Genomic DNA, 104,781 nt, shown 5'->3' on the forward strand with positions numbered 1-104,781 from the left:
ATACAGCAACAGAAAGTAAATTAAAACAGCATCCAGGCTCACGTGGAATTCATCCCAGAGTCAGCATCCCCAGTGCTGGAATTATGGCCGTCTCGCTCCACTCCACTCATAGTGTTTAATGGGCTCATTTAGGTGTGGTTCACATCCCATAGGATTCGGTCAGTGGCTGTGACTACAGCAAAGTCTGGACCATTACCCACACTCAGGGCATGGCTAGAGAGGCCTTGAACGTCTGCCAGTGGGGGCTGCCACCTTCCTAGTGCTCCACAAAGGTGGGGTGGCAGGCAGCCTTGAGCTGTCGTTGGCATGGTAAGGCACCAGCTGGCCCAGCTTCTAGACACTGCATTCAGTGTAGTCACGTGATGTGTATCTTTAGTCTGTGGCGCCCACAGGCCTTGCCGCGGCTCTCTTAGATCAACCTGTCAGTTTATGTCCTCCTTCCTCCTCCAGAGGGAGGGGACGCTGCATGTGTATTTATAGCCGGAGTGAAGGCTGCTAGCAGGCCTGCGGAGGAAAGGACACGAGAATAGTTCTAGAGTGTCAGGCCCAGCCCAGAGAGCTGAACTGGGGCAGGTAGAAAAGGAGCTGAGAGTCCCCAGGGCTCCTCCAGTCCCTGGAAGGCTTAACGAGGCCTGGAGTGTAACTGTGCTGGGCCCTCTCTGCCTCCCAAGCCCCGTGGTTTCAACAGACTCGCTCTGAGCCTGATGCCCTGCTCTGTAGAAGAGGCTGTAATAGGGGGACTGTGAAGGTCTGACATCATCCCCACCACTCAGAGGTACACCCATGGACCTTTTGGAATGCAAGTTCCCTGGCCTGTCACCCATAGGGAAAGTCCAGCTCAGAGAGCACCAGACCTCAAGTGGAGAAGAAAGGAAAGGCCCTTGGAAGTGGCAAGGGTGAAGCAGGGCAGCACGGGTGAGGGGCTTCCTAGCTCTATGGAGAAGAAAGACCCTGGTAGGGGGGAAAGAACACAGTTCTCAAGCCAGAACCCCAGACACCTCTCAGGTCATATTCTCTAGGGCTCTTCTCACCTATGAGCCTGGCCTGCTGACTCCCCTCCTCCAGCCCCTTCTCTCACACCTCTGGAGAGATGAGTGTGATTCCTCCACACTTGTACATTGGTGGTTCCGTCTCTCGTGGGTATTTGAGGACTGCCTTCTTGGCATTTGTTAGGCCCAAACTACAGGTGCCTAGAGGATACCTCCCTGGCTTAATTCCATCTCCAGCCCCTGCCACTTCAGAATGTCTTTATCCCTCCCTAAAATGACACTATATGGCTCATTTATTCGTGTCCTTCCCCTTTGGAAGGGCAGCCATGGTGAATAGAATCTGACTGGAATCTGTCTCCACAACTTGGCATATGCTTCCTAAATGGCTAGGTGGAGATTCAGTTGGAACAAGGCTGTGTCTGGGTTAGGTTTCTTGGGAGGAGATCTCCTGAGGGCCCTGGGGGTCTTGACAGATGGTCCCTCAGGCACTGCAAACAGGGAAGAGTTTGAAACTTGCTGTAAAGTATTCTTGCGTCCACACTCTGTTGTCCCCAGCTCCTGGGTTGAGCAGCTTCCATGTAACCTGGTTCCTGCTTGGCAACTCCCAAGGCAGGAGACAGGATGGGTGAAGTTTCCTGATGGCAGAAGCAAGAGGTGAAAGGGCACAGCAGAAATGACTGAGCCAGAGAGCCAAGGCCTACAGAACTGAGGGCTTGTGTCCTGTCCTGTCCTGCCCATTAACACCCTGGCTGGGCTTATTCACTTACCTACCCACCGCTCGGGATCCTGCCTGTCCCACTGCCTTTTGAAAAAAAAATCCCCAAATGTCCAATAGTCCAGTCACATCACAGGGAGGGGCTATGCCTTCTTGGGTGTGGTCAGGCCAGATTGCTAAATACCGATCCACAATACTAAGCACCCAATCTGAACATCTTGGAGGCAGGTAAAGAGCCTCTCAGCCTTGAGACTGAGGCTTAGTGGGGTCACGCTTGCTCTTTCATTTCCCTGGTCCTGTTTGCCTGCTGGCCTGTATCCATTCATTTGCTAGGATAAACAGAGACTCTACTGTCCTTGGTTACCCAGATGAAACTCATGGGCTTTTGTTCTCGAGAGGTTTCAGTCTGGTGGGGACCATCGGGTAAGGCACATAAAAGTGTGGATAAAGGGTAGGGTGTGGGCGTGGTTCCCGGAGTGGAGTCTTGAGTGGAAGGGAGGAGCTAGTGGAGAGAAGCATAGCATCCCAGGCCCATAAACAGCTTGTGGAAGGGTGGGGAGATGGAGAAGACAGAAGTTAGCGGAGGCGTGGCTGCAGTGGAGGGACAGGGGAGAGGGAACATCAGGATGGATGTTGAAGATGAGCTCTGCGGCTTCAGTAGTTTGAGGAGAAACTGGAGACCTGGGGCTTAAACTGCTCTCGCCCCTTTCTCTCCCCGAGAAGCAGAGCAGCAGTACAGACAGGCTTGGCGGAAGCCCAGGGCAGCACAGGCAGCTCTGAGATGAGCCCCGGGAGCTTCAGTCCACACAGGATTCATCCTTGTTTTCTTTATTTTTGTGTGTGGTATATTAATATGGTCATGTGTGCACATGTATGTGAAGGCCTAAGGTCAACATGGGATATCTTCCACTATCCCATTCCACCTAGTTGTTGAGATAGGATTTCTCCCTGAAGATGAACCTCATTAGTTCAGTAAGACTAGCCGGCCAATGAGCTCAGAGAATCCTGACTCTGCTGCCACATCTGGGTTTTTACATGGGTGACAAATACTGACTGCACCCTTACCCTCTGCATCTTGCCGTTCAGGGCACCACCCAGGCAGGACTCTAAGCAATTACTCAGTGGCCAGTGTCCCAAGCCCATGCTGTACACGGAGAAACTGTGCTGAGTCAGTGTCTTGCAGGACCCACCCCAGCTGAGCAGTCTGGCCTGAGGCACAGGGTGCTCCTTAGAATTTTTGGGGCCTCTGAGGACACAGAGGGCAGCAGCAGCAGCAGTGAGACCTGCAGTAACCCTTCACACATGTGGTCTGGTAATCTCACCTGACCAGATAAGGCCGGCAGTTCTGGGACCCCATCTGGCTACTGCATGGTCACCTGGCTATCTACCATCCAGGCTGCCAGGAACCTATCCAGCAGAGCACCGGGACACCCCATACAGGAGGAAGCCTCTGCCTGGAGGGCGGAGGGTTCTAGGGCTCTGGGCTGGGGTACACCATCACAGGAATGTGATGCCTCTCATCTCTAGGCACCTAGACCAGTAGGAGGGCTACCCTCATTCCAGATACCACTTCACTTCTGGAAGCTTCCTTCTGCCTGAAAACAGAGCCGGCCTACACCCTTGTCCCCCCAAACAGCCTAGAGCTACCACTGGGACCTGTTGTGCCACCCTTCAGTGTCTGATTGAGGGAGCTATTAGTTCTAGCGAGTTTAGCTCTTTTCCCAGTAATTTTCCTTAATTATTTAAATGACCTGTTATTTTATGATCTCACATGTTTTCTTATATATATATATTACATAAAATTTACAACATATCATTAGTTCTTGTTTATATATTTGTTATGTATTAAATACATTATGCTAATATATTCTACTACATATTAATACTATACATTATAATACTGTATTAGTCTTTCTTATGATAAGATCTCTCGAACACAACCATTTGCTAGTACTGAAATTCTGAGCTTGACAGTTCTTTGGAGTAGTTGTGGTGGTTTGAAAGAAAATGGTCCCCATAGGGAGTAGCACTATTAGGAGTTGTGGCTTTGTTGAAGTGGGTGTGGCCTTTTCAGAAGAAGTGTGTCACTGTGGGGGTGGGCTTTGAGGCCTCCTTTGCTCAAGCTACTCTCAGTACGACACACAGTTCACTTCCTGCTGCCTGTGAATCAAGACATAGGGCTCTCAGCTCCTTCTCCAGCACCATGTCTGCCTGCACGCTGCCATGCCCTGCCACGATGACAAGGGACTAAACCTCGGAAACTGTAAGCCACCCACAATTGTTTCCTTTATTAGAGTTGTTGTGGTCATGGTGTCTCTTCACAGCAATAGAAACCCTAAGACATCTACTTGTTCACAAATGCCATCCATGTACCTCAGTTGCTCTAGCCACAACTACACAGGGAAACCTGTCTTAAAAAAAACAATGTGTGTGTGTGTGTGTGTGTGTGTGTGTGTGTGTGTGTGTGTGCGTGTGCGTTGAATAAATGCATAAGCTAAGGGCAGAGGGTAGAGCTTAGCACTAGAGCACTTCCCTCAGTCTTTTCAGACACTGGCTGCAGCTCTAGCACAGAAATAAATAAAGAGATAAAGAGGGAGGGAGGGAGGGAGGGAGGGAAGGAGGGAGGGAGGGAGGGAGGGAGGGAGGGAGGAAGGGAGGGAGGGAAGGAGGGAGAGGAGGGGAAATGGGGGAGAGGGGGGAGGGAGGGAGGGAGCCAGTGAGCTGAACCTGATGGAGGATGCCTGCAGTCTCAGCATTCAAGAGACTGAGACAGGAGGATCGAGAGCTTGAGGCCATCTGGGGATCCTGTCTCCAAAATAAACCAGTTCTTTAGCTAATAAAATATTTTCCTAAAATCCCTGCCACTTAAAAATGAAGTGACTGTCTTTGGGAAATGACAGCAGGACAGGAATGCTATAGACTTTGATTTCAAAATGAATTGGATCATATTCATCGTGAATAAGTATCTTCTTTGAAAGAAAGAAAGATCTAAAATAAAACAATAAAACACCCACTGTAATGACTTAATATATTAAGATAAAATGGCAGCCCCACTCATAGACTTAAAAGTCACCTGTCATAAGTCAGAACATAATAGCCACCAGGTCACCTCAGATGTATGTGTGCCAGCCTGAGCACTGACTATGCCAACATCAGGGGTGATCCTCCTCCATGCCCCAGGCATTGCTGGGAAGACAGGTCTGGTCTCTTACCCCATGCAAGATGAACAAGCTACAAAGCGATCCAGGGACAGCACCTCAGTGTCTACAGCTTTGTATCTCCATCCTTCTGATCCTCCTATTCACTTCATGGGGTTGCCTTGCCCATGTTGCATGCACTAAAACACAGTGAATAGAAGCCTCCATTCACACTGTCCCCCCGAAACTCCCAGCACCATTTAGTCTGTGGTCAGTCATTCCATTTTACACATTCTATGCGGACAATTTTGAAGCAAATCTCTTAAAGCATTTCACTTCAAATGTAAATGTTTGAACAGATTATCTGTAAAAATGCCTGTCTTTAAGATTTTTTTAATTGTATGTATATGAGTGTTTGCCTGCATATGTGTGTGCTCACCCCGCCCCCCCCCCCATGCATGCCTATTGCCCTCAGAGGTCAGAAGGGAGCACTAGATTCCCTGGAACTGGAGCTACCGTGTGGGTGCTGGGGACAAGGACCTCTACAAGAGCAGTGGGTATTCTTAACTGCTGCTGTGCCATCTCTCCAGCCCCCAAAGGAGCCTCCAGCTGACGCTTCTACTCTCTATGGACACCAACTGCGTCTGCGCCGTTGACGCATTTGCTCCTGCTGTTGGCCACGGGGACTGTGTGAATGCGTCCGGGGCTGCACATCTGACAAATGCAGCAGCTGCACTGGTGTGGGGCTTCCCTGGGTACACATCTGAACAGCGATGTGTGAAAACATGGATTTTTATTTTTATGACCCTGACTCTTCTTCAGTGCATTGCTGATAACAAAAGTCTTTGACTTGGTTAAAGAAGTGTGTGTGTGTGTATGTGTGTATGTGTGTGTGTGTGTGTGTGTGTTGTGTTGTGCTGGCTAGTTTTGTGTCAATGACAAACTAAAGTCATGTGAGAGACAGGAACTTCAATTAAGAAAATGCTTCCAGGGGCTGGAGAGATGGCTCAGTGATTAAGAGCACTGTCTGCTCTCCTAGAGGATCCAGATTCAAGTCCCAGCACCCACACGGCAGCTCACAGCTGTAACTCCAGTTACAGGGGATATGACACCTTCACATCAATGTACATAAAATAAAAGTTAAACAAGTTATTTTATTTTATTTATTTATTTATTTATTTTTTGGTTTTTCGAGACAGGGTTTCTCTGTGGCTTTGGCGCCTGTCCTGGAACTAGCTCTTGTAGACCAGGCTGGTCTCGAACTCACAGAGATCCGCTTGCCTCTGCCTCCCGAGTGCTGGGATTAAAGGCGTGAGCCACCACCGCCCGGCTTAAACAAGTTATTTTTAAAAAGAAAAAGTACTTTCATAAGATTGGGCTGCAGATAAGCCTGTAGGGCATTTTCTTAATTAGTGATTGATGGGGAGGGTCCAAGTCATTGTGGGTAGTGTCAAACCTGGGCTGGTGGTCCTGGGTTCTATAAGAAATCAGACTGAGCAAGCCATTATGAGCAAGTCAGTGAACAGCGTCCTCCATGGCCTCTGTATCAGCTCCTGCCTCCAAGTTCCTGCCCTGTTTATGTTCCTATCCTGACTACCTTTAATGGTGAACGGTAATATGGAAGCTTAAGCCAAATAAACCCTTTCCTATCCAACTTGCTTTTGGCCATGGTATTTTATCATAGCAATAGTAACCCTGAATAATATATATATGTGTGTGTGTGTGTGTGTGTGTGTGTGTGTGTATACATATATATACATGCATGTGTATACACACATATGTATATGCATACATGATCACAAATATATAATTAGTGTCCAAATCAGGCCTACATCTTGAGATTGTTTTGTTCCTCAAATCTCTTTAGCATAAATTTTAGAATATTTCAGAAGCTTCCCTTGTCCCACTAATACCCACCATATTACTTATCTATATTTAATCCCAACACTCAGGAGGAAGAGGCAAGAGAATCTCTGTGAGTTCAAGGCCAGTCTGATCTACATCTGGAATTAAAGACCAGCCAGGGTTACACAGAGAGACCCTGCCTCAAAAAAATAAGTAGAACTTCTCAGGGTCTGGGGGGATGCTCTGTGGGTAAAGCACTTGCTGAGCAAGTGTGGGGACAGGAGTTTGCATCTCCAGATGAACAGGGGGCGGAGACTGTGAGAGACCATGCTTCAAGACATAAAGGGAAGCACAATGGAGGAAGACACTTGACAGCAACCTCGGGCCTCCACATGCATGCACACACACAACTATGTGTACCTACACACACCGTTGGCTATACACGAGAATGTGCATGCACACACCACACACACAAGAATGTGTATCACACCACACACACACGCACACACGAGAACATGCATGCACACCACATACACACATGAGAACATGCATGCACACATCACACACACACCTGTACACACATACCAGAAACAAAAAAATAGACCCTTCCTTTGCCTGTGTGGTTGGCTCCTCACTTTTAAGGAACAGAATGGGGTGGAGATGATGGACTAGGTCCCAGGGCATCCTCGTGTTCTGTTGGGAGTTGCCCCAGGGAAGCCAGCCACTACGTAGTCAAGACACTGAAGCAGCCCTACGGCAGGCGTTCACAGCAAAGATCTGAGGCCCACGCATAGCCCAGTGAATGAGCCATTTTGGAAGATGTAAGTACATATGTCACCAGAAATGTTGGCACGTGTGGATAATCAAAACACTCTGGACATAGAGGCAGGAAGATTAGAAGTTCAAGGCAAGTTTTGGCCACATGAGAGCATGTCTCAAAAAAATTAAAAATTTGAAACTTTCAAAAAGCACATGAATGTGAAACTCCTGTGGCCAAGCCCAAAACAGCTGCTCCAGACTCGTGTGTGGAGTGTGTGGAAAGGTCTTGGCCAAAGCAGGTGGTCCACCCGCTCTGGCTACCTCTGGCTTCTCCATCCCCTCTCTGCTGGAAGCTTCAATCCAGAGAAGAGGATATTCTTTGCTGGGCTCAGCCGTAGATAAAAGCCCTGAGATGGGCCTGGGGAACAGCTCCTGCCAGAGCTCGAAGCCCGATACCATGGGGGTGTGAACAGGGCACGACTGGGCGTCATCCTCGCATTAGCCTTTCCAATGGAGATGCAAGCAAGGCCTACTTGCCTCAGGCATGGGACAGACTGATTCCCTCCAGGTCTAGCTTGTAAACTAATGCGTTTATTTAGCTTCCTGACAGAAGCATGGTGGAACTGCTTATAGGAGCGCAGGTGATCACGATCCCCAAACATTTATCACAGAAAAGTCTCAGGCCAGCCTGGAGTGCTTTCCTGTGGCCGCTCGGCTGGGATCCCCCTCAGCCAACCTTCTGTCTTCTAGACACTCAAATGCCTCTGGAGGATCAGGAATAGTTGGGGCGGAATAACATACGCCTGGAAGGGAGGAGCAGGACAGAATGGCTGGGACCTCAGATGAGGGTCTAATGATCCTTCCATCTATAAAAGGTCACAGGCCCCTTCTTGAAGGTCTCTTGTGGATAGTAACAACCTCCTCTGATAAAGATGGCAATGGCTGCCATGCTTTGAGGATGGCAGTCCACCACGCCCAGAGACCCTGGGGATTCATCGCCTCTGTGATTGTCTGAGGATGAACAGGTCTTTTCTTTTCTGTTCTTCCCTTTTCTCCTTCCTTCCTTTCTTTCCTCCTCTTTCCCTTTAGACAGAGTCTAGAATAGTCCAGAATACTCAATTCTCCTGGCCTCTGTCTCCTAAGTACAAAGATGACAGGTGTGGGCTAGGATGCCCTCCTGTTCCCATTAGCTAGGGTTCTGGCCTCTGGAGGACAAACGCAGGGCTTAGCATCCTTTGTGAGAAACATGAGAGAAGATAGCCTGGGGCTGCAGGGCAGTCAGCAGAGGCCCACCTAGCATGCACAAACCCCTGGGTTCCATCTATGCTGGACATCACAGAAACGAGGCCCTGTGGTACATGCCTGTCATCCCAGCACTTGAGCAAGGAGGGGGAAAGTAACTCATACATGTTTGAACATACATGTTCATACATGTTTGAACATATTAGTCCTAAATAGTCCTATTTAGAAAGGAAAAGCCAGGTGTAATGGCACACGTCTTTAATCCCAGCACTTGGGAGGCAGAAGGCAAGCTGATCTCTGTGAGTTCGAGGCCCGCCTGGTTTGCAGAGTGAGTTCCAGGACATCCAGGGCTACACAGAGAAACCCTGTCTTGAAAACAAAGAAAGAAAAAGAAAAGAAAAGAGTGTTACTATCAAAAACAAAAAGCAACATCAGGCTCATAAATCAAAGGGGACTGAGACATAAATAGGCTGGCAAGCCTTCTCTCTGGCTCTAAGGGTTTGAACCAGCCATAGATAAAGCAGCAAAGCCACTAGCCAGTGAGGTCCCTTTCCCTGAGAGAGAAGCTGTGTTCCTCAGAGCAAGGGGAAGCTCTCTGTGTTCCACAGAGACTCATTCTGGAGAATTCACCAGTGGTTCCCAGTCACCCATCAGGAAACTCCCCTGTGGCCAAGTAATATTCACTTTGTTTTTAAGCCTGAACCACTCCTGGGAATGCCTGGGAAACAGCTGACCGGCTCAGACTGGTAACCGCTGGCTCTATAGAGAGGCCCAGTTGCAGGGTGTCTCCTCTGAGGCTAGTTGAGGACTCTCTACTCCCAGGCCCAGCAAGCCCCTTCTTGTCCCAATGCCTCTGGCACACTGGAGAAGTGGGCACAGGGCCAGACTGGCCCATAGCAGGCCCAGCTGGGCCCCAGCAAGCCCTTAATTATCTTTCTTGTTAATGAAAATCTGAGAACCTCCAGCCAGCTGCACTGAGAAGACCCTGGGTCGGATGTTACCATGAAGGAGGAAGGAACAAGAAGAAAAGGGTGCGGGGGCAGAGCAAGACTTCCTGCCTGTTCGTAGGGGAGAGAAAGTTAGGGCATGGGACAAGCAGTTAGGTTCACGGGCCATGTGGGCTCAACCACAGGCGAGATGCCTGCTGCCTGTCACCTTCAGTAGCTCACAGCCCCTGACTGCTCTAAGTGTGGTTCCCAAATGATCAACACCTCCTAGGAGCTCATAGGAAAATCAGAATATTGGACGGGTGGTGATGGCCCACACTTTTAATCCCAGCATTTGGGAGGCAGATCTCTGTAAGCTCAAGGACAGCCTGATCTACGTAGTGGGTTACAGGACAGCCAGAGCTACGTAGTGAGACACTGTCTTGGGAACAAAAACAAACAAAGCACAATCTCAGGTTCAAACCAGCTACTGAAGAACCTGTACTAGGACACTCTCTACTGGGTGACCTAGAGGCACGCGCTTGTAGGAGCCTTAGTTTCCTCATCTCTGCAATGGGGCTACCTTTTTCTGAGGCAGGGTTTCATGTAGCCCAGGCTGGCCTCAAACTAACGTGCAGCTGAGGATGACTCCCACATGCTGGGATTACAGGTGTTTGCCACTGTGTTCTCTTTATGCAGTGCTGGGGATGGAACCCAGGCTTCCTGCATGCTAGGCAAGCACTCTGCTAGCTGAGCCCCATCTCCAGCCTGCCACCTTTAAACTCCCATGCCTACCACTGTTCCCATCAGGGAAGCACTCGGAGCAGTTCTGGGCTCCTGCCAGCCACTGCCTTTCTCGCCGTCTCCAGTACTGGGAAGCATGAGACCCACCATGAAGATGAGGAAGCCACTGCTCAGAGAGGTGCAGTCACTGGCCCAAGATCCAAATGGGGACGTCTGTGTCTTCTCTAAGCCTAAACTGCTACTACGATGACCAGTGAGCAGGTAGGAGGTCTCCCCCTGTTCCCAACTCTGAGAGGTCTACCTTGCTGGTGTCCCCATTTTTCAGATGAAGAAAAGTGAGGCACAGAGAGCTTAGGCTGCTTTTCCAAAGCCCTCCAGGAGGCAAGGCTAGATTTGAAGCAGGGAGGATGACATCATTTCTGTGTTACACTGCCCACCGCTCAACATGTCCTCAGTCACATCTCTGCCTCCCTGTTCATCTCCCTGCCAATCCTAGCTCTGGAGTTCTGAGCTGACCTCTTCCAGGCCTAGGCCACTAATGAGCTCTTGGCCACCTGAGGCCCAAACTGCAGGCACTGGACTGGCTTGGGAGAAGAACCCTTCCTTCCTTCCAGTCTGCACTCCCAGCAGGAGTGATGAGGACAGCCATGGGAAGATCTGTACACAGGAGCTGCTCAGAACCACCTGGCTCTGGTCTAGAGGCAGCTGGCCCAGAACCCTGCTTCCTTCTGCCTCTGAACCCAGCACACCTCCTCAGCCTGGTCTTCTTCAGGACCTCCCCCATCCCGACCCCCGAGATAGGGTTTCTCTGTGTAGCCTTGGCTGTGCTGGAACTTGCTCTGTAGACCATGCTGGCCTCTAACTCACAAAGATCCACCTGCCTCTGCCTTCCAGCTACTGGGATTAAAGGTGTGCGCCACCACCGCCTGTCTCAGTCAATGTATTTTATCAAGAGCCTACTGTAGCCAGGTAGTGGTGGTGCATGCCTCTAATCCCAGCGCTCAGGAAACAGAGGAAGTCAGGTTTCTGAGTTCAGGGCCAGCCTGGTCTACAAGTCCCAGGATGGCCAGAGTGACACAGTGAGACCCTGTCTCAGAAAAACAAAATGACAAAGAGCCTACTATACACCGACTGTAGACTTGTCACAGTGAATGGTCCAGTCTTAGTCCTGAAATAGAGACCAAAAGTTAGTGAGACCCTTGAAAATACAGTTTCACAATGGACGGGAGAGTGGCAAAATAAAAGTCTCCAGAACAAGGGCCCGGAAGCTGAGATCTGGAAGATGATGTGGAAGAATGTTCAAGATGAAAGAATAGCATGGGCCAAAGATGGTGACCTCAGCTTGTGTCTAGGACATTCTGTGTGAGTCTGAAAAGAAAGTTAGCAAAAGTTAGCAGCCCCTGGCCTCCCAGCTCTCAAGATCGGGTCCTTCCTATCTTCGGGAGTACCTTTGGCCTCAAAGGTCTTGAGCCTCTTGGGAGTTCCAGGTGGCCACCATGGAGCGTCCTGTCTCTTCCTGGACTCTCTTCTTGGGGGCAGACACCGCACCAGTTACCACCTCTGTGTTCCTAGCCAATTATGTCTAGCCTCACATCCTACCTCTGCGAGAGCACCTGGGTAGCATTTAAGACCTTTGCAACGAGCCTTGGGTTCCTAATGCCAAATGGGATGATACATTTTTTATTTGTGGTTATTTTGATTTGTTGAGCAGGCTGAACAGAGAATGGTACTTGGTGAAGTCTTAACTAAGAGATTAAGTTAAAATAACGCACCCCAGTCCGCAGCTCTGGGGTCAGGGACCTTGTTTGTCTGGCTTGTGGCTGACTTGTGGCTCAGCAAGATACGTGATCGGTGCAGATAGGTGGGTGGATGAATGTATGGTTAGATGATGATGAAATTAACCAAAAAAAGAACGGCCAGCCCCTTTCCAAAGCACAGTCATTCAACTCTGCCCGTGCCTGCAACTTTGGGGCTGTGTGCCACTCACACCTGTTGCGTGCCTCAGTTTCCTTTCTGTCATTGTGCTGAGACTACCCTCACAGAAAGAGGACGCCAGGAGCAAGCCCAGTAGTGCCGGCACCCAAAAGGCGCACACGGAAGCCCAGACGCCCACCGCCCGCCCCAGCTCCGGGACCCGCTAGCCGCCCACCGCCCGCCCCAGCTCCGGGACCCGCTAGCCGCCCAGCATCCTCCCTCAGCCCCCTTCGCGGCTAACGCTCTCCGCCCCGCTAACCCCAAACCCACGCACCGCGCCCCACCCCCAACGCGTGTGACTCCACCTCTCCCGTCCCGCCCCGCCCCGTCGTCCCAGCGCAATCTCCCGTTGGCCGTATCGGAGCATCCTGCCCCCGGCCTGGGCGGAGCCGAAGCACCCCGCCCGCCGCAGATCTGGCTCTGGCGTCTGGCTAGTGCGCGGCGGCCCGACCCGGCTAGTGTGCGGGCCGAGCTAGGAGGCGAGGCTGCTGCTGGCGAATCGTGCCGGACTGCGGGCCGCGACATGGTGAGCAGGACCGGGCAGGGCGGCCGGATAAGGGGGAAGGGATGCGCCGGATGAGCCGGGATGCGGCGCTGGCTGGTCGGCGCCGCGGACGCCGTGCGCGGGCGGGGGCTCTTTGTCCTCGGCGGTGCGACTGGGACAAAGGAGGCGGTGGGGGCGGAGGCTGCTCGGCGGGGCGTCTGTCCCTCTTGAGCGACCCGCGGTTCTGCGCCTTGCGCGGATCATCCGGGCTGCCCCGAACACTCACTCTCAGCACCGACAGGATTCCTGGCAGCGTCCCAGCGTGGTCAAGATGGGATCAAGGGGGATGGGAGCTCAAGGAACATCTGGCGTCCGTTTCATCGGTGGGGAAACTGAGGCCGAGCCGCAGCGTTTGTTCCCGATCCGACTGGCAGTGATTGCGCGGTGTGGGCTGGTCCGTCCTGGTCCTTCCCCCCTCCCCGCAAAAAGAAAATCCGGGTCAGGAGGACTTGATTTTTCTCTTCAGCTGTCGTTTCTTTCGCAGCTGTCGCCCCCTGAACGGGCCCCTGCTTCCCTCACGCTTCGCCTTGCTCCTTCTGTTGAATGGGGGAGACTCGGCGTCGCCTGGCACAGCGCCTGCACGCCGCCCGCGCTTTGCACGCGGGAGCTGCTGGGGTGCTTGCCATCAGTGTCTAGTCCTCGGCCCAGGTCACCTAAACTAGCTCCTAGGAAGGGGTCAGACATCGATTCAGTGCCCTTAGCCTCCAGAAGAGAGACAGGTCAGGTAGATGACGTTTTAGAATCAGATTTGAAATCGTTAATTTAGGATCCAGACTGCCAGGGTTGAATAACCGCAGATCCACTTTTAAGATCTGTGACCTTGGGCTGCTGACTTAACTTCTCTAAGCTATATTTATTTGTCAAGTGGGAAGAGTAATACCTCGACTCTAGGATTGTTTTGAGGCAGAAATTTTGGGGAGATCGACTGAGAGTTCGACACCAAGGAACTTTTTCAGTATCTGCTGTTATATCACTCCCAAAGTTGTATGGCCGAATGGGATCCTGAAGAGTGCGGGCAAGGGATTTTACACAGGAGGGCCAGGACTCAGGCCTGGACTATGAGACCGCAGCTGACCTTGGGGCAGTCCCCGAACTTCTCAGTCCTAGCTTCCTCTTCTGCCATGAGATCTGGCGGTGAGATGGCTCCTGGAGCAGGTTTTTCTTGGGGGGGGGGGGGAGGCCGTAGACACAACCATGCTGGATGTTAGCTCTCCTTCCGATGCTGTTATCCTTATCTAAGCTCTTGGACGGCAGAAGCCCTCGGTGATGGTGCCTGTTGGAGTATGGCAGAACAGAGAGAGCCTGAGGCCGGAAATACTTCTGGCCTGGGGTCCCCAAAGAGGATATTTGGCAGGTGGCTTTGTTGGAGGGTAGGACAGTGCTGGAAGCTCCTGGGCATTAAAAACATTAAAAAAAAATTTAGCTGGCCCTAAAACAGGGCAGTGTTTCTGGCTCCCTTGGAGTGCCCCAGGAGGTAGAGGCTTAAGGTGAGGTGACAGAGCTGAGTTCAGCAGCACTTGTGATATGTGCAGTTAAGTGAGGAGCAGGCAGTGGGGTGTCCCAGAGAAGAGGTCATTTGTGACATTGGGTCCAGGCCACACTCTGTACCTTGGGGTGCAAGGATCATAGGAGGAAAGGGGGGTCATTGGGAACAGTCTGTGGGGTAGAGAGGGTGTACCCTCTGGGCTGAGCATGAATGATGGGGTGAAGGGTGAGTTTGGGGATCCCATGAAGAGGAGGTAGGGGTAACAGAGGCCCTCACCAAGGAAGATATAGAGGAGAGTCTGAATTTTAGGAGATCCCTGCCCAGAGTACACTGTGTTATTTTGAGACCCGTATGCTCTGGTCTTGAGAAACCAGACTCAGCAATTCTCAAGCATTGCAAACTGGGGTGGCTGTGGAGTGCCCAGGCCCATCTGACCAGTGCTCACCTGGACGTTGTCACTGCTGTTGCTTCCAACAAGGGACATGGTAGGTGGTATGACCTGTGCTCTAGATGACCCTGGGTCTCAGTTTCCGCATCTGCAGAATAGGAGGATCAAGGCAAGTAAAGAGGAGATGAGGTGGGTTGTGGTGTGACGGCTCTGAGGTGGCCCGGGATTGTTCTCAACTGGGCTGTGTTATGCCCAGACCCACGGGCCTCGGTGGATGAAGTGGAGGTCAGTGGTGTGCAGGGGGGTGTACTAGCCAGTTGCAGGGTGTTCCAGCTTCCTCCGGACTCTGCTTCTCTGCTGCCGCCCTTCCCTGTCCCAAGCATGGACATTTTGTCTAGTGGTTCTTAACTTGTAGGTCGTGACTCTTGGGGTTCGAATGACCCTTCCACTGGGATCACCTAAGACCATAGGAAAACTCACATTCACATAACAATCCATAACTATGGCAAACTTAAGTTTTGAAGTAGCAACAAAAATAATTTTATGGTTGTTATCCCCACAGCATTGGGAAGGTTGAGAACCACTAAGTTAGTTGTTTCTGTTTGGGCTCAGACCTGTTAGGCACCACTGCCATGCCTTGCCCCTGCCTGAACTTGGCTTATATCCTCTTTTTTCAAAGACTGTTGGCAGCATGGGGACCAGTGCTTAGGAACCAGGGAGTAGTCTGGAGTTAGGGAGTTGGCTCGGACTAGTGTGTTCTGATTGGTCCCCAGGTCTCTTAGCTCATCACCAGGTGCCCAGGTCTGGAACCACCGCACGGCCAGCTTTTCCTGAGTACCCACTGTGTGTCACGTGTCATCCACAGTGGAGCATGACTGAACATGAGGGACAGTAACCTTTTCTTAGACTCTCTAGAGGCCAGAGGCCAGGAAGTAACACCCAGGGAAATAATCCCTAAACCAGGAAACTGCAAACAGCAGGGAGCTGAGACAAGACTGGGGAGTAGGGGGTGCAGGGAGTGCAAGCTGGGCCATGTGGGAAGAGGCAGCATCTGGAGTCCTGGAAGCAACCCCAAGAGTCACCTCTGGAAAAGTTCCCAGTCCAGTACTTAGAAAGGAGGCAGCTGCGGGACAATTTAGGAGGCATGGGTGGTAGCCACGCTTCCAGCAGAGGGTGAGGCAGCCTTAAGAGTTCCCTCTTCTGAGGCCACCATGACAGGTTTGGGATTACTTCTCAGGAAACATTTGGTAAATGAAAAAAGAAAGAGGCCCATCAGGGCTAGGTGGAGGCCACAGGCCAGACATGGCCAGCCGGGTCACGAGTCTATGCTCAGAGGTCAGAGTCATATACCTGACTGTCCACCTCCAGGCCTGGGGCAGGCATAGACAGGAGTCTGAGGTTGTCCTTGCTCTCCTGGGGTCTCTCTGGGCTGGAGCTGCTTGGCCTCAGTTTCCTGATCAGTCCCAGGACAGCTGTTTCCCTCAGATCACGGTACCATTGTTTGGTTTTCCACTTGCTATACCAGAACCACCCCAGACCCCAAACACACACTTCCCCTTCCTGTCCAAAAGACAACGGGAGGAAAGGCAGGTGGAGGCAGAACCGTAAGTGTCCTGTGTGTTCTGGCTGCGTGGGCGGGGGGAACTGATGTTGACAGGGTAGGTGCCAGGCTAAGGAGCAAGCAGAGCACTCTTGGGACATGCAGCTCTGGAGATGAGGGAAAGCCAGGAGCTAGGTCGCCATGCCAGGGGAGGGAGCTTCCCTGGCCTTCTAGTTGGAGAGGCTTTTTCCCCAGAGTTGGTGTAAGCTAAGTCAGAGTTTCTTCCTCCACCTCCATGTGGGTGCCATTTGGGGCCAGGCTGTTCTTCATTGAGGTTTTGGGAACTGTCCTCTACCTTAAAGAGTGCTGAGCAGAATCGCTGGACTCTGTCTACCAGGTGTGGTCAGGTTCACAATTGCCCCCAGTTGAGTCCTAATGATCAAAAGTCAGGGAATGGATTATCTTTGGTAGAAGGAACTGGGCTCTGGGAGATACTGGAGGGCACAAGGCTGGGGGGCTCTGAGCAGGAATGGGGACACTGTCAGTCACTATAAGTACTTGGGCACGTCCTGTGTGCTCTGATTGCAAGAGTGGACAAGGAGCCAGCTAAGTGGGACCCCAGCACTCAGACTCAGGAGACCACAAGGTTGAGAGTCCTGCCTGGAGCTTTGCTGTAGAGTCGGCACAGGTGATGAGGGTAGCACTCTGGGGCATTGATTTGGCTGCCTGTGACCTTCAGGCGGACCTGACCCCTGGCAGCTTCCCGTTGAGTGAGAGTCATTTCTAATCAAAGGGATTATTGCTCAAGGTTGCAGCAAGTTCCATCCTGTTTGGAGGGAGAATCTTCCTGTACTGTCTACCTGAGTACACGGATGGGAAGACTTTGGACATTCAGGTCTTACTCAGTGTAGGTTGTGCCTGGCCTGTGCAGACACTCCTGGCATCTTCATTCCTGGAACCACACTGATGTTCATTAGTTGACTGGCATTAATAAGAAAGTGAGGAACCCTGAGACACTGGAACAGTCTGCTGCGTTCAGTAGCTGGATGGCCATAATAGCAAAGCCCTGATCCTGGGAGGTGGTGGGCTTTGGGGTACTGCCTAGAGTAAGCCCTGGACGTTTGAGAGGGAGACCGGGGCAGATTCTACCGTGTATCCCACTGCCTCCTTCTCCTTTGCCACTTGAAACCTTGTCTACAAGTGAGGACTGGGCTCTGTGACATGGGAACCCAGGTGGATCTCCCTCCTGCCTTCTGACCCTAGCAGTACTGTCCCCCTACCATGAATGCCCTGTCCTGCCAGTGTGGCCTCCCTGAAGCTCACCCACACATCCAGATAGCATCACAACACCTGGTCCTCTGTGCATCTGATGTCACCATACTTGGACAGACATTTAGGGGTGTTGACCTCTTGGTGATTTGGCCCCTGTACTAGATGCCAAGTTATGTATACTCAGGAGCCAGCTACCCCACCCTTCCTGCCTCCCCTGAAGCTTTCCCCAGAACCCATGTCTTCCAGGACTTCCTTTACTTTTGCTTGCGTGCCCTACATCCGGCTTCCTGAGAACCAGGGTCTTCAAGATCAGCTGTGGTCCATAGGGCGAAAGCTGTTGGCTCAGACCCTGGAGACCTTGAAGGTTGAGACATTCTGTGTTACCTGACCACCCCTACCCCCTTCCTCTCTAGCTTCCTGGACACATACTGGTGCTATCTGCTAGAGTGCCCACCTCCAGCTAGGCGTGGTAGCACAGGTCTGTGATCCTAAGGCTCTGAAGGCTAGAGCCAGAGAATCGTGTGTTTGAGATAGCCTGGGCTACAGAGTGAGACTTTCTTAAAGACAAACAAAAACAACGTATGCCTTCAACAGAAGACCCAGATTAGTGGCCAGTGCTTTTGCAGCCTCTGACTCAACTGTCAAGGTGCCCATTTCCCCTCCCATCAGAGTGACTGACTGATAGTGGAAACACCTGGTTGTCAGAAGTTGTTGGGGGCAGTAGGGTGGGTGAGCATCTGGGCAGACACAGTCGAAAGGCAAACCCACGCTTATCACTGGGTTGAGTGTCAGAACTTAAAAACAGACCCCAGCAAGGGCCAGCTGGGTGGCCGAGTTCCCTACCGAGCTCCTGGTATAGTCTTTCCTGGCTTTGTCTTTCAGGATTGTACTGTGCAGCCCAAATTCCAGCCTCGTTGAGCCAGCCACACCAAGAACTTTCCACCAGAAGAGCCCTTCCAAGTACTGACCATGTCTATCATGGACCACAGCCCCACTACGGGTGTGGTCACGGTTATTGTCATCCTCATCGCCATTGCTGCCCTGGGGGCCTTGATCCTGGGCTGCTGGTGCTACCTGCGGCTGCAGCGCATCAGCCAGTCGGAGGACGAGGAGAGCATCGTGGGTGATGGCGAGACAAAGGAGCCCTTTCTCCTAGTGCAGTACTCTGCCAAGGGACCATGTGTGGAAAGAAAGACCAAGTTGATGACCGCCAATGGCCCAGAAGTGCATGGCTGAGCTGGGCTGCGAAGGCCCTGGTTCCGTTTGCAGCCAGCCCAGAAGCACTGAGAGGGCCGAAGCAGACATGATGGATGCTGTGAGAGAGGTTGACACTTGCTGGCATGGTCTCTTCGGGCTTCATCATCGCATGCACTGACTTGCAGGTCCTGGCTGTCCTGACACTCCCCCTCAGCCTCCTGGTGGGGCTGCCCATTGCAGGCAGTGGGCAGGCCTGACCTTGCTGGGGCTCATGGCCCCTTAGTGCTTTTGTTACTTGAATGTTTTAGCTGAGCCTGTTGTTGATGGAGCTACTACTGTAATGCGTGAACTAACCAACCTGTGAACTGTAAATAGGCCCAGAAGCACGTGCTTAAGCCTTTTTGCTGATTTTTAAAATTACCACATAGAGCCCATGGGACTGGCTTGATGACTGTACTCATGGTGAGCTGTGGCAGCATGACCATGGAGGGTCTTTGACTGGTCAGGCCCCAATTGCCCTTGGCAGGTCTCACTGAGGTCTGATCTGTGTATGGAAAGGAAGTGAAAGGCTAAGCAGCTGGGGTGCTGGGGTGATTTCTGCTTGGTTAGTAATGAGTAGAAGAAAAACCACACCCCTCCCTTTGGAGAGCTTCAGCTTTGTTACGTAGCAGTGTGTGCAGATGGCAGTCACTGCAAGGAAGCTGCTGTACTTGTTTTGAAGCCTATGACGGACAAGTCCCTATGAGTCCTGAGGGCTGCCAGGCAGCTTAGCGGAGCAGTGTCTTGCCCTTTGGTCTTGAGCATGCCCAGTACATCCCTTCAGCGCAGGCTTTGCAGAAACACCAGAGCCTGTGGCGGCTACTTGAAGTCTGAAACGTAGTCAGCCCAAGCAAGCAAGGTTTTGTTTTTATAGTTAATATTTTCTGCACTGGAGTGGGGGTGGGGTAGGGGATGAATTTTTTTTTTCCTCCCATCTTTTCACAAGTGAGCTTCCTTTCCTCTCCAATGACTGCCCACTGGCTGACTATTGGGTTTCACTTTAGTCCTCGGAGCTTTGTAGAGCCCCCTGCCCCAGCTCTAAAGGTGCCTGTGTGCTGTAGAAGATCATTTCTAGTGTGCACATATGTATTTACAACAGAGCCACCAGGAGTTCAAATTCAGGGCCTGGCTCTCACAGGAAAGGGAGCCAGCAGCATGTGTCTCGAGATATCCTTGAGTCCATGTCTATAAGCTTGTTTGGATGTTAATCCCACCACTATAAGTACATTCTAAAATTTATAAGTAAAATTCTGATTAGAACACGAGTGTGTGGGCACCCTTGATAATGACTAGGTGGCTGGCCCTGGCTTGGGCAGGAAGCAGAGAACTTCAGACCAGGCTGGAGACAGCTTTAAAAAGCATGTGAAACTAATCCATTCTCTAAATCCCAAGGAAAGAGCTGTAGGAAGCACTTCTTTTTAGCAGTGTATATCTACACATGGTGTGTGTGTGTGTGTGTGTGTGTGTGTGTGTGTGTGTGTGTGAGAGAGAGAGAGAGAGAGAGAGAGAGAGATATTAAGGAACAGGTCTAGGTGAGGAGAGATAGCTCTAAGGCCATTTGTGAGGGTAGGAATAAGACATGTATGGTGGGCTGCTGCAGTAAAAACAGCTTAAACTCTTGGACCCTGGTGAGATAGCTAAGTCATGGAAGATGTAGTAAGGGGTAGGTAGACTGGACATCAGCAGAGGTTGCTTAGGCTGGCTCGGATGCATATTGGACCTGGCAGCAATGACTCTTCGGGTCCAGGAGGAGGACAGAATGTATGAAAGGCTCTGCCCTGGAGTTGGCAGAGACTGAGGGTTTTGGCCCTCCCCATCCCACTTCCAGCTTTCTACCTCTAGTTCTTGCAGCAGCGGCCTATACACTGCTGATCCTTTATCTCCACAGCCCACTGATCTACACTTTCAGTGTGAGCCTGGCTCCTGGAAATGCTCAAATCACTCCACGGTCAGACACAGGTTGCATCTTTTACTATGCCAATGACGTTTCTCTTTTTTTTAAGACATCACATTCTTATCAGTTAAACTTGTTGGGAGCTTCCTGTCTCCTCCCCAGTTGCCAGGGATATCTTTGGCATTTTAATCAACCCATCGAGACTGGGATGAATTGCTGAATAAGTTCAGACACTGTGGGGCGCTGGCAGAGGTCTTAGAAAAATGAAACACGTATAGAACTAGTGAACAACCACACAATAGTCTTCCCTGTCCTTGTTTATCACTGGCTACCTTTTTATTTTACACTCCAATGGTTAATAAGTTATGACCCTCTCTTCAGATTCTTTCTCAATCGTACAGACCTTTGTGGGGAAGTCTTCTGATGAGTAAGAAGTTAGCCTTTTATCCTGGGGAGCAGGCAAGAACACCGAGGCTCAACCACTGAAGCAAGGACTGACTTTCCTAGATTAATCTTCAAATTGACTGTGCTACTGTTGTGTCTCAAAGCTACCAAGTTTGTGCAATAAGTGGAAAGGAAGGGATGCCATTCCTGATCAATAAACGCTGAATGACATTCAAGTTCATTTTCTAGACCACTGAGAAAATCTTTATTTACAATAAATTTCAATAAAATTTGCATAAATATATTCCCAATGTACAGTTTTCACCTTTGATTTCTTCATCTCTTTGAAAAGTTAATCTGTCCTGTTCTCATGCTTCCTCTCTGATGTCAGAGTGGAGCTGGTGGCAGAAGGTGGAAGGGTGTCACCAGGTAACTGGGTAGCACCCATGGGCTTAGAGTGGTTGGGGCGAGCCTTCTCCAGAGGGGCTGGTTCCTTAGCTCCACCCTGGCCTTCCAGCTCCTTCTCCATAGTGGCTACAAGGATCTTGAGCCATGTGTGCTCAGGGAGGGGGGTCTCTGAGGCACTGGCCAGCTCTTGAAGCTCACGGGCCTTCTGCACATATAGGGCCTGCAGTTTCTGGCTGTGGCGACGGAGCAACCTGTGCTGTTGCTCTAAAGCACGCTGCCGGCGTAGCAGGCGGTGTCCATCTCTGCGGGCACTCAAGAGCCGACCCTCCACCTTCTCCTGTGTACGGCGTAGGCTGCTCATCTCAGACCTTAGCTTCTGCATGGCACTCTCCACGTGAGAGATGTGCTCACGCTGCAGGACTGCCTTGTTCTGAACACATTCTTGGGTAGGAGGGCTGATGCCAAGGTCCTGAGGGGCAGAGGCAGGATCTGAGTGATGCAGAATGAACCTCAGCAGGTTTGGAAGGGTGATGGGGAGGTCTCCAGGGTATTTCACACTTAGGTCCTTTCTGGAGAGGAAGGGAAAGTCAAAAGTGAGGATCTGAAGCACAATGTAGAGATAAATAGAACTTGATGTCAGTCTGGTCACCCTGACCAAGAAAAGATCCTGAGTTCTTACTGATAGAAGTGATGACCAGGCAAGCATTCTCTGTGGAGTTGAGGTACCCCACAGACTTGCACTGCAATTGTAATGCAATTTGACTTAAACAAAGTGTCTGTTCCTGAGGATAGAACTCAAGTGTCTGTACTCAATTTTCAGACAAGCTCGCTCATGCCTAAACCTAAAGCCCGTGAATTAGAGAGGAGGAAGAATGTGGCTACTCTGTCTGAGCTACATGGGCTGGTGATCACAGTAACAGGGCTGTTCTCAGTTACCATGGCTTTTAACAGTACTCATAAAACTGAAAAAAAACAAAAAGCCAGTAACAGCACACACTTAATGCACAATATTTATAACAAACAGTGTTCTTGGCTGAGAGGAACTGTATCCCAGGCTGGAGACACTGGGCTCATACCTGGATAGGTGCTACTATCAAATGGAGCAACCAGGGTACAGATGCACCCTGGTTTACAAGGTGAAGATGAATTAGGGCCACTCAGCCCTGACAGCACAGAAGTGAGGATGGTGACACTCAAAAAGGGGTTTCTGCATCTTTGTCCATGCTCTATTCAGAAAGGCCCTTTCAGAACGTGTCATTTAACTGTCCAGTCACCAAAGTTTCTCCCGCAGGACCTGTGCACACACAATCTAGCCACCATAACTCAGAGCACTACTTTGTACAGTTCTGTCTGAGGTTAGTCAACAGACAGGAATCAACATCCTCATAGTAAAGAAATGGAGCTGGCAGGGCTCCATGATGCGTTTGCTCAGTGCTAGGTATTCTTAGACAAATGATCTACAAATTGAGTTTCACGATAGCCAGGGCTACACAAAGAAATCTTGTCTCCGGGAACGGGTTGGGGCTGAGGCAAGAGTATAACCAAAAGTTTGAAGCTAGCCTAGACTACACTGTGAGATCCTGTCTCACAACAAAAAAGAAACCAGATTATGTTCCTCTCTACGTAATGTCTATGGGGGAGGGGAAGCATAAAAAACTTTCAAGTAACAGAAAACAGAACTTCAAAGCTTGCAATGTCAGCTGCTTTTATCAATAATCTGCTAAGTGCACTTTACAATGTTTTTTCCTTGGGGCACTCGGCATGACCGCAGAGTGGATGCTTTGGCCTGCCACTCTATCAAACAACAATGGACCTGTCTTTTCTATGGCCAAATGTAGATGCACCATCCCAGTGAAGAACTGTGAGACACCTCAGTATGTCTCTAGAGACATTTATAGAATGAGACTGATAAGCAGAATGCTTTTTTGAAGTCTTGGGGCAATGCTAAAAATGCTTTCATACCTTTTATTTTAAACTCTTAAAAAATTTATTATGTATACAATATTCTTTCTGCATGTATGCCTGCAGGCCAGAAGAGGGCATCAGACCTCATTACAGATGGTGGTGAGCCACCTTGTGGTTGCCGGAAATTGAACTCAGGACCTTTTTGGAAGAGCAGGCAATGCTCTTAACCACTGAGCCATCTCTCCAGCCCCTTTATTATTTTTGTTGTTGTTATGTTTTGGTTTTGGAGACAGGGTTGCATTCTGTAGCCTTGGCTGGCCTGTAACTCCCTATGTAGACCAGGCTGGTCATAAACTCAGAGATCTGCCTGCCTCTGCCTCGAGTACTGGATTAAAGGTGTGCACCACACCCTTTTTAAAGAAAAATCCAGCTGGATGGTGGTGGCACGCCTTCAATTCCTGCACTTGGGAGGCAGAGACAGGCGGATCTTTGTGAGTTCGATGCCAACCTGGTCTAAAAGAGCTAGTTCCAGGACAGGACAGAGAAACCCTGTCTCGAAAAATCAAAAATAAATAAATAAATAAAAATCCACCTTTTTATAAATCACATTTATTTTGTGTTTGTATACAGTTGCAGTAGTGACCCTGTGGAGGTCAAGGAACAAGTTATGGGAGTTGGTTTTCTTCTACCACCTGTATTTTCAGAACTCTTACCAGCTAAGTCATCTTGTCAGCTGTTTTGTTTTAGACAGTCTCACTCAATATGTGGTCCAGGCTGACTCTGAACTTGTGATCTTCATCTCTGTCTCCTTTGCTAGGATCATAAGAGTTACGTGCTTGGCTACTTTTTTTTTTTTTTTTTTTTTTTTTTTTGTTTTTCAAGACAGGGTTTCTCTGTGGCTTTGGAGCCTGTCCTGGAACTAGCTCTTGTAGACCAGGCTGGTCTCGAACTCACAGAGATCCGCCTGCCTCTGCCTCCCGAGTGCTGGGATTAAAGGCATGCGCCACCACTGCCCGGCTATGGCTACTTTTTTTCTTTTTCTAGTTTTAACTCAGGGTTTCTCTGAGTAGCCCTGGCCATCCTAGAACTCATTCTGTAGACCAGCCTGGCCTCAAACTCAGAGCTCCTCCTGCTTCTGCTTCCAAGTGCTGGGATTAAAGGCATGTACCTTCATTGCCATATATATATCTATATATATATATCTATATATATATAGATATATATATATAGCTGTTTTGTTTTTTATACATTTAAAAAAAGTAGCTAGGACACAGAGTATCTATAAACTACTTCCAAAAAGTAGTCCTTTTAATCTGGGAATGGTGGCTCCCATATTAATTTCAGCACCCCCAGGATTACATATTGAGTTTTAGACCAGCTTGAGAACAATGTGAGCCTCTGGTCTCAAAGAGTAGCCCAAAAAAAAAAAAAAAAAAGGTCCCACATCTAGTTAGAGCTCCTCAGAAGCAGTGAAGTTCTTCCTGGGTGCAACACTGGAGCATCCTTGTGGAACATGTTCCTGCACCCTCTGGCCTAGAGTAGGGTAGACTGCTGATTTGGGGACTGGCTCTTAGATAGCCCTGTGTAAGAAGGTAAGGGTCCACATCCCAGCCTCCACTTATAACGAAGAGAGAAAGAAGCTAGGCAGGCTACACTGTGGGTGGAGGACAGGCCTCTGACTACAATGGGGCACAATCAGTGTAGTTTGCAGGGATGTAAAAATTATGCATTCATTATCTTCCAGTGCATGTAGCCTTCACATCTCAGAAGCAGCCATGTTACACCTTAGCATTCTCCCTCTGCATATCACCACCTTATGTAGGGTTTGCATTTTCCATACTGCATGTACAGCTTTATACTTTCACTAAAAATAGCAGGAAGCAGGTGAAGCATGAAAAACTCTCTTATTACATGTTACCCAACAGTGTTTCATTTCCCCTTCTGTGAGCCTTTGTACTCGATAGCTGATAGTCACGAGCCACTTTTAGTTCTCAGAGCTGCCTAGTAGCCCTCAGAGTCCTCACTCAGCTGAATGCTTCTTGCTGGGCCAGTACATCTCTGCCCCCTTTTATTTATTGTTATACAGGCAAGACTCACATTACAGTTTTCTCTTCCACCTTCTGGGTAAGCCAAATGCTCTCTGGACCAGCTAATGATGAGTTCCCTCCACTTGTGCCCACCATCTATTTTTAGGAAATGAGAAAAATCCCATTCCAAAGCAATAAAGGCTTTGATTCACCAGACCAGACCCTCTGTGTTTAACTAACATGGGCAGTCTTCTACTCTTCAGTATCAAGGGACACAGGAGGGGTTGCAGGACCTGGTGAATGCACTTATTCACTTTTTTTTTTTTTTTTTTGGATGCAGGGTCTCATTTTATAACTCCTGCTGACTTTTAACTCAAAGAGCTCGGAGTCTTTCGAGCTGGAATTAAAGGTGCATGCCACCATACCTGGCCTGCACTCATTCTTTTATGATACAAGGTAGCTCTGGAAGTGGAATGCTGGCCAAGCATGTCCCTCTTGTACACCTGTCCTGCAGATGTCTTTCCTTCCAAGTACACACTAGTACTCATTAGTCCACGTTGTGAGAACCTTTGCCTGCAAAGGTATTTATTGTGTGCTGTAACTTTGATATTTTTAAAAATATATTTGGAATTCAAAAATTACATATCATTACACTACATGCCCAACTTGTGTCTCATTCAGATGAAATTGCTGGTGTTAGAGTCCATGATTTCTTGATTATATAGCAATTTAATATGTCTTAGAAAGAGAATGGCAGAGCCAGCAGTGGAACAGACTGAGCCACACTGTTCTTAGTGTGACCTGACAAGCCCCTGCTCCCACGGGAAGTATTCTAGCACACATTCTTTGGGATAAAGAGCAAAATAGAGGCAATGATTTGACAAAGTGCAAGGAAGCCCTCTCCCAGAGAGGCCTGATGAACACTGCTGTTGTGCAGTGGTGTAGGAGTTCCTTCTGTCTATACGTTGCTTTGATTGGTTAATGAATAAAGAAACTGCTTTGGCCTAGTTGAAAGGGCAGAACTAAGGTAGGTGGAGAAGATATAACTGAATTCTGGAAGGAAGAAAGCAGAGTCAGAGAGAAGCCATGGATCCTCCACCTGAGACGGACGCTGGTTAGAATCTTTCCCGGTAAACCACTGTCACATGGCAATACACAGATTAATAGAAATGAGTTAAATCAAGATGTGAGAGTTAGCCAATATAAGGCTAGAACTAATGGGCCAAGCAGTGATTTAATTAATACAATTTCTGTGTGGTTATTTCAGGGCTAAGCTAGCCGGGCGGCTAGGATGAACAAGCAGCTCTCCCTACAACAGTACAGTGACTTGTAAAATGCAAGAAGTTAGGTTAAAGCAAAAGTGACAGAAACATGGGCCAGGCCTTCCTAAAGAATCCTGCAAACACATTTCCCACAGGGAATGTGAGTGGATTCCCATGTGGACCTATTCTACAATCAAAGGGTCAGCATTCGGCTTATTTGGCTTTGAGGGATCATTTCTTTTTGTGTGTGTGTGTGGAAACATTTGGGCCTACACTCACCACCAAGTCCAGCTCTCTTTGCTAATGGTCCCACCCCTCCTTACTGTAGCTTTCAGAACAACTGGGTGACAGACAACCTCAGGGCAGACTACACATCCAGAGAGAGCTCCCTAAGAATGGAGCAGTGGGTAGGGAACTGCCAGTATTCCCTCAGGTATCAGCAGGACTCATCCCGCACAAACATGAACACTTTCTGTCAATTGTAGCATCCTCTATATGTTCACACAGGTATGAAACCTAACTAGTTCTCAGGGCAACATGGACACTTGTGTAAGAAAGACTTAGGGAAGAGCAAGCATCAAAGAAAACCAGCACATGCTGGGCATGTTTGTTAACATATGCCTTTTATCCCAGCACTTCAGGGAGGCTAAGTTTGAGGCCAGCCTGGTCTACACAGTAAGTTCTAGGACAGCCAGAGGTACATAGTGAGACCCTGTTTAAAAAACAAAAAAAGCAACAGAAAAAAAAATCACAGCGCATGACATTTCAACACTAGAATTCTTCTGCTCTATATCCCTAATGGCACGGTTTTAACAATAGTTTAGAACATAATGAAGGATTTACAACAGAAGCACATTTCATTTTTAGACCTCAACAAGAAAATCCCACCTGCCCAATACTGAAAAAAAATTCAGCCTTACCTATTGCAGGGAAAAAACAAAACAGTAGGAAGGCGGTCAACCATGAATTCCCAAGGAAGATCATTCTGAGACACATCGATCCTGGCAGAGGCAAAGGAAATGACTTAAGTAAGCAGTGATTGGCCAAATCTGAAGACTCTGGAGTATTTCTATGCCTCAGGGTAGACCAAACCCCTTACTACAGGTGTAAGTCAGGCACATACACTTTAAGAACATGTGTCAACTGTCCACCCTGGGTTATACAAGAACCTGAAATTAAACATAAATCTCCCAAGCTGCCTCAGTGAAGCAGCACTCCATCTGCCAACAGGATCTGGCAAGCATTTTAATTGGTGTATTAGTTCTAGAAAAAGAAAGCTATTGAGCACAGCACACACAACAGGTCTCTTTGAAGATTACACTTTATAGTCTGTAAACTTTCTTAACAGAGTGCCAATTCTTCCCCCTTTTTAAGTTTGTATTTCCCCCATCACGGGGCCATGCTGCTTCAGCTAGTTTAGTTCTTACTGTTTAGCCCAGGATGGCATCAAACTCTCAGCAGCCATCTTGCCTCATCATCCCTAGTGCTGAGATTACTGGCAGTGTACCACCACCAAGGTCAGCAGATTGATTTATGAATATAAAAAATGGCATCTACTAAATCACCCACCCTTTGGTCAGTTACTGTTGGTGTAATCGACAACTGCCCTGGGGAATGGCCCTCCAGCGGCAGAGACTGACCTTGCAGGTGCTGAGGATCCACATGTGCTGAGCCATACATCTGGCTGATGGCATCCTTTAAGTGAGGGATATTCATGACCAATGTTATGGAAGATGATAATATCTGGACCTATTAATTTTGTGGGGGTTTTCAAAAAGTATAAATGGGACTGGACTGGGCGGTGGTGGCGCACGCCTTTAATCCCAGCACTCGGGAGGCAGAGGCAGGAGGATCTATCTGTGTGAGTTCGAGGCCAGCCTGGTCTACAAGAGTGAGTTCCAGGACAGGCACCAAAGCTACACAGAAAAACCCTATCTTAGGGGGAAAAAAGCATAAATGGTGTGAGATGATCAGGCAGTATAGTGTTGTGTATTTGCTTAAACTGGCATATGGGCAAGGAATGTAGCTGTGCTGGTAGAGTGCTCACTCAGCATAATTTATAGCAAAGCCCTTCTTAAACCTGGAATGATGGTGCACACCTACAGTCACAGCACTCAAGACAGAAGCAAGAGGGTCACAAGGTCATCCTGGGCTGCAGGCAGCTGGAGGCCAGCCTGGGAAACAGGAGACCCTGTCTCAAATATACAGAGAAAACTCCAAAACTGGCACAACCACATGAATTTCCCCCCACATCTTTTAACAAAATGTCACATCCACCTCAGCCTGTGAAAGCCTGTCAAACACTAGTGCCCCTTTCAGCTAAGGGTACTGGCCACCATATTTTATAACTGAATGCTTTTTCTCTCCTAATGTGTACTTCAATGAAGAGTCAACTGTGAAGTGAAAAGACTGTAAACTCATGGGAGCTACACTGGGCCACTGGAGGCTTCCTTCCTGGGATCCTCTCACGTGTGGCTTATACACAGCTCCTACTCTACTGCTGTCCACTATGCCAACTCTACTGAACACACTGTCCTGTTGCTGGAAGAACTGGCCCACACATCTCTGCAATCCCTATTTTCCTAAGTCCCAAAGTGAAATTAACTGAGTCAGAAAAGTACAACTGTTTTTTGTAACTTCTTGCAAATGTCCATTCCATTAGCTATGTCTGAGTATAATAACTTTATCAATTCAAGATTCTGTCACTTGGAAGCATTTATAAATTTAGTAACTGTTATGACACTGTTAATAACAACTGTTATTGGTGTTTTAATTTGCGCTTCTCAGGTTATAATTTTCCAGTTGTTTGTTTATGCTGTATTCTTTGTCTACACTAGAGTTTACCTGTCCTTAAGTGCTGTGTGTGTGTGTTGTGTGTGTTTCCAGACAGGGTTTCTTTGTGTAGCACCTGGCTGTCCTGGAACTCTCTGTAGACCAGGCTGGCCTCAAACTCACAGAGATCCACCTGTCCCTGCTTCCTAAGTGTTGGGACTAAAGATGTGCGCTACCACCACCTGGCTAAATTTTTAATTATTTAAAAAATTCCTTTACTATTCTAAGACAGGATGCCTTGTAGTCTAGGCTGGTCTCTAATTCACTCTGCAGCTGAAATGACCTTGAACTTCTGATCCTTCTGCCTCCACCTCCTGAGTGCTGGAATTACCAGCATGAGCCAGCACCTAGTTCACCTGGTTTATGCAGTGCTGTGGACTGAATCAGGGCTTTGTATATATCAGACAGCACTCTATCACCTGAGCTACAGCCCTAACCCATTTTAAATGTGGCATATCTAGAGTATGAACTCCTGATTCTGAATACTGATCTCTAATTTACATGTTCCATAATTCTGGGCAAGTTGCCTATCTGTGCCTCAGATTAATTAAAAGAAAACGATGGACAGATACAGCAGCTTCACTTGGTGTTCTGAGGTTTAAGCCTCTATGTATGTAACAATCTCAGCATAGTCACCTCTCAAATTTGGCTCTGATCATTACTGAAAATACATAGCAGGCAGCAGGTGAAATATAAACATACATGTGCTTATGACTACCTTTTAAAGCATTTTTTAAATTAGGACTAGGGATTGTAGCTCAGGAGTAGTGCACTTGTTTTGCATGCATAAGGTCCCAGGTTCAATACTGCTAACAAAAGAGAGGGGGGGTGGAGAATCAAGTATGTTGTTTTCACTGTATATGCTTGTAGTGGAATATGTTCATCTTTTTTCTTTTTTTTTTTTTTTTTTTTTTTTTTTTGGTTTTCGAGACAGGGTTTCTCTGCAGCTTTTTTAGAGCCTGTCCTGGACCTAGCTCTTGTAGACCAGGCTGGCCTCGAACTCACAGAGATCCGCCTGCCTCTGCCTCCCGAGTGCTGGGATTAAAGGCGTGCGCCACCACCGCCCGGCTTCATCTTTTTTATTTTTTATATGCATTGAAGTTTTTCCATGGGTGCTCAGTTATAGACAGTTGTGAGCTGCCATGTCATTGCTGGGAATTGAACCCAGGTCACCTGGAAGAGCAGTCGGTGCTCTTACCCACTGAGCCAACTCTCTAGGCCAGAATTTGTTCCTCTTTTGTTATCTTTTCCTCAGAAAGATTGTAATCTTCAGCTATTTTTTCCCATATCTTGGTGATTCACATTTAGTGGCAAGGACGGAGAAGATACACCTTGAAGCTAAACTGCTCACTTCCTGATCTTATAAACTGGATTTGACGGCTTGGTAAAGCGCTTATTATATAAGCATAAGAACCTGAGTTGGATCACCAAAACACACAGAAAGTCATGTATGGTGGTGCACACTTGTAGACAAACATAGAAAGATTCCAGGATCCAGTGGTCAGCCAAGCTAGCCAACTGTTGAGTTCCAGGTTCACTGAGAGACCCTGATTTTAAAAAAAAAATTAGGTATACCGCCGGGCAGTGGTGGCGCACGCCTTTAATCCCAGCACTCGGGAGGCAGGGGCAGCCTCCCTGACCAGCCTGGTCTACAAGAGCTAGCTAGTTTCCAGGACAGGCTCCCAAACTACAGAGAAACCCTGTCTCGAAAAAACAGAGCGGGGGGTATACCACCCCATCTGTTAGCCATGAAAGTCCCAAAGGTCCTCCAAACAGCACAAGCTATTGCTATTACTGACCAGAAAAGTAAGCCTCAATTGCAGACACCACGCATCCTGGCTACAGGACAGAGAAATCAAGCTGGAAGAAAATGGAAGGACTTCCCCTTCTAACCATAATATAATATCAGGCAGCTGAGAAAGAAAAGTCACCAATAATGTCACCCAGTAGTAGTAGACCTTGCATGTTATAATGCTGACCTCCATGCAAGATGTGCCCACAGGCACAACAGTGGCATGAGTACTTTCTGACTGAATTTGAGGGATAGGAAGGGATGGGAGTTTTACTGGTACTATAAAACTCATCAAAAGAGTGAACATTTTTACTAAATGTACATGGTGTCTGACTGCTTTTTAAATATTTATGCTTATACCCATAGGCAAATGCTGCTCTCAGCTTTTATCAGAGAAGCTTCTGTCTGAAGCCAATATCTGTGAGTGGAGAAACTCAGGGAGACGGAAAGATTTTAAGAACTGATGACTGAGGGGAGGGATGGCCATTGCAATTATGAACTCACAACATTTAGTCATGAATAGGGAAAAGACTCATGGGTCTACCCCTCCTGGGGATCCACTGGCTACTGATGGATGCTAGGGGAGGGGAAGTATTGGTCTTCAGTAGTGTAGCCACTGATGTGTCCTCTGTGCTCTAGTGTGTGGCTCCACACCATGAGCATCTGAGTGACTCTGGTTAAACTCGATTACTAAACAAAAATAACATGAAATCAGGATGGAGAGAAAAGTAAAAGGCTTAGCAGGGGTGGAAAGGCAAACAAAAATTGGCACTGAGTATAACCAGGATATCGTGTATACACACATAAAACTGTCAAGGAGCTGGGTATGGTGGTATCATCTTCAACATCTGCAGTGCAGAGGTAGGTGGTTCTGAGTTCTAGGTCAGCCTAGACTACATAGTAGACCCTGTCTCAAAATAAAACAAAGCAACTGTCAAGGAATATGTGTAATTAAACTGGTATTTGAAGGCAGATATGGTAGCTTACAACTGTAATCCTAGCTCTTGACAGACCAAGGCAGAAGGACTTTTAGGAATTAAAGGCCAGCGTGGGCGACATAACAAGTTCAAACCATCCTGAACTATAGACTGAGAGCCTGTCTCAAAACACAGGATTCAAAATGTGTTTATACAAAAGCCCACATAAAGTAGCCATAGAATCACAAAACTAGACACAGGGCTATTAACAGAATTTTCCTCTTAATCTCGTTGATGAAGAGAAAAAGAAGGGCAGAGGCTCTGAGACCCAGGGCTGAGTGTCAATTCTGGGCATTCCCTTTCCAAGACCTCCAAGCAGCCAAACCTGGTGTGGGAGAATTGTCTGTATTCTGTCAATCATGTTTAAAATAAATGCTGATTGGCCAGGCAGGAAGTATAGGCAGGTCAACCAGACAGAAAGTAGAGGCAGAGCAATGAGAACAGGAGAATGCTGGGAAGGAGGAAGCCCATTCCTCCCAGTCCTGCCCAGGCCACCTAAGAAGCAGGATGTGACCTGCCCCGCTGAAAAAGGTACCGAGCCATGTGGCTAACATAGATAAGAATGGGTTAATGTAAGCTACAAGAGCTAATAAGAAGCCTGAGCTAATGGGCCAATCAGTTTATAATCTTATGGAGACCTCTGTGTGATTTTCTTTGGGACTTGCCGGCTGTGGGAACTGGGCAGGACAGAAAGCCCAACAAGCAAGCCTTCATGTTACACAAACCTGTACCTGTTTTCCTATTAATCCAATCAGCAGTAAACATCTTCATTATCATCAGATTCAAGCCTACCTCCCATGGGCTGGGTGGCAGAAAAGACCCATGGTGTCCTTACCTAGCCACGGTAAATGTGTCTTCTGGCAGGAGCCGAGCTAGCTGGATGAAGATGTGATTGAGAGATGGGCAAAAGCCACACCACGGTGTGTAATAGAGCAGCAGAACATCCTGTGGAAAGGGGAGACAATTAGTCACACCTGGTCCTGGACCTCATTTCCAGATGTGCTCAGAGGCCTGAAGGCATTGAGTCATTGACTGCAAGAATTATGGTGAGATTTTTTTCATCTTTAGTTCTAATTATGTGTTTTCATTACAATCCATGCAGTTAGAAGAGCACCATGCAATCCGCTCATATTTCACCACTAGACTAATGTGCATATCAGAAATAGACTGTTTTCTACAGTCTGTAGAAATTATGACTACAGCTGTAGAAATTAAAAGGATGCTTGATTTTTGCCCACCCTTAAGCCCCTAAACCTGTTTCTTATAGTGATCAGAGCCTCGTAATGCTCAAAAGTGCTCTACCATGAACTCATCTCTCCAGTCCCATACCTGTTTCCGAAGGGTTACTTCCCAGAAGGTATCAGTTGTCACTTCAGTGATTAAATGTTGAGATGGGAACTGAGCAGAATCACTCCCAGTAAGATGCCTTTTCAAGGGACTGTAGAGAACACTGAAGTTTTGAATAAAAGACTCTAAAAATAAAGAGAAAATGAGATCAGCTTTGCTCTAGGTACAAGCAGAATAGCTCACCTACTTTAAAACTGAAATGCTCTCCTATGCTTCTTTTTATTGTTGTTATTTTATTTGGTTTTTGGTTTTTGTTTTGAGACAAAAGTGTCTTACTTTGTAGCTCCAACTCACCTGGAACTTGCTATGTAGACCAGTCTGGCCTTGAACTCAGATCCACCTGCCTCTACCTCTTGAGTAATAGGTTCAAAGGCTTGCACCACCACACCCAGCTCTGTGCTCATGTTTTTTATCACCTCAACTAAGCAAACCCTGGCAGAAAGGTGACCAGGTTACCATTCTGCTTGACTTTGGTAGTGTTAATTCAGAGGACAGTCCTTTAACAAAACACCATGTAGGTGAGATGCTCGGTACAACTGTGGATTCCATCCTGCTCTTTTCCAAAGAGAATGCCATACATACACAACATGAGGATGCACACAGCCACACGTTGTACCTTTTGCAAGAAAAGCAGCCTTGAACACTATAGTAGCTCATAAGCATCACTACAAATACAGTGGCATTACAATGTGAAGGTTCTTAATGATCATTAACGTGAGACCAAGGAGCCTTTTGTTTTCTTTATTGAAGTTCTTCAAGTTTCCTTTTTTTAAAAGTTAACAAAAATATACAAATATACATGACGGAAAAATACAGAAATAAACCAAGTAATAAAAGCCCTAACTTAACCCAACAATATCACTCTTCCCACCAATGGAACCATCTCAGAATCTTCTGCCTCACTGAAGCAACAACACTAGTCTGATCTTTGCTTATCTCTTCCAGTTCCCTCCAATGGGAGGTCTTAACAATGACTCGTTCTGCAGAAGCAGGAGGAAGTGAAGAGTATCATGTGAATATTAAAGACATGCTCTTATCACAGCTGAACACTTAGTTGGCTATAGTTTTGGACTGTGAAACCAAGATTGCCCAATCTGAATGAGGCTTAAATTCTGAAGCCACTCTAGGGACAGTTGACTTAGGAGTTAACCCCCTAAGTAATTTGTTTATTTTACAAAGATTCTCAAAACTGCTACCAAGGGGGCTGGAGAGATGGCTCAGAGGTTAAGAGCATTGCCTGCTCTTCCAAAGGTCCTGAGTTCAATTCCCAGCAACCACATGGTGACTCACAACCATCTGTAATGGGGTCTGGTGCCCTCTTCTGGCCTGCAGGCATACACACAGACAGAATATTGTATACATAATAAATAAATAAATAAATAAATAAATAAATAAATAAATAAATAAAAACTGCTACCAAGTATAGAATAGCTGGCCCAACAGAGACTAGCTGACACAGAAGATAAACAGCTGATACAGAATATAGAAAATAAAAGATAAATAGTTGATACAGAAGATAAAATGAAACCTGAACAGGGCTTCTTTCAAGAAACCTGTAAATTAAAATAATGTGTCTGAGCTGAGTATTACTCACAGAATCCAGAGAACCCAATCACCATTTACTTTAAAACTTATACTCACAGAATCCAGAGAACCCAATCACCATTTACTTTAAAACTTGTATGCTCACTTGGGGGTAGTGGCGCACACCTTTAATTCCATGGTTGAGAGGCAGAGGCAGGTAGATCTTTCTGAGTTTGAAGCCAGCATGGTCTACATAGTGAATTCTAGGATAGCCAGGACTATATATAGAGACCCTATCTCAAAGAAGGAAAAAAAAAGCCAAATAAATAACAGTAACAAAAACATGGTTGAGGGGTGTGGAAAGACAGCCTATTGGTTAAAAGCAGCAGCTGCTCCTCCAGAGGTCCAATTTTCAGCATCTACCTAGTAGCTCACAATTTGCCTACAATTCCATTTCCAGGAGATCCAATGCCCTCTTTCTAGCCTCTTTAGGTACCAGGCATGCATGCAGGCAAAATACCATACACATAAAAAAAAAATAAATAAAATTTTAAGCTACATGGCTTGGGGAGATAGAGAAATAGCTCAGCAGTTAAGAGCACTGACTGCTCTTCCAGTGACCTAGGTTTGATTCCTAGCACCTACATGGTGGCTCACGAATCTGATGTCCTCTTATGGCCTCTGCAGATACTACACATGTGTTGGTATACAGACATACCATGTAGCAAAACACCCATGTACATAAAATAAAAATACATAAATGTCAAAACAAACTACACAGCTGTTCAATTTACTACACCAACATATCATAAGTTAGGAGTAACTGGACTCTAAAAAGTGACTGATCACAGGTTTACTTTGAGCATTGAGGAGCTCTTGTAATCATTATAATACGTTACGTGAGTCCTTTCACGAAGGTGGCTAATGTGAAGGATTCGCCTGGACTGATGAAAGGAGAGCCAGAAGAACTAGTACCTAGGGAGCTGTTCTCATCCTGCTTTTATATTCTCTCAACTTAGAAATCAAGTTTCTTTCGCTATTAAATTCCTCTTCTCTCCATTTGACATTGGCTCTCCCTGTACTTCCAGTGATGCTGAACTAACAAGACTTTTGAATTCTTACTTTCCTGTGTTGTATGTCAGGGCCTTCATTCAGCAGAGTCCTGGGAAGAGGACAGCATGAGTCCATTTGCTGCTGTTGCTGCCAAGGCCCAGGAGCCAGCTCTGGGGAACTTTCCCACAATAAAGCCTTAGGTCATCCCAAGTGGATTTCACTGGTTTGCAACCTGCTCTCAACACTTGTGCGTTGCAATGTAGGGACTGGGGGGTGGGTCAAGGCAGGCTTCCCCAACATGCAGTAAAACTTCAGTAGAACAAATGGGGCCCACTGGCCCTGACATTTCTACATTCAACCCTGTGAAGCAAGATAAGCAACAAAGTCTAAGCTCACTCCTTTCTGCTTCAGTTCATTCTCATTGCTGGTGCTATTAATGGCCATGTTCACCAGCCCCTGCACGTCCCACTAGAAAGGCTCTCGCCACTCTGTCTGGCATGGGAGCCAGGTTCCTGGGATTAATGTTGTTCAGCCTTGGATATGTGACAGAAGTTGCCAGTCTTGGTCCCTTAGCCCCCATGGGTTAGCTGACAAACTCAACCAAAATTTGGCAGATAGAAGCTTCTACTCTTTTTACTAGACAAACTGGCTTCTTTTCAAACTAACCAACAGATAAAGACAACTTATGGTCAGTTGTCTGAAGACTTCGAATGAGCAATGAAGCTAGCATCACCCCATGATCAGGAATAATGAGACCATTAGTGTAAGTTATAGCTCTTAGGCTAAGCAAAGCTTATCATGCTCAGGGAGACAAACCACCTACAGTACCTAGAGTGAACTTCATGAGGGCTTGATTGGGATCCAAGATATAGTGCGACTCTTCTTTCACATCAACAATTGTTGCAAACTCCTTCACGGGAGCAGAGCTTGGGGCACCCAGTCTTTCTGCATATAACCAAAATAAATTGGAATCCAAAAGGTAGATGTTCAGGGTCTTGTTGGTTCTGCAGCTCAGGCCTGTGAAGGTTGTGCTAGTGAGGCCCACTTCAGGAAAGTGGTACCTGTTCTCCTCAATGTGAGGAATGGAGCTCGGGGCAGTGGCCTCACAGCTCTTCTCTAGGGAAGAGAATGCAATGGCCGGGGCTGTAAAGACATCCTGTTCAGAGCCAGTGAAGCTTGCCATGCCCCGGGATATGGTCCTGCAACATGCAGTGTAGTAGCTGAAAGGACTGTAAGAGATTAAAAAATTGCTGCATTCTATGCTGCCCGACACCACGTGATAAAAAGTCTGCTCCTTGAGGTAGAAAGAATCCAGAGCGGCTGCCATCTCAAAGAAGCTGCACTGTGGCACACTCACTGAGCTCGGCTTGGTACCACCTACTGTCTGGTTGACACACAGCTCACAGACATTGTGGGTTCTGGAGAAGGCTGGACCCTGGGGCAGCACCACTGTGTTACAGCAAGGAGATGCTGCCATCAGCTGAACATCAGGCATTGGGGCTGGCAACTCTGGTGCCAGGGACTGGAACACAGGTGCCTCCACCCGCCGAAGGTGCTGAAGAAGGCGCTCCACCACCTGGTCCCCATGACAGTTATTGTACTCCAAGGCCACTTCGGTGATCTGAAAAACAGGGCAGAGCTGGTAAGAGACAAGGATTATGGATGTAGAGAAGGCAGCTGTGCTACCTGAATGGCATCCCTGAGTCACAGGCAGGAGCCCAGAAATAGGCTGCCTCAAAGGAGAAGTGGTCACACCAAAACTCTTTTGCTCTAGCTACCCTAGAACTCATTCTGTAGACCAGGCTGGCCTTGAACTCACAGAGATGTGCCAGCCCCTGCCTCCTAAGTGCTGGAATTAAAGGTGTGCGCCACAGGTCTATGTCTTACAACATGACCCCTCTCTGCAAGCATGAAGCCATTACTCTGAGTTAGAAGGTTCTGGAAATGTCTGCCCACCACAGATAAATGAAGTCCAGCCCATAAAACTGTTCAGCTCAGGTATGTGTCCAGACCATTAAAAGAATCAGAACAGACTTGAACCCTCTTGCCTTCCAAGTGAGTGTACTTTCTTCACACCTTTAATACTCCCCTGTGCTGCCATTTTTCTCCATCTTTAGTAAGTCTGAAAACTTCCCAAACACATGTACAGATTTAAGTAAATTTACAGCATATATTCATGCCTTCCAGGAGATCACCAATCCAGCCCACTCCCAACTATCCATACCCATCTTCCCTTTCTAGAGTACCTCTTCCCCTCCCTCACCATTGTGGCTGGGTCTCAGCATCATCAGGCTAGAGAACAGCTCATTCTCTATTTCTGCTCAGTCTCCTCAGGTCACCACCCTCCTCTTCCTAACAACTGAACTTTCCATGCTGACGTTTCTTTCTTGAGTATGACCCTAAGCATAATGAATACTCCTTGGCTAGGTAATATTTGGAGGCTTTCTATTACCTGTAGGACAAATACATTTGCCTTTACTGTTGGTTTGGTTTGCCTTTCCAGGTTCGTGCCACACCAGTTTAGACTAGACCAGGCCCTCTTATAATGCTGCACCTTTTTGATGCCTGGCCCAGGACCCTGACTTTTCCTCCAGCTGTTCCTAAGACCCTCAAAAAGGGAGGCTGCTCAGGAAAAGGCAACCCCACTCTGAACTAGCTTCTGCACTTCTAGTTCCTCAAAAACTTCTGCTACAACATCTCTTTTCTTTACAGGTTTTAGGGCCTCACCGATAGGACCAAGTTTGGGCACAGGTGAACAATTGGCATTTCAGAGAAATGTGCACAATATCTTTTCTTGAAGAGAGTAACCACCTTACTCTCAAGTTTAAGGTCATCTTCAGCTACTTAATGAAGCTAGCCTGTGCTACATAAAAATCTTTCAAAGAAGTGTGTAAGTATTTATGAACCTGAGTTTGGGAGAAAAATCTAGCACTCCCAGCTCCCATCCACCTGGCTTAGCTTCCACATAAAGATGGAAAATACACAGAGCCTGGATACTGCACATTATTGTGCTGTCTTTGAATTGTTTAACTGCTGAGGGAGCAACAGCTCCTAAGACATTTGATTATAAATGTTGCTGGATTAATACAACCTATACATTTTGAAAATGCCTTGACTTCAAAATTTATGTCAAAATATATGCTATTTTGGAGAAGAGGTTTTGCTCTTGTTTCCACAGGAAATGAGAGGTTGTGGATTCATTCTTGGTTAAGAAAATAAGGTTTGATCAAGGAAGACCCCCTGAAAATCTCTGATAGGAGCAGATAGCCCAGATGATCCAGCATTTTAGCACACCTCTGTTGCAGTTTCATCTGAGTTGGACATCCAGCAGTTTCAAGATTGCTGTCTGAGATGATCCAGCATCACAGAATACTACAGTCAGGATTTGACCACAATCCTAAATTTTGTGGGGGTACCCATGAGATTGTCAAGCACCCCCTAGTCAACAGGAAGTAGCCTAGAAAACTATGCCCACATTTCCAAAATATGGATTATGGATATTTGTCTTTGTTTAGTGTGTTGGCTATAAGTTGTTAGGGATAATGGTCAGGAAAAAAGCTAAACAGAGGAAATTAGATTCAAGGTTCATAAAAGGAGAATATAGATATGATCTTGTTATGTAAGAAAAAAGGGGGAATATAGATAGGATAAAAGGTAGATTATTGAATCTACTCTGAAAAAGGGGGAGGATATAGATATAAGATAAAAAAGGTAGATCATTGAATCTACTTTTAAAAAGCAACTACTAGTTTTAAATGTTTTACACTGGATTGGACTTTAGTATACTGCATACAAATTTTGTATATTGAGACTAATTTTGCTAAAACATACTGTACATACATTTCTGTGGGGCAATATTATACTCCATATGGAGTTTACTTTCTTTGTGGCAAAAGTAAGCCACTGGGCAAGAAAATGTCCCTGCCTTGACTGTTGACAATATGCTGTCCTAATTAGACAAGCTGGACACAAAATATCCTGTTTCACGAAAAAGTCTGTTGGATATGCTAGGCCTGTGGGCCAAAAATGGATGCCCTAATATTGCAGAGGAACTTTGCGTGACTGTCCAGGTAGCCAGCTATTTCTGTAATTTCTCACATTTTTTGGAAGTCGCATGCTGGCACTTCCTGCTTACTCAGTTAATTTATTATTTCCTTTTGGGTCTCTGAGAGTGTTGAAGACTAGACAGTAACGGTTATAGTTTCCCTTGTTTACTAATACAGAAAGCGAGTTATGATAGAAAGTAAATTAGGTACTAGATTTTGGAATCACCAAAATAAGATAGAAATGGAGTATTTTCTCTGAATTTGTCAAATGCAAATGGACTAGACATTGTTGATGTATTTATTGCCTGTATATATTGTATATAGTTATTATACTTATTGTATATAGTTTTTCTTATATTAGTTATAGCCTTCTCTTTATTTTAGACAAAAATGTAGTGGCATTTCATTTGCATTTTAATAAACAAAGCTTGCCTGAAGATTGGAGATATGGGGTATACATGCTGGTGGTTGGTGTATATGTAGAACAGTTGCCCATTCCTAGGTTGGTATAGCCACTACTTGACCACTTCTGACCTACATGAAGCCCACAGCTGTCACAAGGGTCCTTGCCTACTATGCCCTCAAAAGTGTAAGTTCTTTCCATTTTCTGCCCAGATCTAGGCCCACAATGAAAAACAAAGCTGCCCTGAACTCTCTATTGAGCTGACAGCTCTCCTTACCCAAGTGTGACACTCTTCCTGCCAAGCCTCTCCTCCCCTCTTCTGCTGGACTCCTGCTCTCTGGAACATCATTTTCCTCTTCTGCTACTTCCTGACGGCATTCTGGCTAGGGTCCAACTGTCCTCTGAGTAATGAGCAGGTCTTAGTTCCCAATCAGGCCAGCTTCTAAGACCAGATGCCTACAGTTGCCACACACTTCTTTCCCCACGAGCTCCCAGGACTCAATGAACACTGGACAGACTGACCTGACACATGGAGGGAAGTCCTGGGCAGACATTGCTTGTCTCAAGAATACACAGTATTATGATGGGTCATTCAATCTATATGTGGATGTAGAGTAACAAACCCCACCTGCTACAGAGCACCCTAGGAGCCTAGATGACTCATTTTAAAAGGCCTGTTGGTAGATGCTAGAAACAGAAGATATGGGGAGATGCTCATGTGAGGACAAAAGGCTGAAAGCAAGGCCTCCCTCTGGGGCCAAACTCAACCTCAACTCTCTGGAGCAAAGGTCTGGACCCTTGCCAACTACCAGCCACTCTGCATGCCCAAGTCAAGGAAGACAATGTCCCAGAAGTAAAAAGCCACAGCTACCAACAAGACTGAAACCTTGTCTTTCCTGCAAAGACCTTAATCTAAATAGCAGAGGTCTGGGTATGGAAAAGAGACTCTTGGATCATAAAACATTCAGGCAGCCCACATTTTCCAAAGAAATGAAGCTGTAAGACCAGTTCAGAAGAAGGAACAGAACTTCATTGTTCTCTCCTTCCCTCCTTTAAAGCCAGACTGTGGCATCAGTGAGAAGACTCCAACTGGGGATAACAACTTGAATCAAATGCTGAAGAACAGCACAGTGAGTCTGATTGGTGAAAAGTTCTGCTCCAGCCTTCAGAGCAGTGCTGAGGGGCCCAGGGACAGGCACTGTCTGTCTGGCATGGTCTCTGCTAGACTGGCTGGCTGTCAGATTCTCAATGGATGCTTGAGAGAAAGAAAAAAAATAAAACCCTAGTAAATCCAATTTAGCAATCCCAGGCTCTCTGCTGATTGTTTTTTTTTGTTTGTTTGTTTGTTTGTTTGTTTTTCGAGACAGGGTTTCTCTGTGGCTTTGGAGCCTGTCCTGGAACTAGCTCTGTAGACCAGGCTGGTCTCGAACTCACAGAGTTCCGCCTGCCTCTGCCTCCCGAGTGCTGGGATTAAAGGCGTGCGCCACCATTGCCCGGCTCTCTGCTGATTGTTATTGCTCCCTCTAAGTGCCTCCAAATAATCCATGTATAAAATAAACTCACGCCTAGAGAGAACGGACGTTTCAGAAAGCAGAGGAGGAAGGAAGAAAGACTCCAGGCAGTACCTGTCTCTGAAAACCCATTTATCTGTACAACAAGAAAAGTCTAGAGAAAAAGGCACACAGCCATCACTGCAGCTGCACCTGGCCACTGTGTTGCTGCCCCCAAGACGGCCAAGGCTGGAGGCTTGGCCAGGTTCCATAACAGTGGCATTTCCTAGGCCTTGTCAGCTTGTTTGTGTTCCCAATACCATCTAAACAGGAACATCAGTGCAGTCACCTGAGGAAGAGGGCGTCTGGTCTGTGTCAGGGAGGCAATTTCATTTCCCTTCTCCAGTCACCCATGACCAGAGCAACAAATAAAGATGGTCAGAGAATCTGGGGGAATTCCTGTCATAAACAGAGACCACTGAGCCATAGCTCCTATTCCTGATGGCCACTCTGATAATAGGTTAGTGCCCCAAATGTGGAAGAAGAGCCATGAGATGACCACCAGAAGTCCTACCTCATCCAGGAGAGGATGGCTCTCAGCTAAGGGATTGAAAGGTATGAACAGGAAGAGTGCTGGTCCCTTCTTCAGCTCATTGTTCAACAGCAGACTCTTGCCTCCATGGGGCTGCAGCCATCGGAAGAGGGTCTCCTGGTTTTCTGAGGCCCATTTATAGATGTTCTCCGCAGTGAAGTTCATGACCTCCCTTGGGAAGACCTGCCAAGGATAAATGTGAGAGAATAAAACAAAGGTGAGTAGACAAGGCAGAGCCAGAGTGCCAGCACTGTCCTCCAGAGGCCTGGCCAAGCCGCACTGAGGGAGAAAAGGCACCATTGCTGGCTGCAAAGCCAGCTTCACCCCCTCCACATGTATCCTCAACATGTGGGAGAACGCCACCATGGCAGCAGGCCACTTTCACATCACTGGGTTCACCTTTTGCTGATAGACTCACTATCCACAGATACTCTCCCTGCCCTCAGGTGGCTGTAATGACCTCTAATACCCTGTCATCTAAGGAGAGCACCACAAGGTATTTATAAAAGAATCTCGGCCTACCGCCCAGGGGCCAGAGTCGAGTTTCCACTAGGCAGAGGCTACAAAAGACTTTGTTCATGGTCACCCCAGTAACTGGACAAACTCCTGGACAGAACAGGGACTCAGCAAACACTTGAGCAAATCAGTGAGTGACCTAAGCTTACACAAGGCCCCAGATCGTACTTTGTTTGTAGCAGGAAGAAAAGAGACACTTGGTATTTTTGCTTTCTTTTTCTGTAACATGAAAGTATCTTTCAAAGTCCAATGACATAAATCAGAGCTTCAGATATTTCCAGAATGGAAGGTTTCACAAGATGAAGCATTTGGTACCACTAGAAATAAGATTTAAATGACCTTACAATGAGTGTGCCCACTGCTTCTGCTATTCCAATGACGCTTCATTTGATAAAAGGTATTAGCTGATGAACAACTGAAAACACCCAACTGAGGCAGCAAGCCTGGACAGTTTCATAATTACTTCACAGGTCTCCTTTCCTCCACTTACTCTTCTGCGCTGCCCTGTGCTGTAAATACATGTAGGCTAAAACAGTGGTATAAGAAAATGAGAGCTAGCAAAGCGGATGAAGTGAAAAGCTAGTCAGGCACAAAGAAAGTGGGCAGGCAGTGGGAGAAGTGATCACAACTGTGATGCTCAGAGTGCAACAGTGAGGGCTTAAAACACACCAGGAACATTCCCACCTGAAACACAAAATACACTTAGGAATAGAAACAGCAAGAGGGAAAGCACGGTATCTGTGATAGGAGAGATAGACAGATGTTAAAATGACTGGCAAACCAGGGGCACTCTGAAGTGAGTACTCAATAGCATTTGGAAAGACCTTTGACCTGAGCTAAGGGCAGAGATTGTCACTGTATCTGAAAATCAGTGGTTCTGCTGAGAGTTAGCAATCCTGTCAACATGAATACACCTCAGAGGTCCAGCGGGCTCACTGGATAAGGGCACTTGCTGCCAAGCCTAACGACCTGTGTTCCACTCTTAAAACATATATGGTGGAAGGAGAGAATCAAGTCCTGCAAATTGTCCTTGGTCCTCTGTATGTGTGTGTCTGTGTGCGCGTGTGCATGTGTGATAAAATTAATAAATCTAACTAAAAATAAAATACTTCAGAAAAATAGCCTGTCAGCAATATCTGTGGAAGTAGCAAGGGCACAGATGTGAAGTTTAATGCTCAGAAGTAGGCAAGTGGCAGCGGTCCCAGCAAAAAAGCAAATGAAATCAGGGAACAAAGGAGACAATGAAAGCCTAGGATCTCTGAGGTGAAATGCTATCAACGTCTACCTTTGTCTTGACAAGAACTTCAACACTCCACTGTTATTGTAGGAGAAAAGCCCTTCACATTCCTGCTCTTCACAAGAATAAATGAACAACACTGCCTAGTGGAAGCTAATCTCAGAGAACCTAGGCCTAGAGTAAGAAATCACCAAGTGAATAACCACAGTTTCACTCAATAAGGGCAACTAACAAAACTGTTATCACAATGTAAGACTAAGCAAACAAGTTCTAGACTGCATTCAAGAGCCCTCTAATGCAAAGATACTTACTAGGGTCTGAGCTCTAAGGTAGGCTTATAGGAATTCTCAATTTGCACATAAAATCACGTGCTCTTTTCTAGGGAAAGGTCCATACATTTCATCCAGTTCTCAATTGAGTCTGTGACCTACATAAGGTTAAAAACCACTGCACTAATACAAATGTGATTTGAAAATACTTACAAGTGATGTGTTGAAATGTCTATGTAAATACACACTTCCAGAGTGCACTAAGGATACCAGTTTCGCAAGATGTTTATTTGTGATAACCCCAAATCGTACTGTTCCTAGGTAATCTGAAACAGAAAATTTTCCTTTATTAAAGAGGAGGCCTAGGCCTTAAAACAACCACAAACCCATTGAAGCAGTCCTAATGTGCTTATCCCCTACGGCAAGGCTATTGCTAACCTGGCCTGGCCCTGGGAAGAGCAGCTGCTGACACTGGACTCTTCATTCTAATCACTTAGGCTGAGGAGACTACAACCACCTGCAGTGAGCTGAACTGTCTGCTTTGCCACCCTGTTCCCTTTGCTCAAACAAACCTATCTCTGGGCCAAGGCATAAGCTGGTGTCTCTGGACATGACCAGCTCCTTCTCATCACTCATCTTCCCTGACAACCCACCCAATAGTAAGGACCCAGTAGACAGAAGCTCGGGGAGATGCTGGCACTCTATTCTATGTTGACGGTACCTTTAAGTACCTATGTTCTTATTTATTAATTTAGACTTTCCTTCATCCAAATTCCTCTTAGAAATCCAAGTTATTATTTATTGCTGGTACCCTAGTTGGATGAAGATGATTATGAACTTCTGATCTTCCTGCCTCCACTTTCCCAGTACTGGGATTACAGGACTGTGTCATCACAAACAGTTTATGGGATGCTAGGGATCAAACCCATGGTTTTATGCATGTTAGGCAAGCACTATTCCAACTGAGAGGCATTGCATGCCAATAAATATAAGTAAAATGAATGGATCTGGCATATACAAAGAAGTCACACAAACTGACATTTAAAAATGATTAAAATGGGCACACCACAGAAAGGGAATGGACCTGGCTAATCATTACAATAAAGAATACTCAACCTCACTCTGAGTAAAAAAAAACAATACCCCTTTTGCCAAACTGCCTGAAATTTAAGGCTTAAGAGTAATGGTAGCTATAATACAACACTAGCAGAGAAGGTAAAATTTGGAACTTGACAAAGAAGTTTGTGGACTGCTAGGAACAATGAAGGAATACCACTAGCAATCTCACATGTGTATGAGGAGTCATATCCAGGGACACAAGCTAGCAGACACTGTAAGGGAGAATGAGGCAGAACTACCATAAAGCAGAGAAACATCTCCAAGACAGCAGAACTTTTGTTTAAAGAAACAGAAAACCACCTCATACTTGAAAAACAGTAGGTATTCTTTCTTTTCTTATGGGCACATAGGAGAGTAGAAGAGTATAAAGAACCTTGAAAGGGGGTACAGCTGCACACAGTAGTCCCAGACACTCTGAAGCCTGGGATAAGAAGAATGCCTGAGTCTAGGAGAAGCTTAAGATCAAGCTGGGCAAAATATGGAGACCTGCCTCTGAAAGGAGAGTAAAACTGGTTTGTTGTTGGAACAAAAAAGTTATATCCTCACATGTGAGGCTTCTATTACTAAAACTAAACAGATAACTAAATTTAAATTTACGGTGTGTGGACCTGCCATATCATGAGTATGGTATAGGTTCTAGGGATAGAATTTAGGTTGTCAGTCTTGGTGGCAAGTGCCCTTATCCACTTAATCTTCATTATTCTTCAAGGAACATGCAATACTGTAGTGTTCAAACAATTCTAAAATAAAGGGTATGAGTAAGGTGGCACAGGGAAGAGTGTGTCCTACTTTCTTGCCTTATTACAGATACTAAATAAAATCTTAAACTTCAAATTTTACCAACTTATATCCAAATAACTGAAGTATAAAAATATGAAGGCATTCAACACACAAAGTGTCACCCTCAGCCAGGTGTGGTGGTGCACACCTTTAGTACCAGCACTTGGAAGCAGAGGCAGGCAGAGTTCCAGGACAGGTTGAACTGTCACATACTGAGATCCTGTCTCACAAACAACAAAAAGTGTTCTTCAATCTCAAACCCTACACTTCAGCATTGCCAAGTGAGGACAGCTAAGCAGAACAGCAGGAATGCCTCCTTACCACGGTAATCAATTTACACAAAAACCTGACAAGTTTAACATGACACAAGAGAAAAGCAGGAAGACTAAACCAAAAAGCAAGAGTAGTGAGGAGGCCTGCATACCCGAGCAAGGCCGTCTGCCCTTGACTCAGAGCCACAGTCATGTTCACATAATCCAAACGTAGCCAAAGGAAATGGAGGGAAACTACTGTAGAATACTACCACTAGCAAATACAACTGCAAATGATTAACACCACAGCGAGGGGTGGAGGAGGAAGAGCCAACCTCAGTAACTACAGAACTGCACAATGTAGAGCAAAGAGAACTGGACCACATCCATAAATCTCATTAAGAAATGTTTCCCAATCCTGTACAATAAAGGAACTTCTGGAGACATCACAATCCCTGACTTCAAACTCTACTACAGAGCTAGAGTACTGAAAACAGCCTGGTATTGAACAGTACTAAGAACAGACAGGAGGACCAATGGAACCAAATAGAAGACCCAAATATTAATCCACACACCTACCAACATCTGATTATTGACAAGGAAGCAAAAAATATCAAATGGAAAAAGGAAAGCATATTTAGCAAATGGTGCTGGCATAACTTGTTATCAATATGTAGAAGGATAAAAATAGACCCATATTTATCACTATGCACAAAACTCAAGTCCAGTTGGATCAAAGACCTCAACATAAAGCCAGTTACACTAAACCTCATAGAAGACAAAGTGGGAAGTACACTTGAACGCATTGGCACAGGAGACCACTTCCTAAATATAATCCCAGTAGCACAGACAGTGAGAGAAACAATTAACAAACGGGACCTCCTGAAACTGAAAAGCTTCTGGTAAAGCAAAGGACACGGTCAACAAGACAAAGTGACAGCCTACAGAATGGGAAAATATCTTCACCATCCCCACATTGGCTGATCTCCAAAATATACAAAGAACTCAAGGAATTGGTCATCAAAAGAACAAATAATCCAATCAAAAAAAATGGAGTACAGACCTAAACAAAAAACTCTCAACACAGGAATCTAAAATGGCTGAAAGACACTTAAGGAAATACTCAACATCCTTAGTCATCAGAGAAATGCAAATCAAAAAACAACTCTGAGATTCCAAGAATGGCCAAGATCAAAAACACTGATGACAACTTATGCTGGAGAGGTTGTGGAGTAAAGGGAACATTCCTCCATTGCTGGTGGGAGTCAAACTGGTACAGCTCCTTTGGATATCTGTATGGTCATTTCTCAGAAAATTAGGAAACAACCTTCCTCAAGACCCAGTAATATCACTTTTGGGTATATATCCAAAGGATGCTCAATCGTACCACAAAGACTGTGTTCCTATGTTTATAGCAGCATTGTTTGTCATAGCCAGAACCTGGAAACAACCTAAATACCCCTTGACTGAAGAATGGATAGGGAAAATGTGGTTAAGTTCACACAGTGGAATACTACACAGGAGAGAAAAACAGTGACATCTTGAAACTTGCAGGCAAATGGTTGGAGCTAGAAAACATCATATTGAGTGAGGTAACCCAGACCCAGAAAGACAATTATCACATGTACTCACTCATAAGTGGTTTTTTAAGCATAAAGCAAAGAAAGCCAGCCTACAAATCACAATCCCAGAAAAATGTATAACTCAATAAAATCAGGAAAGAAGGAAAGAAGGAAAGAAGGAAAGAAGGAAAGAAGGAAAGAAAGAAAGAAAGAAAGAAAGAAAGAAAGAAAGAAAGAAAGAAAAGAAAGAAAGAAAGAAAAGAAAGAGTTTCCCACAAGGCTATAAACAGCAATTCTGTAACCTTGGGCACCAGGATATTTACTAGAAGGGTAAGAAGGAGGGGAAGCTAAAATGTGTTACACTGGAATCAGAGAACATTGTATAGGTTGGCTTTTAATTTGCATGTTAAGTATGTAATATAAAAATATGAATGCATGTATATCACAAGAGTATAAACACAAGCGCTTCCTGGTTCTATCTGCTAGACCTTGAAGTGAAGTCTCTCGCTGATACTGCTGAAGAGTACAACCAGGTAGCACGAGTAATAAAAACCCAGAGACAGATAATGAGGTTCAACAAGATGATCAGAAATCAAAGCAGCCAGCCACTGGTTATTACGTCTACCTCAAACCGAAATGGAGATCCTGCCTCCACAAATTCTCAGAATGACACTAAGCGTGAGACCTATCTCCTCCCATTTTATATTCCTCTCTAGTGCTGGGATTAAAGGCATGCACCACCACTGCCCAGCCTCAATGACTAACTAGTATGGCTGCTGGGACTGAAGGGGTGTACAACCACTGCCTGGCCTGTATGGCTGACTAATGTGGTTGCTTTGCACTGACCTTCAGGCAAGCTTTATTTATTAAAACACAAATATATTTCCCTTTTTGTCTAAAATAAAAAAGAAATAAGAAAAACTATATACAATTAGTACAATAATTATATACAGGCAATAAATACACCAACAATGTCTAGTCCATTTTCATTTGACGAAGTCGGAGAAAATACTCCATTATGTATCCTATGAGTCAAAGCTTTGTACCTAATTTACTTTCTGTCATAACTTGCTTTCTGAATCTGGTAAGCAAGGAAAACTATAAGTAGCTAGTCTTCAACTTCAATGTGGAGTTTTTTCCATGCCCATTGTCTTCTCTCAAGTAGATTAGTGCTGCCAGGAGCAGACATGTCTCATAGTCATAAAAAGAGAAAAAAAGATACTGTGCTATTAAAATATCTTAAATGCCATATTCTGTAGTGTTTGAAGATCACCTCTCTGTTTAAAATATATCTCTGTCTGACCTTGAAAACATATCTAATGTGACAAGTTCAATTATATTAGATGACTAATTACTAACCTGCACTTCCTTATTATTCAAACACTTGGTAATAATGATTTTCAAGAACTAGAAATCTGCATTACATTGTTAAAACAGGTGTACTGAACAAGATTAGAAACATATATACTGTGTTTTAACAAAATCTCAAATTTGTATAAATATACAAAATTTGAATACAATATATGAAAGAACAATCCAATGTAAAATATTTAAAACTAGTAGATGCTTTTTAAAAGTAGATTTAATAATCTTCCTTTTATCTTAGCCTTTTTATCTATAGCCTCCTTTTTTCTTCTCAGAGTAGATTCAATAATCTACCCTTTTATCCTATATTTATACCCCCCTTTTTTCAAAACAAGAACCCTGAATCTAATCTCCTTTGTTCAACTTTCCTCCTGATCGTAACCAATAACAACTTGTAACCAACTCCCCAAATAATGACAATATCCATTACCCATTGAATGACCAAAAAACACCCACCCCACCTCTTGGGAATGTGTGTGTTATATTATATTCTTAAATTTACTTCCTGCTGTCTATCTGGGGGCAATGGCATCTTTAGGTGATCCTGAAAAGAAAAATTGGGGTTAACTGTCAAGTCCTGAGAGAGGTATGTATTGCTTGTTGTCCAGTCTGTGTAATGGGAAAGTGCAGGGCTCGTCTCAAGTCCTGGTTAGAATAGTCTGTTAGGCTGGATCATCTCAGCTAGCCACCTCAAAATTGTTCTGAGCAGTTTGTAGTCCAAAGCCAATCTCTAGGTGATGTTTTTCAGCTTAGTGGTGTTATTACAGTCCTGGAGGATTGAAGTCGTTGGGCCCCAGGCTCCTTTTGGATACTTGAACCCGAAATCATGTACAGGAAGATAGATGAAACTTTTTTCTAGAATTAGTTTCTGTATGACCATTAATATGAAAAAAATTAAATATATATATATATATATATATATATATATATATATATATATATATAAATCTTAGGAATTTTATACCTTAAGAAAAGCTGTTAAGGCCGGGCGGTGATGGTGCACACCTTTAATCCCAGCGCTCGTGATTTTCAGGCCAGCCTGGTCTACAAAAGCTAGTTTCAGGACAGGCTCCAAAGCCACAGAGAAACCCTGTCTAAGGGGGGGGGGAGAGGCGGAGGAAAAGCTGTTAAAAGCCAGGCAGTGGTGGTGCACACCTTTAATCCCAGCACTTGGGAGGAAGAGGCAGAATCTCTTGAGAGTTCAAGGCCAGCCTGGTCTACAAGAGCTAGTTCCAGGACAGCTACAGTTATACCACATAGAAACCCTGTCTTAAAAAACTAAAAAAAAAAAAAAGAAAGAATAAAAAAAAGAAAAAAAGTTGTTAAAGAGTCAATATAAAGCCAAAGGATTATGAGATTAGTAGCAATAAAATAATCCTTAAATTTTTCTTTCTCTTCTGTCACATATTAGGAGGGTCTTCTGACATGAGACAGAGATTTTAGATTTCACTTAAATAAGCATGCTTGGGTTTAGAGAAGGAGAGAGCCACACTCCAACTCCAAACCCACTTTAATTTTTAATTTAACCAGGACTACAAAAAGATTATTTGCATTATATGTCTGTAGAGAACAACAGAAACAAACATTTGGGAAGATTTATGAAATTTTATCCTGTTGGAATTGTGATATACCAATAGTCAATTTACTCCTTTTCTTGAGACATTGTTTCTGGATGATTTGTACTTTTTCTTCAGATGTCTCAATTTTCTAATGGTTTTCAGATTCCTTAGCTGGATGTCTTCATTCTCCTGAAAAGACAGAAACAAAACCCTTCCCCAACCATAACTTTGGGAGATTCTCTTTTGGCAAGTTATCTCTGATCAAATGAAAAGCATGTGTTAATTTTATAGGTTACTTTATATTAAACAGCCATGGTGCTTAACGAACTATTATCTCTTCTAAATAAGAGGTGTCTCTTGTTCAAATAGAATCTTTATCAATTTTTATGGTATCCATAGCTTTTCTTCTCCTGTGGAAACAAAAGCAAAACTCCTTCCCCAACATAACACATGTCCTGGTTTCCATTCTGAGGTCAGTACATCTTTAAGGTATATCAGCTGGTTTAATTCTGTAGTTTTTTTTCTACTATCCAAAGTTTCTCCACAGCTGCAGTTCCTTTCTTATTAGCATTTAGAAAATTCAAAGTTAATAAAGCATTATGCAATCAATTTCTATGGGTATTTTTCATCCTTTTCTGTTTAACATATACTTTAGAATTCGATTTGATATTTTTATAACTGCCTGACTTGTAGAATTGTGTGGTGTGCCTGCAATATGATTAATATAATAAGCAAAAAACTGTTTCACTTTCTTAGAGACATATGCTGGAGCATTGTCTGTCTTTATTTGTGATAGCCATGACTTCTAGCAGATATGTGATTAATCAATCAGGCTTTTCCGAACTCAAAACAGTTTCCCATTGAAAACCTGAATAGGCACCAATGGTGTGGTATACATATTTTAGGTTTTCAAATTGCTTCACAACAGGTGAATGAATGCCATGAGACTGTTGCTTCCTTGAATCTCTTTAAATCTAACATTGGCAAGGAGTTCAGTTAGCCTCTGCTATTTGGCAATTCCTATAATTGGATATATTAAGGTTGGTTGTCTGAAAACTTTATGCTGCTCCTCTCTATTCTTACAATGCAACACTGAATTGGTTCTCCATTAAATTCCTCTGTCTGGATTTGAATATCTCTGTGTTCTGTTTCATGATTTTTTTCTTCTAAGGTGTGTATCCTAGCACTCAGATTAATAAACATTTTTAGTGATAAAACAAAAATGATAAAGCTGATAAGTTTACAACTGACATTACATAAATCCTTTCTAAATTAGTTATCATTTAATCATTCCATTTTCAAACTGTCCAGCATATTTCATACAGAGACCCAAATTCCTCCAATGTAACGGTGTTTCCCATTTTTAATATGGAGGAAAAAAACTCTTTTTTTTTTTTTTTTGGTTTTTCGAGACAGGGTTTCTCTGTAGATTTGAAGCCTATCCTGGAACTAGCTCTTGTAGACCAGGCTGGTCTCGAACTCACAGAGATCCGCCTGCCTCTGCCTCCCGAGCGCTGGGATTAAAGGCGTGCGCCACCACCGCCCGGCTTAAAAAAAAAAACAAAACTCTTTTTAAACTAATTCCTCCCTTTAAGAATTCCCATTGTCTTACCAAATCTACCAACAATGTTGATGAAGGTATGTGGACTATTTGCTGCTGTGTAGAACAGTAAAAGCCTGACTGGATTTCAAGGCAGCTACCTAGTTTGGCAGCAGCCTGAGAAGGGGGTTCAGGGAAAGCCCTCAACTCACAGTGGGGGAGAGAGAAAGAGTGTGTGTGTCAGCTGTCTGAAAAATGCACCGGGGTTCAGAAAAAGCCATGTATGACAGGGGTCTGCCTGAAGGCAGAACCAGTCAGTCTAAGGCTGGTGAGTCCTTTGGTGTTTGGACCCCAGGTGCTTCTGGAGTTTGGGTGGTAGCTAGAGACTGTTTCAGAGAGGCTACAACAGAAAAATCCCAAACTCATTTAGAGGCTTGAAAAAAAAAAGAAAGCCTAGCTGGTGGGGCTAGAGCTCCACGTGCAGCTTTAGCCTCTGCCAGTGGCTAAAAAGCCAGAGGCAAATAAACGGATTTTTCATGAATTCATAGCCCAAACATTGGGCGCCAACTATAACATGAATAATAAAAACCCAGAGACAGATATTGGGGCTCAACCTAAAGATTAGAAAAGCAAAGCAACCAGCCACAGGATCTTACTTCTACCTCAAATCGAAATGGCAATCTTGCCTCCATCAATCCTCAGAATAAGACTGAGCGTGAAACCTGTCTCCTCCCATCTTACATTCCTCTCTAGTGTGGGATTAAAGGCATGCACCACCACTGCCCAGCCTCTACTGCTAGTGTGGCTGCTGGGATTAAAAGTGTGTGCTACCATTGCCTGGCCTGTATGGCTGACTAGTGAGGCTGTTTTGTACTGATCATCAGGCAAGCTTTATTTATTAAAACACAAATAATATATTATTGTACACCCAGCACTGAGATCTTCATCTCCAAGTGTCAATCCCGGCTGGAAGGTACCAGGTCCTGAAAGAAGAGCTTGATGAGAAAGGGAAAGAAGCGTGTGTGTTCCAATCCTAGGGATGGACCCTGGGCTTCCACATGCTAGCAAATACTCCATCACTGAGCCACTCCCAAATCTCTTTTAAAAAACTTAAAAGGTAAAGTTCAGATAATGAAAATATCAGTGGAAAAGAAACAGCACCTAAGATAAAGTATGAACTGCAAGCACATAAACAACGCTGTACACAGGAAAAGGTGAATCCTGGAGAACAGCTGTAGTTAGAAGAACAGGAAAATTAGCCAATAAGGACATTTATTTAGTAGTCGGCAAAGTCATCAGAATATGCTGCAGCAGAAAAATAAAAACTGACAGCCTAACCCAGAAACTGAATGGGGCCATTCAAAGGCCAGTTTAACTGCATCGGTGTGAAAGGACAGGTTGCCTGAACAGAGCAGAGCCTAGCAACGTCAACATACTGCAATTCTAAAACTTTACTATTCACACATAAAGACATTTATAAAGATCATACTTCTGGCGTAGCTCCTGTACATGGTGGAAATTTTCCAGGAAGTTTGCAATCCCATGTAAATAATTAATACTTGGGTCAGCATAAGAAGTTTACAGCCTAAGAACAATTTGAGTGCACTGTTAGCTCTAAAAACATGGTCTCTCTGTACAACACATGACCGCCGCCATTTTGACTAATGGCAGGTTAGATGACCTCACCACCATCTTGACTAAGGGTAGGTCAGGTGACCAAGTCCCACTGTCTTTACTGAGGTATTCCTTGCCTAGTCTTGCGGTTTACTTGTCCCTAAATTCCTCTTACTGACTTTGCTACATGTGTGTTTTGTGCAGAGGCATGCTTTTTGTAGGACCCACCAAAACATCCACTTTACCCAATTACTGTTTAATATATGTGTGTGGGTGCGCATACATGCATGTGACTCAAGTTAACTATGAATAAACGTAAGTTAGCTTTAACTCTCTGTGCATATGTGTATAAAACAAATTCAACTGGGTATAAGTGTATATATATTAATGTTAAAATGTTTTAAATAATCTGTTTATTATATCTCATTCCAGACTAAAAAAGTAGTGAGCCTCATATTTTAAATTGGTATGTACTCTTAACTCTCTTACAAAAATACTGTATATATAATCCAATCCTGCTTTAATATATATTAAGCTGTTCTCCACTATTGTCAATTCTACTGCTAAGTTTTTCCTTCTTTGTCTTTCACAAGTATAAATCTCACCTGTTAAGTTGAGAGCCAGTACAGTCAAGCTTGGAGCCAGCTCTCCAGGCAGATCCTGTGCTGTAGTCATCACTATCTATACCCGATAAACAGCCCTCGAATGCTCAGAGATCTGGGGAATATGGCATTTAAATGTTTAATTATTAAGAGGCTTTTCATAACAGAGAGACAGGTTGGCTTCTAGCAGCAGCACTCTATTTCCTCCAAAGAAGACAGAAGACACGTGGGCACAGAACAACGTCCATCTGCAATTTGCTTCATCAAGTGAAAGCGCTAACCACTGGGAAGAACTGCCTTTCATCTAAACTGAAGCTCTTTAGACATGGACAAAGAATCAAATGAAATCAACTTGCCTAGCTGCTCAGGTCAACGTAGGCTTGTCTTCCTACAGATTTATTAACCCACAGGATCTTTCAAAACCCGGCATTAAACAACAAATGGCAAATACAACCTTCAACAACTACGGAGGACCCTGAGGAGTGGCTCTAGGTAGCCAACAGAGTAAGTACTCTGTCGTTTTTTAATCAATAACTCAAGTAAAAATTTATCCTTCTCAAAGGTCTCTGATACAGTTTGACAGCTGAGAGGTTTTGTCAGTTTAAAAAGACAGCCTCACCAAACAAATTTCAAAATCTTAAGATATACAAATTCAAGTTATTAAAATGTGTACCTGCAAGTTATAAAGGTGTGAAGACAAATGCAAGTTATCAAATTTCTCTCTCATGCTGCCTTTCATAGTCTTAAAAATACTTTTCATTGGGCTGGAGAGATGGCTCAGTGGTTAAGAGCACCACCTGCTATTCCAAAGGTCCTGAGTTCAATTCCCAGCAACCACATGGTGGCTCACAACCATCTGTAATGAAATCTTGTGCCCTCTTCTGGCCTGCAGGCAGAGCACTGAGAATACTGTATACATAATAAATAAAGAAATCTTTAAAAAAAATACTTTTCATTGTGCAAAAACATCTGTCACAATCATTCTGACATAAATATGCTGCTGTGTATACAATGTATGTGTCTAAAACTTATGTTTTCACAAACTTAAAAATTCTTACAAGTTCCAGGGAGTCAAATTAAAGGATCCACCTTAAACAGGTCAGATATATCCCTCTCAATTCCCTGGTCCTGAAATTTTTTTTTTTCCCTTCCTAAACTTAACTTTGTCCTCTGCTCTGCCAACACCTTGCCAGGTCCAAGAGACACCAAACAGTTCCACACCACAAATCCTGGACAGGATTAAAGCAACCAGCTACCCCAGGATGTGACCAGCACCCAGCTTTCTCAGGCCCTCAAGAAAAACTTCAACACCTATAAATAAGCAGGAAGCAGAATTGAGAATCTGCCATTTCAATTCCTTCAACCTGCTGTGCCTAACTCCCTGCCTTTTTATTATAAGATGGGAATGTTGTAATCTTCTGGCCTGCTCTGTCACCTGGAAGCCCTGTCCCTTTAAGAGAAGAGCCCTGTCCACTCCCAACCTCCCCCTTCCAATCTCTCTCTCTCTGACCTCCCCCCTTCTCTCTCTCTTCTTCCCCCACTTTTCCCTTCCCCCTCCATAACCCACTAAATAAACTCTATACTCCAGCTCTCTCTGCATGGCATATCTGTCTCCCACTGAGGCCTCAGGCCACCTGCCAGGGGACCCACCGCCACCCCTTGGGTCCCCTATCACCTCTTTATAAATGATAATATGCATCCTGCTAAAGTGAGCACCAGCATGTTCTAAAACAGTATTCTTTGTCACTTACAGAATGAATTCTTTTGTTCTAAAAGTAATAAGTTCCAATATTTTAATTAAGAACTATGAAAGCCAGGCATAACAAGTCATCTTTAGCTACGCAGGGAGTTTGAGGTTAGCCTAGGCTCCATGAGAGTTTAAGGAAACAAACGAACAAACAAAACTTTTTTGAAGAATTTAAAATGAATCCCCTCAAAAAAAAAAAAACAAAAAACAAAAAAAAACAAAAGGCCAGGTGTGGCAGCACATGCTTTTAATCCAGGCAGAGGCAAGCAAGTCTGAGTTCGATGTCAGCCTAGTCTACATACCTAGTTCCAAGGCTTCATAGAGAAATCGATCTTGAAAAAACGAAAAAAAAAAAAAATTTAACGAAGTCCATTAGCTTGGTCATCAGTCAGTTTCAGATCTCTAAACCACACAGTGGCAAATGTTAACAAAGATGACTACAAATGTGCCAAGCTCCTGGAAGAATATCTCAGTAGAGAAACAGCTGTGTGTGCCAATAGCTAATGAGATAAAGGGGATCAGAGCCCAAACTATAGAATACATGGACAGACAATTGGCTTGTCTGGTGCTTGTTGTAAGTGATAAGTAGTGGGTCCTGTGTCCCTAGAGCTCACGGGAACACTCTTAAGTGCACAATAAGACATGCTCCATGACATGATGTGAGGGGAAGCAACAGTCTGGTGGGCTTTGAGTGGTCAGCCATCTTGCTTTGACTCCTCAGTCTCAGCTCCTGGACATCTGTTAAAGGATTGGGGCTCTTTGCCAGTAACAGACTACCCCACTCCAATTCCCACGTACCCTAGGGACAACTTCAGTCACTCTTCCTGTTTCTTGTACACGTTTGTCACCACCCACCATTTAGCTCACCAAGAGTGCAAGGAGAATGAAAAAGGTAAAATTCCCAATGGTTTCCATTCACGTCAATCTGGACTCTCATGCTTGCATCAAGGATTTTGTTAGGGGCTTTCTGAATGTTCTCATCTCAGTCTGTTTTGTTAATTATCAAATTCAATATTAAAACTTCAGTTTATTATTAGGAAGAGCACATACCTTCTTGAGCCATGAACCATATAAATAAGGCAAAATAGTAACCTTTCAAATGCTGAAGAAACAGTAAGCATAGCTACTTTCATTAGAAAACAGACTAGAGGACCAGGCATAGGGGCACTGGCCTTTGATCCTAGCACTTGGGAGGCAGGGGCAGGCAGATCTGAGTTCAAAGCCAACCTGGTCTACAGAACAAGTTCCAATACAGCCAGAGTCACACAGAGAAACCCTGTCTTGAACATCACCCCTAAAAAAAACTTTCAGGAGCTATCATATCCTTCAACAAGGGTTTTTCACTTGGAGGTATCTGGCAACAGTGCATGTACAATGTGGCTAATGTACACTTGAAAAGCTAGCTATGAGGAATTAAACCTATTTTAGTCTGATGATTCATGCAGCAGCAAACGAGTCTTAACAATGGCCAGCTATCTTTGAAGGACACAGGACAGGGCCTCCTGAACTTCCCCATCAGAACCCCTCCAACATCGGAATAATTACCATCAAAGATATCTCCCCCCCGAAAGAATTGTGACACCCTAACTACAAACTCAGCTTATATAATTTAACTGTCTCAGAGGCCTACAGCACTTGGTGTGCTAGGAGTACTGTACCCAAGGATCCCCCAAAACAAACAGGGCATAAATGATCAAGGCAGAGCTCTTAGACCTCCAGGAAACCTCTATGTGAGCTAATCTCTCAGGGATATCAAAGAGGAATATTGTGTCAAGAGACATAGCACACAGACACCTAGTGATAAGTATGTCATGGTCTACCTCATAACAAGTATCACCAGATTAAGCTACATGGCATTTAATCAATATGACTAAGGTGCAATTTACCTCTAGGGAAATTTCTCTGCTGGGCAACTTTTTCTTCTTTACATTGGGAAACAGTGACATTCCAATAGGCAAACCAGAATGGCCTGGAAACAACTCTTATTTTATTCTCCTTAACTTCTAATTTCTCCCCCAGGTTTTAGATGAATTGGGAAAAGGAGAATAAGAGGACTGTTTAAAGAGTAACAACTCTTCCAGTGTAGCTGGTATCTCCCCCTGCCCCAGTATACTTCTGATGATGACTTCAGACTCCAATGATAAACAAGTCTATTAAATGAAAATCCTTCAAAGAAATGGACACACTGCAGAAATGCCTGTTTCCTATGTATAAGCTATTGCCAGTACTCCTATGTTCCCCTAGAAATGTAAACTACTTCTGACTCTGAGTTATCAGGCACACTTGTTTACATAAAATAAAAATTAAAAATTAAGAAACTGTCTCATATAGCCTAGGCTAGCCTCACACTTACGATAGATAGATAGATAGATAGATAGATAGATAGATAGATAGATAGATAGATAGATAGACAGACAGACAGACAGACAGACATATGTAGTAGTTTAAGGATGATCTTGAACTCCTGCCTATACTTCCAAAGTGCTGATTCTACATGCATGCACCATTACACAAGGTTTACACAGTGCTAAGAATCGAAGCCAAGGCTTTGCATGTGTGAGGCAAGCTCTCTACCACCTGAACCATATCTTGGCCTCCCTAAAAGTACTCAAGAGAAGCTTTATTTACAATTAAGCACATAGAGAAGGGATTTTTCCTGTGCAAAAAATTCACTTTTATCAGCAAATCATGGTTCCCCACTCAGTTCTACCAGGTGCCACCACTTAGAAGAGAGGACCTGTACTGCAATCAGAAGGACCTCCTCTGTTTTTTCTAAAAACAACCATTAAAACAGAATCCCCCAGGCCTTGGGGAAACAGAAGAAAAAGTAGAACAGTGCAGTCGTCCTTTGCTATCTGGGAAAGAGCTGCATCTCAAGACTCCCTGAGGGGCCAACAACTAAGGTATCCGAGTTCCTTACACAAAATAGCACAGAATTTGCATATTACCTTTGCATCTGCTTGTGTGCTTTAACCTACTCTTCATAATACAGCTCTTATACTATATTCTTTAAGGAATGGCGATTTAAAAATCTGTACATGTGGGGCTGGAGACAGTTCAGTGATTACAAGCACTGCTGCTCCTGCAGAGACCCAGAGCTCAATTCCCAGCACCCATAACTACAACTCAAGGGGATTTAATACTCTCTTCTGGCCTCTGTGGGTACCTGAACGTACGCACACTTTTTAAAATCTGTACATGTTCAACAAAGACACTATTTTTTAAGAGAAAAAAGGATATCACTATGTTACCTAGGCTGGCCTTAAACTCCTGGGCTCAGGCAATTCTCCTATCTCAGCTTATTGAACAGAAAATTTTTAATACTCAATTGAATCTGCAGATCAATAAAGCTAACACAAAGTAACAGAAAGGAATGGAAATTATTGACATTAATAAGTCAGTATATTTTCAAGGTAGCATTTAGGTATCATGTAAATTTTAATTCAGTTCATCAGGTTTCTTGTATCAGGACAGTGATAAACCAGGGAGAAAAAAGTAGGAAGAGACAGGAAGGGACTCCAGGAAGACTGTCACAGTGACTGCTCTACACAAAGCTACGACCCGAAAGCATGGCATGAGAAGCAGCGATGGGACAAAAGTCGCAGGACTTTCAAATCTCACTTGGTCTAAAGAGATGGCTCAGTCAGTAAAGTGCCTGATGCACAAGTGTGACAACCGCAGTTCAGATCCAGTACCCACATGAAAAAGCCAACCATGGTCACAACATATGTCTGTAACTCCTGGACGATAGGTGTGGTGAATCCCTAGAGATCACTGGCCAGCCAATCTAGACAAATGGGGAGTACCAGGTTCAGAGAGAAACCCTGTCTCAAAAAATAGAGAGCAAGTGAGGAAGATACCTGACACCAACTGTTGGCTTTTATAAGCAGATGTACACCTGTACAAGCATACCCAGGTGGACACACCTAAGGTCAGTCAGGTGACAGAATTCCTGCAGATAGTCTTTCAAAAGCACAAGCTATGCTTATCTGGACACTTCCAAGCAGGTGTGTAGTTCCTGAAGAACTACAGACTTTAAGCTATTGTTTATGCACACACAAACAACCTAGACTTATAAAATAATCACCAGCCCTCCATCTCCAACTTCCAAATTTCCATACAGGTGAACTCAATCAAAGAAAAATTAATGATCTTATTCTAGGGTGAGACACTGCCAGCATCCAGTTCAATGCTTTTCCTTTTCCCCACACTGCTATCTCTTTTTGTCAATCAGATAAAATGAAAATCCAAAATTTGCTGCAAGGGGTAAGGACTCTTGTCTAAGCATTTGTGAGGTTTTCCCTGTATTTTATGTCAATGTGGACTACAGAGTGGAGATGGTCTCAAAAAACATTTTTATGCCAGGCAGTGGTGGCACACACCTTTTTAATTCCAGCACTCGGGAGGCAGAAACAGGTGGATCTCTGTGAGTTTGAGACCAGCCTGATCTACAGAGCTAATTCCAGGACAGCTCCAAAACTACAAAGAAACCCTGTCTTGAAAAACCAACCAAAAGGGGGAAAACACAACAAACAAACGAAAAAAACAACCACACTTTTATTGTTCTTGAAAGAAGAGCTCTTGCCTAGCACACAGAAGGCCCTGATTCCCATCCCTAGCCCTGGAAAAAACAAAAACCAGTGCACATCTCTTTGTAAAAAGTTACCACAGTTGGGCAGGCAGCAGACTGCCTTTAATCCTAGCACCTGGGAGTTCTGTGAGTTCAAGGTCAGTGTGAACTATAGAGGGGGGTTCCAGGCTAACATGAGATACACGTGTGATTATGTGACAAAAACTAATGGACCAACCAATCAAATAGTAGCACAAAGTAGAAATCTAGAGTAAAAGAAAACACCAAAACAGATCCGTAAGCACTAGAGCCTGCAGTCTGGGCTAACGCAGCCACTACTCTGACAGAGAAAAGTTGTAAATGGTACAACAAATTAGCCAATGAAAGGGGAAATATCAGCTGTGCTCCACAAAGTAAAACCAAGTAGTGAAAAACGTTAAATAAATAACTTAAATTTTTAAAAAAAATCTACTAATAGGATTTTCAGAAAGAAATAAATCAAGAAAAAGAGTCAATGGGTATGTTTGTTTAAGACAAGATCTTGCAATACAGCCTAAACTGACTTCCAATTTAGGATCTTTCTTTCTGCCTCTGCCTCCCAAGTGCTGGTATTTGTAGGTGTGCAACACAATGCCTGGCTCAGAATCTAAGATTTAACCACATCAAAAATAATGCTAGTAGGGCTAAAAAGACAGCTTGGCAGTTCGAAGTATGTATTACTTGTCCAGAGGACTCACTTTAGATGGCTCATAACCACCTATAACTCCAGCTCCATGGGCTCCAAGACCCTCTTCTGGTCTCTGTTGGCACTGTACACACATGACACACATATATACACATGAATATCAAATAGGTGACACTAATGTTAACATTATTTCCTAGCAGTAAGGAGACCGGGAAAATAATGGGCAGAAATATAACATACCTACCCATACCTGCTAGCAGGCAAATTACAATAGCTGACACAGTAGCACCAAGGCTGAGCAAACCTCAGAAAAACAGGACATGCAATCAAGCAAAAGGAGAAAAGTTCAAACAGGAAAGAGGAGTAGCAGACCAAACTACAGGGCTAAGACAGTATACAAATTTCCCCTAATTTCCTTTACCCTAATGTGTAAAGATGACATCAAACAACAGCTGTTTGGCTGTGGTAAATCTGACCTGGCAATTCTACCCTCACTCCCCAGAGGTAACCGTGAGCTCTCCTCTAACAAGGCCCCAGCAAGTCAGAATTCAATATCTTATTTCTAAGGTAATTTTATTTTATTTATTTTGGTCGCATTTGTCTGTATTTTGAGACAGGGTCTCTCTATATAGTGCTGGCTGTGCTGAAGCTTGATCCGTAGTCCAGACTGGCCTGGAAACCAGAGATCCTGCTATCTACCCTCCAGAGTACTGATTAGAGCTGTGTCACCACAGCTGAGACAATTAAAAAATCATGAAGACAGGCTTATCTAGACTAAGTCTCTACTTTTGAGTCCTAGGCTCCCCCACCCACCCACCCACACAAACCATCGAGGCTGAGAAGACACATGTATCTAGCTGGAGCATCTGTTCTCTACACAACAGTCTATGCACTTCAACTCACCTGACCCAGGCCTCAATTTCTGTCCACAGTCTAAACAGGGCAGACAGTAACCTAAAATCTACATTTGAAACTGTCCCATTTAAAAAAGCAAGCACATGCTGTTCTTTCTCTTACATGCTTCTGCTATTAACAATAAAAAAAAAAAAAATAACTGTCCTTTCGAGCAAAAGAGAGAAAAGGGGGAAGAAATCCAGATGTTCAAGGCAGGACTCAGGTAATCCTTCAGAATTAGGGAAAACATAATTTCAAATGTATCTTTTTCTTAAGAAAATGGTTCATGGGGCTCAGAGGTTAAGAGCACTGGCTGCTCTTCCAGAAGTCCTGAGTTCAAGTCCCAGCAACCACATGGCTCATAACCATCTATAATGAGATCTGGTGCCCTCTTCTGACGTGCGGGCATACATGCAGGCAGAATACTGGTTTTTCAAGACTGGGTTTCTCTGTGTAACAGCTGTGGCTGTCCTGGAACTAACTCTAGTAGATCAGGCTGGCCTTGAACCTGCCTCTGCCGCCCAAGTGCTGGGATTAAAAGTATACACCACCACTGCCCAAATAATAAATAAATCTTTAAAAAACATGGCTCATTAAGCTTAAGTGGGAACTTAATCACCAATAGTAGGGTAAACTAGAATTAATTAGCATGAACCTCAGCTCCTACATACTAGTGTATGCAGCAGGATCTTCAGCTAGAATCACAACACTGTGGGGAAGACAGAAAAGATAAATCAGACCACATGTATCAGGAAAAAAGTTTCAAATTACCCAGCACACTCATTTTGTGTAAATTCACTTCTGGGCGGTTTGGTTTTATTTGCTTCAGGTACTGAGAATAGAACCCAGGGCCCCTGGGTAAACTAGAGGGAAGGCTCTACCACCAAGCTATACTTTTCTCTCAGGTTTTTGTATCCTTTTTGTTCTGGGGAATGGGTCCTGCTATGTTTTTCAGGTCTGGCCTCAAATGATCATGCACCCTCAGACTCCTCAGTAGCCAGGTCTGTAAGTGCTACCAACATGACTGACTGGAGTAATTCTCAGTCTTCTATCTCTCTTGAGCAGCCCATGTTATTTTTATCTCTGTTTTGCTTTAAGCTTTGTTGTTGTTGTTCTAGCTTTAAGAAAGAAAGTGGAAGGAAGGAAGGCTGCTGTATCTGGAAAGGCTTTCCATCTGAAAAACTCCAAATGAAAAAACAGTTTAAGATGAAAGGCTCATCTCACTAACGTGGCATAGCAACATACAATACAAGCAACCAAACGACCTTTCATGATCCTAAAATAGCCCCTTCAGCTCAAGAATTTGAATGCTGCCTTCCTTTTAGGGGTCACTGGATTCCCTTTCATATATAACTTTATTTATGGTCTTCCATGAAGAGCTCTGAATGTGTGCTTCTTAAACTATTTAAAGTTGTATTTTGTTTTGAAAGTTTAAACCTAGAGTTAAACCTAGTGGTACAGTCTACAATCTCAACTGTTTGACAGGCTCAGGCATAAGAATTTAAAGTTCAAAGCCAACCTGGACACCTAAGTGAGACCTTGTCTCAAGATGAAAAGGGAGGATCGGGAGGGAGCTAAGTAAAAGAGCATAAGGCAGAGAGGGAAAATTTCACTTAAGTCTTAGTCACCTGAGGCTGTGAAGCTCAGTCTTTCAGGTAGACAGGAGGCACATAACAATCCGTTTTTTTCTCTCCCATTATCTCCCAGACAAGAAAATGTGAGCATAGTCAATTCTCTGTGCATAAAACCCAAGACAATGCACACGTTAAAATGGTAAGTAATATAACTGTTTGATATAATAATGATATGTTGTTATAAGTTTTTAAACCTGAAGTAATCTAACACCCAGTAAAAAACAGATGGGTAAACTGGACACTGGTGGTGCACGCCTTTAATCCCAACACTCAGGAGGGAGAAGCAGGAGGATCTTTGAGTTTACAGCCAGCCTAGTCTACAGACTGAGTGCCAGGACAGCCAGGGCTACTTAGTGAGACCCTGTATCAAAAACCAAACAAATGAAACAAACAAACAACAAAAAAACCCAGATGGTTAATCTATCAGGGTAATATGGTATAGCCATTAACATTATCTCTCGCTTGACAAATACCCTGCTTCATGCCAGCCACTGGAGAAAAACACATGATCCCTACCCTAAGAAACCTGAGTATGGAAAAGATGAAAGACATTAAACAAATTATTTTATAATTAGATTCATAAGTGCATCCATGCATGTGTTAAGTAGAGAGAAATAACAAAGAACTCAATTTAGATTGGGAGAGGGGCTTATTAGTCACTGAATTATAAGAGTGATATTTGAGCAAGACCATGAAGGATGAATAGGAGTTTGTCAGGTAGAGGGTTTGGGGCACTTTACCTTCAAGACAAAACTAACACTTGAAATCAAGGTATCATGGGAGTAGGAAGGCAGAAGCTGGAAACAGCTAAGTGTCCACTGTCTAGTCCAGGTGTGGGTAAAGCACCAGTGGTAACAAGAGTTGGAGACAAGTGCGTAGATGAATGTAGCCAACAGGACTGACAGACTCAGTCATGACCTTGAGAGAACACAAAACAATATGGAAAGAGGAGGAGAACATGGAATTCGTACACACGACATGGACCTGAGAGGAGTGAAACTGGCACAGGCTCATGATGTACCTGCGGCCTTTAGAGGCCATCCTGTGAAGGGAAGGTCCTGCTAAGCTATTGCATAGCCAGCTGCTAAGGTAAGCACCAAGTCAGACCAAACCCTGTCAACTTCACACTTAACAGACGACAACAACATTAACAAACACATTCTAAAGCACAGAACAGAGTTTTGTCATTAGAGGGTCAAACTATTCTTATAATAATGTGCTAAATATAATAAAGAATATATTTGATTATTTTATTAATTAATTTTTAGGCCGGGTCTCACTATGTAGACCAGACTGACCTGGAACTCACAGATATTCACCTGCCTTTGTCTCCCAAGTGTTAGGATTAAAGGCATGTGCCACCATGTCCAGCAAGAGAATATATTTGGAATAACACAATGCTTTGTTAATGAAAATTAATCAAGATATTTATTAAAAATACATTGAGAAAAGGAACCTAGCAAATTAGAAAATATAATCATAAAGATATTATAAGCCAAAACATATCAAAATAGTACATCTCTGCTAAAGTGCCAATGTCTTAACACACATCAGGTTTACCTTTCTTTAAAGAGTGCAATGCTGAGGTGAAGAAGGTCAAGTAGCCAGGGGGTTGAGGTGAGCCATTGAACTCAAAGTAGCCAAGTACGCCAGGCTGCAAGGACAAGAGCACATTAGGTGACAGAGGCATTGTCAGTCCTGTCAGTCCTGTCATTCCTGTGATTAATAGTTGCTATATTAAGTATATAAAAACATGATGCCAGACATGGGTGGTAAAAATGTATTGCTGCATTTCCTTTTCTAACCTTGACCACCTGCAGTGAATTTCTCCATTTCTGTTGGCAGCAGAAAGCCCTGGCACCAAACTTCACCATATTCAGATTTTTATTCTTTGTGGTTCAACCATTCTGGATAAACTGTATCAGTAACATCACTGTACTTTTCTTGGGTTTCTCTTTCAATCAACTTCCTCTCCAAATTTATCTCCCCCTTTGGTAAATTTCTATCTCTTCTTTTTTCCCCACACCCAATACCACTGATGGCAAGGTCCCTTTCTGGTCAGGTTAGCTACAGAAACCCAACTCTGGCGCTCTTTCCCCCTCATCCTCAAACTCAATGCCACCTGCTTAATCTACTCCTTTAAGCTTAGCACAGCACAGTCCTTCAAAACGCCAAACTACAGTTAACTGCTCCCCAACACATCTGCTTTGCTTGCTCCCTCTTTAAAGGTCCCATGGCACTCCTGTCTGGATTGGTTCTGTGGCAATCACACCTGTTCAAAAAGCCCAGCAGCTCTGAGATCTCTGAGGAAACAATGATGAGGCTAGAGTGAGAAGAGCCAAGCTCAAGCCAAAACTTCAGGAGCTAACTATACGGCCTCAGGGTGACCTTCAGGTAAGCAATGGTTGCATACTGGCATCAGGGCCAGCTCTTCACATGGTAACAGTGAAGAGAGTCTTACAACATAAGGTGTTAGTCTCATGGAGTCGAGCCCCGTTCTAGCTGACGCCCTCAGCCTCATGTTCCTAGTAGGTAACTGAAAAGGCAGATCCTTGGGACAAAATTAGATTCAAAAAATTTAAGACAGAAATTATATAGGTTGATAACATTTAAAACCAGTGTTAACCAACCATGGTGGCTCAAGTCCATAATTCCAGTTTTTAGAAGGCGGAGACAGTAGGCCAGCCTGTTCTACACAGGGTTACACAATGAGACTTTGTCACAAAAATAAAATAAATTAAAAAAAATAAAGACCCAGCACAGTGGTACCAATACACATCCCATCCGCACATGGCAGGTTAAAAACAGGAGGATCAAGAGTTCAAAGTTGAGAGATGGCTCAGTGGTTAAGAGAACACTGGCTGCTCTTTTAGAAGACCTGGATTCAATTCCCAGTACCCACCCACATGGCAGCTCAATGTCTGTAATTCCAGTTCCAGGAGATCTGACACTCTCATATCAATACACATAAAATAAAATTAAATAAATTGTTAAAAAATTCAAAGTTGTTATATGATTTTGAGACCAGCCTGGGCTGCATGAAATCCTGTTTTAGACAACAAAAGTCCTTTCCCTACCAAAATCAGTATACTGCACAAAAGAGGACATTTCTGATCTACACTGGAAGAGTCTCTTTTCAATCTAAACTATCTGGTTAACTCCTCAGATTCAATTAACTCAATTGGTCTTCATTCTGTGGGAAAAAAACTGAGGTGAATGTTTATACTAACATCTAGAAAAATCTAGCAAAAACAGCCACTTTCTCAAACTGAGGAAAAATTAAAGCTGTTTTTTCATGTAATTTGCAGTTCTGGGGATGGAACCCAGGGCCTCTTAACACACTCTCCCATTTAACCCCAGCCCCAGTACAAAGGCAAACACTGGAAACTTTTGTCCTGCTTCTTCAGAACTCCTTAACAAGCCAGCCTACAGTGAACTTACCACACAACGTGTTTGCTTTTTTAAGGTTTCTAGCCATTCCGTAAAAAAAGCTTTGCGGGCTGGGGAAATGGCTCAATGGTTAAGAGCACTGGCTGCTCTTCCAGAGGTCCTGAGTTCAATTCCCAGCAACCACATGGTGGCTCACAACCATCTGTAATGAGATCTAGCGCCCTCTTTTAGCGTGCGGGCATACAAGGAGGCAGAATGTTGCATACATAATAAATAGGCAGGGCGGTGGTGGCGCACGCCTTTAATCCCAGCACTCGGGAGGCAGAGGCAGGTGGATCTCTGTGAGTTCGAGGCCAGCCTGGTCTACAAGAGCTAGTTCCAGGACAGGCTCTAAAAAAGCTGCAGAGAAACCCTGACTCGAAAAACCAAAAAAATAAATAAATAAATAAATAAATAAATAAATAAATAAATAAATAAATCTTTAAAACAACAACAAAAAAGAATAAGCTTTGCTACCATGAACAAAAGACAGAACTATCAGAAATTCTAGAAACTATTAATACTGTATGAAAATAGAAAGATAGTAACTCATTTAAATTTTTTTAATTTCTGATCACTCTCCTAAACCAAAGTCAATGGAGTAAAATAGTTCTAAATAAAAATATAGAAAAGTCCCATGTGAATTTTATTTCTCTTTCCACATCACATTACCTTAGGGAGGTACAAAAAGAAGTTTCTCTCCCACCCAGTTCTGCAGCTGTTCAGTCCCCTAAAAAAAACCCCACACATTTTATATTAATTATAAACTGTTTGGCCTGTTGGCTCAGGCTTATTATTAACTAGCTCTTACACTTAAACTCCTAATTCTTGTCTGTGTTTAGCCATGTGGCTTTGTACCTTTTCTCAGTAAGGCATTCTCATCTTGTTTCTTCTGCATCTGACTAATGACTATGTCTCTGCCTTTCCACTTCCCAGAATTCTCTTATTCTGGTTGCTCCACCTCTATTTCCTGCCTGGCTACTGGCCAATCAGTGTTTTATTAAACCAATATGAGTGATAAATCTTTACAGTGTACAAAAGTATTATCCCACAGCAGAGGGGTTCATGAAAATGGACATATATATTATCCATAGATATACATTTATCCATATCCATGCATGCACACAATTGCATATGTATAAAAATGAGCACACATGTACAAACTGAAAGTAAAATGAATACAAATTCTGATTCCCCAAGAGAAATCCAAATTAATATTTGTGTGTGTGTCGATACACACATGCCATGGTGCACGTTAAGGAGTCAGTTCGCTCCTCTTGCTATGTGGGTACTGGAGATCAAATTTAGGTTGTCAGGCTTGGGGACAAGTGCCTTTACCCACTGAACAACCTTCACAGACTTCCATGTTACATCTTTGAAAATGAAAAACACTTGGACTATTTGCAGTACCCTTTGAGAACACTAAGTATAAAGTTTGTTCTCACTGTAGCAGTTTTTAGTTTTTGCCATTAGTGGGCAATCAAACCCAGGTTTTTTGTGTGTTCCAGGCAAATCCCCTCCTCATGCTGACACTCCCAGCCCTACTGCTGCAGCACATACTGTATGGATGAAGGAGCCTTTATCTTCAGAGAAACTGGTATGGAAACTGTCAAGTAGTTTGAGCTACATGTTCATCAGAGTGGCACTGCAAACTTCAGGGTACCCCACAATATGTGTCCCACAGTATACAAGAAACTCAAGCAGTACAACGCAATACACAGCAAAATCATTTTCATTCTTCACCACCAAAGGAATGAAGAACAGAAGCTTCACCCTGACTGTACAAACTGCTCCTGGTATCCTGTAACAGACCACAGCTGACAATCCACAGCAGCCATTGTGGAGCTTGGTACACAGATGAGAGATGCTGCTGCTGAGCTAGTGCCCCTCCTGCCTTGGCTGTCAGCCCATCAACTGCCATGGAGGAGCTGAGGAATGAAGGGTATGGGAGCAGTGTGGGAGAGTGCAGCTGCAGCAAAGAACATGACATTAGCCAATTGTGCCAGCCCACAGCATAGAATCTCCTTTGCTGCAGCCCACACTACTTGCTTTGATGAGAGAGGAGAACTTGGGGCAGCAGCGCTCCTGGAAGGTTGCAAGCACAACTCAGGGTGGCTGACACCAGGGTGAAGAGATATGCAATCACCAGTAGCTCACACGAATCCTGCCCCCAGATGCCCTGCCTAGTTGCAAGATCACCCTGACTCTGGGCAATAGTGGGCAATCAAAGATGAGCCTTGGCAATGGTCCAGTAACAGAAAACCTTGAACCAGATCAGTGACTTTTTCCAATGAGTATTTTTGCAAGTAAAGCTGTCTGGGCAAAAAAAAAACAAAAACAAAAACAAAAAACCATAAATGTGTGACACACTGAAGTTTGCAATAGCACTCTGATGAACAAATATGTGCTGGAGAGGTGGGAACTGTGGGGAAATGAAACAGTGCACAGGCAGGAGACAGTGTTTTATTTTCTGAATTGGGCCTCCTCCAAAGATCTCCAGAGTTCATGCTGCTCCCAGAAGCCATCTTCATATTTGTGATGTGTGCTACAGCTGGGGGTTGTGCTAGTATCCATAGTCCCTGCCACCACCTGAAGCCATGTCTGTAGCCTGTGTGCCACTGAGGGCCATGATGGCTCCATGGTCTGTGCTACAGCTGAGAGTCATGCTGAAGTCTGTGGCCTGTGATGCTGCCAGAGACTGTGTTGATGCTGGTGTCTGTGTTGATTGTGTGGTCTGTACTGCCACTGGAGACCATGCTGAGGTCTGTGGTCTATGCTGTGGCCAGAAACCATGTGATGTCCATGATCTGTGCTGATGGAAAATGACAAGGAAGCTTCTTTGCAGTGGTATTGATGCCCGCAGACTCACAGTTGACAATGGGAGACATAAAAGGCATCTGTGACAACCTCTCCTCCCCCCGCCACAAAAGAAGAAACAGTCTAGACAGGAAGCCATTGAAGAGAACTCTTACTATGACAGGGATCCAGAAATGTAGCTCTTCAGAGTAGATAGCTTCTGGTGGGGGTGGAGAAGGACTCGGTTTTAAGGCACTGGCCATGGGGAGTTTGACCATGCTCAACAAAAATTGGACTTTATTTTTGTTGTTGTTTTTCTGTTCTTTTTCTCTTGGGGGAGGTCATAAGGATGGGGATGTGGACCTGGGAGGACTTGGAAGAGAATATGATAAGGTACATTGTGTGAAACTCCTAAATAGTCAATATAATATTATGTTAGAGAAAAAAACCCGTGTAAACTGTAAAATATTACCTATTTAAAACACAATAGGTTGGACTAAAAAGACTGTTCAGTAGTTAAGAGCATATACTGCTCTTGTAGAGGACCCGAATTCAATTTCCAGCAACCATATTGGGCACTATTTATAACTGCCTTCAATTCAAACTCCAAGAGCTCCAACATCTCTTTTGGCCTCCAAGGGCACCTATATTTGTATGCATACATCCCCCAAATTCATATAATTAAAAATAAAAAGCTTAATAAGTTAAAAAATAACAGGCATCCTAAGCGCTAGCTGACAGATGCAATACTGCAGCAGTCTGTATTAAGTTCTGAGAGGAGGCATTTGATAACATAATCAATATTAATTAATAAATAACACAAAGAGGGTGGTATGGTGGAGTAATAGTGAGCTGTTCACTTCTACTGCAGATTAAATTTGAAAGCAACTCTAGTTATGTCATAAGTAAAGCAAAATCTACAAAGATTTCCCCAAAATTCTAAAGTCTCTCCAACAGAAGTCATGTCATTATTCAACAAATAACATAAATTAATTACACATATTTCAATTCCTTCCACATGTCTTGTTCAAATCTGAGAAAACAAAGGTGAGGAGCAAATATATCTCCAAATAGATTTTACTAGACTTGATCTTTTGTGAGCTCAGCTACAAACACATCCATAAGCTAGCTTGAAGCAGACAACTCTAAGCCTGTACTTAACACCCTCACAGAGGCCCTTCTGGAGAAGAAAGCTGAGGACTGGGGCCAACCTGGTACTGGGTAGCAGGCAGCTGGCAGCTGGCAGCAGGCTTAGGATCTGGTGATGTCCTGTTGTCTCTCCCTGTTCCTAGAAGCTTAACCAGGCCCCAATGAACAAGCCACTGTCTGTTTCTTCTTCAGTCAACTGAGTGTCCTCTGGACACAATGAGAACAGAACATAGCCCTGAAGCTTTATCTCCTCCCACTGTCCTCTTTCTTTGGCCTGAACAATCCCAGTCCTCCTTGGGCGCTCTGTACTTTCTCCAACTTCCTCAGGTCTGGTCTGACCAGATCACACAGACTTCATCTTGTTTATTGTTTCTCAGTGAGGACTTCCTGCCTTCCAAATTAGCTACAGCCTTCCCTATATGTTCTAAAGGTATCTTGACTTCAGAAATTGGATCTAAGGATATCATGCTTTGGAAAAGAGTTTCTTCTTTTGTTTTCACAGAGGATGAGACCTTGTGGATTGCTTCTATCCCAATATGGTATGATAGATCACGCCCTCCTGAAAGGTTGCTGTGAACACCCTCAAAAAATCACTTCACTCAGGGCTGGAGAGATGGCTCAGTGGTTAAGAGCACTGGCTGCTCTTCCAGAGGTCCTGAGTTCAATTCCCAGCACCCAGATGGCAGCTCACAACTGTCTATAACTCCAGTTCCAAGGGATCTGACACCTTCACACCAATGCACATAAAATAAAGTTAAATAATAAAAAAAAATCACTTCACTCAACTGCTGACTGAGATGAACCTGGCACACAGGTTATACCATGAAAGACCTAAATAACAGTGCCCCCATACAGCAGGAAGCAGTTTGAAGGGAAATAACTGCGCCCTTATTCCCAGATATTGTTTATAAATGTTCTTTTACATTTAAAGGGGGATATAAGTATGAATAATTTGCATGGTATAAATCTTGACTTATTGATACAAGTTCAAGGTCAATTTTGTTAAATGTATATGTATCTCTGCTCTTGATTAAGGCATTGTGATTGTGTAGTTCATTTAAAAATGTAATGTATATAGGTTGTTAATGGATAATCATCAATAATAGTCAAGCTTGTAGTCATGTTAGTTAGATTTTCTAGATGTGCATAGATATATTTCAGATAGGCATTCTTCATATCTTTCAAAGACTACAGAATATGGCTTTTAATGTTTTAATAACTTAGGGCTTTTCATGACAATGAGACACATCTGTTCCTGACAGCACCAATCAACTTCAAGAGGAAGATGGGCATCAAAGAGGCTCCTTATGGAGTTTGATAGCCATTTGGACAAGAAACTGCTCTTGCCTGGACTGATGCATAAACTGGACACAGAGAACCCGCAGAGAGAGGACTGGTGAACTTGCCTAAAGGTGAGATGGTCTTTCGGGGTTCCTGATTCATGAAAGAGTCTGCGAGACGTTCTGCAGGACACAACAGAAAGTGACTGAACTGTCTTTGGAATTTCCTGCTTCATGGAAATGTCTGCTGGATACTATGGGCCTGTTGGCTGAAGATTGATGCCCCAACGGTACAGAGGAACTTTGGGTGACTGTCCAGGCAGTGAGATGTCTCTGTTATTTCTAGAGTTTGGAAGTTACTTATTTCCTGTTTACTTAGGGAATATTATATCCTTGTGGAGTCTTTGATGGAGTTGAAGAATAGATATAGTTTTCCATTGTTATGATAAAAGATAAAATAGATATAAATATTGTAACTGTAATTCTTGCTTTGTTATATGTAATTTTACCATGTTAAAGTGAAAGCCTTTCCTTTTTTAAACAGAAAAAGGGGAAATGATGGAGGAGGGTCATCTGTCTATGTGTTACTTTCATTGGTTAATAAAGAAACTGCCTTGGCCCTTTGATAGGACAGAAAATTAGGTAGGTGGAGTAAACAGAACCGAATGCTGGGAAGAAGGCTGTAAGGCAGACACCTCATCAGGCAGTCGCCATGATTCTCCTCTCCAAGACAGAGGCAGGTTAGGATCTTCCTGGTAAGCTACCACCTCGTGGTGCTACACACATTAATAGAAATGGATTAAGCAAGATGTGAGAATTAGCCAATAAGAGGCTAAAACTAATGGGCCAGGCAGTGTTTAAATGAATACAGTTTCCATGTTATTATTTTGGGTAAAGCTAGCCGGGTGGCGGGAAGCGGCCCTCCGCCGTTCCATCTACACCCGTCCCCAGATCACTACTCTCACATCACAGCACTTACAGTCTGAAACTGCCTCATTCCCTAAGGTTGTCCTGACAAATTACCACAGACAGGTGGTACAGAACCATAGCAACCATTCTCTACTCTCTAGAGAATTGGGAAGGTGGGGAGGGATATCTTCTCTGCTTCTTCCAGCTTCAGATCGCTCCAGACCCGGCTTGCTTTGAGACTGCAATGCTCTAGGGCGGCAGCCTTCAGTCCCCACCATAGCAGCTGCTGTTCTGTTACCCAACCAGTCACGGGGGTTTAGGATTTCACACTAAATTCTTGGTGATTTAATCATAAGTCCCTTGATAAATTACGTCTGCAAAGACACTTCTGTGTTTTGGGTTTTTTTTTGGGGGGGGGGGTAGGGTGGAGAGAAGAAGGGTCTTTCCAAGTAGCCTTGGTTGCCCTGGAACTTGCTATATAGACCAGGCTAGCCTAGAACTATAACGAGTCACCTATCTCTATCTCCCAAATGCTGGAATTAAAGGTGCACCCATGCCCAGCTCCAAAGACCCTATTTTCAAGTAAGGTTACATTCTAAAGTTCCACACAGACATGCATATCAGGAGGACACTAGTCAGCCTAGTGCCTCTTGTTCATTTGTTTTCTGAAGCTTGCTTAGCATACCCCCATTTGCTGTCAATCTATGAAACAGTCCTCTCTTCTTCATAATTATACTATTTCTGAGTGTCTGGCACAAGGCAAACAATATGCATTTGACAAACTTTATAATTTAGCAAAACAACAACACACAATGGGTGTCAGATTATCCTTTGACCTACTTTGTGTGATATAACCCCATTCCATGATGTACAGATGGTTAGTGGTCATTTTAGTAAGGAGGCAGAGACCAGCTACTTACAGATGGCCAGCAAATACCTCCTGTAACACTTCTATTAAATAAGCATGCATCATTTGCAGAATAGTCTAAGTTTTGGCAGATAGCACACACCCTCTAGTGGCCTTATGAACAATTACCCTGATGTGCTTTTTAAAAGTCCTTTTTTCCCCCTTTCTTTTTTAGACTTACATATATATGTCTGTTAAGTGCCTACATGTGTGTATGTGAACCACATACATGCCTGGTACCTGAGGGGGCTGGATGCCCTGGAACTGGTACAGCACAGATGGGTTGTGAACCACCACCTGGATGCTGAGAATGGAACCTGGGTCTTCAAGAAAAGCTAGTGCCTTTTACACCAACTCTCCAGCTCCCCTGCCTTGCTGGCACTTGAACCATTTCTGCCTTGATGTTAATTCACTGTAAAACTACCCTACTCATAGTAGGGTATGAGTACACTCTGAACCGACAGAAATGCTGCATACTTGCTCAACACTCAGATTTGATATTAGCTGGGCAATAGTGGCACACACCTTTAATGCCAGCACTCAGGGGTCTTTGTGAGTTCAAGGCCAGCCTGGTCTACAAAGCGAGTTCCAAAAACAGGCACCAAAGCTACACAGAGAAACTCTGTCTAGATAAAACAAAGAAACAAAACAAAATAAAAACAGTATGATATTATTAGGAGCTGGGCATTCAAGCTTTTCTACAAAATGCTCAGGTTTTCTCTCACCCAGCAATTTGTCAACACCCTACTCATACAAACCCTCAAAGATTCCTAGGCCTCTTATCATCCCACTTAATTTTAGAACAATTTAGTTTTCTGAACTTCTAAGAATGATAGCTGGGTGGTGGTGGCTCACGCCTTTAATACCAGCACTTGGGAGGAAGAGGCAGGCGGATCTCTGTGAGTTTGAGGCCAACCTGGTCTACAAGAGTTAGTTTCAGGACAGCCAGGGCTATACAGAGAAACTCTTTCTCAAAAAACAACAACAAAAAAGAATAAATTAATAGACATATGCGAAATAATTCATCTTAAGTTAATTACAGAAATTTACTAAAAGGTTTAGAAACTATTTTGGGACAAATATAAAAGTTCTAAATAACAATACTGTTGGTATTTGGTAGGAAGGTTGTAAGGTTGTAAGGTAAATTCGAATTATTTTGTTCATGAGCTTTAAAAATAAAGCACTTGATATGGAGGCTACCAAAAACTGAGAGATGATACCTTAAGAAACAAGAAAAAAGAAAAGAAACGCTAAAATTTGAAGACATAAAACCAGTTAAAATTTCATCCTACTCCTTTTTCAATCAACTTCAAGGCCACCAAAATAACTATGACCCACATTCCGTTTGACTATGTTGTCCATAGTAATAAACTACATCTGTCTGTAAACAAAGAGGCAGGAAGAGCTGTCTAAGAATAAGTAGGAATAACTTCAGGAAACTCAATCTAACATGCTTGCAAGAACATGACTAAAGCTCTTATTCCTCTCTAGTGTCCCTGGGCAAGTTCACTGCAGCTTCTAGCCACACACATAAGGTATAAGTTAGTATTGTGCTAGTGTTTATCTAGGAAGAAAATTCTAGATCCTATCATCTCATTCTTGTTAGTTATTATACATGGGCCATTCTCCATTCTCAGAATAAAGACTGAGAACTCAATGTGATGGTTTGAATGAAAATGTCCCCCATAGGCGCACAGGGAGTGGCACTACTACTCAGCACATCAGGTTGGCCTTGAACTGAAGAGATCCACCTGCCTCTGCCTCTCAGGGCAAGGTTTGTGCCACCATGCCTGGCTCATAAAACATTTTTTAAAAGAAAAAAAAATCAATGCAGCAGAAAGCTGGAGATGTAACTTAGTTGGCAGATTGCTTGCCTAGGGTCCAGGAAGCTTTGGGTCAATCCCCAGCCCAATATATATTAGATGTGTTGAGGCATGCCTGTAAGCCCAGAACTAAGAAGATTGAGGCAGGAGGATCATAAATTCAAAGTCATCTTTTGTTACACAGAAAGTCTGAAGCCAGCCTGTGCTAGAGTCAAATTCTGCCTCAAAATAAACAATAACAAAAACCAACCAAACAAAACTTTTCTTTGGATATAAGTGTCTGACAAAACTGCCTTCCTCCTCCCCTATTATCAGGTACAGAAATGATCAGTGTCTGCCACATATGTATTGGAAGGTTCACAGGAACTTTATGCTATGTGTTGCTACTCTTTCATTTCTTTCTCTTTAAAGAGTGAAAATATGAATAATAAAAAATTGGACAAAGTACTCTATAAACATCCCAATAGAGAAAAACTGAAGGACTGTATGAGTCAGTCTTTGCAGATCACTTTATCATCTTAATTATAAAAACAATTTCTTAAACATGAGTAAGGAATCCCAGCATTAATAGTATGACATTTAAAGTCTTAACAACAATCCTAATGCCCAGAATTTTCTCCATATTTTTAAATTTTTATTGCTTTATAAATAATACCATTCAAAATTTCTACTTCCTCCCCTCTCTCCATAATATTTTGAGTGTTTCTCTTCCTCCCCCCAACCCCTCGTGTGTGTGTGTGTGTGTGTGTGTGTGTGTGTGTGTATTTCGGGGGGGGCGGGGCTGGAGACATGGTTTCTCTGTGTAGCCTTGGCTGTCCTGGAACTCACTCTGTAGACCAGACTAGCCTTGAACACACAGAGATCCACCTGCCTCTGCCTCCAGAGTGCTGGTGTTAAAGGTGTGCACCATCATAGCCCAGCTCCCAAAGATTTTTTTTTTACTTAATTTTAGTTTACTTTTATTTTTTGAGACAAGATCTTACTATGTAGAGAGACCCCCAACTCTCAACCTAGAGATGTTGTCTTATCTAGACTATTTCTATTTTATAAATGAGAAAAATTAAGGCTTAAAGGAATTAAGCCATCAGCCCAAGCTTTGACTTAAGCAAGGTATCAAATTTTCACTATTTTGGAGAACTCCCTCCAGTGACTCCAGGTGCTAACCCAGGGGAGTGCTGAAGAAGAAAGAGAACTGTGGGTTTGAGGCCAGCTTGGGCTTACTTGGCAAATAACTACTAGGCCAGTCAGAAGTAACTATTAACCCTACTACCAAGACTCTGCCTTAAAACCAAAATAAAAACACTGATACCATCTCAAATCCTAAAACAACTTGGGAGGTTAAGAAAAGAAATCACTGGCCCTAGGTCAGACTCAGATGTGTCTGTGTCAGGAGATCAAAATCCAGCTGGGATACATGAAATCCTGCCTCAAAAAAGAAAACCTAGGCACTAGAGAGAAGGCTCAGCAGTTAAAAGCACTTGCTACTTGCAAAAGACCAAAGCTTGGTCCCAGCACCCAGATGGACATTCACAACCACCTATAACTCTAGCTCCAGGGAATCCAGTGCCGCCTTCTGGCAATATTTGCTGGGTTTTTTTTTTTTAAAGATTTGTTTATTTACTTATTATGTATGCAACATTCTGCCTCCATGTATGCCCACACGCCAGAGGAGGGTGCCAGATCTCATTACAGATGGTTGTCAGCCACCATGTGGTTGTTGGGAATTGAACTCAGGCCTCTGGAAGAGCAGCCAGAGCTCTTAACCACTAAGATCTCTCTCCAGCACCCAATATTTGCTGGTTTTTAAAAAGGCTAAACTAAAACAAACAAGAAAATCCAGGTACCTCACAGTGCAATACTATAGGGTCAAAGAATTTTCTTAGAAATGAGTAGCTGCAAGGGCTGGACAGATGGCTCAGCAGTTAAGAGCACTGGTTGCTCTTCCACAACAATATGGTGGCTCACAACCATCTATAATAAGATTTGATGCCCTCTTCTGGTGTACAGGCAGACATACAGGCAGAACACCATATACTATAAATAATAAAAAAAAATCTTTAAAAAAAATGAGTAGTTGCACAGAAACTATGAGCTAATTGTATATTTGAGTAAACTATGAGACAAGGCCAGTATTTGTTTAAAAATCACCAAATAAAACACAGACAAGATTTTCCAAGTATTTGAGTCTTTTAAAGGTCACCTGGCAGCCACCTATATAACTAGCATCTCAAGATGCACTTTAACTGGGGCTTCTTTAAGTGATTTTTTAAAAATTATTTTTAATGGGAGGGAGTATGTGCATGTGTGTACAGTTGCCTGAGGAGCCCAGAAGCATGAAATATCCCAGAACTGGAGTTACAGACAGCTTCAAGTCACCTGAGGGAATTAAACTTAGGTCCTCTGAAAGAATAGTACTACATGCTCTTAACCCCTAAGCCAGCTCTTCAGCCACCAATGTAATTTTTTAACTGCTGAAATCCAGGAGGCATATTTTTTAAAAGTATGAAAATGTCATAATGAAACCCACTATCTTATACAATTAATATATACCAAAATAAAACAAAAACTAAAAACCATTAATATAAACAATCCAGTTCAAAAAAAGTAAAAGGTCTCTGAAACAGAGGTGATAAGAAAGAAAGGTACCTCATAGTTCGAGAGAAAATCTAGCAATTCTGATTGAGATGGGATGTAGAGAAGTGGTTTCATCACCCGGCGAACAAACTTCTCAATGTAAACAGCACTCATGGGGCCTTTGTATTCGATTGGTCCAAAACTAGTACCAAAAAACAAACAAACAAACAAATAAATAAAAACAATACACCATGCATTAAAATCATCAACACCACACAATGAAAACATCTTTGCTTTAACAGCTAGTTCAGAGGCCAGTAGCCTGCTTTGCTCAGAAGGTGAGAAGAGAACCAGATTTTAGGTGGGGAAGAAACAAGCACATCTATGAGGTTAACTTTAATCCAGCTGCAAATTAAAATCATTCTCTTCTCCAAAAGAAAAACTTAGTTTCTACTAAAAAAAGAAAAAGGTGGTTTGGAAACTAACCACATGATAAAGAATTTCAGGATTTTTGCTATAACACTAAACACACATAGGCAGATTCCCTTTTCAAAGAAACTGAAATAAGAAACTCTGGCAGCTGACCCTCTCCCTACTAAAAAGTAATTATTCGTATTCCCAAAGGCACATAAACAAGAGATCACTAAGCAAATCTGACACCTGTTTAAAGTATCATTACAACAGGAACAAAACGGCAAGGAAGAAGTCAGGTGTCCCTTATGGCTATGCCTCAGCATGAATAGGAACCTGGTCCAGCTCTCAAAACAGTAACACCACTCAGGTATCCTCCTGAGCTAATCAGAATTTCACCTGGCTGCCTCAATATCCTCATCAAAAGTCTCTCAAGTCTCTCAGTGACCCACAATATATACAAACGTTACTGAACGATGGGGGGAGGGACATGTGAAATTCAGAAATTCCACCACCTTTCTTTTCTCTACAGAGATTGACATTAAGTTTACTGTTCACAGCATCAATACATCGAGCTCAGGAAAGAATTACATATATGCTGTACTCACAATGGTGTGATATAATTAAAAAAAACTCGAACACATGAGATAAACACAATTCTTCAGTGCACATTACAAAATATGGTATCAAAGAAATAAAAGTGTGAAAATTGTAAGGTAAGCACAGCATTCTACAAGCACAGCTGGGAAACAGAAGTAAGAATTCCACCAACACAAGAAGCCAGGCATTGTGGAACACACCTTTAATACCAGAATTTGGGAGGCACAGACAGGTAGATAAGTTTGAGACCAGCCTGTTCTACATAGTGAGTTCCAGGCCAGCCAGGGCTGAATAGAAAATATTTTCTTAATTAAAAAATAAATTTAATTGCTACCATAACTATCAATTATCAACAGATTTTAATTTGAAAGACAAAAATAATAAGGCCAGATATGGTAGTGCACACCTTTAATCCCAGGACTCAGAAAGTGGAGGAGGGCAAGGTAATCTATATATCTGTACCAAATCTGAGGCTATCCTGAACTACATTAGAACTTGTCTCAAACATACTATGAAAGAATGAATGAGTGAATGAATGAATGAATGAATGAATGAGAAAAAAAATCAAGAAAGCATCTGATAACATGTTTTGTCCAGCAAAAAAAGGAGCCCATCTGCTGGGAGTTGGTGGTATATGCCTTTAATCTCAGCACTCAGGAGGCAGAGGCAGGTGGATCTCTGTGAGTCTGAGGTCAGCCTGGTCTACAAAACAGGTTTCAAAACAATAAGGACTGTTACACAGAGAAACCCTGTCTCATAAAACAAAGCAAAACAAACAAAACAAGAAAGAGCCAATCCATGTAGAAATCTCATCTACTGAAGGCATGAAGTGTAGAAACAGAAACTGCAGCCATCAGTGTAGAATGAGCCGATCCAGAGCTCCTGTGTGAGCAGGGTGAGAACCCATTTCCATGCTCCAAACTCTGTTTCATCAACCCTGGGAGGACATCAGTACAAACCCCAAAAGTCTGTCCCACAAAGCAGAAACCATTATTTTAAGTAGCTACAAGATGAAGCATTACAGCAAGTGAGAGCAAACAGCAACAAAGGACACGAACAGCAGCAGCATCTGCTGAGCCATGAGACCCAGTGGGACATGTGCAAGCACTGTAAGCAGGAAAAGCTTCTGGATACTAGGAGAGCCCAAGAGCATTCAGCTGATGGATAAATCAGATAAGGATGTATGCACATGCATAAAACTAAGGCCTCTAGACTCTCAGAACATGAAAAAGTATATCTGGGAAGTACCTGTGGCTCAGCACTGCTGTACACTGGATACTAAGTGATGAACTGAACAGAAAGGCAAAGCATCAGGCTAAGATGAAAGGTGAGCATTTCAAAGCCCCTATGCAGAAAACCAAGGTACTGGGGTAGGTACCCACCTTTTTAAACAGAATCTCACATAGTAGCTCAGGCTACTTCAGACTCACAGCAATCTGCCTGTCTCGGCCTAAATAGTTCTGAGTTTAAAAGCATGCAGCACAACACCTAGCTTGGACTATTTGACTTTAAAGTCTACAGAAGCTGAGTATACAGACAGCTGATGTGTTTTCATCACACATCTCAAAATGACCATCCTAATTCTCATTTTAATGTCACATCAAGTTAATCTGCCTCTGGCAGCATGCAATTCTTAACCACCCCACTGGGCATCTGTGTCCTTTTTCCAAAGCCAAAGAGTGACAGAGGGACCTAAGTAGACAAGTGTACCATCCCTGCAGCACAACGGTTTCTGCTGACCTCTACAAGGAGAGAAGTGGGCCTGAGATGTCACTGGGAGTGTCCCTTATATTTAAGAACCCGCAGAGGAAGAAACCACTGGACAAGAAGCAGAGTGGGGAAATACAAAGCAATCTAAATGGCTACCAAGAGAAGACAGCTTGTTCCTTCGGTGAACATTAAACCACAACCATTTGATATACAATGGAAAATTTGAGGCTGGAAAAGGTAGTCGACTAAATAACATCAATTGTTCCAGTAAAACCCTGTATGATAACAGTTTATGTTAAAGCAGTGGAACTGGGATGGAATGGGATAGAGACCAGTTTGCTGATGATTGCTGTGAGACCTACTAAGACCAGGAGGGACATGCGGAGGGGAGGAAAACCCTAAAAATAAAGCTCTCACTAGTCAAGTCCCACTTGTCCTTTCAGACTTTAAGCCAATCACAGAGAATGAAACCTAAATTCCATATTCTGCCCTGGGAGGCTAAAGTTAGAAGATCATCAGTTCAAGGCTAGCCTGGGATACAGAATGAGACCGTCTCAAAAATTAAAATTTTTAACTAGGTGTGGTGGCGCATGTCTTTAATCCCAGCACTAAGGAGGCAGAAGCAGGACAGTCTTTGAATTCAAGGCCAGCTTGGTCTACATAGTCAAGTTCCAGTACAGCCAGGGCTGCATAATGGGACCCTGCCTCTAAATAAATAGCCCAAAGTCAGATTTTTTCAAACATCACTTAACTTCCATATCAGGGTATGAGCATGTCTGTAAAACCAAACATTAACATATATATGTTAAAAGCAAATAGCTTAAAGCCAAATGTTGTAACACATATCTATTACATCAGCTCTTAGGAGAAGGTGAAGCAGGGTTACTATGTTCTAGGCCAGCCTGGGTTATACAGTGACTATAAGGCCAGCCTATGCTACAGCATGAGACCCCCTTATCCAACAAAGCAAGTCATGGTGGCACACACCTTTATTTAACCCCAGTACTAGGGAGGTAGAGGCAGGTAGATCTCTGAGTTCCAGGCAACCCTGGTCTACATGGTGAGTTCCAAGACAGTCGGGACTGCACAGTGAGATCCTGTTACACCCCACAAATAAATGAATGAATAAATGAATAAATAAACGGGTTGGAGAGATGGATCGTGGTTAAGAGCACTGTCTAGTCTTCCCTCGCTGGATTATTCCCAGCACCTACATGGTGGTCCAGAATGTTCTGTAGTTCCAGGGAATCTGATGCTTTCCTTTTGACTATCTTGAGCTCCTGTATGCACATGGTACATATACAAAGACTCAAGTGCATACACACACACACACACACGCACACACACACACACACACACACACACACGATGGATCGATAGAAGGACCAACAGGTAGATAGGTAGGTAAGTAGGTCAGTCTTAGGCCTAAAGAGATGGTTCTGCAGCTAAGATGTAACTGCTTTTGCAAAGGATCAGAGTTTGGTTTTCAGCACCCATGTTTGGCAATTTCTAACTGTCTAAAACTGCAGATCCAGAGAATCGACACCCTCTACTATTCTAGGTGCGCACCTGCACTTACATACACTCATACCAATAGAAGGGCACACACACACATACATACATACATAACTAAAAATAAAGATTAAAAAACAACAAGAGATAGCTTAAAATAAAAACCGCCAGGTGGCAGTGACGCACGCCTTTAATCCTAGCACTCAGAGGGCAGAGGCAAGAAGATCTCTGTGAGTTTGAGACCACCCTGGCCTACAAAGTGAGTTCCAGGACAGCCAGTGCTGTTACACAGAGAAACCTTGCCTCAAAATACAAAATAAATAAATAAATTCTAAAAACCATAGGTAGTTTGTCACTTTTAGCAAAATTAACCTAACTGGAGATCAAAAAATCCTGAAACTTTCTTTAGGGTTTCTACCCTCTGCCACTTCTGAGTTGCAGACATAAAATTATGGAGTACTAGTAATTTTCTTCCTAACTGAAAGAATTGGTACAACATTCCCTCCCCTTTCTCTGCAATACTAGGGACTGAACCCAGGTCATCTATGTTAGAAAATCACTTTACTACTGAATTAATATTCCCAGCTATTTAGATGGCTGATTGAAATAGGGTTCAAATTGTCCAAGTTGGCCTCAAAAAATCATGCTGCCTCAGCCTCCCAAGTAGCTTAGATTATAGGCATGTGCCACCATACATGGCGAAAGCTATTATCTTGAGCATGCTACACCACCAGGTCAACAAAATGAGGGACAGGGTGTACTTCTGCACTACATAACACTTTTGGATAGCTAAAATGTACAGCCATACAATGGAGTAATTCATACTTTTAAAAACAATGCTATAACATACACTGATGTAAACATACACTGATGCTCACAAAAGTGTGAAAGAACAATTTAGGAAATAACAATGCAACTAGAGGGCTGACATGCACATTCACAGAAAAAGACAATCAAAACACACTGCTTGCTCATGGCTGACACAATTATCAAATCCCTTTACATTTTTTTAAATTTATTTTTGCCTATCTGTATTTTCCCAATTTTCTACACTGACTATCTAATAATTTTATATATACATATATATATAAAATTAACCAAAGTGCACTGATAAGTGGGGCTGAAAATACCATTGCAAGTATTTACTTACTTACTGCTGTGGGGCAATGGTTTGTACCCTGTTGATCATATTTTAGTAAAACGCTGATTGGCCAGTAGCCAGGCAGGAAGTAGAGTCGGGGCAATGAGAATTCTGGGAGAGGAAAGCTCAGTCTAGAGTGGTGACCCAGCTGCAGAGGAAGCAAGGTGTGACTCCCTCACCAAAAAAGGTACCAAGCTACATGGCTAACATAGACAAGAATTATGGGCTAAGTTATAAGAGTTAATAAGAGGGGGCTGGAGAGATGGCTCAGTGGTTAAGAGCATTGCCTGCTCTTCCAAAGGTCCTGAGTTCAATTCCCAGCAACCACATGGTGGCTCACAACCATCTATAATGAGGTCTGGCTCCCTCTCTGGCCTTCAGGCATACACACAGACAAAATATTGTATACATAATAAATAAATAAATAAATATTAAAAAAAAGAGTTAATAAGAAACCTGGGCTAATAGGCCAATCAGTTCATATTTAATGTAGACCTCTGTGTGTTTATTTGGAACTAAACGACTGTGGGGCAGAACAGAAAACTCAGTCAACACCTTACCTCCGATGATACAGATGTATTACAGGAAAGTAAAAGAAATGCTTCTGTTTTCTGCATTTTCCCTGGTTCCACCAACAGTTAATTGCAACAAACAACACCTGCAAAGGCAAAGGTTTTGTATGACTATGAATAGCAACTCAACAGTTACCAAGCCTTACAACTGTAGAAACAGAACTAGTTCTGCCAACAGAACAGAAAGTATTAAACAAAAACCAAACCAACTCTGTTTCAAACTTTTGTTTTGCTTTTTGTTTTTCAAGACAGGGTTTCTCTGTATAACTGTTCTGGTTGTCCTGAACTTGCTTTGTAGACCAGGCTTCAGTTTTTTTGTTTTTTTGTTTTGTTTTTTGTTTTTGGAGGAGGGTGTGCAGTTTCAAGACAGGGTAGCTCTGGATGTCCTGAACTAGCTCTGTAAACCAGGTTGGTCTTGAACTCACAAAGACCTGTGTGCCTCTGCCTCCTGACCTACAAGGATTAAGCCCAACTGTTTCAAGCTTTCTAAGGTGACATTTACCAATAAAATAAAACATAGGCCTAAGTGGTGGGGTGAGGGAATTGACTCAGGTGAATTGTCATGCGTTACATACGGGCTAACTTAGTCTACAGAATGAGATCTTATGTCAAATACAAAAAATGGGGGCTGGAGAGATGACTCAGAAGGGTAGTAGCTGCTCTTCCAGAGGACATGGATTTGATTCCCAGCACCCACATGGTGGCTTACAACTATCTGTAACTCCAGTACCTCCACCCCAGTGCTCTCTCCTAGGGCATAAGGCATGTGGTGTACAGACATATATGTCCATACCATGCCTAGCTGAAGGAAATATCTTAGGTGGGAGCTAGGGATGTTGTTCAGTGTTAGGGCATTAGCCTAACATTTGAAAGACCTTGAGTTGGGATAGACACACACACAGGCACACTTGTAGAGGACAGAGGAGTCAGAGGACAACCTGTCCTCCCATTGCATGGGCCCTGGTTATTAAACTCAAGTCCTTAGGCTTGGTGGCAAGTGCCTTTCTTTACCCACTGAGCAATCTCTCCAGGCCCAGGCCAATGACTATTTTAAAAGATAATAAAGATAACATTTAGGCCATGTTCTAGAAGGTTAGTACTAAACAGTAAAAACATGGATTAAATACACATTTAAAAGTACATGTTGAGCAGGGTGGTAGTGGTGCATGCCTTTAATCCCAGCACTTGAGAGGCAGAGGCAGGCAGATCTCTAAGTTGGAGACCAGGTTATTCTACAGAATGAGTTCCAAGATAGGCAGGGTTACAGAGAAACCATGTCTTGAAACACCAAAAAACAGAGGTAGGCCCAGAGAAATGACTCAGCAGTTAACTGCTCTTCCAGAGGACCTAGGTTTGGTTCCTGGCACTCACATGGCAGCTCACAAGATCTGCAAGCAGTTCCAGGAGATCCAATGCCCTACGGCTTCTATGAACACAGGGCACTCACATGGTACAGGGAAAACACTACATACACATAAAACAAAAATACTTTGCTTACTTTGCTTTCTGCCCACAAATACAGCACAAGTGCTTAACTTAGTAGGGACTTCTAAGTAGGGACTTAGTAAGACACTTCAGTATTTTTAGGGCCCATTTCTCTTTGTAAAATTTTTAGTTTTTATGTACATATTTATGTCTGTGTAAGTATATGCTTTGTGTATGTGTGCACCCCCCTGAAGGCCAGTACAGGCAATTGTGACGGTACAGAACTGATGTGGGCCCTGGGAACCAAACTAGGGTCCTCTGGAAGAACAGCCAGTTAGTTCCCTTAACCACTGACTCACCTCTCTGGCCCGTTAGTCCATTTCTAAGGGAGAAAAAGCAACATTTATTACCTATGGCTGGCATCACATTTTCTTTACTTAAAAATAGGGCACAATCTACCATCTGCTAATTTGACTAAGCAATATGGCTCAAATGATTTTTGCTTGTTTCTAAAAATAAACTCACTTTTTTTCCCTACTGTATACACAGAACCACAAGCTCTCAATTTAGGAGGAACTGAAAAGAACACATCTGGTCACTGTGTCACTGTGGGAGCTTAACAGACTGCTAAGCTCCTGAAAGCCAGAGGCCCTGTTTAAGAAAAGCACGAGTATAAAAAAAACTTTTAAGTACTGCTGTAAAGACGAGCATGGTACCTGGCACACAAGAATAGTGCTGTTCCTATTTCATGATTCGGGACACACTTCTTAAACCAGCCACAAACACCACCACTTTAACATGAAACTCATTGGATTTCCCCTTTGCTTCCTACATGGGAGACAGACCCCTGCTCTCCGATTCAGAGAGTGGGAAGTGACGGGGAAAGTGGTGCTTTCTTTCTTGCTTATAAACTGCATGCTTGCCTTGGGCTACCTTAGAATTCCTGCCTCCTCTCTGAAAAGTTGATATAAAAGGGCTTTCAATTTTCAGATCATCCTTGGCACAAAGCAACTTTAATCACTCAGTCATTTTATCAGCTATATGTGTGTGTGTGTGTGTGTGTAGGTGTGTATGTACATACCACAAACATAATTTATACATATATACATATACATAGTCTTTTTTATTATTTTCTTTTGAGAGGGTCTCACGTAGCTTGGGCTGGCATCAAACTCACTATGTAGATGTGCATGGCACTGAACTCTAGATGCTCCTGTCACTACCTCTAAGTGCTGGGATTCCTCTCTGGAAATATGAACAGTGTAAGAAAGGTACATTGTATACTTTAAGGTATAAAATAGTTTTAAATCAGTCAGTGGTGGCACACACCTTTAATCCCAGCAATCGGGAGGCAGAGGCAAGCAGATCTCTGTGAGTTCGAGGCCAGCCTGGTCTACAAAGCGAGTTCCAGGACTGGATATATATAGATACTGGGAAAATCTGTCTCAAAAAAAAATTTTTTTAAAGGCTTTATGGAACTAGACAAGGCACCTAGGCACTATCTGTAATATTTCTTGTTTCTAGGAATAACAGCTGAGAGTTCTGAATGAATTTTACAACACGGGCTCACCCACCCAAGTTAGCGCAAATCATGCTTCTCTACCACAGGGCTTTTTGCTTGCTACAGTGGTTAGGCAAACCTCCTGAGAGATGTCCTGCAGTACTCACACTGCTCTGTGTGTGCCAGAGTCAGCCTTTTAGCTTACAGTATTTTCAAATGCTTGCCTAGCACTGATGCTGGAATGTCTGGTTTGTTACATTTCAAACCCAGAGTCTAAGCCCATCTTGCGTGTGAAGATGGCTGTTATGTTCATGGAATGTCTCAGGAATGAAACTACCATATAAACTGAGGCAGAAGTCTCTCTATCTAGTTCAGAACTTCAGGGGCTGCTTCCTATTGTGGATAGTCAGTCATCACGTCAATGTGGGATCGGAGTCACCAGCTCATCACTTCTTATCACAGGTCTGTTTCTGTAACTGTCTCAGTCACAGTGACTCTACATAAAGCATAATGCTTTGCCCATGTAGCCACAACTAAAATACCTAAGATTTAGATACAAGTTACTTTTCCATTTTCCCACTACCTCTGTTACAATTAGTACACTAAATTACTTTAAAATTCTATGAATAGGGAAGCTTTGTCAAATATGAGCTGCCTCACAGGCAGAAGGGGCATCATAAAATAGTCATTTTCAATCTGTGTGCAGTGGTGCACACCTCTAATCTTAGCACTTGGGAGAATGAGGCACAAGTATCAGGAATTCAAGGTCAGTCTTCACCACTCAAAACACCATCTCAAAAACTAAGTAGGGCTGGCAACTGACTCAGCAGTTAAAAGTACTTGCTGCCCTTTCAGAGAATGGGGATTCAGTTCCCAACACCCACTTGGTGGCTCACAGCCATCCATCTGTAACTCCAGTTATAGGAGATATGACTCCATCTTCTGACTTCCACACATATGCAGACAAAACACTCATAAACATAAAATTTTATGTATGTATATGTGTGTGTACATATTTTTTTAATTAATCAAGGGACCAGTGAGATGGATCAGCAAATAAAGGCATTTGCCACAAAACTTGGTGACTTGTGTTAAATTTCTAGAAACCACAGAAAGGCAGAAGTTGAACACAAGTCATCAAACTTGGTGAAACGTACTTTTAGTCTTTTTTGTTTGTGTGTTTGTTTTTGTTTTTCAAGACATGGTTTCTGTGAGTAGTCCTTGCTGTCTTGGAACTCAGGGATCTATCTGCCTGCCTCTCCCTCCCAAGTGCTGGGATTAAAGGTATGTGCCACCACATCCAGTAATTGTTAGTCTTATTATATATAAAATTTTCCTGTATAAATATTTAAGTAGTTGGCTACAAGGGAAGAGAGAATTGACTCCTGCAAGTTGTCCTCTAACCTCCAAATTTGCACCATGACCTGTATACAACTTACAACATAAAAGAGATAACAAGCCACATAAGCTGGTCATGAGAGAGCTCTACTAGGATTCTTGGTCTCTACTCTACCGTATTCAGTGTGTGCTATAATATGCAGACTGGTATCATGGGTGAGCACACAACTCCTTCTGAAGCCAAAGAACTGATTCCCATTCTTGCCACTCTGACCATCATGACAGGACCCTTCCTGATTCTTCATAGGCTTTTTACCTGACAAGGTCTCCTGGAGTTCACCTGGACATCACTGCTAGTCTGGCACAATTTCTCTGAGGGGCCATACTCTCTGATACACAGACTTGACGGTCACTTGCTGCTTGAGTAGAAGGTATGCATTACCTGATCTGAAAGCCGGCTGGCTGCCTGCTCAATTTCTGCCCTGGCAGCGATGGACTGGCCACACCATGGAGCATAGAAGAACAGCAGAACTACCTCAGAATCCCGGCGAACATGCTCTGCATAGTCCAGCTGTCCCTGGAAGAGGTCAAGGACTGGGGAACTCGAGGAGAAAAAGCTGACAGGCGGCTTGGCTGGTATTATCACATCTTTTGCTCGACTAAAAAAGAGTAAACACAAACAAGATTTGTCAGCTAATTTTTGTCTTCCATTATAACTTTGTGTGGAAGGACAAAGACTTTTGTTTTGTTTTGGGGTGGTGTTCCAAGACAAGGTATCCCTATGCAGCCTTGGCTGTCCTGGAACTCACTCTATAGACTTGGCTGGCCTCAGACTCAAGAGATCTTCCTGTCTCTGCCTTCTAAGTGCACCACCACCACCCAGCCTTTTTTCCCCCTTAAAGGCCTCTTTTGAATAAGAAAATAAGTTTGAAAGTCACTGCCCTGAAACAAAAAGCAATACATTATGCTAAGGTAACACCTGGCTGGGACAATGCAGATGTTGAGTATTGTCCTGCAGGTGTGGGCTAAGAGAAGAATGAAGAATGGTATGATCCATGGTCTCACTACCCTAACCCCAAGTTCCAGCCTCTTTGCAGCATGACTTTCCACAAAAGTCACTTATCTCCAAGCATTGCTGCTACCTGCTCTAAAGCTCAAAAGCCAGGAATCCACAGAGACATAGGCTGGAGCTATCTGTATTTGTGCGGTATACCCACGATGGACAAAACTTCTAGTATATGTGTGATTAGCGAATCAGTCTTTGTAGAACTCAAAGCAGTTGCCCATTGAAAACCTGAATAGGTATCAATGATGTGGAGTACAGATTTTAGTTTTCCAAATTCTACAAAATGGTACACATCCATCTGCCAGATTTCACTCATTTGAGTACTCTTTGGGTTACTTCCTGCAGGTAGTGGTGTTTCGTTGTATAAAGAACAAGTAGAACATCACTAGTCAGTTCCTACTAACAGCAGATATTTACTGTTGAGTCCACTTTTAGAAACCATTTATTAAGTGAAGTTGGCCTATACACATCTAAGCATTCAGGGAAAAAAAAAACACTAACATAGACTTCTACATACAAATAATAACCCAATGGTAGGAAAGATGAAGAATGAAGAACGAAGCAAGAGCCTTACCTAGGAAGCTTCCCAATCAGAAGGGTCACAACTCTCCCACCAGGCACATGGGTACAATGCTAGAGCATAAAGCCCTGAGCACAGTGCTCTAAAACAATACAGTAACCCGAAACAAAATAAAGGACTAAAGAAGGAATAATAATAACAACAACACAGAAGGCACAAATGAAAACAGGAAGCAAGGAAAATCAACTATATCAATAATCACAATTACTTAAAAATAGATTAAGTCACTCAACTAAGAAGTGATTGCTGGTACAAAATAAAGTCCTAAAAGAGATACTTTTTAAAATATATCAGAAAGCAGAGGCAGGAACAAGTGCCAGGCTGGACTACATAAGGATACCTAATTTCAAAAACCAAATAAATGAATGTCAGTAGTAAGCATAAAGGTTGGTATGATTCAGTTGGATGTGGTGGCGCACACCTTTAATTCCAGCACTCAAGGCAGAGGTAGGCGGATCTCTGTGAGCTCAAGGCCAGCCTGGTCTATGGAGTGAGTTCCAGGACAGCCAAAGATCCAAAGATTCACAAAGAAATCCTGTCTTGAAAAAAAAAAAAAAAGAAGGACTGGAGTGATTCATCAGGTAAATATTCTTACAATTAAATATTACTAAAAACTGAGAGAAAAAAACAAGAGCCAACAAGATGGCTAAGGACCTGGGTTCAAAACTTGAAATTCACATGGTAGGACAGAACCAACTTCTGGCTCGTTCTCTGACAGCCATGCATTCCCCTACATAAATAAATAAATGTTGTGGTAGTAGTAACTTAAAAAATACAAAAAGGAACGGGAGAGAAGGCTCCATGGTGAAAAGCATGTCTGCTCTTGCAAAGGACCCAGGTTCAGTTCCCAGGACCTACATACAGGCTTACAAACATCTGTAACTCCAGTCCCAGAGGATTCAATGCCTTCTTCTGGCCTCTACAGGTACCATGCACACACACAGTGCAGTTATATACATGCAGGAAAACACTCATACACATAAAATAAAAATAAATAAATCTGTTTTTGAAAGAGCAAACAAAACCTAATACATAACCTGACTGAATCTCAAAATAATTATGCCAAGTAAAAAAAGCTAGATATCAGAGGCCATAACGGATGCCAAAAAAAAAAAAAAAAGACTTCAAACTTACTTATTGAAACATTTCCCCGCTGTGGCCTCTGCAGAGCTTTCTGCCTATGGAGGATACTTCCCTAATATGAGAAGTACAATCCTTGCACAACTATTCAAAAATCTGCCTGAGCAACTGCTCTTGTCCTTCCAACACAAGCAAAGGCTGCTGCCAAGGCATTTCCTTCCTAGAGGAAGATGGCAAAGAAACAGGCACATAAACAATTAGTAATAAAAGCTACACAAAATGAGCACTGTTGTGGGAGAACTCAGTATGGAGATGTGGACACCACAGACTCGACAAGATGGTAATCAAGTACCTCTCAAGCTAAGGCCTGAATGACAAGCATGTAGATAGCCATGCAGAGAGGTGGAGAGGGTCCTGTGAAAAACAGTGGCACATTCTGAAGAGATCCGAAAGACTGTTCGCTGGTGGATGTTCCTACCATTCAAATGCATGACTCATCAGGTGATGAACTGGGCATGACAGCACACTTATAATCCCAGCATTCAAATGGGATAAGCAGAACAGTTAGGTTCAGGTCAGCCTGGGTTAAAGTAAGACTCTGACAAAGTCAGGGACTTGTTAAGACCTCTCCAGTTAAGAATGGGCACTGTTCTTGCAGAGGATCCAAGTTCACTCCCCAGAACCCATATCCCCATATTGGGTGGCTCAGAGACACCTGTAACTCAAGTTCCAGGGTATCCAATGCCACTGGGCTCTGTGAGCACTTGCTCTCATGTACACAAACCCACACAGACGCACACATACACATGATTTAGATTTTTTTTAAAGCCAGGCATGGTCATAGACATCTGAAATCCCAGCATTTAAGAGGTAAAAGTAGTTTGAAATCATCCTGAATGGGCTGGAGAGTGGCTCAGAGGTTAAGAACACTGGCTGCTCTTCCAGAAGTCCTGAGTTCAATTCCCAACAACCACATGGTGGCTCACAACCATCTGTAATGAGATCTGGTGCTATCTTCTGGCCTGTAGGCATACATGCAGGCAGAACACTGTATACATAATAAATAAATGAAAAAAGGGAATGAGAGGTAAGATTGGCTGGCCTTTCTATAAAAGAAAAAAAGAAATCATCCTGAACTAAATGGGATCCAGTCTCAAAAACAAAGGAAAAAAAAACCCTGTATTTAGCATAAAATAATGCAATTTGAAGGAAATATATGACATCAACTTATTATTTTTCACAGGTGTAGAGAAGTTCTTAAAGTCAAAATCCAGATAAAACGCAAACCAAACAAACAGGAAAGAGAAACATGGCCCTCTGCTCTGTCACAGTCCCTCTAGAGTTTTCGTGTCTCTCTCAAATTTTGCTTTACACTTTTTTCAAAACTTTATTTAAATCAGAGATTTCCTACAAAAATCAAGAGTTGGTTGTGAACAATAAAGGCCTGTTTACAAAGTAGATGAACTTTACTGTGTCTGTGTGCATGATGTTTGTGTAGGCATTCCCAAGGAAGTCAGAAGACAACTTCTCAGAAACTGTTCTCTCCTTCCTCTGTGAGTTCCAGGGTCAAACTCACCTATTAGGCTTGTGCAGCAAGTGCTTTGCCACTAAGCCTTATTGCCATCTTACAAACTCAATTCTTATATGACACTTATACCTTAAGCCTCCCTTCCAAAAGGCATACATACATGCATGCAGTTTTATTCTTTACACACATACACATTTCTCCCTTAAAGTCAGGATATAAGGAAAGCAAGCAGAATGGATGCATGGAGACCGAATGCCTATAAACAGATGTGGGCAAAGATGAGACGCTCAGAAATGCACAATTCATTGTGGTTCAACTGCAAATCTACTTTTTTATATACCATCCACTCTGAATTCAGCTGAAGAGGACAGTCATTTATTTCAGACCTGGACGACAAATAAAATTAAATTTAAAAAAAGATCCTATTCTTCCTTAAGAGTCTGTCCTCATTAAAGATCATTAAAGTTATATGCTGTTGTCTCAGATCCAACACTGAGCACTGTTTTCACAGCTGGACAAACTGAAGTGAATCAACTCCTAGAAGTGGGAGAAGGGCTGTTTTCCTAATTTGAATCCAAGTGCCAACTTGCAATATTCCACCTTGTAAAATACTTTCTGTATTTTCCTTCTAAAGACAATAAAAATAACATCTGGTTGCTCAAGACAAAAAATTCGAACTCCAGGCCAGGCATGGTGACGCACACCTTTAATCCCGCAGTAGCACAGCACCTGGCCCACAGCAAACACTGAAAAACTAGTCTCTTTCCACTAAAACCTCAATCCTTGGACCCTTGACCACAGGGACCTCATCTTGTGTTCATTACACTCAATATGGGTCCAGATAAGACGCCCACTGGACAGAAGGGTAAAGAGGATATGTTAAGTGACAATAGATTTTATAAACTGAAATCTCAAATGATGATCTGAGGCGAGAAATATAATTGAAAAATAAACTCTGTATTTATGTATTCCCATAGATAGAGGAACATTAGCGTCCATTCTTCCTACACTGAACTCCAGCCTACTAGGGCTTCTCCCAAGTTTCAGAAAAGACCAACTCTATGCATATTCCAGATCTCTGCACTTAACTGTACGGTAGCAGAAAGTCTCTTCCAGCACTGGTACCTTCCTTTCCTTCGTACAAGCTTCGAATGCCACTTTCTTATGAAAGCCTCTCTGCCCTTTCTACCCTCATCCTTCTATTTCCTGCATAGCACTTACTAAGGTCTCTGAAGTGTTTGTTTACTGTATATCACCTCAATGAAAATACTCGAGGGAACAGGGATTTTTGTCTTCCCCATTAACAAGTACTGAGTACAAAGTGCGCACTGATTGTCATTATATCAAATGCGTGCCTGGATTCCCAAAAGCGACTAAGACTCCTAAGTGGCTTGCAACTCATTACACTGCAAGCATCCATTAAGGGAAATGGAACTGATGAGGAAACAGAGTATAGTCTCGGCAAGAGTTGACATGTGCACCCCGACAGACCCCAACAGGTGAGAAGCAGTTCAGGAACACGGCCAAATGCCCTCGGTACAAAACTGATAAGGGGCAGCACCCTGAAAGACCCCCATGCGGAACAGGGACAGTGGGAGACTGCGGTCCACAGGGAGAGCCAAGCCTGTCGCCGCAGACCAGGTTAGACTTCCCCGCGGGAGACCTATGACCCGGAGCTGACCCCGCGCTGCCGACCCGGAGACCCCGAGCTGACCCCGCGCTGCCGGGCTGGCGGAGCTCCGGCCACGAAGCCCGAGACACGGCAGCCTCACCTGCAGGTGAACTTGAGGGCGAAAAGCAGGGCGCAGCCAAGCGCCACGGCCCCGCACAGCAGCTCCGGCCGCCGGCGCGCCATGAGCGAGGCGCCGCGCAATCCGCGGCGGAGCCGGCCCTCCGAGGAGGCCGCCGCCCCGGGCGGACTGAGGGAGCCGGAGCCCTTGCGGCCGCCGCCGCCACCCTCGTCCTCGGCGTCGTCGCTGCTGCTGCTGCTCCCGCCGCCGCCGCCGCGGCCTCCGCATTCCGACATTACATGCTCCCCGTCGCCGGCTTTATACTGCCGCTGCCGCCGCCTCGGGCCCGGAGAGCCGGCCCCGCACGTCGCTCCCGGACCTCGCAGGCGGCGGCGCCCGCTAACCCGGACGCTCCACGTCAGCGACACTTCGGAGACGCCCCGCCCACCGTCCCAGAGTCTGCGCGAACGCACACTCCCCCGCCCCTGAAAGCCACGCCCCTTGGGCCACGCCCCCGGGCTTACTGAGTCTGCGCGGCTGCTCGCAGCACTCGCGGCCGCGTCAACCTTTTGCAGACCCCGCCCCACTTGTACGGACCGCGCTGTCTAGCAGCCTCGTTCCCGGAAGCGAGTTGGTGCTGCGTCCTTGCGGGTCTTCGGTTGGTCAGTCCTTTCGTGTACTGTTGCTGCGCTTCTCTTCCGAGATTTCGGGGTCGAGACTGTCCCTAGTGCTCTGACCTGCAGACCATGCAGAGCATAGATGCAGTTCATTGTCTCTGCTTTTCAGAAATGGGGTGGGCGTGGAAAGGACTCAGGAAAGAGACGGGGCCGGCTTGCGCCAAAGAGTAATAACGGCGCTTCCGCTATCAGGATTGGATGAGGCGACTCATAGAAAGTGATGAGTCCATTTTAGTTACGTTCCAGAGCTTGAATCCACTGGAGAAAGATGACAGACTCGCCCAAATTATAATTAAATGAGCTTATTATTTGCTGCTAGCAGGGCGACAGCCTCAACGCCAAATCGGAGGCGTGCCGCCTTGCCGCGCAAGAGGGGCTAGAGGAACAATTTTTAGAAAGTGCAAATCACAATTGCCGTGTTTTTCCGTAATGTGCACCTGAATGAGAAACTGCTTCACTCCCCTCAGCTAGTGAAGAGCTGTCCTTTTCACTCCCTGTTACATTGCCGCCATAAGCGGTTTACAAAAGCCTGAGCAAGCAGTTAATTGTCTCACAGCAGTTTACAAACAATTCTGGGGAGCAAGACAATGAGAGTTGCCGGACCCGATAGAGCTTTCCTTAGCTATCACACTTTCCGGTAACTGCAGTATGTCCGGTACTGCCTCTCTTGACCATAGCCCAACTGGTCCATACTCCATACTCGTTTACAGATAGAAAGACAGGCTTAGAAAACTCACTAGACCAAGGTCAGCAAGTTAGTGAGAAATTCTGACCTAAGACCGGCTTCAACTGAGGGACCTAGCAATCCACTATGCTCCGTGGTAGCAGTAATGATGTACAAGCAAAAAACAATTTGAGAGAAATTGAGTATAATGGCTCATATCTGAAAGTCCAGCACTTGAAGGCTGCATCAGGATTGCCTAGAGTTTGATTGAGACCTGGACTATAACATGAAACCTTGTCTTCTACTAAAAGAAAAATATTATGGCCATATGATGTATGCAAGAAACTGAGGGCTTGAGGCTGGAGAGATGATGGCTCAGAGGTTAAGAGCACTGGCTCTTCCAAAGGTCCTGAGTTCAATTCCCAGCAACCACATGGTGGCTCACAACCATCTGTAATGAGGTCTAGTGCCCTCTTCTGGCCTTCAGGCATACACGCAGAAAGAATATTGTATACATAATAAATGAATATTTAAGAAGTATGAATTTTAGATAAGTAAAATATTACAAAATTGGACATGGTGTCTAGCTCACACTTATCCCAGCACTAAAAATGCTGAGGCCAGCCTAGGCTACAGTGTTGGGGAATATTTTCAGGTGTGTGACTTTTGTTTACACTGCATTTGGTTAACTGTGAAGTTGTGATTCTTTGCCTGTCTAAAACACCTGATGGTCCTAATAAAGAGTTGAATGGCCAATAGCGAGGCAGGAATAAAGGATAGGCGGGGCTAGCAGGGAGAGAGTATACATAGGAGATCCAAGTAGAAGAGCAAACAGCAAGAGGAGGAGAAGAAGACAGAGGTCACCTACGCAGTCAGCCACGGGCTAAGAAAGAAAGTCAGATATATAGAAGTTAGAAAGATAAAAGCCCAGAGGTAAAAGGTAGATGGGATAATTTAGGAAAAGCGGGTAAAAAACAAGCCAAGCTAAGACCAGGCATTCACAACTAAGAATAAGACTCTGTGACTTATTTGGGAGCTGGGTGGTGGGCCCCCAAAAGGTCAAAAGAATAAAACTTCACACACTACAGAGTGAAGTATCTTAATTTTTCCCAAAAAGTGGTTTATATTATGAATAGTGCATAAGTAATTTTCTAAGCCAGGCCTATTGGCACACAACTGTGATCCCAACTACTCCAAAAAAGACAGGAGGACCACGTGTCCCAGGACTACACACAGAGCTCAAGGCCAACCTGGGCAATTTCCCTATTTCGAAATAAAAAAGGCCCTGGTTGAGGCTGGGGACATGGCTCAGTAGTTAGGAGTGTGGCTCCCAATATAGGTAGTTCACAATTACCTTTAATTCCAGCTCCAGGTTATCCAATGTCCTCCAAGGGTACATACATGTACATGTACACACCCACAGATACATACATATACATGTATATAATTAAAACCTTTTTGTAAATGTGATGGGGAAGTGGAACTAGCCTAGCATGTTTGAGGCTTTTGGTTCTATCCCCAATACCCAAAACTTTTAATTAAAAGTCGAATGCTCACCATGGTATAAAATTAGAAGTCAACAGCAATACTAATTCCAGAAAACCCACAAATACATGGAAATTAAATAATGTTCACCTGAATCATCAATGGGTCAAGGAAGAAATAAAGGGAGAAAGACTTCATAAAATTCAATGAAAATGACCACACAACATACCCAAATTTATGGGACACAATGAAAGCAGAAGAGGAAAATTCATAGCACTAAACACCTACATAAAAAGGCTGGAAAAAATCCCACACTAGTGAATTAACAGAACACTTAAAAACTTTAGAACAAAAAGAAGCAAACTCACCTAAGTGAACTAGATGGCAGGAAATAATCAAAGTGAGAGCTGAGATCAACAAAATATAAACAAAGCAATACAAAGAATCAATGAAACAAAGAGCTGGTTCTTCGAGAAAATCAACAAAATAGACACACCTTTATCCAAACTAACACAAAGGCAGAGAGAGAATTAACAAAATCAGAAATGAAAAGGGGGACATAACAACAGACACGGAGGAAATAGAGAGAATCCTCAGGTCATGTTTTGAAAAACTGTGCTCCACAAAATTGGAAAACATAAAGGAAATGGACAACTTTCTGGATAAATATCACTTACCAAAATTAAATCAAGACCAGATAAGCAAATAGAACAGACCTATAACTGCTGAAGAAATAGAAACAGTCATCAAAAGTCTCCCAACCAAAAAAAAAAAAAAAAAGCCCAGGACCAGAACCAGATGGTTGCAGTTCAGAATTCTACAAGACTTTCAAAGAAGAACTAATACTAATACCAATACTCCTCAAATTATTCCACACAAGAAAAACAGAAGGAACATTGCCAAACTCTTTTTCTGAGGCTACAATTACCCTGATACCCAAACCACAGAAAGATATTACTATAAAAGAGAATTACAGACCAATCTCAATCATGAACATTGATGCAAAAGTACTAAATAAAATACTGGCAAATCGAATCCAAGAACACATCAGAACCATCATCCACCATGACCAAGTTGGCTTCATCCCACAGATGCAGGGATGGTTTAACATACGAAAATCTGTCAACATAATCCACCATATAAACAAGCTTAAAAGTAAAAACCACATGATCATCTCATTATATGCCAAAAAAGCTTTTGACAAAGTACAACATCCCTTCATGATAAAGGTCTTGGAGAGAGCAGGGATACAAGGAACATACCTAAACATGAAGGCAATATACAGCAAGCCAACAGGCAACACCAAACTAAATGGAGAGAAACTTCCAGCGGTTCCACTGAAATCAGGAACAAGACAAGGTTGTTCATTCTCTCCATATCTATTCAGTGTAGTTCCTGAGGTCCTAGCTAGAGCAATAAGACAACAAAAAGAGATCAATGGGATACAAATTGGAAAAGAAGTCAAACTCTCATTGTTTGCTGATGATATGATTGTTTACATAAGTGACCCCAAAAATTCTACCAAGGAACTTCTACAACTCATAAACACTTTCAGCAACGTAGCAGGATACAAGATTAACTCAAAAAAATCAGTAGCCCTCCTGTACACAGATGATAAATGGGCTAGGGAAGAAATCAGAGAGTCAACACCTTCACAATAGCCACAAATAGCATAAAATATCTTGGAATAACTCTAACCAAACAAGTGGAAGACTTGTATGACAAGAACTTTAAATCTTTGAAGAAAGAAATTCAAGAAGACACCAGAAAGTGGAAATATCTCCCATGCTCTTGGGTAGGCAGAATTAACAAAGTAAAAATGGCAATCTTACCAAAAGCAATCTATAGATTCAATGCAATGCCCATCAAAATCCCAGCAAAATTCTTCAAAGACCTCGAAAAAACGGTACTCAACTTCATATGGAAAAGCAAAAGAACAGAATAGCCAAAACAATCCTGGGCAATAAAAGAACTTCTGGAGGCATCACAATCCCTGACTTCAAATTCTACTACAGAGCTACAATACTGAAAACAGCCTGGTATTGGCATAAAAACAGACAAGAGGACCAATGGAACTGAATTGAAGACCCGGATATCAATCCACACATCTTTGAACACCTGAGTTTTGACAAGGAAGCAAAAAAATATCAAATAGAAAAAAGAAAGCATATTTAACAAGTGGTACTGGCATAACTGGATATCAACATGTAGAAGAATGAAAATAGACCCATATCTATCACCATGCACAAAACTCAAGTCCACATGGATCAAAGACCTCAAAGTCAGCCACACTGAACCTTATAGAAGAGAAAGTGGGAAGTACATATGAATGCATTGGCACAGGAGACCACTATCTAAATATAATCCCAGCAGCACTGACACTGAGAGAAACTATTAATAAATGGGACCTCCTGAAACTGAAAACCTTCTGTAAAGCAAAGGACACGGTCAACAAGAAAAAACAACAGCCTACAGAATGAGAAAAGATCTTTACAAACCCCACATCAGAGGCCTGATCTTCAAAATATACAAAGAACTCAAGAAATTGGACACCAAAAGAACACATAATCCAATAAAAAAAAAATGGAGTACAGACCTAAACAGAGAACTCTCAACAGAGGAATCTAAAATGGCTGAAAGACACTTAAGGAAATGCTCAACATCCTTAGTTATCAGAGAAATGCAAATCAAAACAACTCTGAGATTCCATTTTACACCTGTAAGAATGACCAAGATCAAAAACACTGATGACAACTTATGCTGGAGAGGTTGTGGGGAAAAGGGAACACTTCTGCATTGCTGGTGGGAGTGCAAGCTGGTACAACCCCTTTGAATGTCAATGTGGCAATGTCTCAGATAATTAGGAAACAACCTTCCTCCAGACCCAATAATACCACTTTTGGGTATATATCCAAAGGATGCTCAATTGTGTCACAAGGACATGTGCTCAACTATATTCATAGCAGGTTTGTTTGTCATGGCCAGAACCCGGAAACAACCTAAATGCCCCTTGACCAAAGAATGGATTAGGAAAATGTGGTACATTTACACAATGGAGTACTACACAGCAGAAAAAAATGACATCTTGAATTTTGCAGGAAAACGGATGGAGCTAGAAAATTATTTTGAGTGAGGTAACCCAGACACAGAAAGACAATTATCACATGTACTCACTCATAGGTGGTTTTTAAACATTAGGCAAAGAAAACCAGTCTACAAACCACAATCCCAGAGAACTTAGAGGACAATGAGGACACTAAGAGACTTACATAGATCTAATCTACATGGGAAGTACAAAGTAGAAAAAGACAAGATCTCCTGAGTTAATTAGGAGCATGGGGACCTTGGGAGAGGGCTGAAGAGGGGAGGGGAGAGGCAGGGAGGGAGCAGAGAAAAATGTAGAGCTTAATATCAAGAAAAGAAATTTTAAAAAGTCAAATGCCTCCAAGCATGGTAGTGTATACCTTTAATTCCAGCACCATGGAGAAGCAGGAGGATCTCTGCTGAGACAAGCCTGGTCTACTTAGTGAACTCAAGTGCAGCCAGTGTTAGAGTGAGACCCTGTTTCCGGAAAATAAAAAATGAAATGTTAACTTAAAACCACTCTATGGGGGGTTGGAGAGATGGCTCAATGGTTAAGATCACTGGCTGTTCCTCCAGAACTCAGGTTCTATTCCAAGCACCCACATGAAGCTTACAAAAATCTGTAGCTCATCCCAGGGAATCTGACTTCCATGGGCACTGGGTATGTATCTGGTACATAGTCATCATGCAAGCAGAACACCCCCTACACATAAAATTACCTTAGAAAAAGCCGGGCGGTGGTGGCGCACGCCTTTAATCCCAGCACTCGGGAGGCAGAGGCAGGCGGATCTCTGTGAGTTCGAGACCAGCCTGGTCTACAAGAGCTAGTTCCAGGACAGGCTCCAAAGCTACAGAGAAACCCCGTCTCGAAAAAACCAAAAAAAAAAAAAAAAATTACCTTAGAAATAAAAACCATCCCCTGGAGATAACCAAGTCCTACAGACATGGCAATTATTAGTTTTCCAAACTGCCTTTAGGGGACTTGAGGCGGCAATCGCCCCCTACACACACACACACACACACTTTACTGTTTCTGTCCAGGAAGGTGAGATATGATCAGTCTCAGTGTTGTGATATGGAGATCCAAGCTGTCCCCCCTACACACACACACACACACACTTTACTGTTTCTGTCCAGGAAGGTGAGGTATGATCAGTCTCAGTGTTGTGATATGGAGATCCAAGCTGTCCCCCCCACTACACACACACACACGCTTTACTGTTTCTGTCCAGGAAGGTGAGGTATGATCAGTCTCAGTGTTGTGATATGGAGATCCAAGCTGTGGCTGCAAAGTAGAGCATGAGATGGGCTATTTTATGCATAGAGTTTGCTGGAAAAATGCAAACTGCTGAGCAGGTGGGGTACAGAAAATGAAGGGGAGTTTGAGGGACAAAACTGTCACTGGTATGCATGAGACCTCAAACTTGCCTAGTCTAGATTCCAAAGTTTAAAATAATGATTTTTTTCTCCTTATGAGTGTGATGCTGAGAATTATATGTGTAGGCAAGTGCTCTACTACACAGCTCTGTCCCCGGACTACAACTCTTTCATCTTTAAGATGAAACAGCAGCGGGGACAACTTCTCAGTGTCTTACACTCCCTGGGAAAAGAGGAGATAAGAAATAACCAAACAAGTCAGGTGGTGGTGGGACTTTCGCCCAGCATTGAGAAGCAGAAGCAGGCGGATCTCTGAGTTCAATGACAGCCTGGTCTACAAAGTGAGTTCCAGGAGAGCAGCAAGGACTACACAGAGGCAGAGTGGTGTATGCCTGCTGACAGTGGCAAAAACAAGTAATAGATAAGGACCGGGGTTGTAGTCAGTGCAGAATACTTGCCTAAAATATAAAGCCCTAGCTAGGTTCACTCTCCAATACTAGGGGGAGACTTGTAGAAGGTCTATGAGAGGACTCATGTAGGGAAACCATGGTCTCCTCACTTGAACTAGCTGCAGCTTGCCCAACCTTTTCCTAGGATTCTCAGCATCCCACCTCCTCAGATTCATCCCAGAGAAATAATTCTGATTGGGAACTACAGGATTGGTTCTCACAGCCTAGATCCTGTTCTTCAATTCCCTCATAGACCGCCCCCCTCCACCTCACTGGCAGCATATGGGCCACCCCTGCTCACCAACCTCTGCCCTGCTAGTTCCCTCTGCTGGGAGATTAGCTTAGTCATTTCTGTCATCTTACAAAGCCCTCAGTGATCTCACAACAGTCCCAAGGGCCTGTTAAAGGTGTTGGACATACAGTGCTTTTGAAGACTCCCACAGCTCATGTCTTATTTTTTTATTATATATTCAGTGTTCTGCACGCCAGAAGAGGGCACCAGATCTCATTAAAGATGGTTGTGAATCGGGGCTGGAAAGATGGCTCAGAGGTTAAGAGCACTGGCTGCTCTTCCAGAGGTCCTGAGTTCAATTCCCAGCAACCACATGGTGGCTCACAACCATCTGTACTGAGATCTGGCGCCCTCCTCTGGCGTGCAGGCATACATCAAGGCAAAATGTTGTATATATAATAAATAAATTAATTTAAAAAATCATGTCACTTTCTTTTAAAAAAAAAAAAGATGGTTGTGAATCACCATGTGGTTGCTGGGAATTGAACTCAGGACCTCTGGAAGACATGCACTACCACCACCTGGCTCATGAAAGCTTATTCAGTCCAAATACTGAAGCAATAAGGTAAAGAGAAAAACTGTTTCATGAACCTTCAGTTTGCAGCTTATCACTGTCCAAATACAAATACTATTTTAAAAAAACAATTTATGGAAGCCAGGTGGTGGTAGCACACTCTCTACAAAGTGATTTCCAGGATGGCCAGAGCTAAGGGGAAGCTCAAAGGGCAGAACCCCATGAAGGCAGTGGAGAGAACTGATGCAGTTATCAGCCCACACACATTAATAATAAGTTAAAATAAAACCCAGGCTTGGTGGCACATCCGATGATCCTAACTCTACACTTGGGAGGTGGAAATAGGAGGCTCAGGCATTCAAAGCTAGACTAGACAGAACTATGCAAGATCCTGTCTCAAGAAAAACCACCAATCTGTGAGCTCGGCCTTAGGATACAGGCCCAGTCACTCACTCAAGAAAAATCACCAATCTGTGAGCTTGGCCTTAGGATACAGGCCCA

At 43.8% G+C, this 104,781-nt stretch overlaps 2 protein-coding genes across 5 annotated transcripts; one reads left to right on the forward strand and one right to left on the reverse strand.

Moving 5' to 3' along the window:
* The first annotated feature begins 12,740 nt into the window (after positions 1-12,740).
* Snn (stannin) lies at positions 12,741-21,379 on the forward strand. Its single transcript, XM_038329018.1, has 2 exons — positions 12,741-12,857; positions 18,444-21,379. Exon 2 carries the CDS (start codon positions 18,531-18,533, stop codon positions 18,795-18,797), a length of 267 nt encoding a protein of 88 aa, XP_038184946.1. The 5' UTR covers positions 12,741-12,857; positions 18,444-18,530; the 3' UTR covers positions 18,798-21,379.
* Positions 21,313-96,441, reverse strand: Txndc11 (thioredoxin domain containing 11). 4 transcript variants are annotated; one of them, XM_038329016.1, is made up of 12 exons: positions 96,263-96,441; positions 90,197-90,413; positions 85,479-85,576; positions 79,617-79,746; positions 66,238-66,331; positions 44,969-45,081; positions 42,716-42,916; positions 37,031-37,823; positions 33,608-33,750; positions 33,114-33,223; positions 27,598-27,678; positions 21,313-22,052 (listed from the first exon to the last, which is right to left on the reverse strand). In XM_038329016.1, the coding sequence occupies exons 4-12, from the start codon at positions 79,716-79,718 to the stop codon at positions 21,428-21,430; spliced, it is 2,262 nt and encodes a 753-aa protein (XP_038184944.1). In that variant the 5' UTR covers positions 79,719-79,746; positions 85,479-85,576; positions 90,197-90,413; positions 96,263-96,441; the 3' UTR covers positions 21,313-21,427. The 4 variants fall into 4 exon arrangements, with proteins under 4 accessions (XP_038184944.1, XP_038184941.1, XP_038184943.1 ...); XM_038329013.1 differs by lacking the exon at positions 96,263-96,441 and adding an exon at positions 95,781-96,049; XM_038329015.1 differs by lacking the exons at positions 79,617-79,746; positions 96,263-96,441 and having other exon boundaries at positions 90,197-90,352.
* Between the last annotated feature and the right edge of the window lie 8,340 nt (positions 96,442-104,781).

Source organism: Arvicola amphibius, chromosome 4 (genome assembly GCF_903992535.2).
Source record: "Arvicola amphibius chromosome 4, mArvAmp1.2, whole genome shotgun sequence".
Lineage (NCBI taxonomy): Eukaryota > Metazoa > Chordata > Mammalia > Rodentia > Cricetidae > Arvicola > Arvicola amphibius.

Bases quoted from the DNA above. Each gene is read 5' to 3' on its own strand.
- Snn (XM_038329018.1), top strand. From the start codon at position 18,531: ATGTCTATCATGGACCACAGCCCCACTACGGGTGTGGTCACGGTTATT.
- Txndc11 (XM_038329013.1), bottom strand. From the start codon at position 96,034: ATGTCGGAATGCGGAGGCCGCGGCGGCGGCGGCGGGAGCAGCAGCAGC. The intron at 33,751-37,030 runs GTACTGTAGGTG...CTTTATTTTTAG, and splicing joins CCTCATGAAGTTCACTCTAG to AGTCTTTTATTCAAAACTTC. The intron at 22,053-27,597 runs GTAAGGCTGAAT...CTTCCTCTCCAG, and splicing joins TTGTTTTTTCCCTGCAATAG to AAAGGACCTAAGTGTGAAAT.